This window comes from Mustela nivalis (assembly GCF_964662115.1).
Source record: "Mustela nivalis genome assembly, chromosome: 4".
In the NCBI taxonomy this organism is placed as follows: domain Eukaryota; kingdom Metazoa; phylum Chordata; class Mammalia; order Carnivora; family Mustelidae; genus Mustela; species Mustela nivalis.
In genome coordinates this window covers 102,009,173-102,143,291 of record NC_139023.1, presented here as the reverse complement: position 1 = coordinate 102,143,291, position 134,119 = coordinate 102,009,173, and the positions used below count along the sequence as shown (strand labels likewise).

At 37.6% G+C, this 134,119-nt stretch overlaps 1 protein-coding gene across 1 annotated transcript; it reads right to left on the bottom strand.

Annotated features, from left to right (window-relative positions):
- Positions 1-43,247: 43,247 nt before the first annotated feature.
- PPA2 (inorganic pyrophosphatase 2) lies at positions 43,248-130,594 on the bottom strand. The gene is made up of 12 exons (XM_082729193.1): positions 130,381-130,594; positions 118,201-118,265; positions 116,282-116,326; positions 110,680-110,733; positions 108,701-108,820; positions 100,119-100,205; positions 93,918-94,044; positions 72,592-72,719; positions 69,816-69,901; positions 60,442-60,511; positions 44,733-44,769; positions 43,248-43,449 (listed from the first exon to the last, which is right to left on the bottom strand). The coding sequence occupies exons 1-12, from the start codon at positions 130,559-130,561 to the stop codon at positions 43,421-43,423; spliced, it is 1,029 nt and encodes a 342-aa protein (XP_082585319.1). The 5' UTR covers positions 130,562-130,594; the 3' UTR covers positions 43,248-43,420.
- Between the last annotated feature and the right edge of the window lie 3,525 nt (positions 130,595-134,119).

Below are 134,119 nucleotides of genomic sequence, written 5' to 3'. Positions count from 1 at the left end.
TTATAAACCAACAAATGGCATAACCTAGAAGAAATGGGTAATTTCCTAGAAACATATAATCTTCTAAGACTAAATAAGGAGGAAATAGATAATCTGAATAGACTGATTACAGGTCATGAAACTGAACCTCTAATCAAAAAATTTCCAACAAACAAAAATTCAGGACAAAATGGCTTCACTGAATTCTACCAGACATTTTTTTTTTAAGATTTTATTCATTTATTTGACAGAGATCACAGGTAGGTAGAGAGGCTGGCAGAGAGAGAGAGAGAGAGAGAGAGAGAGAGAGAAGCAGGCTCCCTGCCGAGCAGAGAGCCCAATGTGGGACTCGATCCCAGGATCCTGAGATCATGACCTGAGCCAAAGGCAGTGGCTTAACCCACTGAGCCACCCAGGCGCCCCTCTACCAGACATTTAAAAAAAGATTAATACCTAGACTTTTCAAACTATTTCAAAAACCTGAAGAAGAGATCATTCCAAATTCATTCTATGAAGCCAGCATCATCCTGAACCAAAGTTGGACAAAGACACTACAAAAATAAAATTACAGCCTTGTACCTGGGATGAACACAGATAGAAAAATTCTCAACAAAATATTAACAACCAAATTAAAAAACACACTAAAAGTATCATACACCATGATCAACTGGGATTTATTCAGGGATGCAAGAAGGTTCAACATTCACAAATCAATAATTTGATATATCAAATTAACAAAATCAATGATAAAATCTAATGATCATCTCAATAGATGCAGAAAAAATATTTGACAAAAACAACATCCATAGTGTGCAAACTTTCACACAGTATGTATGGAGTGAACAAAAGCATGAAGTGAACATACCTCAATATAATAAAGGCTGTATAATGACAAACCCACAGCAAACATCCTATTTAGCAGTGAAAGGCTTTTGGCTTTTACTCTAAGATCAGGAACAAGACAAGGATGCCACTCTTGCCACTTTGATTCAACATCAATTGCATTTCTACATACTAATAATGAACTATCTGAAAGAGAAATTAACAGTCTTATTTACAACAGCATTTAAAAAATACCAAGAAATAGGGGGAGGAGGTTAGGGAAAGGGTGGTTGGGTTATGGACATTGGGGAGGGTATGTGCTAAGGTGAGTGCTGTGAAGTGTGTAAACCTGGCGATTCACAGACCTGTATGCTTGAGGCTAATAATACATTATATGTTAGTTTAAAAAAAAAAAAAACTAGAAATAAATTTAACCAAGGAAGTGCAAGAACTATACTCTAAAAACTATAAGAAATTGATAAAAGAAACTGAGGGTAATACAAAATAATGGAAAGATATATCATGCTCATGAACTGGAAGAAATACACCATTAAAAATGGCCACACTACCTAAAGCAATATACAGATTCAGTACAAGCTCTATCAAAATACCAATGGTATTTTTCACAGAACTAGAACATAAAAATTTGTAAAAACACAAAATTTGTACAGAACCACAAAAGACCCCAAATAGCCAATAGACATGGGAAAGAACAAAGCTGAAGGTATCATGCTCCCAGATTTCAAACTACACTACCAATCATAGTAATCAAAACAGTATGGCAGGGGCGCCTGGGTGGCTCAGTGGGTTAGGCCTTTGCCTTCAGCTCAGGTCATGGTCTCAGGTCCTGGGATTGAGCCCTACATCTGGCTCTCTGCTCAGCGGGGAGCCTGCTTCCCTCTCTCTCTCTGCTTGCCTGTCTGCCTACTTGTGATCTCTCTCTCTAATAAGTAAATAAAAAATCTTTAAAACACACACACACAGTATGGCACTGGTATGAAAACACACTCACTTTAATATAAGAGAATATAGAGCCCAGAAACAAACCTAGGTTGGTTTTTTTTTTTTCAAACCTAGGTTTATATAGTCAATTAATCTACAAGGAAGCAATTAATCAAGAGAAGGCAACAATATATAATGGGGAAAATATATTCTCTTCAATAATAGTGTCAGGAAAACTGGACAAGCTGCAAAAGAATGAAAATAGGCCACTTTCTTACACTATACACAAAAAAGAAACTCAAAATGGGTTAAAGATTTAAATGTAAGACCTGAAACCACAGATCTTCTAGAAGAAAACAGAAGCAATATTTTTTTGGATATTAGTCCTAGTAATATTTCTATGGATCTGTCTCCTCAGGCAAGGGAAATAAAAGCAAAACCAAACAACTGGGACTACATCAAATTAAAAAGGTTTTACACAGTGAAGAAAATCATCAACAAAATGAAAAAGCAACCTACCAAATGGGAAAAGCTATTTGCAAATGATACATCCATAAGGGGTTAATGTCAAAAATATATAATGGAATTATACAACTCAATACCAAAAACAAAAACAAAAATTTAAAAAATAATCCAATTTTTAAAAATGGGTGGAGGACCCGAATAGACATTTTTTTCAAAAGAAGACCTATAGATGGTAAAACAGATACATGCAAAGATGCTCAAAATCATTAATCATCAGGAAAATGCAAATCAAACTCTCATAATAAGGTTTTGCAATATCACAAGGAGATACCATCTCACAGAATAGCTAGAATCAAACAGACAAGAAATAAGAAGTATTGGTGAGGATGTGAGAAGAGGGAACCCCCATGCATTGTCGATGGGAATATAAACTGGTGCAGTCACTATGGAAAACAGTATAGATATTCTTCAATGAAATTAAAAATAGAAATACCACAGAATTCAGAAATTCCACTAACGGTATTTATCCAAGGTAAACAAAAACACTAGTTTGAAAAGACATATGTTCCCTTCATGTTCACTCCAGAACTATCTGTAAGCCAAGATATTGAAGCAGTGTAAGCATCCATCAGTAGATAAATGGATAAAGAAATATAGTATATATACAATGGAATATTACATAGCCAGAAAAAAGGAATGAACTCTTGTCATTTGTGACAACATTGGATGGACCCAGAGGCATTATACTAAGTGAAATGAATTAGACAGAAAGACAAATACTGAAAAATTCCACTTGTACATGGAATGTAAAAAAAAAGAAAATGAACAAAACAAAACAGAAATAGACTCATAAATACAAAAGACAAACTGATGGTAGGAGGGTAGGTGGATGGGTGAAATAGGTGAAAGGGATTAAGAGGTACAAACTTCTAGTTGTAAAATAAGTCACAGGAATACAAAGTATAGCACAGGGAATAGTCAATATTATAATAACTTTATATGCTGACAGATGGTAACTAGACTTACAGTGGTGAGAATTTCATAATGTAAATAAATGTCAAGTTCCTGTGTTGTACACCTGCAGCTAATAGAATATTGTAGGTCAGCTATACTTTAAAAAATATATTTGAACTAGGAAACCCATGTAATACATAATAATATGATCATGGATAGAAGAATTATAAGAATGATCATGTAGAATTGGACCAAGGAAGCCACATTGGGCCAGGCGTCTATAAAAACCATTTAAGTTTGCAAAGAGACATTCAGAAACAGGGATAAAAAGATTATCCCAGACTGAAACTACAGAGGAAGTACATCACTTGCTGCATTTTCAGGTCTAGTTCCACAATGGCCTTGCTCTGCTTGGTTTTCTATTCCTAAATGTTTATGTTCTACCCTAATTTAAGTGGATATTTAGTCTTATAAACAGTAAACTTTAAAAAAAATAAAAAGGTTCTAACTGGCCTAGTTTACCAATTCAAATGCAAGGTCAAGTTGTGTGCCGATTGAGAATGAAAACGCCATACAACAGAGAGGTCAAAGGAAATCGTTCCTGAGCATGATGGGTGCTCCCCTTTCGGCTGTACTCAGGGACAAACCAGGTCTTCAGCGGTATTTCCATCCTCTCCCTATCACCGCTCCTAAGCAGTCTGGTGTTGTGTAGCTTCTGGACCACAGAAATCATGTATTTGTGTCTGTTTCTAGGTTCTTTGGTTAACACCGTCACATTTAATTTTATTATTTGGAACCATTTGGTCTACACCAGGGATACCAATAAATCTAAGAGAAGAGAGTCTCTTTTCCTTTTTTAAACATTCAGTTTGGGGCACCTGGTGATTCAGTCAGTTGAATGTCTGCCTTTGGCTCAGGTCATGATCCCAGGTCCTGGGACTGAGCCCCACATCAAGCTCCCTGCTCAGCTGGGAGGCTGCTCCTCCCTCTCCCACACTCCCTGCTGTGCTCTCTATCATGCTCTACCTCTCTCATTCAAATAAATAAATAAAACTTTATTTTTTTAAGCTTCTATTTATCTACTTGACAGAGAGAGATCACAAGTAGGCAGAGAGGCAAGCAGAGAGAGAGGGGGAAGCAGGGTCCCTCCTGAGCAGAGAGCCCGACGCGGGGCTCAATCCCAGGATCCTGAGATCATGACCAGAGCTGAAGAGGCTTAACCCAATGAGCCACCCAGGCGCCCCTAAATAAAACTTAAAAAAAAAAAAATTACTTGGTTTATTTTCTAACCCTTTGAGAATCCCACAAAGGGGTCCTGATTTTTCAAAAATTTGCCAACTCCTACTCTGATATCCCACATAAAAAAATTGACATCAGAGGAAATTTTGGGTACCATCAGACAGTCAGATAAATGATATGAAACATTAGCAAGCTTCAGGAATCTCTGGTTTCACATTTCTCCCTTCTTTCCCACCTACTAATGCATACACCTAAGTTCATTTCCTTTTCAAACACCTCACTTTGCTGATGAACCACTCCTACTTGAATGAACCCAGTGCTGCCTTGTCACTTGGCATATCCTCTCTCACTTTTTCTCATCATAAGGTCCAGTTTGTTTTATTCTTTTTTCCCTGTGTAGATACTACATTTTTTCCCTTGGTGTTTCCCCAACATATCTCACCTATATCCTCACTTGGTCAAAATCCTCCATAATACAAGATGTCTAGGAAAAATAACCAGACCGAGAAACAGGAGACACAGCTATCAGTCCCAGATCTGCCATCAATAAATTCTGCAATCTATTCCTTAATTTTCTAATCTGTATAAGGATAAAGAGTTCGAACAGGTGACCACCAAGCACCTTTTTAGTTCTAGAACTTTCTATTTTCTATGGAAACATCCCATAACTTTCTATAATTTTATATTTTCTTCAACTGCAAAAGGTTTTAAAAGATATTACTATGTCTTTGTATCCCTAGTACTTAGCACAGTATTTAGTACTTGGAGGTTGTCTAATAAATACTTGCTTGTTGAATCAGAGTATCTCTCCAGCCACTGATGAGTGGAATAAGTGTCAGCAACATTTCATTTTAATGTCATCATAGTGGTGAAATAGAAAAAGTGAAATATTACAAAATAGAAAGTATAATATTTTCCATAACTCCAGGTGTCAGAGGCAGGCAGAATAAACTGAAGAGGATGTTTCCCATTAAAGACAGAGTAAAACTGATAGGAATAGATTATACTTTTCCAAGGTCTGCATATCATAAGAAAGGTCTTTGTTAGAGGCATGGGGATTTAAAAGGAGGCAGAGCCTGACAAGTTGGCAAGGAAACTGATCAAAGATTGTGGGATGTGATCTCTCCTAACAGCTCTTCAAGTTTTCAGTAATGCTACTTAATTCACAAAATCATAACTGGTTGGATTTTGTCATGGAAAATAAAATGAAATAATGAAGGTGTTCCTACTGGCTGGTGTAGGCTAGATTATAATGGGAAAATATGCTAGGATGGATGATAAAGAGGAGTGACCCTTAGAAATAAGTATGGGAAGGGATGCCTGGGTTGCACAGTCAGTTGAATGTCCTACTCTTGATTTCAGCTTGTTATCTCCAGATCGGGATCATGATTGAGCCCGGTGCTGGACTCCACACTCAGCGTGGAGTCTGTTTGAGACTCTCTGTCCCTATCCTTATGCCCCTCCCACCCACCTGCACACTCTTTCTCTGAAATTAATCTTGGAAGGAAGGAAGAAGCATAAGAAGTCACAGAAATTTTGTGGTGAATTCTGTGTACAAAATAACTGAGATTGAAGGTCTGAACCAAATTTACCTAAATCTTCAGGAACCAGAAGCCCCAACTGAAATCTGGGTTATATATTAATTTCACTTTCAATAATAGGCACAAATACATCTCTTGACTATTATTTAAGAAGTGTGATAAATTATAAGGAGCTAATACATCAAAATTATATACAAAAGGCAGGATATTATAATTAGACCCAAACCAATTATAATGGAAATAGTTCCACTGAATAAGGCAGAATGCCTAATGATACAACTAATGAAAACAAGCCTCTTCTACATACCGGGGGGGGGGGGGGGGCGGGGGAGAAAAGAAAACAAGCCTCTTCTACATGCTGAAAAAAAAGAGCCAAAGTGTCCTTCAGTTGTTGAATGGATAAAGATGTGGCATGTGTACATGTACACACACACACACACACAGAATATTATTCAGTCATCAAAAAGAGTGAACCCTTGGGCGCCTGGGTGGCTCAGTGGGTTAAGCCGCTGCCTTCGGCTCAGGTCATGATCTCAGCGTCCTGGGATCGAGTCCCGCATCGGGCTTTCTGCTCAGCAGGGAGCCTGCTTCCCTCTCTCTCTCTCTGCCTGCCTCTCCATCTACTTGTGATTTCTCTCTGTCAAATAAAAAAAAAAAGAGTGAACCCTTGCCATTTGCGACCATGGAACGAGAGGGTATAATGCTACGTGAAACAAGTCAGTCAGAGAAAGACAAATGCCACATGATTTCATTCACATGTGGAATTTACAAAACAAAACAGATTAACATAGTGGAAAGGAAGGAAAATAAAACAAGATGAAAACAAAGGGAGGTAAGCCATGAGGGACTCTTAATTATAGAGAAAAAAACTGAGGGTTGCTGGAGGGGAGGTGGCAGGAGGATGGACTAAATGGGTGATGGGCATTAAGGAGGGCACTTGTGATGAGCACTGGGTATTATATATAAGTGATGAATCACTAAATTCTACTCCTGAAACCAATATTACATGATAGGTTAACTAACTTAATTTAAATAAAAACTTGGAAAGAAACAAGAAAGAAGTCGCCTGACCTTGATAAATAAAATTGTATTTTTTTTTTTAGATTTTATTTATTTATTTGAGAGAGAGACAAAGATAGTGAGAGATAACAAGAGCAGGGAGGAGGAGAAGCAGGCCCCCAGCTGAGCAGGGACCCCGTCATGGGGCTCCATCCCAGGCCCCTGGGATCATGACCTGAGCCAAAAGCAATGCTTAACCAACTAAGCCACCCAGGCGCCCCCTGCACTTGCTTTTACGCCTACCCAAAAATACTAACTAAAATTTTAAAAAGTTAACTCCAGATCTCTGCCTTTTAAATTTTTACCAATACCAATAACATCTGAACCAAAGCTATGAAAAAGAGAAAACCATAAAAGAACCACTTAAATAGGTCAGCATTATTTTGAGGAACAGAGAGATTGAAGCAAAAGATGTTCATCCATCTAATTCCTGGGCAGTTTTCAGCCAGCTCAAGTTTACATTCAAAGGGAGATCTAACATAATTCTGTGTAGAATTAGCCCCACACTTCTAACCACTTTTTTGTTCTTTCTTTTTTTTTTAAAAAAAAAGATTTTATTTATTTATTTGACAGAGATTACAAGTAGGCAGAGAGGCAGGCAGAGAGGGAGAGGGGGAAGCAGACTCCCCATTGAGCAGAGAGCCCGATGCGGGTCTCGATCCCAGGACCCTGGGATCATGACCTGAACCAAAGGCAGAGGCTTTAACCCACTGAGCCACCCAGGTGCCCCATTCTAACCACTTTTTTATCAGGACCATTTATCATAACATTTAAGATTGTTCATCTCAGGATACACTTGACTTATCAGTGAAATTGTTAACTTGAAAGGGTAAAATCATATAAGTGGCTGGGAGGTGACAAGCCAGAATTTTTTTTTTTTTAACAGAGTTATGCTGAAGTTAGCTTTTAAATTTTTCCCCTAGAACAGTAAAGATAACATGTTTGCTATAGAAAGCTAATCAGTATAGAAGAGAATCAGTAAAAAATTTAAATGTCAACCCAAATCTACCAAAGATGACCACTGTGAGTGTCATTGGTGAACATCCTTTAAACATCTCTTTATGCAAAGACATCATTATAAAATTATATATAAATAAGTTCACAATTCATGTGAGCTACTTTATCCCATTCTTTGTCTGTTTAGGCTGCTATCATAAAATATCATAGATTGGGTGGCTCAAGAGAAATTTATTTTCTCAAAGTATGGAGGCTACTAGAAGTCCAAGATCCAAGAGGAGATAAAGACCAGCTTCTAGTGAGATTCTTCCTTCTGGCTTGTAGACTACTAACTTCTCACTGTGCCCTCACATGGCTTTTCCTCTCTGCATGCCAAGAGAAAGTTCTGGCATCTCTTCCTCTTCTTAAAAGGATACTAGGCCTACGAAATTAGGGACCAACCCTAGCTACCTTACTTAATTTTAATTACTTCTGTAAAGGCCTTATCTGCAAATACAGTCACATAGGGGATAAAGCCTTCAACATATGAATTTTGGAAAGATACAGTTCAGTCTATAACATCCCCTATAAAAATGTTAGAGATATTTAAATTCACATCAATAAATATAGATCTATATGATCATTTTAAGGGTTTCCTACTATTCCCTTGTATGGAAGGATTATCATTTAAACAATTACACAATTGTGTTGTTTCTTTTATCTTGCTACTGTAAAAAATGCTGCAATGAAAACACATGTATTATATGTATATGTATGTTTACACTCTTTCCAACAATTTTCTTATGATAAATTCCCAAGTGTCCCTGTGGGAAATGAGGCTTGGGAAATTGATACAAAAGATGTGGTTGTTCTGGCTGTTGTCACTGATGTGGGTAATACAGTCTTCTGTTTCTGACCCAGGTACTCATGAACTATGACGACCTAACTCGCTGCTTTTGCCAGGAATGTAGAATCTCAGATGCTTTCCTACTCTTGACACATTTTTACCACAATTTATGACAGCATCCATTACCCTTGCTAATGTAGAGCATTCTCTACCTCAAGCCTCATATGGCTAATAGTTTTACAATAGTAGAATCTTGTTTTATTTGTGATTTTTATAGATTTACTGGGCATTTCTATCATTTTAGTAAATACTAAGTTTTCTACTGTGTCTTTTTTTTTTTTTTTATAAAAGTGGAAGACTTCTTGGTTCATGAGGAATATTGGCCTTTTGTCTGATAGGCTAAAAGAAACTGTAAGTATTATAAGTATTTAAATGTGTGTTTTATTTTTTAATAAAATCTAAGCATGTTTTATCTTGTGGATTTTCATCTTTGTGTCATGTCCTCTACTTCACAAAATACATGCACATTGATTTATGCCTCTCTAGAAATTCAAGAGGGACACAGATTACCGGAAAGAGTGTACAACACACACACACACACACACACACACATACATATACATACTTCCTGATTTATTCATCTAATTTGGTGAACATGAGGTAACGGTCCAAAGCAGAAGCAAATACTTCGTATCTTAGTACAGCTTATCTCCGCCCACACCACAATATGCTAATTACAGGGTGCCCAGTGACACTATTCTGTCTATGCTGGGGTACCACACTAAGCCTAATTCTCTAATACTTGAAGTTACATCCCATTTCAGAAGACTTACATAAATAATTCCTGAACTTAATTACACTTACCAAGACCCAGATCTCTTGCACCAAAATTCAGTTTAGCCACATCTTCATCCCTTTTAGTTCCCTTTCAGAGAATTAAGCTATTCTCTTACTTTTATTTGTCCAGAAAATTTTAGATTTCATTTTTCAAATATCTCCATTTCACTTCCAACCCCTAACACTATTAAGACTTTAATTATGATTACATTAAATATACCATTTTAAGAAAAAATGACTTCTGAACATATTGTATCTGGCTATACTTTCTTTTTCCCAACAATCCTTTCATGCCCTTCACATTTTACAATTTTCTCCATATTATCCTATACATATCTTGATAGCTTGATCTTTATTTTTTTATTGTTGACTGCTAATTTAAGTAGCTTTGGATCAAGATGGTGACAGAGGAGGCTTCTGAACTTACCTCCTCCTATGAACACACTGAATCTACAGCTATATATAGAACAAATCCCTCTTGAAGAAAACCGAAAACTAAATGAAAGACTCCTACACATTGGTTAAGCAAGCAAACACCTACATTAAAACAGCTAGAAGAGGAAGCAAAACTCTCCAAAAAACCTCACCTCTAATGCAGCAACACATGGCCAGAAAGAAACTCACAACTTCCCGGGGCTCCATGAGGAGTCTTAAGGGTTTAGACTTTACATCAGGTACCCCAACACTTCAGACTTCACATTTAGAGAAGAACCCCCAAAATATTTAGTTTTGAAAGTCAGTGGGACTTGAATCCATGAGGTCTACAAGGCTATAGTGGACTATGAAGCAGTCCTTAAAAGACTCCCGTGGACTCACTGACACTATCTCCGCAGGGCACAGTGCAGAGGCAGCAGATAAAAATGGGCCCACCCATCCTGTGAAAGAGGCCTATTTGCTTATCTTACAAGCTTTGATCTGAGGGGAAGGCATCTAATTCAACACACATTTAGGGGCAACTTTAATAATCTCCAGAGACCACAGAGGCTGGCAGTTGTCATTTTCATGATCTCATTTTGCCTTATTCCATGTGCCAGTTATCTCCTGGGAAGGAAATTGTGCACTTGACTGACACCCTGACTTTTGTGACTGCCATCAAGGGGATGAATCCCTTGATTGCCTGGATTTGATGGCCAGTGGGGCTTAAGTTCAAAGTTTCAACAAGAAAGTAGCAAACAAATAGTTTTTAACTATCCCCCCCCCCCCCCCCCAGAGCTCAGTGCAGAAGGAACAGACAGAAACACTCATCACCCAGTCTCCTCTGAAAGAGGTCTATTTGCATATTTTAAAAGTGCTGCCTGGGAATCTGGCTTCCAGTCAGTGTGAATCTAGGCACTGACTGAGATCCTCCACCTTGGGACACTGACAGGTCTTGGCACACCCTCAACTACTGCAAGCCACTAAAAGTAAAGAAGCCTGCTCAGTCAAAAGATTTGGGAGACAGCTAAGAGCTAGGGCAGGGTTGAATAGAAAGGTTCACCTACACAAAATTATTTCAATACTAGAAGAGGCAGTTGCTTTATGAAATGCATAGAAACCAAAAGAGAGTTGAGGAAAATGAAGAAACAGAGGAATAGGTTTCAAATAAAATAACAAGATAAAACACAGAAAAAGATCTTAATAAAATGGAGACAAATGCTTTACCTAAAAAGGAGTTCAAAACAATGTTCATAAGAATGTTCACAGAAGTCAGGAGAACAATGCATGAATAAAGTGAGAATTTCAACAAAGAGAAAACATAATAAATTGCCAAACAAAAAATCAAAGATCTAAGAATATAAAAACTAAACTGAAAAATTTATTGGAGGAGTTCTATAATAGACTAGATGAAGTAGAAGAAAAGATGGGTGAAATCAAAGACAGGGCAGTGGAATTTACTCAATCAGAGGAGCAAAAAGGAAAAATAATGAAAAAATAAATGAAGATAGCTTAAGGGACTTATGGGATACCATCAAAACAATCAACATTCACTTTATGGAGGGCCCCCCAAAAAGAAGAAAGAGGTAGAAAACTCATTTGAACGAAAAACAGAAGAAGAAAACTTCCCTAACCTGTAGAAGGCAGAGATACCAGATCCAGAGAGTCCAGAGTACCAGATAAAGTAAACCCATGGAGACCCACACCAAGACAAAAAATTAAACTGTCAAATGTTAAAGACAACAAGAGAGTCTTAAAAGCAGCAAAACAAAAAAACAGACAAAAGAACCTTGTAATGTACAAGGCAACCCTCACAAGACTATCAGCAGATTTTTTTCAGCAGAAAAATTGTTTCAGCAGAAAAAATACTGAAAGAAAACCACTGCCAACCAAGAATACTCCATCTGGAAAACTGTTCTTTAAAACTGGATGAACAGTTTTCCAGACAAACAAAAGCTAAGGGAATTCATCACATTAGACCAGTCTTATAAGAATTATTAAAGGGACTTCCACAAGCTGAAACAATAGAATGCTAATTAGTAACAGGAAAATATATGAAAGTATAAATCTTAATAATAAAGATAAATATATAGTTAAATTTAGAATACTCTAATGTAACGGTGGTGAGTCAACTGCTTATAAATTTAATATGAAGGTTAAAAGACAAAAGTAGTAAGAATAACAATTATTAATGGATATACAAGATAAAGAGGTAATGGTAACATCAAAAACATAAAAGGTGGGAGAAGAGAATAAAAATGTAGAAGTTGAAAATATGTTCAAACTTAGGCTGTTATTAACTTAAAATAGACATATAAATGTTTTATGTAAGCTTCATGGTAACCACAAAGCAAAAATTTATGGTAGATACACAAAAGATAATGAGTAAGGAGTCTAAGCATACTAGAGAAAATCTATAAATATGAGACCTGAAATTATAAAACTCCTAGAAGAAAACATAGGCAGCAATTTGACATTGGCTATAGAAACATTTTTCTAGGTGTCTCCTCAAGCAAGGGAAACAAAAGCAAAATTAAACTATTGGACTACACCAACATGAAAAACTGCATAGTGAAGAAATCCATCAACAAAATAAAAAGGCAACCCACCAAATAGGAGAAGATATTTGCAAATGATGTATCTAATAAGGACTTAATATCCAAAGGTATAAGGAACTTATACAATTCAACACCACAAAAATAATAAAATAATCCAATTACAAATGAGCAGAAAACCTTAATAGATATTTTCCCAAAGAAGACATACAATGGCGAACAGACACATGAAAAGATGCTCAACATCTTTAATCATCAAGGAAATAGAAATCAAAATCACAATGAGAAAGCACCTCATACCTGTCACAATGGCTAAAATAAAAAAGACAAAAAATAACAAATGTTGATGAGGATGTGGGAAAAAAAAAAAAGAGGAATGCTTATGCAGTGTTGGTGAGAATGCAAATTGGTACAGCCACTGTGGAAAATATTATGGAGCTTCCTAAAAACATTGAAAATGGAAATACGATATGACCTAGTAATTCTGCTACTGGATATTAACCCAAAGAAAGTGAAAACACTAATTTGAAAAGATATATGCACCCCTTTGTTAAGTGCAGCATTATTTACCATAGCCAAGATATGGAAGCAACCCAGTGTCCATTCATAGATGGATGGCTAAAGACATGGTAACTATACAGGTAAATATATACAATGGAATATCACTCAGCCATAAAATGAATGAGATTTTGTCATTTGTAATAACATGGATGGACCTGGGGGGCATAATGCCAAGTGAAATATGTCAGATAAAGAAAAGCAAATAGCATATGATTTTACTCATATGTGAATTTAAGAAACCAAACAAAAAGAGAGACAGAGAGAGAAAGAGAAACAGAAAAATAGATCCTTAAATACAGAGAACAAACTGGTGGTTGCCAAAAGGAAGGTAGATGAAGGGATGGATGAAATAGATAAAGGGGATTAAGAATACACTCATTGTGATGAGCACAGAGTAATATATAGAATTGCCAATCAATAAATCATACACCTGAAACTAATACTCTATGTTAATTATACTTTGATTAAAAAATAAAACAAAGGAAGAAAATTATATGATCATTTCAACAGATGCAGAAAAAACACTTGACAAATTTCAACATCCCTGATAAAAACTCCTAACAAGCCAAGTATAGAAGGAACATACTCCAACACAATAGAGGTCACATATGACAAGTTCACAGCTAACATCATACTCTAACAATGAACATTTCAAAGCTTTTCTTCTAAGATCATGAACAAGATGAGGATGCCCACTCACTACTTTTCTTCAACATAGTATTAGAAGTCCTAGCCAGAGCAATAAGGCATAAATAAATAAATAAATAAATAAATGGAGAGAAGAGTGGGAGAAGGAAGGGGAGGTTTAAGGGAAGGAGGAAGAAAAAGACTAAAAATAAAAAGGTACCCAATTTGGGAAAGACAAGTAAAACTGTTTACAGATGACATATTATATATGGAAAACCCTAAAGATACCACAAACTCTGTTGAAACTAATAAACTCAGCTGTGGAATACAAACAAAAAAATCAATGTGGAAAAATAGTTGTATTTGTATACACTAATAATAAACTTTTAGACAGAGAAATTAAGAAAACAATGCTATTTACAATTGCATAAAAATATTGCAAAAAAAATGCCTGGGAGTAACTTTAACCAAGGAGATGAAAGACTTGTACACTGAAAACTATAACACACTGATGAAATAAAGAAGATACAAATGATCTCATTTATATGTAAAATCAAAAAAAAAAAAAACCACCAAATTCAGAGATACAAAGAAAAGACTGATGGTTGCCAGACACAGGGGTTGGAAGGTGGAGAGTGGAAGAAATGGGTGAAGGTGGTCAAAAGGTATAAACTTGTAGTTATAAGATTAAAAAGTACTAGGGACATAACATGTAGCATGGTAACTATAATTAAAAATATGGTTTGGTTATTTGAAAGTTGCCAAGAGAAAAGATCTAAAAAGTTTTCATCACAAGACAAAAATTGTAACTATGTGTGTTATGTTATGTTATGGTTGTTAATTAAAAACTTGTTATGGAATTATATCATAATATATGCATATATCAAGTCACTATGTTGTACACTTAAAACTAATTCAGTGTATTATGTCCATTATACCTCAATTTAACAAATAAGTTTAAAAAGTGCTATTATCTGTTATGTTTTCCAACTAATTATGGTTAGTGTATGCAAAAGCCATTGACTTTTATATTTTATAACCAGTCATTTAACTTATCTTATATTGGTACTAATAGTTTTTCAGTTGATTAGTTGCAAATTATAGTCATATATCATTAGTCTTCTTATAAAGCTGCATTTAGGGCAGCCAGACGAAAACAAAAAACAAAAACCAAAAATCCTATTTGTTCAGCTAAACAACAGATAACTCTTAAGTATCTCCCATCCAATATTTTAGAAATATCAATACCAAAAAAAAATATTTTATTTTTCTGAATGTCACATTTAACTGGCTGCCCTAAATTTTTTTTCACTCTATCTGACAAACCTGGTTACATTAATAGTACAAGAGTCATGCCAAGTAAGTGATTATAGAGTTGATGTACTATGTCTGATTTTACTAGAAATACTCTACAGTATTTCTCTAAGTACTTTAATGATGCTGATTTTATAAATTCGACAGGGTTAAGGACGACTCACAACTCAATCCCAGCAGAGAGCTTGCCCTCCAGGAGTTGTTCAATGGATTCTGGCTCAGGGACTGATAATGCTTTGTTATGTTAGCAAAGTTTGATAAAGACAAAATTATATAGCTTAAGCTTTATTGTTTTGTAAAATTATGTAGGAATGTTTAACTAAAGTGGTAAACAAAACATGAAGACTTGATCAGCTGTAAGAAAAAAAAAAAACAAACAGAAGAAATCAATAGCAATGAAGAGTTTAGGCTCTAGAATCAAACCCCTACGTTTGTATATCACCTCCATTCTTTTCTGATTGCCTGATTCTGGGCAAGTTTCCTGGGAACCTCAGTTTGCATGTCTATAAAATGAGAACAATAATTGTGTCTACCTCATGGAGCTAATATGAGGATATATCAGGCAAATTCAGAATAAATAATTAGCAAAATGACTGGCAGAGAGCCTTTTAGGAAATGCTATCTACTCATGTAAGTTATTATTATAGCTACTCATTGAACACTCAGCAAGGGCTAAGCACTCTTCTAAACATTTTACATGTTTTTTCAGTTTAAATAATAAAAATAGCAACCTTCCTCTTAGTGTTCACTCTCTGAAGAAAAAGAAAATGATGAAACTCTTTCAGAAGGCTGTAAGTTAGTAACAAGACTTACGAAAGAAAAGCCAGTGATTCTCCGGTTGTGTTCCTGGAACCAGCAACATCAGTATTACCATGTGTGTGAATCTGCTATTGCCACTGCAATGTACTATCAACAATTTAATCATGAAAATAACAGAAATGTGTCATCTCACAGTTTCTGTAGGTCAGAGTTCTGGGCATAGCATGGCTCAGCTGGTTCTCTGTTTAGTTTCACAAGTCCAAAATCGAGGAGTCATCAGGGCTGCACTCCTTTCTAGAAGTTCTGGGAATGAATCCACTTTCTAGCTCATTCGTGTTGTCAGAATTCAGTTCCATGTAGGACTGAAGTCTCTGTTCCCTTAAGGTGTTTGAAGCTCTTCTCAGTTCCAAGAGCCATCCTTGGCTTGCAGCCCCCTTCCTCCATTTCCAAAGCCAGCAAGGACGGAGTGACTGCTTCCCGAGCTTGACCTCTCTCTGACCTACCCTTTCCCTTGTAAAGGCTCCTGTGATTACACCGGGTCCACCCAGATAAACCTAGATAATCTATTTTGCAGTCAGTTGATTAACAACCTGAATCCCACCTGCAAAGACCCTTCACAGCATTTCCCAGACTGGTATTTGATTGTGTAACCAGGGAATGGGATTCCTGGTGGGACGTCTTTAAGAGTTTTGCCATCACACCTGGGAGCTTTTAGGAATTCAAATTCTCTGGCTCTAACCTAGCCTTCCTGAATCATGACTCTCAGAGTGGGGTCCACCAATCTGGGTTTAACGAGCCCTTCAACTGCTTCTGATTCATGCACGCCAACATTTGAGAACAATTGAGATAAGTGGAAGGGTTAAAGCATCTGGTTTGATTTCAAAACTTCAAGCCAACGAAATCTGTTCTCAATTTTAAAGTGAATCTCTGGAACATACTTTAATAAATTAGTGTATAGGACATGGACATATTAATTTTATCAGCTATTTATGATTTCAGTTTTACTCAATAGTGATGGATCTTAATTGAAGTTTAATTGATACAAATGAAATTTTTACTTCCCCAAGCAAAGAAGTTTTCTGTGTATGTACGTTCTTGAAAGAGTCTGGTTTATGGAGGAAAGTCTTAAGCAGGAGGATGATATGTAATTAAGAACACATGAGAAACTGCATACAGGAGTCTAGAAACCCCTTTTATTCTGTTTAGTTGGGGGGCGTGGCATCTGAGCAAGACTTTCAGGCATTTCTCACCATTTATTCGTTATTTACCTCCTTGATTTGCAATTTTTTCTTATTTCTTCTTAGCTTCCTCTGAAATCTCAATTCTAATTCTCAAAATGAAGTGAGATTAATGCAGAAGAATTGGGGTACAAGAGACTGCCGCTTCCAGTCGGCGACGAGAGAAGAATTAGGCACAAACAAGTCTGCTGCAAGAAACTGGGAACAGGGGACAACAGTCGAACAGGACGGCTGCCACGAGCAACTCCACAGGCTCACTTTTATTGGATAGAAAACAATAGCCAACGAAGGATTGATGAAGGTCAAACGTTAATCCCGTCTTGCAAGCAAGCAAGGAGGAGGATAAAGTTTATAGTTAACCAAGCACATTCAAAGGACTCATCTAACTAACAACGGGCACTTCTGGGAAGAGAAAGGAGCGACAACGAAAAAAGGGAAGCAGGCGGTTTTCCTTCCGCCCTGGGCGGGCCAGGCTTTCCCGGCTGCCCGGCTTCTGTGACGGGGCGGCCTTCCGCCCTGAGCGAGCCAGGCATCCCCAGCTGCCCAGCTTCACGGTCGTACATCGTCCTTCTCCCCAAAGACCTGTTGTCAGTATATGTATTTCTTAAGGCCATATCTAAATGTGCTTGGCAACTAGTAAAATCCTCCAGGGGTGACAGTTTAAGTAACAAATTAGTTCCGAGGGGTAGCAGCAAGAGACAATAGGAGGAAAACAAAAGCAGGACACCTGGATGGCTCAGTCGGTTAATGCCCCACACTTGAATTCAGCTCAGGTTATGATCTCAGGGTTGTGAGACTGAGTCCTGCACTGGGCTCTGTGTGGGATATGGAACCTGTTCAGCATTCTCTCTCTCCCTCTGCCCCACCCCTCCCTCTAAAACAAAAACAAAAAGAAGACAAAAGTTGTTTCTAGAAAATGAGTGTCTTGGGGTGCCTGGGTGGCTCAGTGGGTTAAGCATCAGCCTTTGGCTCAGGTTGTGATCCTTGAATCCTGGGATCAAGCCCCGCACTGGGCTCCCTGTTCAGCAAGGAGTCTGCTTCTCTCTAGACCTCTGCTTTTCCTCACAGCTCATTCTCATCCTCACTCAAATAAATAAATAAAATCTTTAAAAAAAAATAAAGAAAGAAAATGAATCTACAAGTTGGTTTCCCAATTGTCCGGATTGTGTGTACAGACAGTTTGCAAATGTAGGCCAGAAGGCAATTATTTCCTGACTAAAATATGCTAAACAGACCTTTTATCCTATATAACTACAATAAAGTTATATTACATGCTCTAAAGACATTTTTAAATGAAAGAAGAATAATGTGGCTTGAAACATCTTTGCAAATGAAATGGCAAAAGATTGGCATAGCTGCTCTCGCCTGTAACAGAATATACTTCCCTAAATTGTAATGACTCATCTTCACTTAAATTTGCCCATTGTCTCTAAAGTTTGGGAGTGTGAAATCATAGTATGTATTAAACTTGACATATAAATCATTATAGAACATTTCCTTTAACTTCTTTCCATACACCTTGAGAAATCAACCAAAACCTCAGTGGATTTTGGACATACAACTGCTTCTTTTATCTTTCATCTTTTATCCTCTCTCACACCGTAGGATCCAGGTACTGGATCAAGCTCAAAGGCCACGATATTAGCCTTCTAAGTCCATGACTGCAGTTAAGCTAGTCTATCAGAATTGCTGGAGACTGAAGGTCTAGGTACCCCCAACATTCCTGTATTAATCCCTAATGCCCATCTTCAAGACATTAGGAGGTGAAGTCTTCGGGAAGTAATTGGCTCACAAGGATAGGACCCCCGTGAATGGGATTAGTACCCTTATAAAAGAGACCCCAAATGTGCGGGCACTAAGAAGACAGTCCTCTATGAACCAGGAGTCTGGACCCGCCGTCTGGCTTACCATGCTGGTGACTTGATCTGGACTTGCCAGCCTCCAGAACTCTGACATAAATCTCTGTTGTTTGGAGGCACCCAGTCTGTGGCATTCTGTTACAGCAGCCTGCGTGAACTAAGACAATAATGTTTTGTTTGGTTGTTGCTTATGTTTCCTAAATACCCAAGACAATCCTCCACCACCAACCCCCAAATCTCCCCAAAGTGTTTGTGTGAGACTCCCTACAGATTCAACTCTGACTTAGGGCATAAGTAGTCAAGACTTTGGGAATGAGAGGTCAAACATGTGCAAATTGTTGAAGCACACGATGGAGGAGTGGGCGCCCTTCCATTTGTTTTTAAAAGATCCCCAAGAAAGCAATCTCACAACTAAAACTGTCCCTTGAAGGGGGAGTTTAGCTTAAAATGATATAAAATGGACTTTCCTGCTTACCTTTTCATCTCCCTTATGTGTTTCTGAGGCAGAAACAATTACAATTCTATTTTGAGCTTAAAAAAAAGAAAAAGGCTCAACCTCCTCCTCCTGGCAGCAGACCTGGTTTATCACGCGCCCCTCCCCCCACCCCCACCCCCCCACCCCCTGGCAGGCATTTACGCGGGAGGATTGCCGTTAATGTGGCATGTCAGTAAATTGAGACTCTCAGAGTTAAGGGTTAATCAAAATAATGGAGGTGATAGCAGTTAACTCTCGGGAGAATCGGAGTCCTCATCAGAAGCTGGCTGCACAGGAGAGGGGAAGAAGAAAAAAAGATGTTCAAGCCACGGCTCTTTGAGTAGAAACCTCCAGGTCCCAGCTGGCGCACCGGCTCAATTATCGGCTTTTAGCTTCATGGAAAGTCAAGCCTCCCCAAGCCCACTGGTGCTCCAGGCATTTTACTGGCTCATTAAATACAGAATTTTGCTTTTCAGCCCCAGCCAAATGCGATGCGCTATCCAAACAGAAAGTCTGATGAGGACGGCAGTAGGGACCATGTGTGCTTCCTCTTCCCCTCCTTGGGACTCCTCTTTTTCCACCCACCTCCTGCACGCTGAATTCCCATCCCGTGATCCGTGATCCGTGTGCACATGAATAGCAGGAGGCTCTGCCGCAGATTCTGCCTCGTCAGAAAGGTGCGAACCTCAATCAGTCACCTAGTAGGTATGTTTTCGGTGCGTGTGCGAGACTGTCACTCAGGTATTTCCTACCCCAAAGGGTAGATGAGGATGAGGAAGAGAGACCCAGAGGACTTACAAATTACCAAATGAACGTTGCTCCAGCAAACTAAAATGTCTAAAAGTCGGAAATCATCCACGAACGTGAGAAAACACTGGAAAGCTGCCTAGTGAGAGCTGGGAAAGTGGAAAAAGAGATTTTGCCTCAATTACTCATCCTAATATAGAATAACTTGTTTTCTAGATTAATCTCCTCTATAACGAAAGTTCAGCTCATTTTGGAATAGTAACCTGTTCGATGCATGCCTCAGGTTGGACTTTTAAACTCTTGAAACAAGCCAATGTGATGGAAGTGGGGAGCACTGCAGAGAAATGTGCTGAAATTCCTGGAGGCAATCCCAGCACACCCTGGAGCTCCCTCCTCCTCTGCACACTTCCAGAGCCTGCCTTTTCTTTTTGAAGTAAGCAGCTTAGAAAAGCTGAAGGAAATCTCTCTAAAAACAATCTGCCATGCCATTTGCCATGCACATAATCCTACTAGATTATTTTTTAAAATAATAAATATTAAAACCATTCAATGGATATAGATGAAGTTGTGGTAACATTGAGGGCATTCAATATGGTACTGCTGGCATTCCCAAGTAATAAAAAACTTAACTGGTGACACCCTGAGAGCAATCTGGTCATATGTATTAAGAACTAAAAATATGTTTATACCTTTTGGCTAAGAGATCCCACCTCGAAGAATGTGTCTGAAAATGAATAACTATATAGAAGAAATAGTCATATACTGAAATTCATGTCTAAACAAACAAACAAGCCAAAAAACGATGGGCTCTGGTTCTGTCCTAAATGCCTACTCCACAAAGATGAATGGGAAATTTCCTTCAGTTACAAACTTAAATCCCTTCACTGTGCTGGTGTGAGAAGACAAGGATATAAAAAATTGCAATATGATGAACAAAAATTACATGACCTGAGGTGTGTTCTAGGTTTAATAGTTCACACAGCGAAGGGTGGAGAGGAAATAAAGGGACATTTATTCCACCCATAATGTAAGTGCCATGCTAGGTTCTGAGAATAAGAAGTAAGCGAAATAGATGATACATGCATTCAAGATACCCACAGTGGCCAGAGGTTCCAGATGAAAAAAGTGGCAGATGCAATGGTCCCTGAGGAATGAGGTAGCCTAGAATATTGTGGGGAAATGAATGTAACATGGTAATTCTGGAGCATAGAGTCAAGGGTTAGGGCAGAGGGAGGGAGCGAAAAGCAAAGAGAGGCCAGACTGTGGAGAACTCACGTGCCAAGAAAGGTGCTGAGACTTCAATCACCATCTTTGATGCAGCAACCCTGAAGGATTTGTAGAGGAAGTCAGATCTGCATTTTCCAAGGTGGTCTGTCACTAGTGTGGGAAATGAATTGGGGGGGTGGGTAGCGAGACCAAATGGGCGTTTCCTGTAATCACCCAGATGAGAATTACAAAAATTTGAACTAGATTAGTGCCAGAGGGGACAGAGAGAAGACCAGTTCAGAAGATCTGGTACAGCAGGTCTCTGATATTCACAAGAGATTGGTCCTTGTTAATGCCCCATCTGATGGCCATGGCAGTGTCTACAGAAGTGCCTGGCTTTCTTCCACATAACTTTCCATTTCTGCTTAAGGCTTCCTATCCTGTAATTAAATAATTTTAAATTTTTCGTTAACTCCTGCTCTTCCACTTGAGTGGTCTTGCACTTCAAAGGGAAACTCACTACATTTCCTTCACAATGATGAAGTTGGTTATGGTGCTGACCTGAACCACTGCCATATAGGACACTCTACTGATTCATCTATCCAAATGATTTCCTTTAGATTGTCTTATCTTTCTCTTCATTTTCGTCATTAGCAATAGGTAGTTAAGTATTAAGTTCTAACGAGGATCATAGTTCATAAGAAGTAAAGTTTTGCATTTGTCACTGTAAATACTAGAACAAATAAGGAAACACAAAGTTGAAGGCAAGGTGGTTTGGGCAGATTGCTCAGTGATCTGCTCCTACATATTAGCCTGACAAGATCCTACATTAAATTTTGCCTCAGAATGGAATATTACTCAGCCACCAGAAAGGATGAACACCCAACTTTTGGATCAACTTGGATGGGACTGGAGAAGATTATGCTGAGTGAAGTCAGTCAAACAGAGAAAGTCAATTGTCATGTGGTTTCACTTTTATGTGGGACATAAAGAATAGCATGGAGGACATTAGGAAAAGGAAGGGAAGAATGAAGACTGGAGAGTCCGAGGGGGAGATGAACCATGAGAGACTATGGACTCTGGGAAACAAAATGAGGGTTTTAGAAGGGAGGGGGTGGGAGGATGGGACCCCCCCGGTGATGGGTTAAGGAGGGCACAGATTGCATGGAGTGTTGCGTGTCATATGCAAACAATGAATCATGGGACACTACATCAAAAAAGAATGATCTACTGTATGGTGACTAACATAACAGCAAAGATATTTAAAAATAAATGAAAATAAAAATTTTTTTAAAAAAGAATGCAATGCAATAATGCTTGTAAAGCAGTTGGTGTGGGATCTGGTATAGCATTCAGAAAGTGTTGGCAATATAATCCAATTCAAAGTCTACAACTAATTAATTGTTTTCAATTAATGAGTATGAACCCTCTACCTCAGGCCAAAAGGATTTTAACTATAATTTCAGAATACGGACAAATACACAAAAGAAAGGATTGCTCAGGTATCAAAAAGCAGATGCTAAAAACCATATGTACTTGTACACATAGATTCCCCAAATCATCAGTAAGTGAAAAAAGTGCAAGCTGATGGCACATACAACAGGATCTTCTCTGTGTAAAAAAATATATAAAAATTTTGTCTCAGGGAAGTATCAAGTTTTACAACTCTTAAAGTATCTTTGTGGTACCTGGGTGGCTCAGTCATTAAGCATCTGCCTTCATCTCAGGGTCCTGGGATTCGAGCCCCACACCGGGCTCTTTGCTCAGCGGGGAGCCTGTTTCTCTCTCTCCCTCTGCCTTCTGCTCCCTCCCCTGCATTGCACTCATGCTCTCTCTTGCTCTCTCTCTCAAATAAATAAATAAAATCTTAAAAAAAATATATCTTCTTGTAATTTCAGAATAAAGTGATGAAAAACTTCACAATTGTTTTAGGGAAAATACTCCCGTATTTTTTCCGGGATAAGATGGCTTATATTGCCTGGTGACATTTTTGGAGTCTTTTGCTGGCAAAGGAAGCTCTTGCACTGACAGTGGCTAAGGACACCGGAAATTGACATCTCAGTTGCCCTTGAGAAGCTTCTAGGTTCACAGTGTGCGAACACATGTATTCCCAGAATGGTGTTTTTATTCCTTATTTTTTAATCTTGTAAGAGTTTACATGTCTGTACAATGTAATATAAAATGTCACTGGAATTCATGCAAGTTGAAGCTTTTTACCTCTGGTATAAAAATAGAGGTTATCCTCACCATGGAAAAATGTGAAGGGGTCATCTCTCTGAAGGACTCCCTTCACCAGAGAGGAAGCATCGGCACAGCATTGTGGATCTAGAAGAGCCAAGCCTGAAACTTCACCCAGTAAGATGGAGATGATATGGAACACGAATTCCTTGAAATGCAAATGAACATGACTTTGGGTGGAGAGGCTAAGGTCCTGCTACAGTAAGCATGGTCTTCTAGCCAGCAACATGAGCATCACTGCGGAGCTCAGACTCAGGCCCTATCCCAGACCAACTCGATCAGAATCGACATTTTATCAAGATCTCCAGGGGACTTGTAAGCGCATTAGCATTGGCAGATAGCCAAGCTTAAATCAGTGCTTTGTTGGGGGCACTGTCATTAACATGTTTTTTAATGGAAAAAAAAAATACTTGGTACATTCATTTTTCTATAAACTTTCTGTTATTTACATAACTACAATATGACTATTCTAACTTACTTGAATATATACCTCTGATGCTGCCGCTTTTTTAACAGAAAATTCATTTTTATTTTTTTTTAATTTTTATTTAGTTACTTGAGCCAGAGAGAGCAAGAGAGAGAGAGCACAAGCAGGGGGAGGGGCAGAGAAAGAGGAAGAAGCAGGTTCCCCGCTGAGCAGGGAGTCTGATGTGGGGCTCCATCCCAGGACCCCGGGATCATGACCTCAGCCGAAGGCAGATGTTTAACTGACTGAGTCACCCAGGTGCCCCCTCATTTGTATTTTTTTTTAAATGATTCACTTTTAGGAAATGAACCATCCCTTAATTAAAAGAAGAGATTACTCTAGATGATGGACTTTAAAAATAGCCCAGGAATAGTGCAAACCACCAAGTCATAGGTTTACTGGAAGGCAGAACTGACCAGACTGAGTGAAACGAAATGTGGAAGCAAATGGAAGGGGAATTGCTGCGAGTAACTCCTGGATTTCTGGCTTAGTCATGGGGACAGGCGCTGAAACCCATCCATGAATGGAGGTGTATAATTTGGAAAGAAAAACCATGACTTCAATTTATGGACATGCTGACGCCTGTGGATTTTCCAACTAGAGATACCTAAAAAGCTGTTAGACACAACCGGTCAGGCTCAGGACAGATGTTTGAGCTGACAAGATAGTGGGTCCCTGATGCAAGGCCGAGAGCAGCCTCCCCCGGCATCGGGATTAAGGACTGGTCCCTTCAATCCATCTGTTCTCAGTCCTAGTCATTTAATAACAAGGGCACCTCTGATGTTCTCCATAATGTCCATGCAATCCTGAACGTGTCAGCGAGATGTAATGTACCCACTACAAAACCACAGCTTTACTCCCTAGCAGGAGAGGGCCTTCTAAGTCCACTCGATCAAGGCCTTTGGGGGCAGCTGCAGGAAGTCTGCACCAGGGTGAACTGGGTCCAGCCAGGGCAAATATAAATTATTGATATTATCCTAAACCAGGCTAAAGACTGGACTTCTCCCCCAAGTTCTCCACCTAAAACCAGAGGTAGCCACAGCCGCTTCACCGACACACGCAAGACATAGGTTTCTTCTCAGACCTTGTGCATCCTGGTTTTCTAGGGTGTCTTCTGACAACTGCATTTGTACCCTTGCTTCTAAAATAAATATTGGTCTTAGACTAAAGTAGAACCTAGCCCGGAAGGGTAAAGTCTGGAAAGTTGCAAGTGAGAAAAGAAGGAAGTGTATTAGGTCATGTCTCCCACTATGAAATAATTAAAAAATCTTTCAGAGAAAAGTTAACTGTTTTGCCCTCATTTATATTTTTCAGTTGTTAAAAGCTGATAGTCCAGCAAGTGAAGGCCCTTCTTTCATTTGGTACGATGATACATTCAAATCACCTCAAAGAAAAATGATTCAGTGTGTTTGGATTTTTGAATTTTTAAAAAAGTTACTTACTCTACAATATCAATTATAGAATGCAAGTTTATTGGGATAATTTTTCTTTTATAGACAGCACCCACCTAGAAAATCCAGCTGCTGCAGGTGTGGGAGAAAAAGTGCATTCATCCCTATTCCATAATGTCTCTTTAATAAAAAGGGATATTTAAATTCTAAAAATAGACAACCGTTTCAAGCAGAAATTAAATAGCACATCTTGGGTCGTAGTTTGTGTTTCAGTTGAGCTCGGCTTTGAGGGGAGACTGACTGCTTCTTTCTGCTTGAGGAATACTTTCTCACAGCCAAAAAGGAGATCATGAAGAGTAAATACTACTTCAGTGTTCAAACAAGGAGCTTTTGGGGTACCTGGGTGGCTCAGTTGTTAATCATCCGCCTTCAGTTCAGGTCACGACCCCTGGGTCCTGCAATGGAGCCCCTCATCAGACTCCCTGCTCAGCAAGAAGCCTGTTTCTTCCTCTCCCACTCCCCCATGGTTGTGTTCCCTCTCTCACTGTTTCTCTCTCTCTGTGTCAAATAAATAAATAAAATCTTTAAGAACAAAAACCAACCAACCAAACAAACAAACAAACAAACAAAAAAACAAGGAGCTTTCACTTGGACCCCACGTCTTGCTTCTGGTACTCTATACTCACCAAAATCAATGAAGGAAGAGAAGGTTATGTCACAAAAAATGATAGTCAATAGCCACATGTCTTTTACACAAACTCAAGGACAATATCTAAATAATTTAGTCATTCTGCTAGCCAGTTTTTCAAATAACCATCTACTTAACAGCAAACATCCATGGGAAGCACTGACGAGACCGCGGAGAGGAAAGGAAAGATGGCAGAACTTGATCCCAGTAACAAAAGCTGCTGAGGTAGCACCTTTTCATAGTGGCCACTTTGGTCAAGAAAGAAATTTTCAGAGACATCACTTGATAATATTTCTGTGAGCCTCCTTCTCTGATGACAAGTGCAGGAAAACACGATTTCAAAGCTTAAGTGGATGAGATTCTATGGCCCGTGCCTATCAGCTGTGTTATTTCACAGTTGCCACACATTTATTGACCTACATGCCAGGCATTATTCTAGATAGTTCACATACATTATCTCAGTTGATCCTTAGCAAGTCAAGTTTCAGTTATTGAGAAGCCTATCTTTTTCTCTTTGCTCCCACACCTTTAATGTTACACTCCAGGAAGGGTTGACCTTCATATGACAAGATCCTGATTCACCAGGTCACAACTGCTGAGACCAGAGGTGGACACCTGACATCAGGTAAACTGTGCCAATCACATTCATACTGGTAAGAATTTGCAGCTGTGTATAGATAACGAGGTTGGTCTCCATTGAACGTTAGAACCAATAAATGTTCTACTGGTGAGGCCATGTTGGACCAATTTACAAGTCTTTGGAGAGAATGAAGAATGGTACACAGACCATTTGGCCTTAAGTCACACTGGCGCCAGACTGCATTTCGGTTACCAGATTCATTTGCTTTTGAGGCCCACTATTCTTCCTGCCCTCGGGGGCTCATAAGACACCCATATCGTTACAAGCGTTTCTCCTTTTTTCTTAAGTTAACTTGAGAGAATTTCATTTAATACAGCACAGTGGTCTCCAAGAGAGTATTCTTACCCCAACTCTACTGATGAGGAAAGAGACTCAGAGAGTTTAAGCACGTTGCCCACGATCAGGCAGATAGTGACGAGTAGAATTCAGGCCCAACTCTATAGGACTCCTAAGTCTGGGCTTTTCACCACTAGATTAATTTAGATCTCAAAATTTTAGCATACATTAAGGACTGCGAAAGCCGTCTGGATCTACTAAACGAGAGGCATTGTGGTTTTCAGAAGTTATTGCTGTGTCTTCTTGAAGTTAATATGCAAAACAAATGTTCATTGGAAACAGATAGGCAAAGAGCGTCCATATTTTTATCTACATCATTACGTTGAGGGAAGTGAAACTTCCTGCTTTCTAGCTGAGTTGGCCTTCTTTCAAGGACTCCAGTTCTAATTGCTTTTGCAGAACATATATACCTCCAGTAAGTTAGACCGATCTCCTCCCTTGAACAAATTTCATTTTCTTCTGGTCAATTTTCTATGCACAATTTATCATCACTAGATCATCCTTATTGTTTATCTTCATGGACTATTTCCCAGAAGAAATTGACATACATTTTTTCTCTTTTTGTAACTAGCTGCAAACTCAGTAACTCACATAGCTTCTGAACAGCCCAGCTTTAGAGTTTAGCTATTAGCCCTCCTTTATGGAGAAAGAAAGCTCACTTAAGTTATCCTGTTACCCCTTCTGAGCTCTCTTGGCTCTCATCCTAGGATGTGAGGCCTCACCAATCTATCACCCCATATAACTGCTTGGCTCACAAAATCTGGACTTGGGCCACTCTGATTCAGTGATTATGTGCATGGTTTAGGTTAAGATGTTTTTATTGTAGTTCAAGCAAAAAACCATCACTTGCTGTAAATCCATCAACTGTGGTTACTTTAAATTTGTTACACTCATAATACTATAACATCAATGAGCATTTTTAAAAATTATCCAGATGCCCACCACTCTAATAAATCACCTTCTTCAGCGCATCTACATTCTTTTGTGTGCTGTTTGTATAAATGTATACTTTTATCCACTTTTAACCATAACAGGTGTTACTTTGTGTTTACCTTCCCTTCACCAAACTGGTCAGGAAGGTAGTGCTAATTTTTGAAATTATCACTGAGTGGCTACACCCACCAATGTTAGATGTTAAACTCTGTGTGTTTCCTCTTACTTCTTCAAGCAAGTCTAAATCTGGTAACCACTTAGCCTTTTAGATGACAAGCGCATCGTCACCCCCCGCCCCTTACCATGAGCATGGACCAGCACTGGCCAAGTGCAAAAGGAGGCCAAACTAGCAACAGGGGAGTTAGTCTCAGGAACTTATCAGTTAATCATTTGCCTGGTAGGGGGTAAAGCCTGGTCTATCACTTCCTTGGCAATAATCTTGGCAGATTTTGAGAGTTTTCTTCATAATTAACTTAGGGTCCAAAAGCAACAGAAAAAGAAACTGGGGATAATGGCCATGATGTCTTTTATCCTAAGGGCAAGACAGTTCAGCCAGGGACATGCAGTCCTAATTGAAATTCATGTTTTCTATGAGCACTTAAAGTTATGTGCCTTCATCTTCTGTCCAAATATGTCCCAGATACATTACAGAGAAATCTCGGCTGTAGTTTTCTCCCTTCTGATCCCAGCTGAGACTCAGAAGGACTTGAGGCATCTCTAGTACTATTAGTGGACAGCTTTGTGTGTTTCTCATCCAGACCCTCAGTCAGTGCTTCCTCTAGAAGCCTGTGTGCCTCTTTTGGCTAGAAGAAGACACAGTGATTTAAGCCTGGAGAAATGTAAACCTGGGCAAGAAAAAGCCTACTATTTATCCTAACACACACATACCCACACACACACACTTTTCAAAACAAATCAGTTCATTTCCTCTTCAAACACAAATACATGGAACCATACAACAAAAAAGGAGGCAGGAGGAGTAGAAAGTATCCTATGTTTCTTCCTGTACATATGAGGACTGTCACTCAGCATAACTTCTGCAAGGCGATTCACTCTTATTTTACATCAAATCTCAGTGTTTACGAAGCCAGATGCTTTGCTACTTTATTACTCCGTTGCCATGAGCTACAATGTACATTGTACAATGTACTCACTCACCTGTTCTGAATCTTTCTGGATCCTCAGAGAAGCCTATCTTCCATCAGCTCCATTCTTCTGGGTCATACTTTGTTCTGACCGGGGCCACTTCTTTCCCCAAAGGTCTCCATTCTAGTCCTCCTAGCAGCCTGAAATACCCATCTTCTCCTGCCTTTTGTAGTGGCCACCATGATGTTCCTCCCCGCTGTTTCTGAACTGGTTCCTAAGCTCAAGACTCAGTGACTCAGCCCAGATGAGTAAACTCACCATTAAAAGATCAGATTATTTGAGCCATAACCAATGTAGATTTAATGCAATCAATCCCTTTACCCAACAATTCTGAATTAAACACAGACACACCAAACATATGTGCTATGATGACATAAAAGAGGGAACACTGTTTGCCAAATTTCCAATAAGTTTTACAAAGAGATTTCATTAAAGCTTATCTGTTGAGGATGGTAGGTATCTTGAAAATTACCAGTGGTAATGTCAAAAGAACTAAATGTAATTAAAAGCTTTAATTAAAATTAAAAACTAAGTTCATTGGGCTTTCCTTCAACCTCATTCTCACTGGCCACTCCTGCATTTGGGTGGCCAGCCACCTGTCCCTCCAATCTGGCCCCCCACTGACTCAATTTTGTACCCATTCTCAATCTCGTCACATCTCCTCTGTTCCCTTCCCGGTACTTCCTATTCCTTCAGGGAGTTCATTCACTCAAAATACCTGCAGTTATCACCAATATATGGCTTCTTGGTATTGGCTGGGAGTTGCAAGGAATAACAACCTAACTTGAACCAGCATAAAGATTTAAAAGATATTTATTAAAAGATATTTAACTAAGGGATCGTAGGCAAAATTAAAGTTGAGCCTCAGAAACACCTCAGATCAGGTACTCAAAACATGTAGCCTTTCTTACCTCTTTGGTTTTCTTTTTCTGTATGGCAGTTTCCTTCTTCTTTGTCTGAAGTTATATCTGTTTTGATAAGGAGACTAGAAAGCCTGGACTGTAATGTCTTGGTCTCAATTTCAAATCTTTAAGAAAAGATATTGACTGGCTCAGCTTGGGGTATGTCTTGAATAAATCCATTTTAACTTGGGGGGGGTGCCAAAATGGGAGAGGGTCACGTGCTTACTTTGGTTGGTGCCACTATTACCCAATGGGCAGAAGAACATGGTATCTCTAATTGTAACATGGTCTAACAGTTGTAGGATACCAAGTCTAACATGGTATCCTACAAATTCCTCACCTCCAGACTTCACCTCGTACGTAAATAAAGAATTGCTGGATATTCAGCAATTCAGATTCACAAGCCTGAAACTGACCTTGTCCTTTCTCATCCAAATCATATGCCATCCTCACCCCCGCCTTTACTCTTCATCGGTGAACAGCACTTCCCACATCCCTGGCCAAAGCCTTGACTCATCATGGCTCATCTCTTTCTCTTTCCTGTGTGATGCAGACATCAGTTTACATAATAGTAATAGCTAATATTCAGTGGGCATTTACCGTGTGCCACTAAATAGTGTGTACATTATTGTACTTAATTCTCAAAACAAACCCAAAAGGTAGATACTGTTGATGAAGCCATTATAGTTAGAGGAGACTGAGGCTAAAAAAAATTAAACAACTTGCCCAAGGTCACACAGCCACTAAGTAACGGTGCTAACAAGAAATTTTAAATTAGTTTCATTTCAGAACCAAAGCTTTTAACAATCATGCCATACTATCTTATTGCTTCTGAAACATGCTTGTTACTTAATATTTCTGATGTCTCATATCCTACAAATTCCTCTCCAATCACCTTGTGCATCTACTGGAATAACCTTGGCACTGCCATTCCCCTACAGCCACTAAGAATTCTGAAACTCCCCTGGGAACCTGGAGTTAAGTGTGACACCCAGACCCTCAGTGGTCATGGTGTTATGTTCCTTGACACTTGTGTGTTAAATCTCTAATAGTTGTTTAAAGTTTGGGTTTTTTTTTTTAAAGCAATTAAATGTATTAGCTTGTTCTATCTTCCCTTAAATGATTCATTCCTCTGTATTGCCTATGTTTTTCATGACTCACCAGGCACCTTGCAAAAATCTCAAGCATACAGTTCTTCAGTTGCACGTTACTGATCGCTGACCTTCAGAACAGACTTCACCTTTTCCTTGGCTGGATGTCCCTCCCTTACAGACGCCTGTTATTATTTCTAGGAAAATCTTTTCTCATAATAGGCCTTAATTTTCTAGAATAATGCTTTTTTTTCTTGGCATTCAACTCAGGTAAACCTCACGAATTCTCTGCCAGAGTCATTTTCCCCGGGAATATGGCAGCATTGACCACCTATCACACACCACCTTCTACTGGCCCGTGTTGAATTTCTACTGGTTATAGTTGGTGGTTGTGGTAAGCAGAATTTAATGGTGCCCAGTGATGCTTGCCTCCTGGTATCTACTCCTTGGTTTAGTCCCCTCTCTCAAGTGTAGGCTGAACCCAGTGACTTGCTTCTAACCAATAGGATAAGGATTGGAGATGTGATGTCACTTCCATTATTAGGTTACAAAAGATGGTGATGGCCATCTTGCTGGGGCACTATTTCCTTCTTGGCTTGCCCATGGGAGAAGCAAGCTGCCATGCTGAGAGGTCTCCATGGCAGGGGCCTAAGAGTGACCTCTAGCCAATAGCTGGCAAGAAACTGAATCCTTCTAACAAACATGTGAGCATAGTAGAAAATCCTTCCACAGTCAAGCCTTAAGATAACCCCAAGCTAGAGGACCCAGTTAAGCCCTGCCTGTGTTTCTGACCCATAGCAACTATGACCCACAGAAACGGAGATGCGTTATAGTCTGCCAAATGCTATGATAGTTTATTATGCAGGACAAAGTAACAAAATTCAAAATTCAGCTTTTTAAAAAAATATAATTTATTTATTTATTTGACACAGAGAGAGAGATCACAAGTTGGCAGAGAGGCAGGCAGAGAGAGAGGGGGAAGCAGGCTCCCTGCTGAGCAGAGAGCCCGATGTAGGGCTCGATCCCAGGACCCTGAGACCATGACCTGAGCTGAAGGCAGAGGCTTTAATCCACTGAGCCACCCAGGTGCCCCCCCAAAGTCAGTTTTTTAATAACCGTTTAACTTTTACCTAATTAAGACAACAGGGCTGTTTATGTTCATTCTCAGAGTGTTATTAGTCTATGGCGCTCAGTATACTGTGCTAGAAACAGAGAAGGAGGCAAATGCAAAACTGAGCCTATGTTTCCCTTGTCATGCTCCACCATTTGGAAATGGGAGCAAGCACACTTCCAACATAATCAAGGGACACCTCAGTCTAAAGATAATCAGATAATTGTTCTCATATGGAAGTCTTTCAATAGACTTCCACTAATGGTCACTTGGCTAACATTCTTTCTACAACAGTGTTTTTCTTCTCTCCTTTTTTTTTTTAAGATTTTATTTATTTATTTGGTGGGGGGCAGGGAGACATGAGCAGGGGAAGGAGGAGCAGAGGGAGAGGGAGAAGCAGATTCCCCATTGAGCAGGGAGCCTGATGCCGGGCTCGATCCCAGGACACTGAGATCATGATCTGAGCTGAAAGCAGATGTTAAACCGACTAGGCCACCAGGCACCCCTTTCTACACCAAACTTGTGATGTAATATTGCTTTGTCCAAATCCCACACAATGGTGATTTAAATTTCAATATATAAAAATAGCACATATTAGTTCTGAGGTCTTGAATAAATGAGAATATCAGGGGAAATTCTCTTTACACTCTGATAATGACTCCAACATCAATCCCAGAGTTACTGCCAAATAATCAAATTATCAGTTGTCATGAAGAAATTAAAATTACCAACCCCTTCTTAAGATGCTGTCAAAACACTGGCATTAATGACCATGTTCTCTGCCATAGTGAAGAGCAAAAAGGGGCACCCCTCCCTACCTGACATTAACATTCGTTCCTTACATGTGAAGTTTCCGGACTCCTGTTCTCACAAATCACAGGAAGATAATTGCTTTTGTGAACAGTGTTCTCAGGAGCAGGGTTTTTTTTTTTTTTTTTTTTTTTTGGTGCAAAATAGTGGTTTATTAAAGCACAGGGACAGGACGCGAGGGGGGTGTAGAAAAGTGCTGCCCCTGGGTAGTGAGCATATCCTATGGGGTGAGGGGAGGCAAGTGATGAGGGAGCAGGAGGCTGGCTGAGGACAGAGCAAAAGCTGGCGCCTTGTACCCCCCTCTCCACCTGAGGAGCAGAACTTTTACTGTTTGTGCCATCAAAGGTTTATGTCCCATTAGAGCAATAGCCAAATTTCTGTTCATGAAAAAAATAAACAAGGATTCATTGTTTCTCCCCTTTTTCCTCTGAGAGGCACCACCTAACATCATACTTATGGGTACACACACCAAGATGGTCAAATATATGTTGTAATAACGTATGTTATAATAATGTTTGCCAGGGGAGAAAGGGGGGCAAGAAACCAATTGCCATTTGCATGTAAAAAGTATCTCTCGCCAAGAAATTGTACTAACCTACTAATCTAAATTAAAATTGCATTCTAAGCTGGACACTCTCATGTGTCTATCAGTAGCAGCAAGTAATTGTTCGTCACAGTCCTCCCAAGTATCCAGCCCTGAGGTCAGCCCTTAACATTCCTCACATAATATGTTTTGTGTAATAAATCACAAAGAGCTTTCATGGGATAGACAGACAATTGGTTAGAAAGGATGAACCTGTGCCTCGGAGTATTTGGCCAGCATTAATTCCAGCGCCCATGCCACCTATTTCCTCTGAAGTTCTGTTTTAAATCTTTCATTCCCTGCACATTGGAAAAACGCAGTAAGGAGTGGCACACCTAATTTGTTGCACTTTTTGTTTTACATCATGGGAAAACATCCACCCAAACTGATGTTAGTATAAAGACCAACTTTTTTTTTTTTTTAAGATTTTATTTATTTATTTGACAGAGAGAGATCACAGGTAGACAGAGAGGCAGGCAGAGAGAGAGAGAGGGAAGCAGGCTCCCTGCTGAGCAGAGAGCCCGATGCGGGACTCGATCCCAGGACCCTGAGATCATGACCTGAGCTGAAGGCAGCGGCTTAACCCACTGAGCCACCCAGGCACCCCAAGACCAACTTTTTTTGATAGCATGGCTGGTTTATGTTCCTGCCATTTGCTCCGAGTAAATTGTGAAAAACTCAAGACTGGTCTACAGTTTCATCGCCCAGTCTACAGTTTCATGGCCCAAGACTGGTCTACAGTTTCATGGCCCATTTAGAGTGTAAATGTGAAAGGGAAAAGAGCCACGGATTTGCATTCCTTTCTTTCCCATTCCCAGTATGGGATACTGGGAGCCACAGACTAAAACAGGCCACCAGAGATGAGCTTATTGTCAGACTCACACACAAAGATTGAACATAATTTTGCCTGAAAAAGTGGCTGTAAGTCACTCACGAGTACTATTTTCCAATTGTCAATAAAAATTTGTGCTGTGGTAAAACTCAGAGGAGGGTTTGAGAGCCTACCAGGAAGTTCTTAAGATGAAAAAGCTCCATATAAAGAAAGCCACAGACATTTCAAATAACTTTAAGTTGGGAAGAAATTTACAGCGAAGAATGGCAAAATGTTGCCTATCTTCATTTCCACAGTCATGACAATGCAATTTAAAAACACAAAAAATATTTCTTTATTTGTTTTAGAAAGAGAGCAAGCATGAGCAGGGGAGGGGCAGGAGGCCAGGGAGCAAGAGAAGATCCTCAAGCGCACTCCCCGCTGAGCAGAGAGCTTGACTGGGAGCGTTGTCCCAGGACCCGGAGATCATGACAGGAGCCAAAATCAAGAGTTGGACGTTCAACTGATGGAGACCCCCAGGTATTCCAGCACAGTGATTTTTTTTTTTTTTAAGATTATTTATTTATTTATTTGACAGAGATTTTTAAACACATCCTCACAAAGGGATAAACGATTACCCTTCTACTTTCAAGGTGGCAAAGTTCACAGGAAACAAGGCAAAAAGCAAGAGCAAAAATGAAACTCGAGGATTGGATTCAGGAAATCTACTTTTTGGTCAGTCTTCCCTACCTGCTTGCTTGATAGCTCTCGGCAACCGTCCTCTCTGGGCTCTACTCGCCTCATCTTACATGCAAGAGTCTTTCCTTTTCAGAACGTTCTATGTTCTAAATCTTCCTTTAGATTCAGAAAAGCAACTCGTAGCCTATAGCTATTGTGCTTTTGGCGGATTGCTGAATTACATAAAATCTATTTGTAAGTGGTTAAGGATATTCTAGAGACGACGCTGCTACTAATGAAAACTACATTTGTAGTACTTGTTTTGAAGGACAGGAGAAGAGAGGCTGGGGTGGGTATTGGTAAAAATTGAATTATGGTGGGGCGCCTGGGTGGCTCAGTGGGTTAGGCCTCTGCCTTCGGCTCAGGTCATGATCCCAGGGTCCTGGGATCGACCCCTACGTCGGGCTCTCTGCTCAGCAGGAGGCCTGCTTCACCCCCTCCCCTCTCTCTGCCTGCCTGTCTGCGTACTTGTGATCTCTGTCTGTCAAATAAATCAATAAAATCTTTTAAAAAAATGGAATTAAGGTCTGAGAACTTACTAGGGACTCCTTAAGTCTTCATGAATGAATTAGCAATTTTAAATTGCTATAAAAAACTAAAGGAGAATTCGGAGGAGCATTTGGTATTGCAGAAAGAAGTAGGAAAACTAAAATTTTCTGTGAGAAAATTGTTCTCTGACATGCAGCTTAAAGTAAGTGGAATTTTAAGAGCAATAGATGCCCTTTAAAACTATTTTTTCATGAGAGTTCCTCAGCTAAACTATTTATATGAGATCCACATGGGTTGCGTTTTTCTGATTTCTCACTCTATAGCATTCTCATTTGTTCTGTCCCTCTCTCAAGATTATTTAGGTCTTCTAGCACTGTGCTACTCACAGTATTTCTAATTTGAAAACCAAAAATGTGTGATTTCATACTTTCAAGTTTGGGAGATCAAGTTAAAAACACGGAAGTTATTTTCTTAACAATTACACCGAAACCCATGTAGGAAGGCACTCTGGAACAAGGAGTTTAGCCTTTGGGCCCTGAGCCTATTTTTAAGTGTTTCATGTTTATTTTTGTCCCATGATCCTCAAAAAGAGTAGCAGTAAACATGTGATGATCACTCTTAATATTTTCACAATTAAGGTATTGTTTTTATGTAAGTTAAACTTTTCTTCCCAAGTGTTAAGAAATCTTATGTAAAAATTCTCAAAATGCCTTAAATACTAATAAGAGATAAGATCCTTTTCAAAATTCTCAAAATGCAGAGATAAGATCCTTATCTTTCTGGATACCCTTTACTCACTTACGAGGAAAAAAAAAAAAAAACAGGAGAAAAAAAAACAGGTAACACCAGTCATTGTTTCAGAAAGGACAAAATTTTCTAGGCTGCATTAAAAAGGTATGTGGAATGCATTGAAAAAAATGAAGGATTCGTTTTCTTCTTTTTCAAATTTTTTTTTTTTTTAAGATTTTATTTATTTGACAGAGAGAGATCACAAGTAGACGGAGAGGCAGGCAGAGAGAGAGGGAAGCAGGCTACCCGCTGAGCAGAGAACCCGATGCGGGACTCCATCCCAGGACCCTGAGATCACGTCCCGAGCTGAAGGCAGCGGCTTAACCCACTGAGCCACCCAGGCGCCCCCTTTTTTTTAATTTTAAACACAGGGCAGATGTTTATTCATTTGGGGGCTCCGCAGGGGGATATAAAAGATAACAAAGTAATTTGGAAAGGATTTCAAGAAAATTCTCAATGAAGAGTACACTTTGAGGAACTAGGAATTACAGAACTTGGGGGAAAAATTTAATACTTAATTTTATGCCTGAGACTTATGAGGAATTCTCGGAGTACAGTGATCAGGTCCATATATATTTAAAATAAAACAAGCTAAATTAAAAGTAGTTATATTAGGTATGTTAAATCTCCTCTTTTGGAGATCCTTAAAAGGGATAGATTTTTTTTCTTTCTTTTTTTAAAGGCTTTTAAATTTATTTGACAGAGAGAGACACTGAGAGAGAGGGGACACAAGCATGGGGAGTGGGAGAGGGAGAAGCAGGCTTCCCACTAAGCAGAGAGCCCGACGTGGGACTTGATCCCAGCGTCCTGCGATAATGACCTGAGCCAAAGACAGAAGTCTAACGACCGAACCACCCACGTGGCCCAGGAATAGACTCTTCTATTTCAAAGATATTACAAGGGCTTTCAGAAAAGAGCAGAGATAGCCCTCAAAATGCTTTCGTTGCAGTAATAAACACCAACTGCAGATGCTGAAGGCCTGTGATTTCCAGACATCTGGAACCTCTAAATTTACTTAGTGTGATAAGTATAATGGAAAGAGTATCTGTCTTCCTCACAGGATGTTGTATCAGTATAGGACAACAAACATGAATTGTTAATGTGTAAAAACAAAAATGCCTAAATTGTCATTATCCAATCTCTGCTCTCACTAAGTTTATAACCCAGTAATAGGGACCATATGAACAATTCTAATAGAAGCCAGAATGACCCAAATCCTGGGAAGGAGGAATAAATCAATTGTGCCATTCCGCCCTCACAGAGGAGAAAATGATTGATTTCAACAGGCGGGCTGGGGAAGGGTTCACAGAATCGGCAGCGTTTGAGATGGGCTGTGAGGAAGAGAGCTCAAGCAGCATCTGGATACAGTGGAAAGGACGTCATCACAATGGAGTCAGCGCCCTGAGCTCTATTCTACTTCTGCCTGCCCAGGCACCGAACTTGCATGCAGCTCCGGCCCAGAAGGGCCTCTGAGCGCGTGCCTTTGCCCACATTGCTGTCGGTTTAGGCGGGAAGGAGCAGCAAAGTGTACATGGCTTTAACTGTGGACTCAGCTGTTCTTATCCACCTGTGCACAGAAGGGCTCCTGACGTAAGAGATTCTGGCTGGAATCCCAGTGTGTGTGTTCTACTTCCCAAGTGGGGAGAACCCTTGCTGAAGGATGGTCATCCCTGATCTTGCCAGCTGCCAAGTTCTGCTAGCTGGACGACCGCAGATGCTGTTTTGCCATCTGGTTTCAGCTGCTTTGACTGGAGAAGCCTCACTGTTTGCTACTCTTTCATGTTTCTCTTAAAACTGTACTGGTTCCACTAGATTTTGTCCATTTTAACTTAGAGCGTGAGTCTTAAAAATTTATCTTACTTTTCATGTTTAACTTTTGACAGACATCAGGAAGCAGTAACATAATATAGTCCTGTATTTAGTCCTGCTTGAAACAAGGGAAAATTAGCCTATTATGCCCGTTTCCACAGTTAGCTCAGCATAAATATTTTCAGGATCCAGATTTGGATGTTTGTATTTGAATGTGGGCTTCTTTCAACTTGGATGCAGTTTTGAGGATCCAATTTTTGCACCGAAGACTAAGGATATCATACACATTGATAAGAACATTCAGACCCAGTGGGTAAATAAAGAAAACAGAACATTATAAGACACTATTACTAGACAAGATGCAGGAAAAAATTTAAGCCTACTATGAATAACAATAACAAAATATCCTGTTACAGGAAGGGTAGGAAAAAAGAAACTAGAAATTTCATATATTGTTGTGCCAATATAATATGGAACAACCCTTGTCAAGATCTTTTTGGTCCTCAAGTGATCTTCCTGTTTCTATCCTTCCCCTACACTGCCCCCAACCCCTCACTTCAAGCACAGTCTGTTTTCCTCACAGCAAGCAGAGTGACCCACTCTTCTGCTTAGGACCCTCCACGGCTCCTGATTTTATCAGGGTGTGAAGCCAAATCCTTGCATTGGCCTACAAGGCTGCTTCCCCTCTCTCCCTGTTACCTGTGGGACCTCGTGTCTGCGACCCCTGCTGCTCCTCCTGCAAGCCAGCCACATCCCTGCTTAAGGGCCCTTTGTTCTTGATATTCCCTCTGCCTCAGTGGTCTTCCCGCAGAGACCCATGTGGGCCCACTCCTGCTTGTCTTCAACCCTCTGCCTGGCTGTTGTCTGACCTACTCCATTTAGAACCTCAGTCCACACTCCTACCCTTGAACACAGGCTGGAAAGCCCATGTTCACCTTACCCTGTTCTTGTTCTTCTACATACTGTACATATTACCTACGATGTTCACGATCCGTCTTCCCCACACAAGTGCTAAGTCTACAAGGACAGGGGCTTTTTTGTGTTTTGCACTGACATAGCCAAAGGACTTGGAAAATGCCTGGCATACATATAGGTACTCACTCAATAAATAACTGAATTTTAAAAGAGCAAAAAAGAAGCATTTCTAGATACAGGGTTGGCTACTTAAAATCCCTGCAACCAGATGCATTCAGGACTGATGTAGTTAAAGCCCCCTAATGTTTCTGCATGCTTCTACCCTCTGCAAATAGGTACTTGGAAAGAGGAAAGAGTCCTTGATGTATCAGGTATTCTTAACGGAGAAGAGATGCACTGACAGCTTTCCCCTTGGGGTGCACCAGGATACCTCCAGAGTCGTGGCATTCAGGGTACGACCGATAGATGTGTTGTTGGTTCTGACACAGAGAACTCAATAAAGAACAGCTTATGCCTTTCCTCCTGGCTCCCTTTAAGTTGGGAAAGAATCTGAGAAGTAGAGTTTGTTCGCACAGGTCATCCAAATAGGGCAAACGGGCAGAAGCCCTGACAGGCAGCTGGCCTCACACATTTTACAAAGCTCTCATGTCTCATCGCCGCCCTGGTCTTCTCCTGCTCCTGTCAGAGCACAGCCGAGCACCTCACTGCTGCGACTCCTCTGAGGCCGTCCCATCAGGAGAGGCTTCCCTGTCACTTTGCCTTAAGGTGCCAGGTGCCAGATGGTGGCGTGGCCGGTTCTTGGGGGCTCAGTTACTTTATCCAAACAGTTTGATAACTTAGAAAGCAAAAGTTATTCTCATTGGATATAAATTTTTCTGATTTGAAGCCGAAAAGACATTTAATATTTAACACTAAATTTGGTATTAACTTTATTCCCTTTTGGCTTTCTTCTTCCTAGGAGGAGGCAACGCTAACATTCTGTGCACGGGCCCACTACAAAGACATCTGGTTTTATTCTCCTCTTTTTAGGGGAACAGTCTCAAGCAGAACATCAACTGAGAAATTCCCAGAATGATCTAGCCCTCGATTATCTAAACCAATGGATTTAAAACTTTAATACATAAGACGTTATGGGGATGAGGGGAAAACGTGTTTGGGGCTCCCTCTGCCAAGATCCTGATTTAACAGATTTTTAGGGAAAGCTGGAAAGATTTTTAAGAAGTATTCTAAGTGATTCTGAAGCTGGTGTTTCAAAGACCCCATAGGTGAACCCTGATACGCAGCTTGGACAGAATGTACAAGGAGGATGAAAAAACACACTACCCAGAATCTGTAGATGTGATCCACTCTGTAATAGGATAGTAGTAAGTAATAAAGATAAATGAGCAGTCACAAGACGTATCTTCATCTATGACAATGTAATGATCCCTCTTCTGGGAATAAATCAAATGTTGCTGTTAATGAGTACACAAACAGCTAAAAATACATGTAGTCCTTGATGGAGAAATGGATTTTATTAAATTCAATGCATTCCTTCTGCAAAATAATGGAGTGAAATTCAATGTGCCATGTATGAAATGATTCTGTCTGTAGGTGAAAAATAAAAATAAAAAAAATTTCAGACACTTATAATAACAGCAAGTTTGGGAAAAATGAATCGTTGATAGTCTACCTCTTTGCTTTTTCACATCCACGGTTACTGGCTCTAGTACGCGTCACCTAAATCCATCTATCGTTCACTTTTGGTTTCCTGATTTGTTGTAGGCAATTTTAACAATTATTTACTCTACTTTTTTGAGGAGTTTTCCTTTATAACTATATAGTATAAAATCTATTCAATTTAATTGTTCCATGGGAAAAGGATGACAAAGATCAGATCAGCTAGTCCGGAAGACACTATTAAACAATCATGAAATAGCCATACAATTAAATATAACTGTCACCATTATCATGATGGCCATGTAGCAACACAGAAAGATGCCTGTAAGAGAAACAATAATATTCAAAATTATATATTTATTAAGATTTTAACTATGCAAAATCATATTCTGCGAATTTTGACTAACCCTACTGTCATGAGGAAGGCTTCCTAACTAGTAGCATCTAAGTACTACTGACTTCTAGAAGGAGAAGAGTAAACAGGTGTGAGCTGCCCCATTAGACATGGCCTCTCTCTTCCAACTCTCGGGAGATTAATACACGACATGCCACAAGCCCACTAATTTGTCCTTTGATAATTCAGCTTATTGTTTACAACTACTGCAATAATGGTTGTTCCTTATTTTCTCTATGCTTTATTCCCACAACATAAAAAAAAAAAAATCAATGTATCAATAAACTTAAAAACAGTTACTCTCCTCACATTCTTAGATGTCCTCCAAAAGAGTTTCCACATTCCCAAAACTGTCTTGAGTGAAAATTACTATGTCACTTGGGCTTATCACTGTAACCCTCTGTGCCTGTCTCCTCACCTGTAAAATAGGCATACTCTCAGCTCTGCCTATATCACAATGAGGCTGTTTGTGGGAAGCAGAATGCATAGCAGGGTGGAAAAACACAGGATTTAGAGCCATATTGTCAAGAGGTCTAATTCTGGTTCTAAAAGTTACTGCGTGACCCAAGGCAAGTTATAGAACATCTCAGAGCCTCAACATGAAGTGGACAATCTCTACCAGATAGGGCATATGCATGCGTGGCATCTAAAACCTACTACGTGATAGAAGAGCTCAAGAAATGGCAGCTATTGTAACAGCTACCACAACTTCAAAACAGATTATGCAAATAGAACATTCTATAATGATAACAAAGAAGAAAAGATGTGAACAGAACTGGCCTAAGAAGCTCAGTAAGGGGAACATAAGCAGACAAGATGTGCTTGGAGAGGAGTGAGCAGTGTGGCACGCACGGCTGGAGGGTGGAGCTCCTGAGGAAATCAGAGGGTCTGATTCTCCAGAACATGGAAAGCCACTGGAGGTGTTCAATAAAAATACTACAAGGCAAGACCTCTGCTTTAAGAAAATGACGGGCAAAGTGGAGGATGACATGAAAAGGGAAAGAAGCAGACACAGAGTAAGTCGCTCAGGAGACAACAGGATATGCAATGGAGCAAGAGCAATGGGGCTGAGGTGGAGGGCTGGATCTGGGAGGCATGGAGAGGGGCTGGGAGGCTGGTCCAAGCATCCAAGTGAAATCAGAGGGGAACCAGCATGGTGGGGATGGAAGGGAAGGCTCGATGTGATTTCAAGGGTTTGAGTGGGGGTCTAGGAGAATGTGAATTCCCCTGCTGAAGAATGAAGAAAAGAGAGTTCAGTTCTGGACCAGAGGGGCTGCAGACGTCCGCGAGACAGCCAAGAGACAGAGCTCAGGTGAGAGAGCTGGGCTGCTTATGAAGACTTCAGCATCATCGCCAGAGACATGAGAATTGAGATGAAGGGGACTGCATGAGAATCAGAGAGTTTAGGCCCTCTAAAATAATAAATTCTAGGAAAAAGCCTTAATAAATGTAAACACATTTACACAGTCCTAGTAAGAGGATAGAGTTTGACTTAAGTTTCCACCAGCAACCTGGAGAAGATCATATGGTATGAAAATGAGAGTAATTATCTATAACAATCTAATTAGCTTATAAAATTTGTAATTTATTAACCTATAGAAATGAAAGCTAATAAAACTGATGGGTTCCTTCAGCCACAGAAATTAGAACTGGTCAAAACTCAATGCTTCTAAATTTCTGCTATGAGGGACGCCTGGGTGGCTCAGTTGGTTAGGCAGCTGCCTTCGGCTCAGGTCATGATCCCAGTGTCCTGGGATCGAGTCCCACATCGGGCTCCTTGCTCAGCAGGGAGCCTGCTTCTCCCTCTGCCTCTGCCTGTGCTCGCTCTCCGCCCCCCTCCTCTGATAAATAAATAAAATCTTTAAAAAAAAAAATAAAATAAATTTCTGCTATGAAACTTAAATCTTTTCATATCAATAAATATCCAAACAATTTAAAAATATTGGTCTTTATTTACATATCGTGTATCTCGAATAAGGCTGGGGGGAAAGGTGTCAACAGGAAGTCAGCAAATTCTCATAGATCTGCCCGCTGCGAGAACTTGGGGAGAGGGACTTGAGTCCTTGGAGACTGGAGTCTTCATGGCAGAACTTCAAATGTTCAAATCACTTGCCAAGGAAGTGCCACACTTGCTCTGTGTTTGAAATGGGAAAAGGGTGTTGGGGAAAGGGTGAAGAGGGAGGGAGGGAGGGAAAGAGGGAAGAAGGAAGACAAATTTAATTTAGACCTTGAGGAAGTATTTAGGCAGAGAAAAACAATCATAAGTTTGGTACGACACATTTCCCGATTTCAAGTTACTCCCCTTTAAACTCTCATCCTAAGTTCTCTCATTTGGCTCAAGCCTTATATAAAACTGTGTTTAAAAACTCCAGAGCCTTCCCATTTTATTCCCTACATCTTTTTGGATCATTTTAGTCTCTACTAATAACACAGAGGTTAGTGTCCTAGCTACAGATTGGAAGGTCTAGGAAAACCTTGTACTGTAAAATCTGACTGCCTGTCAAATATCCAAAATGGGATAGTGTTGCAAAGAAACAGTCTGTTAGTTTCCCATATAAGGAATATAACTTGCTTTCCCATGGAATGTCTACAGATCTGCTCTTTTCTACACGTCGCAGAATGTGACACAGTAAATAGTTCTCATTTTTCCTCCAGTTTTGCAAGTTGAATGCTCTTCTAATGTTTTATATTAAAACAAAGGGCCAAAAATCTTGCGAAGTTTCAAAGATGAATGCTTTGTGCCTATGCTTATATTCTGAAATTTTTACTACACAACATTTTTACTTATTTTTTACAACAGCTTCAAATAATGGTAACAAAAAATACAGTATTTTCAAACTTACTATAAATTTTGATTTTAGGATATTTAAAATGAGTGATTCTTTAAAATGGTTAGATAATAAAGAAAAATCTCCCACAAATGCAGATATATAGAGTCCATTAAATTTATCAGAACTGGGCGCCTGGGTGGCTCAGTGGGTTAAGGCCTCTGCCTTCGGCTCAGGTCATGATCCCAGAGTCCTGGGATCGAGTCCCGCATTGGGCTCTATGCTCTGCAGAGAGCCTGCTTCCTCCTCTCTCTCTGCCTGCCTCTCTGCCTACTTGCGATCTCTGTTTGTCAAATAAATAAATAAAATCTTAAAAAAAAAATTATTAGAACTACCTGAAACCTCTCAGTACTTCACCAAAAAAGTCACTGACACAAACTATTTTCTAGCCTAAAAGTAATATATTTGCTCCTTCTCATTTTCTGAAATTAGAAAAAAATTGATTTCATCTGAAAAATTTAATGACTATTTTAAAAAGTATTTTTACGTGGTTTATATAATGTTCAAAATAACCTATTATACTTTTTCTGGTTTCCCCCACTATAATCAAATTTATACATGTAGGCTCTTCAAGAACCAAAAACCATACCTTCTTCTTTACTTCCCTTATTTGGTGATGATGACACCTGAAAGATAAAAGCAGAGAAGAGACCCTCGTTATGAGTATCTGGATGTGGATACCACATCCACAATTGTTTTTTGTTTTTTCATGAAACTATAGAACAAACTAGAACCTGAGAAAAGTAAGTACTCCTCTTTGCCTTTAATTATCATTGCTTCTTTTGGATAAACAAACGACAGACTTTGAGTCAAATAAAAAAAGCATGCTTAAAAATATTTTTTTCATTAACCCACGGGATACTGAGAATGCAAAGAGGACAGGGAGGTTTTCTTTCCGTTGCCTCCCTGGCTGAGGACTAGAAGACAAAAATCCAACACACACCCTACACACACACACACACACACACACAATTTATTTAGCTGCCATCTAGAGCATTTAAATTAATTTTTCTGTTTATTTCCATGACTGGGCCAAGATATTTAGAACAAATGTAGTATAATCTGTGACAGACAAGTTTGAAAGAAAGGCTTTTCTGAGATACCAGGGTTTTTTTTCCTAATTAAAAACAATACATTTTTTAGTTGTTTTTTTTTTTTTTTAAACTTTTAATTTAGAGATCCCTCATCCATGGAGAGGAATGCACAAAGCCCAAGAATAAACATCTACTAATCACCACCCAAGTTGAGAAATGGAACAGGCCAGGCCCTTCCCCAGTCACAATGTTTTCTCTCCTCAGGAAACCACTACCTTGATTTTATGACATATATGAGATTCAAACTGATTAATCAACTTTTAATTCTCTCATTTTGCTTGCCCACAATAGGAAAGATCTGCTTCCAACCTTTGAGGTCTGGTGCAAAGGTACAAAATGGAAGACTGCATACCATACATGTGAATACTTAAGAGTTATAAACCAAGCTAAGAAAAGTGATGAGTGGAGTTTAGAGTAAGGTCCATCTTCCTATCTTGAGAAATGTACTTTTGTAATGACTTGGAAGCCCTCATTTAGCATTCTAGACACCCGAGACGGCCTGAATACAGCCAAGTAAGGAAAAAAGGCACATGGCTCTCATCCTGCAGCACTTAGGTCCCATCCGCAGGCTCGAGCTCCAGCCCATATATCTATGTACTCCCTACCTCTGAAGAGCCTCCCAGGGGTCCCTGAAGAAGTAACAGTGAACACACCATTCACAAAGGAATGAGCATGGACTTGGGGAGATGCCCTTAAGACCCTGGAAACACACCTGCAGCTATTTGGACAAAGAATACCAGGATTCTGAGTAGCTAGAGAGAGGGTGGTATGGAATCGGGGGCTTGGCTCCTGATGAAGGCACAGCTTTGGTCCTTTGGTCTTGCCTTGTGAGGATGGATATAACTGATGAAGGCCAAAGCAAAGTAGGGCCTTCCTTGCTTAGGTCCAAGGGCAGTACTGAGTAAGAACAAGTAAGCAGGAAGAAAAACTTAAAACTTCAACATTAAAATAGTCCCTGTGACAGTTAATGTGTCAACTTGGAGGGTGTTCGTAGTTGAGATTAACATTTTAATAGGCTTTACTCTCAGAAAAGCAGACTGCCCTCCATAATGTGGGTGGGCCTCAACCAACCAGGTGAAGGCACACACAAAAAGACCAGCCTCTCCAAGCAAGAGGAGATTTTCCAGCAAACTGCCTTTGGACTTCATCTGCGCCCTGGCTTCCCTCTGTCTCTAGCTCCTGACCTACTTAGCAGATTCTGGACTCACTAAGCCTCCATGATCACTGTTTACATATATCTATACATCCTACTGTTTCTTTGGAGAACCCTAAAATATTCCTCTGAATCATAAACAGTTTAAAAGTTATTTTTCTTTCTATTCTTTAAGAAAAAGGCTAATCAAATATACTTTCTGTTCTGTCACAGAAACATGATGTAACAATGTAAATAAAGCAAGCTCTGTATGAATTCTATGTAAAACATCTTTGAAATTCCCAAGTACTTCAAAACAAGAAAAAATTCTATTCAGCTTCCTAGCACAGAGAAAATGCTTAACGATGATTGGTTTGGAGTAAGATGGAACTTAAGCAAACCTGGGTGTGAAAGTAACATCATAGTATAAAAATTATACTCATTGAGAGTAGGCCTCTGGCATCTGATGGCCGTTTAACCACACAGAGAACAAGACAGAGTAAATTATTTATTCTTTGAAATTGGTATGCTCTTTCAATTGTGCAAAACATCTATAACAAAGTTTGTTGGAAAGTTAGCTGTTCAGAGTTCCTGTTTAAAATGAGCAGCTGCTTCTTGCTGGAGCTGCCAAACATTTCAGAGGAAAAAAACATATAGTATACAGGCATACATCAAAGAGACTGTGACTTTGGTTCTGCCACTGCCATAATGCAAATATTGCAATAAAGTGAGTCAAATTAATTTTTTATTTCCTAAAGGCTACGTATACACTCTAGTCTGTTAAGTGTCTAAAGCGTTATATCTAAAATAACAATGTACACACCTTAATATAAAAATTATTGCTAAAAAATGCTAACCATCACCTGAGTCTTTTTTTCTAAGCAGTAGGTCTCAAACAGTAGGCTTAAAATATTCCGTAAACCATGTTGTAAACAGATGTGCTGCCATACATGCTTTGCTTTTCCATTTACAGAGCACAGACAGAGTAAAGGTAGCAGAATTCTTGAGTCCAAGGATTTGCTGCATGGCAATGAAGTCACCAGCTACATGAGCCCCTGACAAGCTGGCTTGTCCTTTGAAGCTTTGGAAGCCAAGCACTGACTTCTCCTCTCTAGCTTTGAAAGTTGTAGACAGTATCTTCTTCCAACAGAAGGCTGTTTCATCTACACTGAAAATCCACTGTTTGGTGTTGCCGCTCATTGATTATCTTAGCTAGACTTTCTGCTGACTTGTTGCAGCTCCTCCTCCATTAGCACCTGCTGCTTCACCTTGAACTTCTGTGTTATGGAGACAGCTTCTTTCCTAAAACCACATGAACCAGCCTCTGCTGGCTTCCAGCTCCTCTTCTGCAGCTTCCTCACCTCTCTCCGCCTTCACAGAACTGAGAAAAGTTAGGGCTTTGCTCTGGATTAGGCTTTGGCTTAAGGGAATGCTGTGGCTGATTTGAGCTGTCCATACCACTCAAACTTGGATATCCCTAGCAGCAGTAAGACTGTTTTGTTTTCTTATCAGTTGGGTGTTCACTGCAGTAGTCAAGAACTTTTCTTTGCATTCACAGTCTGGCTCATTTTATGAAGCGCCCTAGGATTTGGTCCTGCCCCGGCTTTCGACATGTGCCTTCTCCATGAAGGCTCTCAGTTGTTTTTAGCTTTTGATTTAAAATGAAAGACATGGGACTCTTTCTTACCTGAACACTCAGAGGCCACTGTAAGGTTATTAACTGGCCTAATCAATATTTTGTGTCTCAGGCAATAGGAAAGCCTCTCTGAGCCAGACGGGGAACAGCCAGACAGTGGAATAGTCAGAACACATAATGTCTGTCCACTACGTTCACTGTCTTTTATGAGTGTGGTTTGTGGCAGCCCAAAACAATTACAACAGTAACATCAAAGCTCCCTGATCACAGATCACCATAACAAATATGGTAATAAAAAAGTTTGAAATATTGTGAGAATTACCAAAACATGACAGAAACACAAAGTGAGCAAATGCTTTTAGAAAAGTGGCATAGAGCCAACAGACTTGCTTAACAGTTACCACAAACCTCAGTATGTATATAGTGCAGCATCTGTGAGGCACAACAAAGTGAACAGCAATAAAATGAGGTATGCCTGTATAAAATAGGGTAACTGAGCAACTTCTCATTAACCTAAAAAGTATAAAAGGACAGAAATGAAAAACTACTCTAGCTGAAACATTTATCATAACATTTCATTTAAAAAATAATTCTCAGGGGTACCTGGGGGATTCAGTCCGTTAAGCATCTGCCTTTGGCTCAGGTCATGATCCCAGGGTCCTGGGATGGAGTCCCGCATTGGGCTCTCTGCTCAGTGAGGAGCTGCTTCTCCCTCTCCCTCTGCCCCTCCCCATCCACTGCTCATGCTATCTCCCCCTCTGCCTCTCCCTCTCAAATAAATAAAATCTTAATTTTTTTTTCCAGAATGTTATTTCTTCATTTTTTTCTTCTAAGATTATTTTTATTTTTAACTAATTTCCACACCCAACATGGGGCTCAAACTCTCAACCCCAAGATCAAGAGTCATGTGCTCAGGGCACCTGGGTGACTCAGTCCTGAAGCATCTGCCTTTGGCTCAGGTCATGATCCCAGGATCCTGCAATCCAGATCTGCATCAGGCTCCCTACTCAGCGGGGAGCCTGCTCCTCCCTCTCCCACCCCCCTGCTTGTATTCCCTCTCTCGCTGTCAAATAGATGAATAAAATCTTTACCAAAAAACAAAAACCAGTCATGCGCTCTACCAACTGAGCCAGCCAGATACCTCCTTATTTCTCCAATCTTAAAATATATTTCTTGGTTAGAATATATCCAGTATGTAAAAAGCCTTATAAAAAAGAAAACAAACATCACCAATAAGTTGAACCTGCAGAGATAAGAACTCATGGTTTGGAGGTCTTTTTTTTTTTTTTTTTTAAACATTTCTCCATATTATGCCAAATGAGAATGCCAAAAGAATGCCAAAGAGAAACCAACGTTTAAATCTGTAAACAACAAAGGGTTCATGAGACACATCTGCTCTTCAGTTCTTCACCTACAGTCAATGGCTTCCTGATTCTGAAGTAACAGCAAACCATACCTGCTTATAAAACGTTGAAGAACTAAGAGCAGCACAGAGCACCTAGAAGTGACCCAATCCCAACTCTGTCAGGAGTCACCACCACGACGTTTTCATGGCAAGAAACGAAGAAACCATTTTCAGTTACTTACTGGGAAAAACTGGGCACCCTTGAATCAACTAATATAAATTCTCTGCAAAACAGTACTATTTTATACTCTTATTCTAAAAATGCTATCTTCTCTCCTTTTCCCACTCCAAAAATACTTCCCATGAATATTCATATTCGTATTTTTCTTTCCAATTAATCTAGAGTTTGCATTACCAAAGTATTCCTCTTTCTTTTACCCACCAAAGAAAGCTTACTCTAGCCTCTGTCCCAATTCATAAAGTTCATAAGGCATTCGCTGTACATTAGTTTTACTTTTACATTTCTTTTCTGATTTTTGCTTTAGAAACCCAACAAAATACGACCAGTTCTTAGTTACCCACAGACAAAAATGTAGAATATTTTAGGTTATGTAAGTTTAATCTACTTCCTTTTCAATATTGTATATAATTGGCTAGAATCAAACAAAATGATTGACCTTATTTTCATTTATTTTATTCCCCTTTGAGTAGTGATGCAGAATGAGCTCTCAAGTCAAAAAGGAACATCTTGGGCACCCGGGTGGCTCAGTGGGTTAAAGCCTCTGCATTTGGCTCAGGTCATGGTCCCAGGGTCCTGGGATCAAGCCCCACATCGGGCTCTCTGCTCAGCAGAGAGCCTGCCTCCCTCCCTCTCTGTCTCTGCTTGCCTCTCTGCCTAATTGTAATCTCTGTCAAATAAATAAATAAAATCTTAAAAAAAAAAAAGGAACATCTTTATGGTAATTCACTATTAAATTTTTAAAAAATGTCCTTTCTTGATAAATCAGGATCTGGTTCTAGTGCACTGTTCTATAAGATTCAGCTGAAGAGTCCTGACATCAAACAGAAAATCACTGTCCCAAATTTCATACAACACTGTGAATATCAATGCTTTACTAAAGAAATAAAGTCTACCAAATACAGTCAGTACAATTTTAATTAAAGTAGAAATTTCCCCCTTATTCTTCTCCTTCAACACACTGCTCATGAACCTGTGAACTGCCATCATGGCTGTCTCTGAGCGCTGGGTGCTCCAGGTTTTCCTGAGGCTGCCAAGGGAAGGCATAAAGTCAGGCTGCCGCTGCTGAGACTTCCCTAGGAGGTACTCTCTCCTCACAGTTCCAGAAGTTTCTAGTGCTTTCCAGCATTCCTGTGAGCTAAAGGTTCACAGTATCATGAGATTGGGTCCTTGAACTGAGCAGGAGTGTGCTTAACCTGGATCCTAAATTCTAGGAATTTTAATCCCTGTGGCTACCAGGCTGTGTAAGGCCTTAGGAAAGTCTGGGAATTTCTTTAGCAATGAGTGTGGTACTTCCTCAGTCCTGCATGCACTGAGTTTGTGTGCGCAACCTCACAAAGGTCAATTCTTTTTTCTTCCCCTCCAGTAAAATGACTACAGTCAACAAATACTAAAAAAAAACCCCACAAATTACCTAATTCAAACTTTCCCTAACTTTGCATGATGCCTAGAGGTTTTCCATTTCCTCAGAGAGCAGAATACAAGGAAAGTGCTTAAATAGAAGCATGTGGGAAAATTCTGGGGAAAAAATTCCCAGATGGGAAAAGTGGTTACGTATTAGAATAAGTTGTTATGTTGTGGAAACTAACTTCTTCTCTTTCCTCTTCCCTTTCTTCCTGTTTAAGTCTCTGAATATAGGATGGATTCTCACTGAATAATCTAAATTAGTCACAATGACTTTTCCAATCTCCAACAATGGGATGGGCTACCTCATGAAGGAGTGATATTCTCATCACCAGAAGTATTCAAGAAGCTGGAATAGAAGGGATTTTTTCCCCTCTGTGGTCAATTTAATTCAACAACATTAATGTCAATAGTGATGATAAAACCCAAGGTGTATTGAATACTTTCTAGCTGTTTCACATTTTACCTGGATTATATTATTCAGTGCTCTACAATAACTCTTACAAGGAAGATATTATTCTTAGCTCCATTTTATAAAGAAAGAAACCAGGCATAAATAAGTTTAATAATTTGCCTTAAGCTATGAATGAAAGACCTGATATTTGGACCTAGACAGTCTGACTCTGGAAAAAAATTTTTTTTTACATAAAGAAACTCACTGGACTAACACTGACATAAAATAAATGGTGCACACTGTATTTATAGTATCGCTAAGTTTTGACAAATATACACACTCGTAATATCATTATCACAATCAAGATAATAAACATTCACCACTATCCCCAATTTCCTTCTGTCTCTATAGAAGAAATTATGAAACCTTTCCTTGCTGGCTCTCTCTGAAACTTTCCAACCAATGATGTTTTGTGTTGCTATATGTGAACATTTGCCTTTCCTGAAATTTTATATAAATGGTTTGATATAATATGTATGTCTGCCTTTTCTCACTCAATATATTTTTAAATGCAGCCATGTTATAGCATGTGTCAAACAGTCATTTCTTTTTATTGCTGAGCAGTATACCCACACTGAACACACAATCTGAATATACCGCAATTTATCCATTCATCTGTTGGTGGACATTTGGGTTGTTTTCACTTTGCCTATTACAAAGAAAGCTGAGATGAACACTGGTGTACAAGCCTTTGTACGGACATAAACTTCCATTTTTTTTGGATAAGTATCTAAAAGTGGAATGGCTAGATCATATGGTAGGTATATGCTAAACTTTTCAAGACAATGCCAAATTGTTTTTTTTTCCACAATGGTTGTATCATTTTTCATTCCAACCAGCAGGCTATGGAACTACCAGTTCCTCCACATTCTTACCAACAATGACAAATCCTTTACATTTTTAGCTATTCTAAAAAGTGTGCATAAGCATGTCACTGTGGTTTTTAATTTATATTTCCTCAAAGACTAGTCAAATTGAGCATCATCTCACATGTCTTCATTACGTCTGCTGTGGCACAGTGACCACCGAAGTATTTTGTGCATTTCCTTCGGGGGTGAGGGGATGTTTTATTTTCTTACTAACGAATTGTCAGAGTTCTTTTTTTTTTTTTTTAAGATTTTATTTATTTATTTGACAGAGAGAAATCACAAGTAGATGGAGAGGCAGGCAGAGAGAGAGAGAGAGGGAAGCAGGCTCCCTGCCAAGCAGAGAGCCTGATGCGGGACTAGATCCCAGGACCCTGAGATCATGACCTGAGCCGAAGGCAGCGGCTTAACCCACTGAGCCACCCAGGCGCCCCTGTCAGAGTTCTTTATATATTCTAGTACAAGTCCCTTTGTCAGGGATATGATTTTCAAATATCTTCTTACTGAATGTGGCTATTCATTCTCTAAAGAGTATTTTTATAGAAATTTTTAATTTGTATGAAATTCAATTGATCATTTTTAAAATTAAGTTATGCTTTTAGTGCCATATCTAAAAAACTTTGCCCATCTAACCCATGGTCAAAATAGGGTTATAGTTTTATGTTTTAAGCTTTGGTCTAGGATACATGTTGGAAAATTATCATATATACTGTGCAAGGTTTGGAATGAAGCGAGGTTTCTTTGGTACCATATGGAATAATAACCAACTGTTCAAGTACTGCTTGTTGAAAAGATTATCACTTTGAAAATCAGTTGTCCACATATATGTAGGTCTATTTCTGGATTTGATTTCATTGGTTTGTCTAGTTTTACACCATTACTAAAGTATCTTGATTACTGTGGTTTTATAAAATGTCCCGAAATCAGGTTACTATTCTAACTTCCTTCTTTATAAAGTCGCTTAATTTATTCTAGGTCTCTATATACATGAGTTTGCTAATTTCTATAAAATGGTGTATTAGAATTTGATTGGCATCCCACTGAATCTATAGATCAATTTGATAACATCATTATCTGAGTCTTCCAACCTACAACCATGATATATTTACATTTACAAATATATCTATTAATTTAGTTCTCTGATTTCTGCTGGCAATGCTTTATAGTTTAAAGGCTCTTCCTATATATTTTTCAGATTTATCCCTAGGTGTTTCGCACTTTTGATGCCACTACAAATACCATATTTATTTTTAGTTTCCAACTGTTTACTGCTAGCCTATTAAAATGAACTTGTTTTTTTGTATTTTGATCCTGTATCTGCAACAAACGTTAAAAATCACTTATTCTGGTAGCTTTCAGGTAGATTTTATATTATATTTCAGGAAGATTTTAATATTCTACACAGACTTTCATGTATCTTCCTTTGTAAGATGAATGCCCTTTCCTTTCCTTCTTATTGCACTGGGTAGAACCTACAATGCTGAATAAAAGTAGAGAGAGCCAGCTCAGCCAAGAGTTGTGTTTATGGAAAGACTTTAAGTACACATTTAATTTGTTTATGCCTACTTCTTCTTCAGTGAACTCTGGTAATTTACATATCACAAGAAATCTGTCCATTTCATACAAGTTGTCAAATTTACTTTAATAAAGTTTTTCACAATATTTTCCTATTGTTCTACTAACAGCTGTAGAACCAGCAGTAAGTCACTTGATTGCTGATGCAAAAGATCTGTCTTCTTTCTTTCCTTTCCTGATCATTCTGGCTAAAGATGTAGCAATTTTATTGACCATTTCAAAAGAACTAGCTTTTGCTTTTACCAATTTTCTCTACTGTTTTCCTAGGTGCTCAAATTTTTAAAATTATTAATACTTCAAACATGCAGAAAATGCAGAGACTATTGTAGCACCTACCTAACTTCCTACACTTTTAAAAGAGTTAATCTTATTTCAGAAACTTTACAACTGAAGTCTCTTTTTTTCTCCCTACTCATCCGAAATAAAAATCATATTTATTTTCCTTCTCAAGTAACTTGTAACCACCATTCTAATGCTGGTGTTTACTGTTCTTATTTATGTTTCTAAAATGTGAACACTCTATCAGTTTGTACCCATAAAAATATATGGTACTGGGGTGCCTGGGGGGGCTCAGTGGGTTAAAGCCCCTGCCTTCAGCTCAGGGATAGAGCCCCGTATGGGGCTCTCTGCTCAGCAGGGAGCCTGCTTCCTCCTCTCTGCCTACTTGTGATCTCTATCTGTAAATAAATAAATAAAATCTTAAAATATATATATATATATATATATGGTACTGCTTTGGGTGTTTTGCATACTATGCAGTATGTCTTGCTGCAAAAGCTTTTTCTGCCCCACACCGCACTTTCAGGTTTTATCCATGTAGAGTCGCATAGCTCCCATTTCCCTGTGGCATTACACTCCACCATATAAATATACCATAGTTTATTCCCGCAGCTCTTACCATAGACTTTTATTCAGTTTCCAGTTTTGCCATGTCTGATCACATAAACACACATATTAGTGCCTCTGTAGAATGTATACTTAGAAGAGCAATTTCAGAGTAGTGGATTATAAGTATCTTCAACTTTACTTATAATTACTTAATTGCTCTTCAAAGTAGTTGTACCAATTTACACTCCCATCAAACATATCAACAAGTATGAGAGGTCTCCTTTCCCCACTTGCTTAAAAACACCTGGAAAAATCAGACTTTCACACATTTGCAAACCTGGTAATTATGAATTTATATTGTGTCTGAGCTTGAGCTCACTGATTATTGGTGAGATACAGCAAATTTTCACGTTTACTGGCCATTGATAAGTATCCTTTTTCATGAACTGTCCATTTATATTGTTTGCCCATTTTTTCCCCTACTAGATTATCCTTTTCTTGTTGATCTGAATAAGCTGTTAAATCTTGCCATTTACATGCAAATATCTTCCCCCAATCAAAGGCTTGTGTTTTGACTCAGTTTATCGTGTCTTGTAACTGTTTACAGAGGTTTTTTTTTTTTTAAACTTCACTTAAATTTATCAAATCTTTCTAGGTTATTCCGGGCCCTTTATACTCCATATAGATTTTAGGATCATCTTGTCAAGTTCAATTAAAAATTGTTACTTCATCTGTGTTTAGAAAGGTATTGACAAAAGCATATCATAGTATTCCCTTGATTATTTAAATATCTCCTATGCCCATATTTATGTCTTTATTTTAATTCTTGATATTTTTATTTGTACTTTCTCTTTCATCATACTTCCTATAAGAGTTTTGTCTATAGTTTTATTCTTAAAAAAAGAAACCCAGCTTTTGTTTTTAATTGATCCTTGCCATTATTTTTTCTTTCTTTCTCTTTTTTTTTTTTTTTAAGATTTTATTTATTTACTCGACAAAGAGAGAGAGAGATTACAAGAAGGCAGAGAGAGAGAGGGGGAAGCAGGCTCCCTGACGAGCAGAGAGCCAGATATGGGGCTCTATCTCTGGACCCTGAGATCATGACCCGAGCCGAAGGCAGAAGCTTAACCCACTGAGCCACCCAGGTGCCCCTATTATGTTTTCTTTCATTAAACATTTGCTGTAGGGGTGCGTGGGTGGCTCAGCTGGTTAAGCGTTCAATTCTTGATCATTCTGACTAAAGATGTAGCAATTTTATTGGTCTCAGGGCCATGAGACTGAACAGTATGCCAGGCTCTATGTTGGGCATGGAACCTGCTTAAGATTCTCTCCTTCCCCAAACTAAAAAACAAACAATAAAATGGCTCTACTCTTTGTAATTTTCTTTTTTATGTTAAAAGATAAGAAAAAGAACAGAGTTCAGTATTTGACCTCTCTATTTTTATTTCTGCTATATCATTTTACTGCTTTCAAAAATTGTTTTTGCTGTACTGTGCAGGTTTTGACATATAGTGATTCAGCTGTCATTCAATTTTAAGTATTTAATGATTCCTTACATTTTTTTTTGAGGTATAACATATCCAGAAGTGTTGTTAGTTTCCAAACATATGGTTTGGGTTTTTTCTTTTAATGTTTTCATAAATGATTAGTAACTTCATTATATATAGACAAGAGAATATTGTCTACATGACATCAACTCTGGCATTTTTTTTTTTTTTTTGCAACTCTTTTTGTGGATGAATACTCAATTTTTGGACATGTCCACATGTAGTAGAAAAAAACTATGAATTCTCTAATTTTATGTCTATTAGATTAACTTGTAAACTTCATTTCAATCAACTCATTCATATTTTCAAGAAATATTTACATACAGTAAAGGATCCTCAAAGTAGCATCCTAAATCCCAGCAGTCAAATAAATTGCCATCAATAGCAGCTAATATTAGATCTGGAAGGCAAATCACATGATGTGTGCACATATATACACAAACGGTCTTTGTTCCCTATAAATGCTGAATCTTGCTCCTAGAAATAAAACTCCAATTTATAGTCACACCATCCTCAAAAATTGCCAAAGTCTCATATTTTTTTGGCTATAAACTTACCTAAAAGTTAAAAGAAAGACACAATATCTCCAAACATGAAATTGGGTGGTCCTGTGGCTGAACTATTATAGACGATTAACTCCTGTTGCCAGAGACATATGCTGTAGCCCAGACTCCCAGGGTAAAAGGGCAGTGTTCTCTGCCTCTGTGGGTCCCCAGTGTGTAGAGATCTGCACAAGTCTTGCTTTTGACACACAGCCTTGCCTTTCATGATGATAAATAATCAAACATCTATATTCATAAACAAATTCTCCTAATTCTTTTGATCATTTCGATTCTCCTTCTTCTTCAGATCTACTATCCTTTTTAAGATCTGATCTATGCATGACAAATCACTTCTGTAGCTATTTTCTGTTTTCTTTCTCAAATACTTCCAAATAATACTCATCAGGCTGTTGGCTTTTATTTTGTCTTGGTTATAATGACAATATTCTTCCTACTTGACCTGTACATATTGTCAGGTAATTGGTTAATGATTTTTTATCTCAGTGCTACTTAGACTTAATTGTGCTTTGATCAATACATATTCAGGAATATAAGCTTCCTGCAACAGTTCTATTAATTAATCCATGTCTTTTCTTTTTGTATTTGAAAGTATCCATTCGCCGAAGCAGTTAATTTATCCAAAAATCTCACCTAATCAACTCGTCCTGAGCATTCTATCAATATAGATCTTGTTGATTAAACTTGTTAGAATGTGTTCAGTCATTCTAATAAGCCCACTAATAACCTCTGAGGTTGTAATTTGATTCCACACAATCCCAGGATTGATGTGGTCAGAAAGTGAACAAGTCTGATAGGTAACTTCAATGTCTTAAGTTATTTTGAGTAACCAAAGGACAAACAAAAACTAATAACACTTTGACATCAATGCAATGCTCAGTATACAGCAAAACAGGGAGATCTGGGAATATAGACCAGAATACTTTTGATTCAAACATCTCAGTGTGGTTCTGAAAAGATGAAATGTCAAGTCAGAATACTCCAACTACAAAGAATTCTGTTATGACAAGTTAATAAAATTTTCCCAAGAAAGTAGTATCTAAGCTGGGTTCAAATCACTAGATGCTAAAAGATCAGTTCTCTGACTTACACATTTTTAATGCTGAAATCCCATATACAATATGCTCCATTAGAAGTAGTGAAGGTGGACTGATTTCTCTGCATTTGGATTTTCTGTGGTATTCTCAGTGAAAATTCAGTTTTAGCACCTTCTTCATTATGAAGCATAACAAAGCTACCATCCCATGTAATTAAGCCTGGATGTTAGGGTTTCTGCTCTAATCTTATTACTCAGATCTACCTAAATCACATCCATAGCCTCCAACTGTTCTTTTTTCCAAGAGGATTATTTTCCTACTAACATGATAGGAGACAAATAAAAAACAGGATATAAGATAGAAACTTTAATCTTCTAGTTAATTTTAAGACAAGAATCTACTATACCTATTATTTATAAATCCCAAACTAAAAATCTTAATTTGAGAGAGAGACTACTTGGACAAAGATAAAAAGTTTTTTGTTTTCCTTTATTTTTCTCCTTAAGGAAGTAATTATAAATGTTGATGACAACTAAGTTTAGAATATAACCTACGTATATATACAAAACTGAAAACATGGGGAAAATAAACTGATACTGTACCCTGCATTACTAATAATGGCTTCCCTGATCTTCCCTACCTCCTATAATCTGTCTTCACCAATGCAGCCAGAGTGGTCTTGAAAAATCTAAGTCAATTCACATTACTCCTCCACTTAAAACTAGCTAGTGGTTCCATATCTCATTCAGAATAAGAAACAAATTTCTTAAGACAGTCTTTATAGACTATTTTACAAGGCCTTTCATAATAATTTGCCACAGCTTCCACATCCAGATCCAAACATTTCTGATCTTACCTCCTCCTATCTCCCCTAGTCTCCTTCTACTCTACTCATCACTGTGATACCTGGGGTATTTCTTGAAATGTCAGGAATCCTCTTGTCTCACGACCTTTCGGACTGCGGCCTGGGATGCTTTTCCTCCAGATGGCTACTTGGCTAATACTCTTACCTTCTACACATCTTGACTCATGTCAGTCTTCTCCTAGTGAGGCTACCCCTAACCCCTTTTTAATAACTACAACTTTAATCCCACTCCTGGCACTTCATCCCCTCTGCCCTGCTCATTTTTCATACTAGTATTTATAGCACTCAGACACACTGCAGTTCATCCTTGAACAATAGGGGCTTGAACAAGTCCACTTGTAAGTGGATTTTTTTCAATAAATATAGTACAATACCATAAATGTATTTTCCATATGATTTTCTTAGTAACTCTCTTTTCCCTAGATTACTTTATTGTATTAACACAATATATAATTCATATAACATACAAAGCATGTGTTAACTATTTGTGTTATCAGTAAGGCTTCTGGTCAGTAGTAGGATGTTAGTAGTTAAGTTTTTGGGAATCAAAAGTTATACATGGATTTTCGACTATGCAGGGGAGTCAGCAACCCACACCCCCTGCATTGTTCAGGGTCAACTATATATATTTTCCACGTATTTATTTATTATCCATTTCCCCAACTACAATGTTAACTACATAAGGACAGAGGTTTTTCTTGTCTTTTCTTTAATACTGCATCCCTAGTACCTAGAATCTTACCAAACCCAGCAGGTACTAATTCAACAGCTGGTGAATTAGTGGGGGAAGAAATTCAAAGCAGCCATAGTGCGAAAACACTTTTATTGTTCCTGAAGTAAAGATCTAAATTCACTAGCTTCAATCTCATAATCAGTTTAAGATTAAAAAGAAAAACTTAATTTATAAATGGGATTTCTAGCCTATGACGACTCCTGAACACACTTTATATAGCAACATTACCTGGTTATCTGAATATGAATTTTCTTATTTAGTGGTTTCCAAATCAAGCATTAATTTCCTAAAAAAATTCAGTTGCCTCCGGGCAGCCTTATCACTAAGATACATAAAAATCGAAGAATATCATTAGCTAGCAGGAAAGCTTGCTAGACAGCCCAACTAAATGGGGAAAAAAAAGGAGAAATAGTTTTCTTTCATTTTTCTTGAGCCAAAACGCACATGCACCAGCAGCCAATCATAATTTAGACACTGGATGGTAGGTTACTCATGGGAACAGGATAGTACCAGGAGAGTAAACGCATATAAACAATGAGTTGGTGATATTAAGAAAAGTAGCTTCATATGAAATAAGTGGTTAACGTACCTTATTTTTTAAATTTTTTTTGACAGAAGGAAAGAGAGAACATGAGTGGGGGGATGGGCAGAGGGGGAGAGAATCCTCAAGCAGACTCCCTGCTGAGCACAGAGCCACAACCAGGAGATCATGACCTGAGCTGAAGGCAAGAGTCAGACACTTAAACTGCCTGAGCCACCCAGGTGCCCCAATGTGGTTAATGTACTTCAGAAAACAGAATTTAAAAATTCAACTAAAAGATTTTCAATTCTCCAGATTAAAAAAGAATAGATTCTAATGTTGTTTTTTAACTATCCTTCTCAAAATACTTGTTACATTTCATTGCTGGATTTTTTCAGAATTTCTGCTAGATTTCCCCATGAAGTTTGTAAGGTTAAAGGATGCTTTGAGTATTTGCCCCTTACCAGTTCAACTATTGATCTTGCTTCCTCTTGAGTGCAATGGAAAGGGCTGTCACATACCTGCACATTTGTGCTGGAGAGGAAAAGACAATGTTATTATTAATTGGGATAAAAAAGAAGCAATTAAAAAAGAAAACCAATTCCAAATACTCTACATTGAATGCAGAACTCCAGTAATTTATTTCCAGCCAGTGAAAAAGGACCTAATGAATATAAACTGAGATATTTGTACATTCTTTCAGGCAGTTATAAACAGTGTTCCATAGCACTACGCATTCTAAATTTTTTTTTTTTAATTTAAATAATAGTATAGAAATCTAAATAATCTCCTGGTATATAAAAGACTGTACAACACAACTATACTTGGACTTGAGTGAGAAAAACCAAACCTGACACATGGAATGATGACTATAAGGAAGAATCTTCATCTAGGTGAGGTGATAAACACTACAACTGGCCAGTGAAAGATGCTATGGAATCCCTCATCTAGGTATGGAAGGCTAAGCTAAGGGTGGTGAGAGGAAGGCACATGAATAGAAAACTCAGTCTTCTTCTGGGGAGGGAAGCTCAGGGAGGCATAGAGAGGAGCCCCTTCCATGGTCAAGGCCTTCCCACATGACGGGGAATGGTAGGCTATCCCCTCAAGCATGTTGCCCACTGTGTATTTCCTATCTCCTGGAGGGAAGCAGAGGCATCATTCCTCCCGAAGATACTAAGAATGGTTTTTAAAAATTTCATCAAAGAAATTAGATTAAAATGGATACAAAAAGAGGCAGTGAAGGAGTTAAAACCAAAGGGAAAGTAATTAGCAGATCCCTAAAGAAGATGAAACACACACACATACTTGCCCTCCAAGTGGACCTGAGAGATATATATTATCAAATGCACTTTCATAATGGTTTTTGTGAAATTTTGGGATATATGGATAAAAAGATCTGTCTAGTTATTTATCTTTGTAATTACATCTGTCTGTAATCAGACATTGGGTATACAGCAATTACTGTTAAGTGGCTGTTCTGCTTTCTATCCAGACTCACAATGTGGGATTTATTTTCATTCTTGGCATGAATAAAATCTGATGCAAGTTGGCATTATCTTTAAGACTATTTTGTATTCTCTTCTCCACAGCCCATACTTAAGTACGCTAAAAACTGAAAAAGGTAAGGCCTTATAAGTCAGATGTTTCCTAAAGAATGTCAAAACTACATTTTAAAAGAACAGGGCAAAAAACTAGACACTGCGAAGTCTTAAGTCCTAGTCCTCTGAAGAAAGTACGGGGTATGCTAAATATGCTAGTTACAATGTTTTTAACATTACAACTAAACCTAAGTAAAACATACCTTGGAAATTCTGGGAAAATGATGGTAAGAAACAGGGGAATCTACTCTAAATAGGGCTGCCAGATAAAATCCAGAATACCCAATTAAATTTGAATTTCAAATAAGATCAAACTATTTTTTAGTATGTCTCAAATATTGCATGAGACATTTATTTTTAAAAGATGTATCGCTCTAAAATTTAGATTTAACTGGATATCCAGGATTTTATGTTAAATCTGATAACCTATTTCTAAAGTAACCCTCTGCTGCTACAACAAAGCAAACCATCAACAGAAATGGTAGAAAAGAGTCAATATTAAAGCCAACAATGTAAATTTTTAAAATCCTGAGTAACTTTTTAATAGCCCCAGTAAAATATCTTGACAAGTAACCAATGGAACTGAGGAAAGCCAAGAGATTCTGCCATTTTCATGTTGGACAAATTATGGAAGGTATATACAAATAGACTTAAGAGATTCTTACAAGGTACACCAATATAAAGATGAGAGATCACGAAGCCTCTTACTTTTTCTCCAATAGGTTCTTCTACTACCATTAGCGAAAAACAGTGCCAACTTCCTCACTGACATCCTTTTAGTTAATAAAGTATACAATCTGGGTTGTAATATATTTCCCTCCGGATTTAATGTACTTTGAAAGTTTGAAGGCATGTTATCAGAAACATTTTTATTTTCTGTAAATTGCCCTTATGTAAAAATAGCTAATACTGATTCATATTTACTGATTCAAAAATTATTCTTATACTAAATGTTAGGGAAATGTTTAGATGCTGGGGATATAATACTGAACCCCTGTGGAGTTTATAATACTTAGGCATTCTCTTCTGTCTTAAACTACAATTATGGCCTGCAAAAGAAGAAGCACTATAATCTTTTAAAGGAAGGAATGACTCAGATGAAGGTGTCTGTAATAAATGAGATTTAAAATAAGGACTAAGGAGACTGCTGCTTTCCTTTTTATAATATGATATTAAATATTTTGTTCTAAATCTACAAACATTATATAGTCTATACACAATCTTGCTAACCAAAATAAGCAGACATGACATCAGATGATCAGCAATACCAAAAATGCCGCGGATGACAAACCAAACTTCAATCAAAAATAGTAAAAAGGTGCGTTAATAGATACCTAATAGTACAAAATGACTGACTATATAAAAAGATACCTTCAAATAATAAATAGACATATAGAAGATGAAATTTACAAGGCAAGCAATATGAAACATTTTAGTAAAGAGAAAATTATTTTCTTCCACACAATCTCAAAACAGACAAAGGCTCACACTCATTAGAATCCTCAAAGACAGTGTCCAGGATACAGATTTGCCAAGACTTTTCATTCTAAAGCAAAGTAGTCAAGAAAAAAGAAGAGAAAAAATTTAAAGAGGTAGGAATGATAATGATTTTGGACCATAACCTCAAGAATTTACAGAAGAAAACTGACACCGAAGTAAATCTATAGAAAGCTAAAAGAACTGGAGCTTTACATACATAGATCAAATATACCTTCCTCTAGAAAGGTAAAAAGAAACAATTTTAAGACCTACACAATTTGGAAGAACATATCTATATATTTGTAATACTTAAGAGTTATTCAGTAAGCATGTGTAAACTACCTACTATGTGTCAAGTCCTGTCACTAAGTGCTGAGATACAAACTCAAAGCATAAAAAATAATAATAATAAAACAGGGGTACCTGGGTGGCTCAGTGGGTGAAGCCTCTGCCTTCAGCTCAGGTCATGATCCCAGGATCCTGGGATAGAGCCCCACGTGGGGCTCTCTGCTCAGCAGGAAGCCTGCTTCCCCCTCCCCTCTGCCTGCCTCTCTGCCTACTTGTGATCTCTGTCAAATAAATAAATAAAATCTTTGAAAAAAATAATAAAACATACCAAGTTCTACACAAAGGAGTATATAGCAATGACCTGAGAGCACAGGTAATCTGCCCAAAAGAAATAAAAGTTCATTGCAGAACTGCTTCTTGAAGAATGAGCACGTATTCATGGAGGAAAGACAATGAGATAGGAGGGGATAGAACATGAGGCTGGAAAAGTAGGTCTGGACCTGCTGTTTAATATATAGAAGAGCTGGATTATATTCAAGATCAAAGGATGCCACAAGAAGTTTTTAAGCAAAAAAATGACAATCACATGTGTATCTGTCAAAGATAATTCTGACAGTACTATATAAAGTACATTAAATAAGAAAGTAGTTGTAATATAAAGTAACATAAAACAACTTATGAATAAATGACAAGTAACTGAATTTAAGTAAAAATGAATTAAAAATTAAATTAAAAAAATTCAGATGCTCTAGAAGTGCATCTGGGAATCAAAACATGAAAAAATTGAAAAATCTGGAAAATAGATGGGTCAGGATAAATAATGGTGAAATAAAATAAACTAGCAAAATAAACAGTACATCTCTGATTTCTTAAAAATTAGATAAATAAGCCATGGTGGAAGAAAGACTAAGAGGGGCTGAAGAGTAAAGCTTAAATGGCAAAACTCTATTTCTCCTACAACACAGTAGAAAGTTACTTTATGGAAGAATAAAAATAATCAAATTATCTCTGTTTAAAAAATATGTAGCTTTCTCAATAGTAAAGAATAGTAGTAAAAGTAGTAGTATAAAGTAGGAAAGTAGAAAAAGTAGTAAAAGAATATGTAGCTTTCTTAGTAGTAAATACTAAGCAATGGAAAAAAAGAATAAAACAACACAAAGAAGATTATTCAAAGTATCAGTTACAGAATTTAATACATGCAGGGATCCTGGAAGCAGAAGAGTCGTACTAGATTTGAAAAACAACAACTACCTGTTGGTTTTAAAATATCAGTAAACAATTTACTCCAACAGGTATTACATGTCAGGCATAAGGAACATAAAGATGAATAAAGTATCTTTATTTATCTGCTTTTGAGGACCTTATGTTCCAGAAGAGGAGACAAATTCATAAACCAAGCAGTAACTAAATGCAATGACAGAAGCTCACAGGGAGCAAGGAATGTAGTAGTGTCCTCGAATGCCAGCTCATCTGAAGGAAAGCTTCCTATAGAAAGTAAAAAGTCAAAACCAAGTCTCAAAAAGAGGAGTAAGTTAGCTAGCTCAAGAAATGAGAATCCGAAATGGCCAAGAAGTCAATCTTTCACTCTTTGCAGATGATATGATACTTTATGTGGAAAATTTAAAAGACTCCACTCCAAAACTGCTAGAACTCGTAGAATTCAGTGAAGTGTTAGGATATAAAATCAATGCACAGACATCAGTTGCATTTCTATACACCAACAGTAAGACAGAAGAAAGAGAAATTAAGGAGTCAAACCCATTTACAAGTGCACCCAAAACCGTAAGATACCTAGGAATAAACCTAACCAAAGAGGCAAAGAATCTGTACTCAGAAAACTAGAAAGTATTCATGAAATAAATGGAGAAAGACACAAAGAAATGGAAAAACGTTCCATGCTCATGGACTGGAAGCACAAATATTGTGAAAATATCTATGCTACCTAAAGCAATCTACACGTTTAATGCAGTCCTTATCAAAATACCATCAATGTTTTTCAAAGAAATGGAACAAATAATCCTAAAATCTATGTGGAACCCCAGAAAAGACCCCAAATGGCCAGAGGAACGTTAAAAAAAGAAAACCAAAGTTGGTAGCATCCCAATCCTGGAGTTCAAGCTCTATTACAAAGCTGTCATTGTCAAGACAGTATGGTACGGGCATAAAAACAGACACATAGATCAATGGAACAGAATAGAGAGCCCAGAAAAAGACCCTCAACTCCATGGTCATCTACTCTTCAACAAAGCAGGAAAGAATGTCCAATGGAAAAAAGACAGTCTCTTCAACAAATGGTGTTGGGAAAATTAGACAGCCACATGCAGAAGAATGAAACTGGACCATTTCCTTACACCACACACAAAAACAGACTCAAAATGGTTGAAGGACCTCAATGAGAGAAAGGAATCCATCAAAATCCTTGAGGAGAACACAAGCAGCAACCTCTTTGACCTCAGCTGCAGCAACTTCTTCCTAGAAACATTGCCAAACGTAAGGGAAGCAAGGACAAAAATGAACTACTGAGACTTCATCAAGATCAAAACCTTTTGCACAGCAAATAAACAGTCAACAAAGCCAAAAGACAACTGACAAGAATGGGAGAAGATATTTGCAAATGACATATCAGGTAAAGGGCTAGTATCCAAAATCTAAAAGGAACTTATTAAACTCAACATGAAAAGAACAAATAATCCAATCAAGAAATGGGCAGAAGACATGAACAAACATTTCTGCAAAGAAGACATCCAGATGGCCAACGGACACATGAAAAAGTGCTCCAATATCACTCAGCATCAGGGAAATACCAATCAAAACCACAGTGAGACACCACCTCACACCAGTCAAAATGGCTAAAAATTACAGGTGTTAGTGAGGATGTGGAGAAAGGGGACCCCTCCTACACTGTTGGTGGGAATGCAAGCTGGTGCAGCCACTCTGGGAAACAGTATGGAGGTTCCTCAAAAAGTTGAAAATCGGGCTACCCTATAACCCAGCAATCACACTACTGGGTATTTACCCTAAAGATACAAATGTAGTGATCCCAAGGGACATGTGCATCCAAATGTTTATAGCAGCAATGTCCACAATAGCCATACTACGGAAAGAACCTAAATGTCCATTAACAGATAAATGGATAAATGTGTGTATATATAGGCAGTGGAATACTACGCAGCCATCCAAAAACCCACAAAATCTTGCCATTTGCAATGAGATGGATAGAACTAGAAGGTAAGTGAAATAAGTCAAACAGAGAAAGATAATTATCATTTGATCTCCCTGATGTAAGGAATTTGAGAGGCAGGGCAGGAGGTTGTGGAGGGTACAGAGGTTAAAATTGAAACAAAATGGTACTGGGGAGGGAGACAAACCAAATCTCAGCAAACAAATTGAGGGTTGCTGGGAGGTGGAGCGGGAGGGATAGGGTGACTGGGTTATGGACATTGGGGAGGGTATGTGCTATGGTGAGTGCTGTGAATTGTTAAGAGATAATTGTTAAGACTGATAATTCACAGACCTGTACCCCTAAAGCAAAGAATACATTATATGTTAATTTAAAAAAAAGAAAAAGACATGAGAAGAAAATAGTGGCAAAGGAAACAGCATGATGGACTGGAGGTCAATCAGAGCATGGTGTTTGTGGAGTAACAAGTGTTTCTACGTTGTTGCACATGACAAGGTCAGAAGTGATGGAAAATGAGGCCAGACAGGTAGCAGGGGCCAAATCCTAGAAGGTCTTGTTTATTCTTCTCTGAGAAGTTGGGACTTTGTGGTTCTTGAGCAGAGAGGCTTATCAGAGGCACTTACGTACGAAGCTTTAAAACACAGATGCTTAGACCCTACTCCTCAGCCTAATTCACTGGGTTTAAAGAAGGAGACAGTGCACCTGAATTTTCCAGTTTTCCTAGGTAAATATAATATACTATATGTGATTTGAGAGAAATGTTGTGATTAAAAAAAAAAAAATGTGGACCTAAACTCAACTGAGTAGGGAAAATAAGCTAAAAAGGAATGGGGCGGGGGCTCACTAATCAGTAACAGTGTATATTTAAAGGAATAAAGAGAAAAAAGAAATTTACTAAGACAAAGGGAATAAAAACTTTACTATTGTGAATATATTTTTACAAATCAAGTAGTGATAAAAATAAGAAAATAATGGACAAAACGAGTTAAAATTTGAAGATTCTGACTTTAAAATATCTAGATGCATAAAATTTATGCCCAGAAATTTATGTCCTGAAAATTCTTAAGGTAAAAAATTATTTAGTTGTATTTCCTTGAAAAGACAGAGGTAAGAGTACATTTGGAATCTGGCTTAAAACCTGGCTCTACTACTCAGTGTGACCTTAGATTACTTAATCTCTCTGTGCTGTCAATTTCCTCATGAGTAAAATGGAGACAATACTACATATCTTACAGAATTCTTGTTGACTATTAATTAAGATAACACATACTAAACACTTTGAACCCAAAAAATAGTACAAAGTTCAATAAATGACAATTCTTACTGTTAACATAATTCTTATCATTACCTAGGAGACTACAGAAAAATGACTCCAGAGAGTACAAATGAAGTTACCCTCAGAGTAAAGATAATTACACTCAGCATGGAAGGAATGACATCAAGCTATAGAAAAGCTAACCAAATCAACAGCCTCTAGCTGTGTAGCTGAGGAACCTGGAAAACATGGACTGCAAAAGCTTTTCAGAAAGTACCATTAAGGAAGGAGATGAAAGCAAACAGCAAGCAAATACTTCTCTGGACACTGAGAGACTCCTTTTTAAAGGAGCTCACCACATGAATATCTCACTTAGAATATCTCAGAATATCATGAAGGATACCTAGGTCTACTAATTACTAGGATAGTCAGGACCAGAAGGCATTCAGTTATACCCAGTTTTGTTAATAAACTGTATTAATTAAATTAGAAACAATCAAGTCAATTTTAAGATCATGCTAAAAAAGAGTGGTCTGCATAAGACATAAGAAGAAAGGAGATAAGGAGATTAGTGAACTGACAGTGTTACTTGAACTTACAAGAGAAGTATAATGCCCATGCATTTGTGTTATAGGCAAGATGAGCCTCTCTATGACATGGATAAACTACTTCTTTAGACTAATTATTTATTCCACCTGATTACTCTATTTCTTTTCTTTTTTTTTTTTTTTTAAGAGAAAGAGTATGTGAGCAGGGAATAGGGGGAGAGGGAGACAGAGAGTCTCAAGGATGCTCCATGCTCAGCACAGAGCCTGACAAGGGGTTTGATCTCACAACTCTGAGATCATGACCTGATGTGAAATTAAGAGTTGTACACTGAACTGACTAAGCTACCCAGGCAACCCTATAATAATGATAGCTTTAACACTTCTATTGATTGCCAGACTTCATGCTCCAGAAGGGCAGGGATTCTTTTTATTATAGTCACACCAATAATCCTAGTATCAGCAGAGTCCCTGGCAGAAGACCTTCAAATCAGTATTTGTTGAAGAGTGAATAACTTCTGAATTTCTCCTGATTCCGAGAAGGGGACAAAGAAGTTGGGTGCCATTCTACTCTCTAAAATGACTATCTGTGTTTGCTTCCTACAGTTAGACTTATCAAGAGCCCAGTGTTTTTTTTTTTTTTCTAAACCTGTTGATGTGAGTTGCCCTTGTTACTATTTCATAATTTAAGTGGTAATTATGCTCATCAAAGAAGGGAGTATGGAAAAAGAACAGATTCTATAAACACTAAGCAGGCTCTAGAACTACAAAGGCTAAAAAGCCTCAATAAAGGTAACTCACTATAATAACTGGTGTCAAAGTAGTGTGGGTATGAAAACTGTAAAAAAAGGTTTAGGAAACAGAACTAAGAATCTTTAAGAGTTCTTAACTGTAAGGAGTTTAAGGATTAGAGGATCTTATCGTGGTTTTCTATTCTATATTATGTTAGAATATATGTAACTTATTTGGAACATATACAGAAAAGGTCTTAGCCCTATATCCAAAGAGGAATAAATAAAAGTACGTTTAAATGTTTTAAAATAGGAAAAAACGAGTTATGTATGTTACTATCGTTTGATTCCCTTGCATCAATCAGCTAGTGACCCAGATCATGTTGGATAAAAAGGCTTATTACTATTTCACCAAGAAATGATGTAGTAGTCACACATAAACAAAATAACTATTTGCATATTGAAAAATCACTTTTTTAATCCCATCTTTGCATACATCACAACGTATTATAATTAAAATGCCTATTTACTCAATAGAATCCCCCACTAAACTATAAATCTGAGAAAAGGGACCATGTCAATTCCTACTTTGATAGTGTCCAGCACTGGGTACTGCTTTCCAAATGGGTGCTCCATAAGCATTTTTTAAATGAAAAAAAAAAAAAAAAATCCAACTCTCTTTTTTTATCTGACTAGTATAATATAGCTGTTTAGTACCATTAATAATAAAATAACATTACATAGAAAAGATGAATTCTTACCAACTTATAGCCCCTCCATCACACTTCTTCATAAGCAATGTTTTCCAACATTCATGAGTAGATTTAATAACTTCAAGAGCAAAAGCCTATTTCAAACCAAAAATAGACATAAAGATCACATCATTATCATCATTATACTAACATGGAACTATTCTCACTATGACAGCTTATTTTTAAGAATACGAGCTCTGGAGTCAGGCAAACCTGAGTATAATTCTGGCATCCTTATTTATCAGCTGTGTGACTTTGTAAATAAAGTTTTAGTGAACATAGTCATGCCCATTCATTTGTGACATGGCCTATGACTGCTTTAGCACCACAATGGCAGAGGTGAGAAGTTGTGACAGAAACCAAATAGCCTACAAAATCTAAAATATTTACTACCTGGTGCTTTACAGAAAAAGTTGCCAACACCTGATTTAAATTAACCAGCTGCTGAAAGGATAAACAAGTTGTATGCAAAGTGCTTAGTCTAGCCCCTTGCCTGTAAGTAAGCATATACCTATTAATTCCATCACCATCAAAACTGCAGTCTAATTGTATAATCATTTTAGAATATCCACTGTCTAAAAGTAGTAAGCCTCTTAAACATTCTCAAATTTTTTCTTAGTATAAATTCCTACTGTGGCCCAAAATGCAAAATCAACAATATATACCTCTTGCTAGATCCGTATCTAGAAGACTATCTAAAGGAACACTTGCTTTGTTATTCCAAAGCAGCAAATTTCATTTTTCTCCTCCTAATGTTGCTAATTTTCCTTAAGGAGGGTCCTTATATATTAACTAATTCATACTACCTCCTTTCTCTTTCTATGACAACTAAACACATTATGGTAAGAAATGAAGAAAATAAAAAATCTTGGGAACCAAGATGTAATAATGAGAAATGTACTTCTGGGGGGGAAAATAAAAGTTCTTTCAGCTCTATTGTTGCCTGAGATACAGGAGTATGGCCCAAAGAGACAGTACCGGGGAGTTCCACTTAAGATCTGGGACAAAAAAGCCAATTTATTGTCCAGATAATACAAAGAAAAATTTTTAACCAAATCATTCAGATAATTATGATTATTTAGAATCACTTTTCCACCTGCTTAAAGGAGTTGGCAGGAAAAGTCTTTTTCAAACATGGTGTCATCTTTTCAAATATGGTTTCACTTCTATGTGGGACACAAAGAATAGCATGGAAGACATCAGAAGGGAAAAATGAAGGGGGGGAATTGGAGGGGGAGACAAGCCATGAGCGACTCTGGACTCCAGGAAACAAATTGAGGGTTTCAGACAGAAGGGGGTTAGGGGGATGGGTTAGCCTAGTGATGGGGATTAAGGAGGGCACACATTACAATAAGCACTGGGTGTTACAGGCAAACAATGAATCATGGAAAACTATATGGGGAACTATTAAGTACTGTATGGTGACTAACATAACATAATAGTAAAAAAAAACATGGTGAAGAGATACAATTTAATTTTCCTGAGTTAGGCACTATATTTTATACAGAAGTGGTAAAAAGCAATGAATAAGATATTATGCTCCAAAATCAGGTTGTATAATTGACCTAGTCTTCACTCAGAAAAAAATTAGTATTTATCAAAATCAAGCAAAAGAAAACAAAGTAAGACAAAACAACAACCAAAAAAAACCACCCCAAATTACCTCATTCTATAAATTCATGATTTAGCAATTTTACCCTGAGGCAATAAGGAGCCACAAAAGTTCAAATGAAAAATATAAAATATAAAATTTTTTACAGGAAAAAAACAAAAAATAATTTATCTTATAAATTTTTAATTTTTTTTTTTTTTTTTTTCAAGAAAGAGTATCAGGGCACCTAGGTGGCTTAGTTTAAGCCTCTGCCTTCTGCTCAGGTCATGGGCTCCAGCCCCGCACTGGGCTCTCTGCTTGCTGCTTCCCCCTCTCTCTGCCTGCCTCTCTGCCTACTTGTGATCTCTGCCAAATAAATAAATAAAATCTTAAAAAAAAAAAAAAAGAGTATCTATTTGAAAACAGATTTTATATCTACATTTACTAAGTCTTAGACAAAGTGCTCAAGATCTTAAGGATTCTTTGAATGCACCTCTTCAAAAATACTAGGTCAAGCAATAAATTCTTATATAGCAAGATATTTATTATAATTTTTAAGTTTCCATTCACATTGTTTATTTTACATATACTTTACTTATTAGTACCCACATAAGTGCTGGTGTATGTGTAATTTAAATAATGGTGATAATATTAAAAAAAAATATTCCATGACTTAAGACTTCATGTCTTTGGTTCATTTTCTCCATTTGTGTTGTATCAGACAAACTTCATGGTAACTCTGTGGTATTCTAATAGAAAAATCCTATGACAGTAAAATAATTCAAAAGTCAGTCATGGTAGACTGAACTCTTAAGGGGGAAGCCCCTTTGGATTTACAGTAAGTAAAGTAAATAACTTTCTCCTCTCCGGGATAGGAAATGGAAGCGTCTTCATACACAGTTTGCAGAGTTAGACTAACCATGGAAATCCTTCATATTCTGAGATGAGGGAGTTGTCAATAGATAAAGAGATGAATATATATATGTATCAAAGCTTATTAATTCACTTAGATCTCCTGAAAAAAAAAATCCTCTTAAATATATATGATAAAATGTCCTTAAATATTAAAGTCAATATAAAGCACTTTTGTTACCATGTTACATAAAAATATTCACATAAGAAATGCCCCAAACTGAAAGAAGTATTGTACAAGTATCACAAGGTCCGTTTTCAAATACAGATGATCATTTTCACCTTGTTTTTGAATTCTCCATTAAAAGCAAACTGGTTTTCAGGTTTTCCTTCTGGCACCTTATAAAATCTAAACCAATTAAGCGTAGCTTCCAAGTAACCTGGTTTGTATTTCTTAACATCATCAATATCTGCAAGTGAAGAAACAAAATGTTAAACAAAACAAAATGTTTTGTTAAAAGCTGAAATCCATTCTCATTAGTGGTAAAACCCTGGACTAAGGGAATCTACCTCTGGGGCTAACTTCCAGCATAATCATTAACAGGTACCATACTACCTCTGGACTGGAGATTCTTTTCACATGTAAAACACTACTCCTTCATTCTACAACATTTCTTAAGCACCTTCAGATAGTATGGCAGGCACGGGGGTGGGGGGCTGGGGGGGTGGGGATAAGCAGATGAAGACAACAAAGTTTTTTTCCTCAAGGAGCTCAGAGGTCTAATTAAAGCAAAGAGAACTAACAGCAATGTAGTAAGTGAGATATGCTTAAGGACTGATGTCATTTTGTAGGCAAAAGGGCTTAAGAGTAAGATCATTTACATCAGGATCTCTGTTTTGGAAATATTAAGCTAAAGGACAACTGAAGATAAAATGGAGAGGGCAGTCCCCGGAAGAGGATACACTAAAGTGAGATAAGAAGGGTTTTACACACTTACACACCAAATACTTAAGTTTCTCATTCTGTGTCAGACATTGTTCTAAGCAGTAAAGTAGAACAGTAAACAGAATTAAGTCCCTACACTTACACTCATGGTTTATATAGTAGGAAGAGACAGACAACAAACAGAGAGACAAATATACAATGTTTAGTGGTACAAGTCTGATGAAGAAAAAATAAAGCAGAGTATAAAAGAGAATGCATATGGCAATTTTAAACAGAGTGCTATCTGGATGGTTCAGTTTTTTTCATTTCAAATTCTGTAATGATTTCCAGGATTTAAGTTCTATTACCACAAAAACAGCTCAACCATCACATTTTGAGGACATTCATTTAAATAATTGGAAATATTACTATATTAATAACAGACCCTTCTCCAAAAGAGGTCTCCAAAGAATGTATCCTTCCCAATAAATATCAATTAAATAAAATATGAGGAATAACTGGGTAAAACTAGCAATCTGTACTCTCCACCCAACTTTGACTTAGGGGAAATTTATCATAGCCTTTTATGCACAATTTAACAGCCATGACAGCGTTTGAAAAATGAGAAACTTATTACTAAATATAGATGACACAATGCATTGGGATGATTCAAAGACCATTGGTTTCAGACCTGCTCATCCAAGTCTCATGGGAATCTCCATTCACAGGCTTGATAGGGAAAGGTAAGCATTTTGCAGGCATGAGTTAGGAATTATGCTTTTGTTTGCTGTGCTTGCCTTTTGCCTGTTTCATCAAGGTTTTGTAATAGTTACATTATGTCTCCAGAAGCCAGATGTTTCATGTAAGTGAAATGACTGCGGTAAGGCAGACAGCGTAAGAATGGCAGAAACCGCAGCAAATGAAAACCTGAGTAGGCTACCTTAAGGCAATCAAATTTAACATTTTTAAATACATCAATGGGCCACACGTCTATCTCAAGTAATTCTGGGGCAAACAGCAGAAATATTACAACTAAGAGAAAAAAACAATTACTTAAAACTGAAAACTGGGCACACTTACTCTATTTATTACAGTCAATACATACTGCTTTCCAATACATACTTCTAAGTAATGGAAGATGTTAAAAATTGGGAATTCTAAAAAGATTAAGACCTTTTTAGTATTTTATGTTGTATCTTATGTCATAGAGTTCTTTGTCATGTCCAAAATCCGAACACTCAATATATATTTCATCTAATACTCATTGTTTCCTCTTCAAATTCTGATTTTCTTCTTGCCGTATAGAAGGTGCTTCTTGCTAAAGTGAGCTTTCTATTGATCACTTTCCCATATACTGTATTTTTGCAAAAATATCTCTTAAATTGACTGATGAGTCCCCCCCACTCATTGTTTTCTTAGAGGGAAAAACCATCTTTTAAATTCACTGAACTTGGGGTGCCTGGGTGGCTCAGTGGGTTAAAGCCTCTGCCTTCAGCTCAGGTCATGATCTCGGGGTCCTGGGATTGAGCCCCGCATCAGGCTCTCTGCTCAGTGGGGAGCCTGCTTCCTCCTCTCTCTCTCTGCCTGCCTCTCTGCCTGCTTGTGATCTCTGTCAAATAAATAAATAAATAAATAAAATCCATTAAAATAAATAAATATGTAAATTCACTGGACTTAATGCAGAAATGCAATACAATTTAATCAATGGTTTAAAATAAATAATTTTCTATTATTTAAATTTAATTTATTACTTTATCATTGTACTTTACCCAATCTATTGTTCTCTATCCCACGGTAAATTTTTTTTTTTTATAAATGCTTTTTAACCAAGTGACTTCAAATAAGAAAGGAAAAGCTAAGTTGTCCAATATATAACTCCGCTTAGGCAGCTTTCTCTTCAGACATTATGAAGGATTGTTAGGCAAAGACAATAATAACAGAAACCTTGACAATAATGCCAACAAAACACTCCAAATGTAAGATAAACATTTCCATTCTCAATTAATTATAACCTGGGAAAAGGTGCATTTTCACACACACACACAATTCAAAAACACAGAAACCTCAACAGCAAATGCCTCAGGCCAAAAATCTTATATCTAATACCAATAGCCAGATCAATTAATTACTCTTCTGAAAATAAGAAAAATTATACCTATAATCCGTAAACTGATTTATAATTTTTAAAAGGCATTTGTCCATAAGCTGAACTTCATTTGTTCTTCATAAAACTAAGAGGTACATTCATATTAAATATAAGAAAACTACAGCTAAGAAAATGCAAAAAATTGCCAAACTTTGTCCAGTACAATCATGGCATAATTAGTATTATACAAGTCTTCTAATTCCATGAATTCTGCTTTTTCTTCTATACTGTAGAGTTACATTGTCAACAGGTTTTCCTTATGTTAAAAGAATGCAAGTGTAGATGTTCTTTTTAGTTTTATTGTGGTAAAATACACACAATATAAAATTTACTATTGAGCACACCACAATATTGTATAACCATCACTTTCACACACTTGCAGAATTTTTCATTAGATGTCATTTTTTTACTATATATGTTAAGAAAAACAGTAATTCTATAGAAGTCATTTATTACTAATCTTGGAGTTAACATCAAATAAAAGTTTTTTTTTTTAAAGATTTTATTTATTTATTTGTAACAGATCACAAGTAGGCAGAAAGCCAAGCAGAAAGAGAGGAAGAAGCAGGCTTCCTGCTGAGCAGAGAGGCCGATGCGGGGCTCAATCCCAGGACCCTGGGATCATGACCTGAGCCAAAGGCAGAGGCTTTAACCCACTGAGGCACCCAGGCGCCCCTACACAACCTATTTTCAAGATGAACTAACAGAACAATAAAATCAGAATAATCCAGAAGAGTTCTTTTACATAATCAAGCCAAACATTTCAGTTTGTTTTTAATTACAAATCAAACTCTTTTAATTGAGATCTACTTGATCAGCTCTGTGGATTATTAACGAAGACTTCACACTTCTATAAAATACTCTTGATTGATGTCCATAGTGGTATGTATGTTGAGTCTGGTAGACAACTCTGGTATGAAGTCCACACTTTCCTTATACCAGGTATGTTTTAGCTTTATCATGCATCAGGTGTGTTTATGCCCAAAACATTCATGCCAGCTGTAGCAGTAGTTAAAATCTTGAGAATCAATAAAATATTATATAAGGCAATGATTTTGACAGTACAAAAAAGATTCTGTTTCTGCAAAAGTAATTTGAATGTTTTGAAAGAATTCAATAAAGTGTGTTGCAAAAAATACCTGTTGTCAAATTAGGCCTGAGTAAAAAAATACTTAAAGATGAGAAAAAGACATAAAAATCTACAATTATGTATCTATCACTGCAAAAATGGTTTTACATATGAAAGGTCAGGGACAGCCTCTGATAAAATGTATTTTAGCAAATTCTTGGATGAAGTGTAGGAACAACTTACTCAAATATTTAGAAGAGGAGTCCTGAGAAGAAGATAGGAAGTACCAATATTCTCAAGTATGAGTGTGCTTCACACGTTTAAGGAAGGCAGTAAGAAAGCCCTATGTTCAGAGCAGAGTGAAGAAAGAGTGTAAGGAGAGGAAATGAGAGGAGCAGCCACAGGTCTGTCACAAAGGACTCTAAGGGCCATCCTTTTTGAGATGAGAAGCCAGTAGAGGGTTCTGGGCTAAGGAGTATGGGTTTTAGGAAACTTGCTCTTTTTGCTGTGTAGGTAAAAGACTGTAGAAAGGGAGAAGCAGAAGGAAATCAAGCAATAAGCTACACAGAGAAGCCACACAGATTAAATAAGATAAGGGCCTAGATAAATGGCAGTTTTGTGGAGGTGGTGACATATGGTCAATTGGAGTATTTTTAGAAAGCAGACCGAGGGGATTACCAATGAAAGAAAAAATTTAAAACAAAAACCAGTAAAGATCAGACATACATAAAATTTAAAGTTTCAAAGAACTAAAAAGGAATAATTGGCAATATTAAGTAACAATTTAAATTACAGTACAATTAAAAGCAGCTAATTAAATATTTATCACCCTAGTTTATTTTTTAAAGCTCCATAAAAGGTGTCATACTTCCTACAAGTAGTATACAGCCATTATTTATTTTATAACAAATCTGTTTCCAAACTTGAAAGTTTAATTAATAAATATTAAATGGAGATTTCTTAAGAGAATTTTTATATTAAAACTAAAGATATGTAATTTATAAGTAATCATAGTTCTATATAAATCATTGGAATATTTATAAATTTCTTTATTAAATGCTAGCTATAAGGCAAAACAAAAAATGATGATGCAATACAATAACAAATTTTAAAGCTCAATTTGGCTTTTACAAGTTTAGCAATCTCCAGTTTAATTTAGTTTTTCTTAACTAATTTTGAGTTAGAAATTTATAAAAGCAAAGAAATTAATCTAAAATATCTTAGTCAAAACCCATCATTCTGCCTGTAGACAATAAAGGATCGTAATACCTCACATTTTTTAAAAGAAATTTTTGTCACTTATCATTTTCCGTTATCAGAGATATTGGTATATTTTCCTGTAATCTGGTTTCTTTTCAGTATATACCAATTCACTTGTTTCTAAAACCTAAAAAAAGTCACAAATTGTGATCTACTAAGCAAAAAGAAAAAAGAAGTGGTTTGTGAATTGAAGTTTCTTCTGTTCTTTTTTACTAAAAGTACACTCTCACACAAGGGAGAGTTTCTAGTCATATGTGCTTGCCTAGACTTCAATTTTACCTAGATTTCAGAAACAAATGATGTAAAAGAGGTGAAAAGTTGAGCTGATAAGGTTAATTTCATACAGAGAGCTCAACAAGAGTGAGAAATACCTGAACTATGAGATCTTTTAATCTTTAGAGACAGTAAAGCAATAATGAACTTTAATAATGAAGATATATTAAATTATGTATTAAAAATAAACAGAACATAAAGAAATTTTAAGCATGAGAAAATGAGGACAACAAATCCAGTAAACAATACAAAAAATCCAAAAATCAACAATAAAAGATTTTAAATAACTCTCCTGCCTACCAAAAAAGAATCACACCCAGTCCCCTCAACTTTTTGTATAACTAAAAATTGGATATTGAAAACAAAAAAAGGAAAATATACTCTTTGTTATTTACTTAATGAAAACCTTTTTTGGTCCAAAAGGAAATAAAAACTCTTAAGAATATTCAGAAAATAACAAAAATAAGAACACTCAAAGTTTACAAGAAGAAATAAGGTAAACTATGAAAAATATCCCATTTGGAATGGCACTAAGTTCAAACTTCAGTTCTGGCACTCAGAGTGCATCATCTTAGTCTGTGTGTTTCCTCAATCACAAAATGTACAAAATCAAGGTTGTTGTGAAGATTAAATAAGATAAATTAAAAATCATTTAATAAAAAAAAGGGATAATTCTTAAGAATTATAATTCTTCCAATCCTGCGGTGCCTGGGTGGCTCAGTGGGTTAAAGCCTCTGCCTTCTGCTCAGGTCATGATCTCAGGGTCCTGGGATTGAGTACCGCATTAGGATCTCTGCTCAGCGGGGAGCCTGCTTCCTCCTCTCTCTCTGCCTGCCTCTCTACCTGCTTCTCTGCCTACTTGTGATCTCCCTCTGTCAAATAAATAATAAAATCTTAAAAAAAAAAAAAAAGAATTATAATTCTTCCAATCCCCTAAAGCCTTTTCCATGTAATGTTAGACACAGTTATATTCACAGGCAGACCTAGAGTCTTACATGCTCAAAAATAAATAAATATGAACTAATAATTAAGAAAATTACTGAACAAATTTTCATTAATACTGACAGTTATTTGATGTTTAATGTGTATGACTACTAAGAAATTGAAGATAGGCATTGATATAAGCACTGTAAACAAGCAATAAAAATATTAGGAAAGGCATCTGGACATACACACAACACATAAACACATGCACACTTAATCATAACATTTTTCTACAGACATACTTTTTCTTATGGTAAAGTTCAGGCCTCAAATGAATTTGTAATTTGGGCGCCTGGGTGGCTCAGTGGGTTAAGCCTCTGCCTTCGGCTCAGGTCATGATCCCAGGGTCCTGGGATCGAGCCTCGCATCAGGCTCTCTGCTCAGCGGGAAGCCTGCTTCCTCCTCTCTCTCTGCCTGCCTCTCTGCCTACTTGTGATCTCTGTCTGTCAAATAAATAAATAAACTCTTCAAAAAAAAAAAAAAAGAATTTGTAATTTCTTATTTAATGATGAACACATTTACCTTTATTTCTAGTATTACTGCAGTTTAGTTCTTGTAAAGTTTTTTCATTTCTACCATGTTTAAGTTAAATCTAAACAACCATTTTTTAAAACATCTGGAACAGACAGGAAAATATATAAATAAAATTTCTTTATTTCTAAAGTGAGACTCAGTCAGTTCAAGTACACTAAACACATCATCTATCAATTAAAAGCAATGCCCTACTATCTGAAGCACTTCCCTTTATAGAAAACAGAAACCTCTGACAAAAATGAGGCAGTGAATTCATGTTTCAACAAACTCCCTCAGGTTTACCTATACTGAGATAGAAAACTTAAAAACAGAAAGCCAAAAATACTCAAAAACAAGATAAGCACCATGGAGACTCAATATGGAACAAAAATACCGGTAAGGTAAAAGCAAGAGGACCATAAAATTTATTGCACATACTAGAATATTTCTGGGACTCTTAATCAAAAGAAAAAAAACAGCCAAAAGAAACCAATCCTGAGATGACCCATGCAAATGAGGATTTTAAAGTACTTATTACTAACACAGTCAAGGATATTAAAAAAAAATATGATTATGAAGGATTGAACATGTGGAAATTTTAGTTAAGGAGGAAAAATTATACAACTATCAGAAAAAAGAACCATATGAGGGAGTATATGAAAAGAAAAATCAGATGGGCTTAATAGCAGAACTTGGACTTGACCAAAAAAAAAAAAAAAACCACAGAAGTAGAAGACAAAAACAATCAAAATTATCCTGTCTGAAGAAGAGTAAGGAGTAAAGACCGTAAAGACATAAAGAGAGCTTTAGGAACCAGTGAGACAATAGAAAGTGGTCTAAAATATGTGTATTAGGAGTCTCAGAATGAAGGTGAGAGAATGGGTAAAAAAGATTACAGTAAGTAATTTGGATTTTACCCAAATGTGGTAAAAACATGAACATGAAGATCTGCAAAGTTCATATATCCTAAGCAGGATAAATATAATGGAAAGGACAGCTTAGCGTATCACAGAAAAACTGCTGAAATCTAAAAATAGAGAAAATCATAAAAAATAGTCTGAGGAAAACATTATATACTGGATAATAATACATTAACTGTTGATTTATTATCAGAAACAGTGGAGAATAAAAGAAAATGGAACACCTTTACAAAAATCTCTTTAACTCAAAATTCTATATCCATTGAAATTATACTTTCAAAACAAAGGCAAGAAAAAACAGTATCAGATCAATGAAATGGAGAGAATTCATCACCAGCAGAACTGCGCTACAAAAAAATGCTGAACTCTTCATGTTGAAGATAAATGACAACAAATGGAAACTACAGATCTTCAGCTTCTTTTCATTTTCTTAACAAAATATATAGGTATGGACATGGCAAATATGGGGGTAAATGTAAAAAATTGTGTGTGCGTGTGTGTGTTTCTTCTGGTTTCCCAAATTTCACAAATCAATTTGTGTTTGAGAGATAGATGCAATTCAGCGTAATGGTCCCTCAAAATTTGCAAATTATAGGCATCAGCATCAATAAAGTAATGACAGTGCCAAAAAAGAAAAGTCAGAATTTTAAGTATAAATATCTTCTCCTTTAAAATAAGTGAAAATTCGCCCATTTTGGATTTATTATTTTCAGATTTTGCTTAATACACTCATCTATCTATTTATCAATAACTACATGCATATTCACTTATTCATCAATTTTAAAAAATCTATTGAGCACCTATAACATGCCAGGCATTATAACAAGCCTTGTACTGGAAAAATTACTGCTAAATACCTAGACACAAATCTAACATAAAATGTAACAAGATCTTCACAATAATCTACAAGTACTTTACTAAAAGAAATAATAGAACTCCTCAATAAATGACAAAATATATAAATATATTCATTGATGCAAACATTTATTAATGATAGCATAAATCCTTGACAATTTGATCCCCAAATTTGCACAGAGTAAAGCACAAGAAAAACCAAGACAAGTCTGAAAAAGTAAAACTAAAAGAGAAAGATTTGTCTTGCAAATGTTTTATTATGAGGCTATAGTAATTAAATAATATGGCACTGGCTCAGGAATAGATCACTGACACTAAACAGAATCCAGAAACAGACTCTTGGTATAAATAAGAATGCAATATATGATAAAGGAGACATTTCAAAACAGTGGGAAGAAAACAGATTTTTCTGGTAAGTGGTGTTGAAAAAATCATACATATGGAAAAAATAAAATTCCACATAGACTAAAGATCCAATTGTTAAAAAAATATATAAAAGAACAAAGAGGAAACAAAAAGAAAAACATCTTTTTGACTATGTAAGAAATCCTTAAGAAACAAAATGTTGAAGTCATGTATAAAAATGATGGCCAAAAGAATATATCAAAATTGAAATCTCTAGAAGCCAAAAGGCCACAGTTTCTCTGAAGATGGGGAGAAAATATTTGCAGCCTAAATGATAAAGAATTAACTACCAAAATATCCAAGGAATTTCCATATATCAATAGAATATATCATCTCAGTAGAAAAATGGTGAGCACCAAAATACTAGCCAACAGGATCCAACAGTACATTAAAAGAGTTATTCACCATGACCAAGTGGGATTTATTCCTGGGCTGCAAGGTTGGTTCTACATCCACAAATCAATCAAGGTGATACAATACATTAATAAAAGAAAGAACAAGAACCACATGACACTCTCAACAGATGCTGAAAATGCATTTGACAAAGTACAGCATCCTTTCTTGATCAAAACTCTTCAAAGTGTAGGGATAGAGGATACATACCTCAGTATCATCAAAGCCATCTATGAAAAACGACAGTGAATATCATTCTCAATGGGGAAAAACTAAGAACTTTTCCGCTAAGGTCAGGAACATGGCAGGGATGTCCATTATCACCACTGCTATTCAACCTAGTACTACAAGTCCTAGCCTCAGGAATCAGACAACAAAAAGAAATTAAAGGCATCCAAATCGGCAAAGACGAAGTCAAACTCTCACTCTTTGCAGATGATATGATACATTATGTGGAAAACCCAAAAGACTCCACTCCAAATCTGCTAGAACTTGTCCAGGAATTCAGTAGTGTCAGGATATAAAATCAATGCACAGATATCAGCTGCATTTCTATACACCAACAATAAGACAGAAGAAAGAGAAGTTAAGGAGTCAATCCCATTTATAATTGCACCCAAAACCATAAGATACCTAGGAATAAACCTAACCAAAAAGGCAAAGAATCTGTATTCAGAAAAATAGAAAGTACTCATGAAAAAAATGGAGGAAGACACAAAGAAATAGAAAAGCGTTCCATGCTCATGGATTGGAAGAACAAATACTGTGAAAATGTCTATGCTACCTAAAGCAATCTACACGTTTAATGCAATCCCTATCAAAATAGCATGAATTTTTTCAAGGAAATGGAACAAATAATCCTAAAATCTATGTGGAACCAGAAAAGACCTTGAATAGCCAGAAGAATGTTGAAAAAGAAAGCCAAAGTCGGTGGCATTACAATTTCAGATTTCAAGCTTATTACAAAGCTGTCATTATCAAGACAGTATGGTTCAGGCATAAAAACAGACACATAGATCAATGGAACAGAACAGAGAGTCCAGAAATGGACCCTCAACTCTATGGTCAACTAATCTTCGATAAAGCAGGAAAGAATGTCCAATGGAAAAAAGACAGCGTCTTCAACAAATGGTGTTGGGAAAACTGAACAGCCACATGCAGAAAAATGAAACTGGACCATTTCCTTACACCACACACGAAAATAGACTCCAAATAGATAAAGGACCTCCATGTGAGAAAGGTATCCACTAAAATCCTTGAGGAGAACACAGGCAGCAACCTCTTCGACCTCAGCCGCAGCGGCTTCTTCCTAGGAACATCGTCAAAGGCAAGGGAAGCAAGGGCAATGAACTACTGGGACTTCATCAAGATCAAAAGCTTTTGCACAGCAAAGGAAACAGTTAACAAAACCAAAAGACAACTGACAGAATGGGAGAAGATATTGCCAAACGACGTATCAGAAAAAGGGCTAGTATCCAAAATCTATAAAGAACTTATCAAACTCAACACCCAAAGAACAAATAATCCAATCATGAAATGGGCAGAGGACATGAACCGACATTTCTGCAAAGAAGACATCCAGATGGCCAACGGACACATGAAAAAGTGCTCCACATCTCTTGGCATCAGAGAAATACAAATCAAAATCACAGTGAGATACCACCTCACACCAGTCAGAATGGCTAAAATCAACAAGTCAGGAAATGACAGATGCTGGTGAGGATGTGGAGAAAGGGGAACCCTCCTACACTGTTGGTGGGAATGCAAGCTAGTGCAGCCACTCTGGAAAACAGCATGGAGGTTCCTCAAAAAGTTGAAAATGGAGCTATCCTATGACCCAGCAGTTGCACTACTGGGTACTTACCCTAAAGATACAAATGCAGTGATCCAAAGGGGCACATGCACCCAAATATTTATAGCAGCAATGTCTATAATAGCCAAACTTTGAAAAGAACCTAGATGTCCATTAAAGATGAATGGATAAAGAAGATGTGGTGTGTGTGTATGTGTGTGTGTGTATATATATATATATATGTGTGTGTATATACACACACATACACACACACACACAATGGAATACTATGCAGCCATCAAAAGAAATGAAATCTTGCCATTTGTGACCATGTGGATGGAACTAGAGGGTATTATGATTAGTGAAATAAGTCAATCAGAGAAAGACAATTATCATATGACCTGAGAAAGTTTAAAGGCAACGTGGCGGGCTTATGGGGTAGGAAAGGAATAAATGAAACAAGATGGGATCAGTAGGGAAACAAACCCTAAGAGACTCTTAATCTCATAAAACAAACTGAGAGTTGCCGGGGGGAAGAGAGTAGGGAAAGTGGTAGGGTTATGGATATTGGGGAAGGTATGTGCTATGGTGAGTGCTGTGAACTGTGTATACCTGGCGATTCACAGACCTGTGCCCCTGGGTCTAATAATACATTAAATGTTAATTAAAAAATATAAAAATTAGAAAAAACGAAAACAGAAAAATGGTGAGCAATATGCATAGGCAATTCACAGAAAGGAAGATACAAATAATAGCTAATAAATAAATGAAAAAGACTTCTATCCCAGCACTAAGTAGAATAATGCAAAGTTAAATGAAGATACCATTTTTCATCTATCAGATTGGCAAAACAAATTTTTTAAATGCTTGGTAATAGTTTGTCATTGAAGTTTCAAAATTTGTAGATTAGGTATTACTTATGTCCTTCATACAAATCAGGAAACTGGGGTTACAAATCTGCTCAGGATCTCAAAGGACAGAGTAACAACCTCAATAGCTTTAAATCTAGGGTAACAGCTGTAGGTGTGTGTGGCAAGGGAGGGATAGCCCCAAATTTGATTAGGTGATTACATCTCCTACTTAAATGTATATCAAATCTACTATCAATTATTCTAGATTTCAAGACCTGAATATCCAACCAGCAGAGGATCAGCTAATAGAATGATTCTCTACTTGGATAAATCTAGAAGATCACCCAAGGAGCTTTATCAAATTACACATACAGATGCACATTTCTTACTTCCTATCCACATCCCCAAACTAAGAATCACCTGTACTTCCATGAAGAAAATCTAGAGAAAAAAAAATTAAAACGCTGGTTTTATCTGGTTTATTTCCACCAAACCAAACCATGAAGGGAAGGAAGCATATAATCAGCTGAGGATTTTTTTGTTTTTATTTTTAGATAAAAATCAGTAACATAAATGTAATGCCATATCTTTGTTCACATTATTTAAAAGAGAAAAAACATTAGGAAATGGTCACATGCTTGAAATTTTGTCCAGGGAGGATTTAAAAAAAAAAGAGAGGAAGAAAGAAAGAAAGGAAAAAGAGTTTCCAATTCTATGAGACTTTACCAAAGGAAATGATGCAAATGCACAGAGCTCTCCTTCTAATTCCAGAGCTGCTGCACTCACAGAGCTTAGCATGTGCACAAGTGGCCTCTAAACAAAATCCGTGGGAAGCAAGAACATATGTTTCTAATGATTTCTTAGAAACATTCACAAGAAACAACAGTTCCATTCCATAACACGTACTGTATTTTCTGCATCACAAACAGAGGCTAGAAACTCTAGCCTCTAACTACTATCTACTACTAACTATCACAAACTGAGCTAGAGCTCAGTGAATTAATAGTCTGAATAGTTTCTGTTAGATCTGACTCAGATCTCTGATTCAGACTTTTTTTTCACACTGCTCTATGCATCCAGGCTTCATAGCACAGACTGAGGCAGCAACCCTCGTTTTGTTGACTTTTTCTTCTCCGTTACCCTTTTCTACCAATTCTACTCTTATCAACACCTGTACTAGAATATATAGAATATCAAGAAAAATAATGGAAATTAACATACATCAAAAAAAGTCATACCAAACAAGGTAATTCTACACAGAGGCCTATTTGTACTGTATCAGAAAAACCTCCTGGAAAAGAGCTGGTAGATCTTTTTCCCGAAAATATAAATATTCATTGCCATTTCACAAGAAACTTTGTATGATCAGTAAAATAAAAACTATTTCTTGTACATAGCAGAAATTCAAATTTTTTCTAATCTAATTTTAATTTGAAGCATATAGCAAAGTGGCTAAATATTCAGGTTTTGGGTTGCAAAGCCCTCCAATTAAGTTCCAGCTCCATCATCTAAAAGTTACCTGAGCGTAAGATTTGCCAGGCACCTGGGTGGCTCAGTGGGTTAAGTGTCTGCCTTCAGCTGAGGTCCTGATCTCAGGGTCCCGGAGTTGAAGCTCCCTGCTCAGTGCACAGTCTGCCTCTCCTTCTCCCACTGCTCTGCCCCCTGCTTGGCATGTGCTCTCTTTCAAATAAACAAATAAAATATTTCCAAAAAAAAAAAGTGTCAATGTCCCGAAGAGATCTACCTCGCAATCCTTTAATTTAAACTGTTTCCTTCAGCATTATCTTTGAAGATTATTTAGGTGTTTCTACTTTAAAAGAGGCTGAAAATAATGAATTAAAAATATTTCCTAGACCAACCAAAATTTAGAGATTGGTAAATGATCCCTAGGGTTTTTCCCATTAGAGAATCAATCCTGCACTTTTAGAGATGAAGAAACTAAAGCTTCCAGGAGTTTATGATGTTTCCAAGGTCAGTAACTTACACAAGAGAGGATTTTAGAATTTAGGCCTCCCCTACTCTTTCAACACATCACAGGAATATGACTGAAACTTAAAAAGCAATGGAAGACATCAAGATTTCAAAAAGAAGTAAGAGGTTCCCAGTAATTTAATTCTATTCTTAATTATAGTACATTTCACTCAATTCATCCCCGTTCCTCAAACTGCCCCCTCCCAACCCCATCCTTATATACCCATGCCTATTAAGGTATGCCAATTAATGAAATCCGAGGAATGAAGATCAAAAAAAGCCATCTTTTTCCCGGGACCTCTAATCACAAGTATCCCACTGATGCCAAAATTATTTAAGAGCCAATGGTCAGTACTCCCAGAAAGCAACACTGTCCAAGGCTAGGGATACATCTAATTACTCCACTAGTTTTCAGAGGGGTGGTGAGATGCAGTGAAGAGCATGGGCTCTGGAAACCAAATGGTTTCCAGTGGCTCCCTGTATGACATTAGACAAGTTACAAACCACCCCTAACCCCACAGCAGTGCCTCAGTTTCTTACTCTGAAAAACAAAGTGGGGGGGGGGGACACTATCACATTTTGCTTGAGTTTGTGTAAACATCAGACAGATAGTCCACAGAAGAACTTAGCATAGTTACTAAACATGCAGGAATTGTTGCAGAAATATTAGAGTTTTGGGGATGACAACGGTGACATGCTAGTTCTCTTTTGTGCCAAAGAGTACATGCACAGAAAAGCAAACTGAACTCTATTCTTTCTGGTTATAAAGGTTAGCACAAATATTCTCCTTTAAGAGTTCTATGCTATTCTCTATTTCTCCCCTAATAACAGTATTAAATTGTGTTTTAGAAAGTAATGAAATCAAACACCATGTTAATTTGCTTATTTTTAAAATAATAATTGCAGGGACACTAGATGTTCATTTAGAAAATGAAAATTTGAGCCAAACAGATTTGGTTTTCACGTTTATTACTGTCTTGAAAGACATAAGGGAACTACGTAGTTTTATTTGACTTTAAAATTTTTCTTTTTTTAAAAGATTTTATTTATTTATTTGACAGAGAGAAAGAGAGCATGAGAGGGGAGGTCAGAGGGAGAAGCAGACTCCTTGCTGAGCAGGGAGCCCAATGCGGGACTCGATTCCGGGACTCCGGGATCATGACTTGAGCCAAAGGCAGTTGCTTAACCAACTGAGCCACCCAGGCGCCCTGACTTTTAAATTTTTCTACATGTAAGCTGAAACTGTATGTATATCAAATACATAAACATTATGATAATTCTAAGACAAGTATGATGCCTGCCTTTGAAAATTTTTCAACTGCCTCATTTTAAATAATCCCTTTTTCACTCATGCAGTTTATTAATTCCAGAATGTATCTATATCAACATAGTTGTTCTGATTTCAATTTTTTTTCTAATTTTTCATTTTATAAAACTGCAATATCACTGCACGAGCAACATTTAATTAAAGAGGAAAACTAACAATAGTTTTCACTTAACACTCTGAAAGTTGAAGTGGTTTCTGGGCCTATATTAATTCCTAATACGTTACTTCACCTGACATAAGGTCCTCAGGCATCACTGGCAGGTCTGAAGAGGCTCAAACATCTGTTTGGAGAATATGTGAAGCTCTACATTACAGAAGGTGGTTAATTTAACCAAAAGAGAAATTACACATGCCCTAGCTTTTCAATCTTTTTAAAAAGCTCTGAACTTGTTTATTTCATAACCAAGCGCTATTATCTCTAATGGCCAAGGCATTCTCTAGTAACAATTTAGGAGCCCTGGGAGTCTTTTTAACTCTTTCAGGCCATTAAGGTACCATTATGAGCATTAGAGCCTGGAACCTAATTACAGTGTATTAAATGGTCTTAGTGCTCTTCAGGTTTTAATGAGCTAGCCAAAGTGAGCAATTTTCTATTAGGGAGTACAAAGAATTTTTTTTTTTTTTAAAGATTTTATTTATTTATTTGACAGAGAGAAATCACAAGTGGATGGAGAGGCAGGCAGAGAGAGAGAGGAAAGCAGGCTCTCTGCTCAGCAGAGAGCCCGATGCGGGACTCGATCCCAGGACTCTGAGATCATGACCTGAGCCGAAGGCAGCGGCTTAACCCACTGAGCCACCCAGGCGCCCCAAGAATTTGTTTTTTAAATGTTATTTAGACTATTTTTAGATTTTCACAGTGGCTACTCCAGTTTCAGAAGGCAAAACTTGGAAGATTCAAATAATAAGATTAAAGTTACTGAACTATAGCCAGCAACCACAGCTTCTTTCTAATTAAAATACGTTCTCTGATGCAATGGCTAGTTTCAAATTAGTCACGTCAAAATTAAAAACTATAAATATTAGAAGAGGCTATTATAGTCTACCAAAGTTTGTACATACATTCATTTGGATCAAAAAAGTTCCTTCATAATAAAACCACCCTAAAACGTCCTGGCAGAATCATAATTCAACAAATTAATAAAGCAAAAAATAAATTAATTTTTAAAATATATATGAAAATGTGGAAGGACATACTATCTATGAATTAAAACAGACTTCTCTGTTTTCAAAAAAGAAAAAATAGGCACTGATCATGTCAAAAACAGCTTCTTTTTCTTAAAGTAGTGAAAATTAATAAGGATTTGTTTTTATAATTGTCTAAGTAACAATGAAAGTGTGTAAAAGGTAATTAAAAAATTCTCTATCAATTTCTGCATTACACAAATCCTCAGAAAACTAAAGAATTTAAAAAATTCCAGATAGTTACTCTTTCCTACATGGTTTTAATCTCTCCTGTTGATCCATCTAATAAAAATGCCAAGAAGTATACAGACAACAAATATTTAAACAGTCTTACAATCATTTACTCCTTTGTGATTAAAAATATCAATTCATATATACTAATTTATATTTAAAGTTACAGCATTATATATCAAAGTTATTTAAGAAGAAAGTGACCAAAAAAGACATTTCTAACATGTATGGACTCAGAATCAATCTTCCATGCATTTTCTTTAAAGAATTCTGGGAAATGTATACTGGCCAACAATAAAAATGGAAAACAAAAAAAGAGGATATGAAAGAATCTAAGAAAAAACAGAACTATTAAGCCAGGGCAGTTGAAAGAGCCTTGTGATGATCGCTGTGTGGCAAGCTGTTCTCTCATGTCCATAACTAGTCTTTCTTTCATTTTTTTTTTTTTTTAAAGATTTTATTTATTTATTTGACAGAGAGAAATCACAAGTAGATGGAGAGGCAGGCAGAGAGAGAGAGAGAGGGAAGCAGGCTCCCCGCTGAGCAGGGAGCCCGATGTGGGACTCGATCTCAGGACTCTGAGATCACGACCTAAGCCGAAGGCAGCGGCTTAACCCACTGAGCCACCCAGGCGCCCCATAACTAGTCTTTCAATAAGAAGTATGAGAAAGGAGGTAACTAATATTCACATAAAAACTGTAAATGCTAGTTGTTATTTTTCAATTTTCAGATTCAAGATGTCAAACATAAAAAAACAGTTAAAGAACAGAATTTAAACATTATAAATTTAGACATACAGAGCTAACATACAGTTCAGAGAAGCTGGTCTGTAAAAAAGAAAGAAATAACACAGAAACCTCAATGCCCTAGTTCTATACAGCAACCACATGTTACTGTTCAAAATTAATGAAGCAATAAATAGAGCTTAACGTATAATGCTTAGAGTTATTAAGATAATCGAAGACAAAAATATGGTAACAAAACTCAAATGTTTAAGAAGTTAAATTCCTTTGGTTTTCAAAGGAGCAACCAGAGTCAAAAGGGAAAAAACATAAATTAAGAAAGAGAGGTTTAAGTACAATGCTTTGAGTAGAGAAGCAACCACTCAGGAGAACTAAAAACATGGGGAGGAAGAGATGAGAAGTCAGACAGGGGATGAGAAGTGGGAAGGAGAATTTTACTTTTTATTTCATATACCTTTCTTTTATACTTCTGAGTTTTTATTTCAAAGTATATGATTATTTTTATAATTAAAAATACCATCCACAATCCTTTGTTTTAATTTTAAAAGGGACACATTAAAAATTTTTAAACATATTGCCAAACTGAAGATTATATATTGTTAATTTTCAAAGATGTAGAGACAGAACAGCAAAAATTTTTAATATCTGTTAGCTAATATTTTTGCTAGTTAATATTTAATCATGACACCAAATATACATTTTTATCTTACTGTAATAAGATCATAGGTTGTTACAATAGGCATTTCATCTCATCTCAAAATCAAGAAATGCTAGGGTCCCCCCTCCCCTGCAGAAGTTCTATTTTTAACTTGTAACATCATATAAAATAAGTTATGTGCTTACAATACTTAAGCTCCTGTTGAATTATAAGTTAGGTGCCTTTAGAAGATAGATTAATTGTTATAAGAGAAAGCTATAAAACAGTATAATTAAATCACATAAAATGATCTTCTAAAAAATTCCTTCACAAATTAGAAAGCTTTCAAGGTCTGCAATTCCTGAGCATCTCTTCGTTCTCATCCCCTCTAATGCCCACCCCCCTTTAATAGGTGTTATAATGAAAACACAGACAACACCAGGCTAAGTAATAAAGAAAAAAGTTAAGCTTAAGAATGGTTTCTGTCCAGGGGCGCCTGGGTTGCTCAGTTGGTTAAAGCCTCTGCCTTCGGCTCAGGTCATGATCCCAAGGTCCTGGGATCAAGCCCCACAAGCCCCACAAGCCCCAGATCGGGCCCTCTGCTCCGCAGGGAGCCTGCTTCCTCCCCTCTCTCTCTCTCTGCCTGCCTCTCTGCCTACTTGTGATTTCTCTCTCTCTGTCAAATAAATAAAATCTTAAAAAAAAAAAAAGGGTATCTGTCCATTAACATTTGCTTAAGCAGCAGGACAACAACAACTCTTCTTTTGTCTGAAATAGTTGAGAGAACATTGGATAATGTTTGGAGACATAGTAAACACAAATCAAAACTTGAGTTTGAATTAAAAATAAAGGCTCCTCTGTAGGGTATCCAGTATTCCATGATTCATTATTTTTTAAAAAATTTATACTACAGTTTTTTCAGCCTTTTACTTTGTACCTGCATCTATTCCTTGGGTCATTGTAAAATAAGAAAGAAAAGAAAATTCAAAAAAGATATGTAGAATCCATTACAGTAAAAAGAATGAGAAGTAATAGAAGAAAACACAACTCCTAAAACTACAAAACTTAATTTACAAACTCTAGATATATAAGAGTTATTACTTCAGGTATTATCCAGAGTGAACACTATACAAATATCCTTCAAGTAAGTAATACCCATTTTCCCTCTGTATACCTTACTCCTTCAGGAAATAAATACAAAACAAATGTAAGCATACCACTTCAGAGCAAAGTATGTCAATAACACTCATCTAATCTTTTAATTTTAGGATTTTTTAAATGTATTTTGAAGAAGCACTCTTCTATTTTTTTATGAGGATATGTGTTTCTTCTGGTGGAATGGAAAAAAAGTTCTTTTTTCTTTCAAAACCAGTTCTTGTAATTATTCTAGTCTGATGTCAGCTCAACCTAAGTAATTTCAGTATTTCTGCATGTCTTTTTGTATAAGCATACACTAAAAAAATTCAGAAGATGCCAAAGCGCATAGTCATCTCCATTCAAGATACAAGCAGAATTAAAGTTAAAAGAGAGTTAAAAATTTTCATTCTAATTCTTGGGGAATTCAAGAAGGAGGTACGGTACTTAGCCTTATGTAATCTGGTTTCAATCCTGCTAGTTAGAAAACCCGTATTACTATAATCAAGTATGAACTGCTTTATACAGTACTAGAGGTAGACAATGGACACTATAATCAAAAATGAGTTCAAATCATGGTTCTACTATTTAATGGATGTGCAAACTTGGGCAAATTATTTAAATCCCTGGAGCACCTTTTAGATTAAGAATAGTAATATGCACTAGAACAGGTACAATGCTTTGCATATGCGGAGAGTTTAAAAAGTTAAATTGTATCCACAACAAGACTGGGCTAAAGTAGAGTGTATTCCACCTAACAAATAATTTCATTCAGGCTTTCAGCCTCTCCAGTTTCAAGGGGGAATCCCTTAGCAGAGTTTCATGACTTCAGGGTGTCAAATCACAAATTGATTAGTTAGTGGGTTTGTTTTGGCTGTGCTGTTGAACCATTATATTACCAGTTCTCAACTGAGCAGCAGTTAACCTATTAAAAAATGTTAACTGTGTATTTTCCTCTTCTCACATACGTATCTATGAGAAATATGGCAATAAAGAAACCCAGGTAAAGTAGTAAGACGGACAAGAAATATATATGGTTATGGACTCAAGTCTCATATTTTAATTGTAGTTTTTCTTCTTTAGTATTGCCCCTGAGGTTACTTGTACTTCCCCTCACCAGACCCTTTCTTTTCTCAATTACATGCAAGAATGGCATAAAATCTCTGGCTGTTCCATGCACAAGGAAAGGTTTTTAAATGCACATAAATTAAGAGAGGGTAACACATGAAGTGTCAATGAGTTTCAGTCAATTCAGAAATGATGTATTTTCCAGATAAGAACTGAAGTCTAAAGGGAACCAGGAACCTGAAAAAGAATGAAACTGAGAGAAAAAAAGGTAGATAAATAGGGGGGAAAGAGTCAAAGAATAATAATAGTGGCTATATTTTTAACAGTCGATACATGACAGTCAGATGCTTTTAGTAAATCATCTCTTACTGTCAATAAGCTCACAAGTAGGTAGAACTCTCTCCCTTTATAGGTGACAAACCTGAATTTGAAAGGGGTTAAATGATCTACCCAAAGTCCCTCAGGCAGGAAGTAGCAAAGAACTCAAATTGAGGTCTGTCCAACTCCAAAGAAAGTCAACTCTTTATCATACCAAGCTATTTCTGGGACATCAAAATTTTGTCAAAGAGCAGTTACCTTTCCCCCCATTTTTGCACAGATTATATCTTTGATCCCTTAGTTTTCTTCCTGTTACCCAAATGCACAAAACAGAGATTTAAAGGCGGGGTGGGGGGGTGGGGGGGAAGATGGGAAAGGCAGGGAGGAAGGGAGGGAGGAGGGAAGGAGAAAGGAACCCCGTAGTGTGCACTTTCTTAGTCTGAAGTACCACCTGTTCTCCGATATCCTTTTCTCTCTTTTTATGACCCAACTCAGACACAATCATAACTGACTACCCTTTACATTCTGTGGATGGAGACTGAATAACAAAACAAAGCACACAAATTTAACTCCCAAATATATACATTGTATTTCAGATGAGACCCTTTTAAAATCTAAGAATTCCAATGACATACTAATTTACTTCTATTTCTGGAAAGTTACAGACTTACCATGAAACTTTGAGGCTTCGGGATCATTCACATTGATAGCAATTATTTTCCAATCTGTTTCACCCTGATCAATAAGAGCCAAAATTCCAAGGATCTTCACATGAATAACCTCTCCACAAGAAAGAACCTTTAAAGAAAAAAGAAATTCAGCATTTGCAAGGTTTTGGAAATTTACTCATACATTATAAAAGCCCATGTGAAAGATTAAAAACACTATAGACTGAAATTTAATAAAGCTTTAAAAATTAAAGATAATTTTAAAACAGTCATAAAGCCTTTCATGATAGAATTCCCTTTTAGAATTAAGTTTCTTGATCCCTTTTTGGAAACTGAAGTTATTTATATATCTTGAAATTTAATGTACTAGGCCTAGAAACTCATCCTAAACAGAAAATAAAGCCATATATATCTTTACATACTTTAAAGCTTGCTTCTGCTGCTTGGGGATAAAAGAGACCTGAAAATCCTTCTAAATTGCTTTTTTGGAAACCACATTTATCAGTTACTACTGAAAAGTAAATTTTTAACATATTAGAGTACAGCCTTAAGAAGATGATGAGTGACAGTAAAAGAATTAACAAGTTAAAATACCGATTAAAAAAGGTTTCACAAAATGCTTTAAAAAGATTTTAAAGGAAATCAAGAAACTGCATGATGTTGAAGCAGATGTTCCATGTGTTAAAGAAAGTTATTTCAGTGGTTCCCTCAAGTTGCCAATGACAGGTTTATATGCATGCATCCTTTCTATATCCTTTTATTTTTAAAGGTTTGGTTTGCTCTACAGAATTTACTGCAAGCCAAAATTTGAACACATGCTTTGGAACAAATTCCTTCATGACTCAAAAAGCAGCTTTTACATTTGGAAAGCAAGGTATACAAAAGAAAAGTCACTTTGCGTCTTGAAATTTGAGAGGAAAAAGAAAAAAAACAGATCTGAAACCATGAAGTCAAATAAATCCTTTCAGAACATTTGCAAAATGAATCTAAAATCTTAATATAAATCTACATGAATCTGTAATTAGTTGTAACTAATTACACAAAAGATTAGTGTGACTTTATAAAGTAAAATCTTACTTTTAGGGAAATATGCACAATTATATTAACCAGACTGACATGTTTACGCTCTACTACTCACCACCATTTAAACACTATTCAATAGAAAGAAAGAAGCCTGTTCTCAAAGGTTTCCAGTCTTACTAGGGAGACTTAAACACCTCATGCCAGGAGATCCTTTATAAAACAAAAATGTTCAAATCTGAAGTTTCTACATAATTACCAGTGTAAGGCTGGACACAATGGATAACTCAGCGATAAACTAGATCACAGGTTCCCAACCAGAGGCAATTTTTGCCCTCTACAGACTACCTGGCAATGTCTGGAAACATTTTTGATTGTCAAAAATGGGGAGGTATTTCTAGCATCTAGTGGGAAGAGGCCAAGGATGCCGAACAGAACCATCCCCTATAAAAGAATTATCCATCCAAAATGTCAACAGGTCCAATGAAGACCCTACAGAAGACTTTGGTGGTAGGGGTGACGTATCAGATGTATAGTTTTTAAAAGTGCAATACAAATTGTTTTTTTTTTTTAAAGATTTTATTTATTTATTTGACAGAGAGACATCACAAGTAGGCAGAGGCAGGCAGAGAGAGAGGAGGAAGCAGGCTCCACGCTGAGCAGAGAACCTGATGATGTGGGGCTCGATCCCAGGACCCTGGAATCATGACCTGAGCCGAAGGCAGAGGCTTAACCCACTGAACCACCCAGGCACCCCAAATTGTTTTATTTTTATTTACAAAAATTAATAATTTACTTTGAAATTTCATACAACATAAGAGAAGATTTGAGATGTTTATGGTTACAAGGGCTAATAGGAAGCATGTCTGGGGGTTACCAAGTTTTATCAGAATGATACAAGCGCTCCGATCTCATAAGCAACAGAAAGGGATTAGACAAACCACTGTCTTGCTATAATTCCTTTAAAGACTGGAAAGGAAACTCTCAGACAAACCAAAAACTCAGAATAGGAACTTAAGAACAAATGGTAAAATTCTTATGAACTTTCTACAATTTACTCTAAATCAATTCAACAAATGTAGGCAGAGCACATAGTGTTAGACTACCAACTGAATAACACATAATCCCTCAAGGAATTTCAACAACCTTAAAAATTTCTACATATGTGGTTCTAAATTATCAACTTTCAAGACTTTGCTCCCTTCCCTCTGTCCATTTACAACATAGTGTTCAAAGACGCTTTCTCCCATTATGTTCCTTACAGATGATTGAAGGACTCTTCACACAGCCAGACACAAAAAAAAGGAGCACTGTACCAACAACAACCAAACTGTTCTTTAGATGGTGATTAACACTTACTTCATATTTACTTAATGTACTTCAGGTCTCATTAACTAAAGGAATAAACTGTACTGGCTATAAGATGAAATCTACTTTTCCAGTTTAATTATAAAACTATCAATCTACCCTTCCCAGGAAACTACTGTGTCCAGCAGGGTCTACCACTGAAAAATGAGTTGAGATTCTAAAACAATGTAGGTGTGCCTCAAAGGTTTTAGGCAGAATCAGACTAGGGTTCTTACCACTTTTCTAGCTATTATGTAAAGATTTCAAAAGAGAGGATTTTTAAGTCTTAATTATTATGAAGCTGAATTCTTTATTCACCATTTCTAAAGGTGATATTAGGCAAATAATTTCCCACCATTATGTTAGAACTTGGTTTCTCAACAGTGAAATGGAGATTATATCACCTATTCCTTGAAGTGAAGAGCAAAGGCTACAACACATACATGAACTAGAACATAAAAGGTCTCCTACAAATATTATTACTTTTTTCTCTCTGGGCTCTACATGTATTTAACAGCTCACACCAGTCAACTGCTAACTTCTCAGGGGCCTGGTATAAGCAGAAGAGAACAGTGGTCTACAATAAAAGTTCTATGCTAATTCTCAACTTGAATGAGCTAAAACTGCAGCTGGACCCAAACAATATAAGGAAACCATGGAAAGTAAACCGCTTAAAGCCTGTTATACCATATATCTACTGTCATGAACTATGACAGACCTACAGCCTTAAAACAATGTAAATTTATTGTCTCATAGTTTCCATAGGTCTTCTAAATTCCAAGTACAACATGGCTACATTCTCTGCTTACTACCTGACAAGACCAAAATCAAGGTGTTGTAGAGGCTGGAATCTGATCTAAAGGTTCTAAAAATGAATCCACCTAAATTTGGTTCCTTGTACTTGTAAGACTGAGGTCCCCATTAACTTGCTGGCTGTCAACTAGGGACTGCTCTAGGCAACTAGAAACCAACTGCATTCCTTTTCATACATCCCCACCTCCATCTTCAAACCAGCAATGGAATATCAGTCCTTCTCACACTTTGAACCTCCAAGTTCCTCTTCTAACAGCAGTAAGACTAAGCTCCTTACTTTGAAGGGCTCATTTAATTACACTGGATCTGCATGGAAAATCCAGGAGAATACTTCTTTAAACTGCTATGTAAAATAATATAACCAAGAGAATGAGATATTACCATATTCACAGATTCCAGGATTAGGGCAGACATCTTTGAGAGGCCATTCTAGAAACCCTGCCTCCCATATCAAGTTCTACCAAAAAAAGGAAAAAGGAAAAGCTATATTCAGGAAAACCTTTAACTATATTAACTGTATAACAGAAAATAAACTGGAAAAAATGTCCAACAAAATAAAAATATTTACATATTTACCCCAAGAAGAAGAATGCATGGAAAGATAAAAATTGTATGATTAGAAGCCCGGGTGGCTCAGCTAAGCATCTGCCTTTGGCTCAGGTCATGATCTCAGGGTCCTGAGATTGAGCCCCACATCTGGCTTCCTGTTCAGTGGGGAGCCTGCTTCTCCCTCTCTCTTTCTCTCCCTATTGCTCCCCCTGCCTGTGTTCTCTGTCAAATAACTAAAAAAAAAACTTTTAAAAAAACTGTATGATTTATTGGGATAGGAGGATTATGAGGGAAGGTTTTATGCTTGATTTTATTTCCATAACATAACTACACTTTTCTTGAACAACAAATATTACTGAGAGAAAGAAAAAAGTCCTAAATATTGAATTTGGGTCAAAGATAAAAACGAAAGTAGGCAAAAATAAGAAAAACTGTTCCCAGGGAAGAAAAATCAAGGGAAATACAATTAGAGAAGAGCTGAACAAATGCACAACCCTCAAGCCAAACAATAGTTGAGAATTAGAGAGAAGAACTTAAAAGCAAACCAGAAAGAAGGAGAATTAGAGGACAACCAAGATAGTATGATATAAGCAAAGTCAAGTGAGGAGACTGTTTCAAGAAGGAAGACAGACTGAACAGTATAAAATATCATGGTAAGTTCAAGTTAGACAAAGTCTATGAAATAAGCCTGAAGGATTTGGCTAAAAAAACGTTAGCAGGGACCTTTCTTCTTCTTCTTCTTTTTTTTTTTTTTTGTAAAGATTTTACTTATTCATTTGACAGAGAGAGATCACAAGCAGGCAGAGAGGCAGGCAGAGAGAGAGGAGGAAACAGGCTCCTGGCCAAGCAGGAGCTTGGATGTGGGGCTTGATCCCAGGACCTGGGATCATGACCTGAGCTGAAGGCAGAGGCCCAACCCACTGAGCCACCCAGGTGCCCCAGCAGGGACCTTTCTTGAAAGCAGTTCATGAAAATGCGGGGGGCATGTAAACAATTTTGAAATAGGTTGAACATTAAGTGGAAAGTAGGAGATGCAGATGAGTGTTGAAAACTCTTTTTATGAGTCTTCAGGTGAAGGGAAAGAAGGCACAGGGGAGGAGGTCAATAAAGAAAGAGAAGTTGTGAATAGAGAACAGGGAAAGGATGAGAAAATCCTGTGTTTCATGAGTCAGGAAGGGACAAGATCTAGAGCACAGGTAGAAGCCCAGGTCTTACCTAAGAAAGACAGTTCTCACAATAAGAGAAGAAAGGCAAGAGGGGTGCCTGGGTGGCTCAGTGGGTTAAGCCTCTGCCTTCAGCTCAGGTCCTGATCCCAGGGTCCTGGGATCGAGCCCTACATCGGGCTCTCTGCTCGGCAGGGAGCCTGCCTCCTCCTCTCTCTCTGCCTGCCTCTCTGCCTACTTGTGACCTCTGTCAAATAAATAAAATCTTTTTTAAAAAAGAAAGAAAGAAAGAAAGGCAAGAAATAATGTTTGTAAACCCTGGTAGTTTGGTAGTCCAAAATGAAGAGATGAGGGAGCTCTTATCTGTTGGTTCCTGTGGGCTCAACAAAATTTAAAAACAAAATGTTCTGCTGTTAAGTGAAAACGAAGTGCCAGGAGTCGAATGTCTACAGGGAACAACAATTATTAGTAATAAATGCAGCAGAAAATAGAAAAATGGACCCCAAACACAAAGAATTCTCTAAGTAGCAGCAACCTATGAACTTGTAGGTTTTGTTCTTCCTGAGTAGGTCTTGGCAACCTGGAAGCAGACACAAAATCAAGAGTGCATATAACACCCAGTGCTCATCACAACACAAGCCCTCCCTAGCATTGTATGTGGCTAACTGAACATTTATTAAAAAAAAAAAAAAAAAAAAAATCAAAATGTGACTTAGGGACACAAAGTGAGCAGATGTTGGAAAAATGGTGCCAATAGAACTATTCAATTTAGGGTTGCCACAAACTTTTATTAAAAAAAAAAAACAACAACCAGTATCTGTGAAGGAAAATAAAGCAAAGCAAAACAAAATGAAAAAAACAAAACAAAAAAAAAAAATCAAGAGTCCGAGTTGGCTTTATTCAGTATTGAATATCCTGTCTGAATAACGGCTAACGAAGCTGAAGACAGGACTCAGCAAAGTTTTTCTATAAAAAGTCAGACAGTAGTTATGTTAGACTTCGCAGATGGTACAGTCTCTGCTGCCACTCCTCAACCTCGGGACCAAAGCAGCCACAGACAATACATAAGTGCGTGGGCATAACCGTGTCACTGACAGACACAGATGGTGCACTATACTTCACTTGCCTTGGGCCGCAGTTTACCAACCCCTAGCGTAAGAGAAGGAAAAAAAGATACAAAAAGGGACTCGTATCAGAGGGATCGATAGGCCAGGCCCGGGGAGACCTGGAGAACTGGTGCCTCCCGAAGAGAAAGGAGGTTTTACAGCATGAACAGACTAAAACACATAGAATAACAGTCTAGAAAACAAACCTTTGAGCCTATTTCACAAACATCAATAGGATCATTATCTCCACAGCAGTCTGTACTCTTATCTTTTTGATGGGGATCTTCCCAAGTCTAAAAAAGAAAAGAGGGAGAGAGGAAGCAGAAATGTGGTTAATACTCTTTATATTATAGATCTTAATCTTTCCACATGAGCACGAAGTTTTACAGGTAGTAGTAAACCAAAGGGGAAAAACCTAAGAAATTACACAGGCTCTGAGCCAACATGCCAGTACAACCCTAAACATCACAATAATTAAGACGGATTTATAGTATTCCCTCCTTCCATCTCATTTTTCTGTATAATCACATCTGAAAGTGGGCAGTATTTCCAAACATACTCTTTTTCCAAGCTGAGTCAGCATGTAAATTCATGCTGTCTTTTCAAGTTTCAGTTCAGAGGTTTCCACCATCTGCGCTGCTTCCAGGGCCTGCGGGAACTGTTGCTTCCATCATTCACTGCTTCCTTTGACATGGTAACAGCATCAGGTCTGGCGCTTTGTGTTTGAAAATTAACTTTCTATTCTTTAAATGACTCCTACTAGAAGAAACCTAGTTTTCCCTTCATAAAGAACAAGACAGAATCTACACCAAATAAAAGAAGAATCTATTTTTGTCTCATTTCATTTCCACTTAAAAAATTCTCTACCTTGCCATTGAATCTCAAAACCTTGACAAAAGCCTGAAAAGATGTCAACCCTTAAGTTTTCTAAAAAGATTATACCCTTCTGGTTACAAAATACACACATGAGCATTTCTATAAATGAAAAGCATAAGAGAAATTTGTTATCAAATTTAAATATCCCTTAGGCACCATCCTTCCCCAAAAGCCTCACAATTACTTGATTCTAAATGGAACTACAGAAGTTCCCTAAAATCATCATTTTCCTTAGATATACATTACAGATGTGCAGAGACTGTGTCACCTCAAGACTGTTATCCAGAGATAATTTTAGATTATCCAAGCTTGGCTCCTCTAATTTTATATTGATAATTTTAAAAGTATACTCTTATTTACAGCTAAACCCTAGATAAACTCCAATATTTTCCTTCTGGCCCAAATTATAATATATTTAGGAGTAAACTGAACCCCACCTTGCAAAAAACAAAAAAATTCAGTAAAACAACATTCACTACCTCAAATACTAATATTAATAATAAAACATAGGAAGAATAAACTTACTGTTAACCTTACATAGTGATTATAGGGGAAAGACATATTCTAAGTAATACACACAACTACACACACACACACACACACACACACACACACCATGGAGAAAGTACTATTGTTGACCAATTTTATAGACAAACTGAAGCACACAGAATTTAAATTGCCCAATGCTCACATTTTCTAAATGGTGGCAATGGGATGAGAACTCAAGGTATTAATCCTGTTACAATGCCCAAGTTTAGATAACAACAGCAACTGAGTGAGAATTACTTTCAGATATAACCTTATTCTTCTTCATGATTGTCTTCTTTTAAATACCTTCTCTCACTCACAAAATCTCCTAAGTAGGTATCCATTCACATTGCAAATATTTATTGAGTACCAATCAGGGCGGGAAATTAGGAATAGACATGCAGAGGACATAGTCAATACCCTGAAGAATGTCAAGTTAATAAATGGTACAGCATTTGTCACAAATGCTACAAAATTAATCTTGATGTGCTAAAGAAACCAAGATGGGACTGAGATAAGACTGAAATCAGAGAACCTAGAAGCAGAAAATATCTGAGAGCGTCTTCCTTCCTTATATAAGAACCCTCTCTTAAACTTCCCTTAACTTTCCTCCACCCTCAAAAGGGGACAAATGTGATAGTTAAGGTCACTCTGACATAAAGGAAGTTGCCTAGACTCTAGGTCTACTTCCGTCACAAACTACCGTGGCCCAAACATCCGGATCTCAGTTTCCTCACCTATTAAAAAATGGGGTCTGTAAGACAATTGCTAGATGTGTCCCAGCCCTGAGTGCTAGGACTGTTGGTGGTCATTCATTATCCACATGAATACTACCAGTCAAGAGGAAGCTTCATGAGATAACTTAGTCCATTTGAATCAGCAGTAATTTTAAGAAATTCCTTCCTTGAACTGAGACAAAAACAGTCTTCATACATGCTATACTTCATTTGGTTTTGGTGGGTGCTTCCCATTTATTATTTGGTCTCAGAACTCCACTTTCAATATTATTTATCAATTTATTCCTCCTGTCAAGGAAGTAAGTACATAAGTACAAAATTCTTAAGCTACACAATCTTGATACATTTAAGGCATGTTCTTCATGATTTCCCTTACCACAAAAACAACTGACTGGTTCTAGTTCTAGTCCTGCTTTTCACACTTTATGCAAAGGCCTCCATTGTGATTACAAAAGAGATTCACAGTAAATGACTTCCAACTTAACTTGAAAATATAGTATAATTTTAAGCAAGCACCAGGAGAGGAAATCTTGACAAAATTAAAACTTGGACTATGCCCCCTTGTGGAGCTTTAACTGTATAGCTAGGCAGAGAAACAACTTAAAAAGCTCAATGTCCACAAGAGAAAATTCCAAATCTTAACATTTGCTTCACAAAAGTTAAAAAAAAAAAAAAAAATTAGCATCCAAAATTTAGAAATAACTTCAACAACTAAGTAAGAAAAAGGGCAACCCAATACAAAATGGGCCAAAGACAAGAACAGGTCATTCAAAGAGAAAACATGAATGACTTATAAATATATGAAAAGATAGCTAGTCTGATTAGAAAAATAAAAAGTAAATTGTATAATGAGAAATAGAAATATAAAATAGAAATAGAAAGAGAAATAGAAAAATAAAAAGTAAAAGTATAATGAGACACTATGTCAAAAACCTAAAAATATGATAATGCCAAATAAAGCTGACCCTCAAATAACTCAGGGTTAGGGATGCTGAACCCCTGCACAGTTAAAAATCTGAATATAAATTTTGACTCCACAAAAACTTAACTACTAACAGCCTACTGCTAACAGGAAGCCTTATCAATTACATAAACAGCACATATTTTTATGTTACATATATTATATACTAGATTCTTAAAATAAGCTAGAGAAAATGTTATCAAGAAAATCATAAAGAGGGGTGCCTGGGTGGCTCAGTCGTTAAGTGTCTGACTTCAGCTCAGGTCATGATCCCAGGGTCCTAGGATCAAGCCCTGCATTAGGCTCCGGGCTCAGCTGGAAGCCTGCTTCTCTCTCTCTCTCATTCCCCCTGCTTGTATTCCCTCTCTTGCTGTGCCTCTGAGAAATAAATAAATAAAAATCTTTAGGAAAGAAAAAAAAGTCATAAAGAGAAAATACATTTACAGCACTATACCATAAAAATCTCTATATAAGTAGATTCAAACCCATGCAGTTCACACTCATGATCCAGGGTCAACTGTACTGGTAGGGATATAAGGCACCTAGCACACTATGCACTGCTGGTAGGAGTGTGTATTGTTACAATTTCTTTTGTAAGGAATTTAGAAATACCTAGTAGAGTTACAGAAGTGTGTCACTCACAATTAAGCAATCTGATTCATAGGTATACACCTATCAGTACATACCTATATATGCTACATATATAGAAAAATTTTAGCATGAACCCAGGAAAAGCATAAATAAAAAGAGAAACTATCAATGGAAATACAAATAATGTTGGTACAAACAATGGCTATAAAGCTAAAAAAATAAATCAGAAAACAGATTACTGATCTAGCCTAGAGCAAATCTTTCTCATCCTTGTGTAGATGTCTGAGATCATTACCTTATAAGCTACAAATATTAATAAATACATTTATAATCACCATGCTCTGGTCCTTATGTCAAAAAAAATCATTGAATTGTACAGAGCTCTCTATACAAGTGCTTCTTGAGAACTACTTCCTGGTTAATCAGGATTCCTATAACCAGCTCAAGGGAAGGAGGATGCACCTGTACTTTACCAGATTCAATTTGAAGCAAAAGCCACTGCCAGCTGTCTCACTAAGGGCAGCTATTATCAGTGACAACAGTGTCATCATCGAGAAATATTACTGAGGAACTCCCTCCAGGCTAAACAGTTTGCTTTGATTATTTCATTCAGTATTGACAACAACCTGTGGGGGAGGTGGTATAATGATATAGATGTAGAAATAGACCTAGAGAGATTTAGCCACTGATCCCAGGTTACAAACCTAGTAAGTGGTACTAAATGTTACTTGGGGTCAATGAACCAGACTCATAATGAAGTTCAAAATAAAAACACAATATTCCATTAAGACTGAAGAAATCTTAGTGGGGGGGTTGCAGAGGGTTGGCAAAATGGGAGAAGGGGAGTGGGAAGGATAGGCTTCCAGTTACAGAATGAGTACGTCACAGGAATAAAAGTACAGCACAGGAATAGAGTCAACAGTATTGTAATAGCGTTGTATGGCGAGATGGTAGCTTTACTTGAAGTGAGTGTAACATAAACTACAGAGCTGTCCAATCACTATGTTGTACAGCTGAAAGTAATGTAACACTGTGTGTCAACTATACTTCAATTAAAAAAGAATTGTTGCGGGGCACCTGGGTGGCTCAGTGGGTCAAAGTCTCTGCCTTTGGCTCAGGTCATGATCCCAGGGTCCTGGGATCAAGCTCCACATGGGGCTCTCTGCTCGGCGGGGAGCCTGCTTCCCCTCTCTCTCTCTGCCTTCCCCTCTGCCTACTTGTGACCTCTGTCTGTCAAATAAATAAATAAAATCTTAAAAAAAAAAGAAAGAATTGTTCCACTACACACAAAAAAATTAAAGAAATCTTAAATTTTGTGATTCTAGTCCTTTAACATTATCCAGTCCATTAACATAATGGGTCTTCCAAATATTCACTCAGAAGCTGTAACACTGAATAACCCATTATACATGGAAATACAACTTGGGGAAAGCAAACAAAAGAAAATTTTTGCTCACGCCAAACCCAAACTTTGGGGAAGGCATTACTGCTAGTGAGGGGGAAGTTATTAATTAAGGTTCACCAGTCTAGACAGCTAGAGATCTGAAAGAATGACAGCACGCTGACGAATCACAAGCTGAGGAAGAGGCTGCTACTTAAGTAAAATGCTGCTGCTTACTGTTCTTCCAAGCATGGTTGGCTTGGTAACGGTTCTGAACAAATTTCCTTCTGTTACAGGACAAATCATAAGAAAACAGCAAAATCTAATACCCACAGACACATACGAAACAAATGTAATACACACAATGCAAACATTATTCATTCCCCAAATATTTATTAATCACCTACTAGGTGTCAGGCACTAATAATCTAAGTAGTTAGTTGGAAGACCTCAATGAACAATAAAGACAGAATCCCTGTCTTCCTGGAGTCTGCATTCTAGCTGGAAAAAATTCACAATAAACATAATAAACAACCAAATTACAGAACATGTTAGAAGTTGGTAGATTCTACAGAAAAGGGAAAAAATAAAGTAGGGAAGCAGGAGACAAGGTTATATTCTAAAGGATTTTCAGGGCAGACATCACGAAGAAGGTGATTTATGACCAAACATTTAAGGAGGTGAGCCATATGCATTTCTGGCAAAAACCATTCCTAGCTGGAAGACACAATAAAGATGAAACCTGCACCATGAGTGTGCCTGGAAAACAAGAGGAATCATGAGAAGGCCAGCGTGGGAGTGAGGGAGCAAAGAAGAATGAGAAACTGGAGACGAAATAAAAAATATAAACAGGACGAGGGGCTAGCTATCATTTTACCAGACTCATTCTGTCTTGATACTGACAACGAAGCAAAAAGATATTAGGTACAATTATCTTTTCCCATAAACAACTGATCTAATTTCAATTTTTCATAAATATTCATCAGCTCACTTACTGTTTGGTAAATAAGTTCTCTGCAACCTCATGTATTCTTTTGCTGAAAACTAACACACACACACACACACACACACACACACACACACACACACACACTTTTGGGTGCAGGTTTAAGAAGATGGTAAAGACCTCTGGTTAAAAATGGCAGAGAAACTACAGGTCTATTTTCTCCTCCTCACGTCCATTCTAGCCACACTGGTCTTTCTGTTACTCAAACACACTAGGCCTGCTTCCCCCTTGGGACCTTTATACATCCCGTTTCTTGTTGCATTCCCTCCCAGATGTACATGCTACTTGGCCCCTCACTTCCTGGAGGTCCTCACTCAAATAACCCCTTCTTGTGGAGGCCTTCTCCTTAATCAGAATTACAACATTCCCAATATATCCTAGTCCCATTCCCTGCCTTATTGTTCGCCAACATGCTTACTGCCATTTGACACACTATACATTTTATTACTCTTTTTTTGTTGTTGTCGGTCACTCTGTCCAGAATAAAAGACCCAGAAGGATTTTTGTCATTCTTATCACTGCTTTACCTCCAGTACTTACAGCACAGCCTGGCAAACATCAGGCACTGCTCTCATATCTACTAAGGAACAGCTCTGTGCAGTCTTGGTATAGAAAAAAGGGAAATTAGAAACACTAAAGCACTCACTGTGGTGAAATGGAAATGAGGAAAGACAAGCGCTGTAAAAGGAGATTGGAGCAGGAAGCAGAGCCCAGATCAGGCAGGGTTCAGGAACCATGCTAAGAACATTGTTTTCTGGGGTACCTGGGTGGCTCAGTCAGTTAAGCATCTGCCTTCAGCTTGGTCATGATCCCAATGTCTGGGAACAGGCCCCACATCAGGCTGCCTGCTCAGCAGGTTGTCTGTTTCTCCCTCTCCACACCCCCTCCGCTTGTATGCTCTCTCACCCTCTCAAATAAATAAAATCTTAAAAAGAAAAAAAAAAGAATTTTGTATTTTATTCTTGAGGCAATAGGAAACCACTAAAAAGGTTCTCATATGAACAAAACATTAGGAGATTTAAGTCTTTAAAATGCTATTTTGGATGCTAGACAGTATTAAATGTCAGTAGGCAACAGTTCAGGATGCATTAAGAGACTGCTAGAGTCTACAGTAAAAATACTATACCTAACAGACTACTGTAATAGTAGGTAGGGGCATCTTGAAAATTCAAACACATCTAGACGAGTACAAAAACTCGTCAGGACTTTAGTTAGAAAAACTACAAAAGTTGAGAACCAGTAGATGAATTAGTAAAACTTATTATGCTCCATGGTAACCAGTGGTTTAGTTGTTGATCACCCCCTATGAATTTCTTTAGAGGGAAGACTATATAATAAAAATACCAGTACCTATAATAATGTGATCACTATACTCTTGGCACTCTTCTAAGATCACCGTGTAATAATTGATTTAACTTCAATAAGACCATATGCACTAGGTACTTTATCATCTCTATTTAACAGATGAAGAAAGTGAGGCACAGAAGGACAAACTAACTTACCCAAGGTCACATTACTAGTAAGTGCCATCTCTCCAAAACCCACATTCTTAGTCACGTATGTGCTGTCTTGTGTATCAGTTTTCTTTGTATACCCACCATCTATACACTGACTAGCACAAAAATTATTAATAAATGTTTCATGAAATAAACAAATATATGAACTTTAGTTTGTCCCCTGCCTTCTCTACTTTATATGTCTCTGTTTTTGTCTTTCTCCAATCCAACTGCTTCTTTGGCCTTCTCCTCATCCATATATCCACTCCTACAAAGAGTATCCCCCGAGCTTAAAAAAAATTTTTTTTTACCCTTTTACTGACAGGTCAAACAGAATGTCTACTTAGGCACGTGGGGAGTCAGAACACCTGCCTTCACTTTTTCAACAGACATTCTCATTCTTAGTACACCATTTTAGAAGTGCTTGTTTTAAGCAAGAATGTATCCATGTGGGTGGCCTAAAAGCATCAAAGGCAGCTGACCCCTTAGAAAACAATTTTCTCTCTTCTTTTCCTGTAAATATTCTCAATGGGCAGCTGGTTTTTTGAGTAGGATAAAGCCAGACTCCTTTTTCTCAGTTACTTCCCCAAAAGCATTTTGGAATTTCATGCAAAATGTTAAAATTAATAAATAAAATAAAATATAAAACTTAAATATCCAGATAGATAGTCTAATATAGATGGCTTTTATAATCATAAAAAGAGATGCTTCTCTATGTCTCCTAAACCCAGACTTCTGATTCTGCATACTCCGAGTTTTACTCACTATTAATTTGATCAGTAGGAGACACCATTTGAGCAGAAGGAGATACCATTTCCCAAGGGTGAGGAAACATGGGAAGAAAACAAAAAGGGATAAGATAGGATGCTATCATATATGACTGTATATAAAAGCATCAAAGAAACGACTGAAGATAAAGTGGGTAAAACATTTTTTACTGACTCTTAACTGCCAAGTCCAGAGCAAGAAATGTATTCAAATGCCAAATGTAAGTGTTCTATATGTCTAACTCTAAGAACTTAAGTAAAGACATATATATAGTTTGAAAAAAAATTATTGATACAATAAAACTCCACATTAAAAAATTTTAAATTTACAAATCTCTCAAACTGACATGCCCTCAGAACCAATTTAAATTCAAGTAGTTCACAGGATTTACAGGGCAATTTTTTCAGAAGACAGAGAAGTTTTACCATTATAAAAAAATGTTACCTGTGGGAGGGCACCATAATTCCAGATATAACCCTTGTGAGGAAAGATATTTGCCACATAGCGTAGCTTGCCATTCTTTATATCTTGTTTAATGGGATTCAATGGCTCCTTCGTGGCAATCTATGTAAATCATGGAAAAAAGGAGAGAGGAGGATGAGAAATGATTAATCCTATATTCAAATTGTGTATTTTAAATCTGTCTGCTATTATGAGGCTAAATATTTATATTCCAACTTACTGATCAAAGATACTTTAAAATAAATTAACTCTTATTTCTACTTTACAGTTTTAGGTAAGAAAGAATGTCTAAAAAGGAAACATCAGGGGCGCCTGGGTGGCTCAGTGGGTTAAAGCCTCTGCCTTCAGCTCAGGTCATGATCCCAGGGTCCTGGGATCGAGCCCCACATCCGGCTCTCTGCTCAGTGTGGAGCCTGCTTCCCCCTCTCTCTCTGCCTGCCTCTCTGCCTCTCTGATCTCTGTTTGTCAAATAAATAAATAAAATCTTTAAAAAAAAAAAAAAAGGAAACATCAGATTACATACTTAGTTACTTTATAATAACTTTAGTTATTATATATGCACTCATTTCGAACAAAAATAACAATTACTGAAAAGTAATTGTTAATAAAGATTAACCTACTTGCTTTTTGATACTAATTTTAGGTGTCTTACCATCAATCTTATGAAAATAAGGTTAACGTAAAGATTTTCACCAAGTAATTTCATTTAACTTTCTATCAAATATACTCAAACTGAGTTGCCAAAAAAACAACAAAAAACCCCACTATCCTATAAAGAATAACTTGAAGCCATTTTTGAATGAATAAATACTGCTTAAATTAGGTAGGATCTCACAGATTCTTGATTCTATATCTAACTGAGATAGAAAGTAGCCAGAATACTCAAATATTCTGAAGGAAAACCAAAAAAAGAATCCATTTTTAAAAATTTTTACTCTGACCTATTAAAATATTAACCAAAACAATGCTACTAGGACTTGGTGAAATTACTGACAATTCACTAACTATATATTCTGAAAAACATACACCTATATAACAATCCTTAATTAAAATACTTGAGGGGGCATCTGGAGGGCTCAGTCAGGTAAGTGCCCAACTCTTGCTTTCGGCTCAGGTCATGATCTCAGTTTCTGGAGACTGAGCCCCTTATAGAGTCTGCTTGAGATTCTCTTCTCTCCCTCTGCCCCTCATCCCACTCACATGGGCTCTCTTGTATGCATGTACACATGTACTTGCACATTTTCTCTCTCAAATAAATACCTAAATAAGATCTTTTAAAAAAATACTTGAAATAATACTTGCTATCACATCCAGAGCAATAGGACAAGACTTAATAAAGAAACTAAGTGCCATAAATTAAATTTCACTCAGAAGTTTAAGGAATCTTACCTAACTGAAGATGGAACAAGAAAATTCTGAAGGGCAAAAAGGAAGTTCTTGATAGGTTCATGTCTCAAAGAAAACATTTTAAAAAGGGGAAAAAAAAGGTAACCAGGGAATAGCAGATATCCTGGATAGCACTTATAAATCAAGAGTTGGCCAGGAAAATGCTTTCATTTCTGATACAAAAATCTAAAGGACAGTTTGTCTTTAGAAACTTGCCATCAGTCCCAAATAAATATGTCTCAATTTTATCTGTGAACAAAATACATCTCTGAATCTATTTAAATAAACCTTGAAAATGTTTGTTATTTTTCAAAGACAGAGGAGTCAAAGAAAATTAAATAAATATGTGTATAACAAACCAGAGAAAACACACTCTTTAAAGTGTAAATTCAGCTTTGAATAATATTTTGCTATTTGAAAATTACATTTCAAGTTCACGAAAATGTTTTCTATTGTTTTTATCAAAAAGAAGTTTGTCAACCATCCCAAATTCAAAATACTGCCAGACAACGTGAAATAAAGTTTTTAAGTCTTAATTGTAATTTCTACTTGATATTAAAAGAACATAGCCATACCTCCATTTTAGCATTTGTCCACCGAGGTACTTCTACAACCATATTAAACAAATTCTGCAGGTTAAAAAAAAAAAAAAAAACAGATAATTTTTAAATTTTTACTTATCCTTCGTATCACTTGTCTCTTGTGCAAGAATACTGTAATTTTTTTCCCAACAAAAATGTGTGGAGACTACATCATACATCTGCATGCCTTAAATTTCTTCTGAAAAATTAAAGTTGTTGTCTAAAACACAGCAGGATTTAAGCCATCATGTCACATGATGCTGCAGCATTAAAACTTGCTATATTTCACCTTCACAGTATAGTGACAGAACTAGAATGGAAACGTGTTTCAATTTTTATTTTCCAACTAAAACAGAAGTGAGAGACAGGGTCCATCATGTAAACTAAAGTCTCACTTTTCCAATCTGTAATAGAAGTGTAATGATCTCTGCCCTATTCACCACACAAAGTTGTAACACAGATCAATTACATTATTTAAATGAAAATACACAAAAAAATTACAAAGTAAAATATTTTGAAAATCACAAAGCAATATTTAGGGGAGCCTGGGTGGCTCAGTTGTTAAGCATCTGCCTTCAGCTCAGGTCATGATCCCAGGGTGCTGGGATAGAGTCCTGCATCGGGCTCCCTGCTCAGCGAGAAGCCTGCTTCTCCCTTTCCCACTCCCCCTGCTTGTGTTCCCTCTCACGTGCGCTCTCTCTCTCTCTCTCTCTCTCAAATAAATAAATAAATAAATGAAATCTTAAAAAAACAACTCCCAAACCAATGCAATATTTAAAGACAAGTTATTATGATCATCATGTAAAATTAAGGCTTTTGGCATAGGTATTAAGTTTAAAAAGTCAGACTGACACCTTTCTACACTTAGCTTGCTTATCTAGGATTTCTGATACCCTTAAGTTATAAAAGAACCAGCTTCTTTTTATCATTTTTGAACTTTACAGAGCATTTAAAACAAAAAAGACTCTAGGTCAATGGTGGGTAAAAATACCTGCCTACAGTACTTAGGTATACAAACCTGTAATTTTCCATAGTTTGGGCCTTACAAAAATAAAGTCTCAAGTTTAAAGTCAACTTGCATGCCATTTTGTTATCAGTAACTAACAACTTACCATGGGAAAGCCACGTTAAAACAGTGCTACAAGTATGGCCAAGAACCAGAGCTAATATGCAAGCTGATTGTTACTGGCTTATTTAGAAACATTAATGGCAATTTTATGGAGTCATTTTTAAGTCTGTTAAACCTTGAATTACACTTTTCTAATAATTCATTTTTATTATTTTTTTTGAAGTGTCAGTTCACAACAGATCAGAAATAAACCAAAAACTAATTCCTTAGCACAGATCATTTGAGAAAGCAGTGATTAAATACACTTATTCTCAATTGTGCCACGCATCAAAATCACCAGGAGAGCTTTAATCAATTTTTTTAAAAAAAGGTTTCCTAGAGCCCACCTCCACATATTTGAATTCAATAGCTTGGGGATGGAGGCAGGGCACTGCTTATTTTTAAAAGCTCTGCAAGCAAATTTTAATACTCATCCAGAGTTGCAAACCTCTGGCTTACAGCACTGCTAAACAATACGTGGGGGCTTAGTGAAACACGGATGCTATTAATTCAAAGAATGCCATTTGAGTCACAAAAGTAATGATGGTTGTTAAGCTTTTCTAGTTAAGACTAAAGTTTACCAATGACAGAAACGCAAAACCATAATGAGATAAAGAACAAAGCCAAGAATGAATTCACAACTGCTCCTTAGAAGTATGTCTCATACCTATCTTGCAACTTTATACACAGTCTTGCTGTTATGTTTCATTTTCTATGCTCTTTTATGAGGTACCCCAGCACCTGTTTAAATATGTCTCAAGTAGCTGTTAAAAAGAAAAACCCAAGTAAATGGCAGATGTTCACATAATTTATTCATCCCTGAAAGCCTGGCTATACGAGAACAAATGCATACAGATGAATCCTCAGAGGTTACAGGAAGACCCTGGCTAGTCACAACTGTTTTACACAATGACACCTACCAAAACCACTCACAGAAACTTGAAATAGGCCAAAAGAACAAAAGACACGGTTTGAATTTTAAGTGTGCAAACCGTCTCTCCTTCATCACTTGTTACTGACTCTGAAGAGTGAATCCCCAGCCTGCTTTTCTTCCCTCCAGCTAAAATACACATTACTTATAATTTTTTAAAGCCAATGTTAGCCTGGTTATCCTAAGATTACTGTTAACTATAAACCAGTAATGGTCTGCTGAAATTTACCAGAAAATAGGAAAGATACGAGGGGACACATTTCATGTGAGAAAGCTGGATATGAGCAAGAACCATTTACCTCCTTCTTCAGGTGTTTTCTGTCTCTCTACTTTTCCTTTCTATTTTTATTGCAAAAACCAAAAAGAAAAACTCATAATACATGAAGAAAGTTAGTAAATTTTATATACTTTGGAAAAAAATGGGAGGATATCACCCTTAGTTCCTCTAACTCTTTTTTTTTTTTCTAAAGATTTTATTTATTTATTTGACAGAGAGAAATCACAAGTAGACTGAGAGGCAGGCAGAGAGAGAGAGAGAGGGAAGCAGACTTCCTGCTGAGCAGAGAGCCCGATGCGGGACTCGATCCCAGGACCCTGAGATCATGACCTGAGCCGAAGGCAGCGGCTTAACCCACTGAGCCACCCAGGCGCCCAGTTCCTCTAACTCTTAAAAAGATCAAATAAACTTTGGATTTGATACTAAAAGCAAAGGCAACATGTAGCAAAAATAAACAAGACCATCAGACTAAAAACCTTCCGCTCAGCAAAGGAAACAATTAACAACATAAAAAAGGTAAACTATAAATGGTAAAAAATATTTTAAGTCACATATCAAATAAAGATTAGTATCCAAAACTCAAAGAACTCATGTGACTCAATAGAAAAAAAAAAAATCTGATTAAGAAATGGGCAGGGGGGCACCTGGGTGGCTAAGTTGGTTAAGCGGCTAACTTGGTTTGACTTGGTTTCTGCTCAGGTCATGATTTCCGCTCAGGTCATGATCTCATGGGTTCCGAGATTGAGCCTAGTGGGCAGGCTCTGCACTCAGGAGGGAGTCTGCTTGGGACTCTCTTCTTCTGCCTCTCCCACCACGATTTTCCAAGAGACAGTCAAAAGGTACATGAAAAGGTACTCAACATCACAACTGTCAGAGAAATGCAAATCAAAACCACAATGAAGTATCACCTCACACCTGTTAGACTGGCTGTCATCATCAAAAGACAAGAAATAACAAGTGCTGGTAGGATTGTGAAAAAAGGAGAATGCTTGTGCATTGTTGGTGGGAATGTAAATTGCTACAGAAAACAGTGTGGCAGTTTTTAAAAAAAATAAAAACAGGGGCGCCTGGGTAGCTCAGCGGGTTAAGCCTCTGCCTTCGGCTCAGGTCATGATCTCAGGGTCCAGGGATCAAGCTCTGCATCTGGCTCTCTGCTCAGCAGGGAATCTGCTTCATCCTCTCTCTCTGCCTGCCTCTCTGCCTGCTTGTGATCTCCCTCTCTCTGTCAAATAAATAAATAAAATCCTTTTAAAAATAAAAATAAAAAATAAAAACAAAGCTATCATATGATCCAGCAATCCCACTTCTGGGTATTTATTCAAAGAAAACTGAGGGGCGCCTGGGTGGCTCAGTAGGTTAAGCAGCTAGCTTCAGCTCAGGTCATGATCTTAGGGTCCTGGGATCAAGTCCTACATGAGGCTCCCTGCTCCCCGTCTGCTTCTCATTCTCCTTCTCCCTCTGACTATTGCTCCCCCTGCTTGTGCTCTCTGACAAATGAGTAAATAAAATCTTTTAAAAAAAGACAATGAAAACAGAATATTGAAGAGATATCTACATTTTGATGCTCACTTCAGCATTATTCACAATAGCTCAGATATACAAACAATCGAAATGTCTGTCAATGGATGAAAAGATAAAGAAGATGTGCTTAATATATACAATGAAATATTATTCAGCCATGAGAAAGAAGGAAATCTGCCATTTGTGACAACATGGGTGGACCATTAGGGCATTATTCTCACTGAAATAAGCCAGACAGAGAAAGACAACTACTGCATTGTACTCCTTATATGTGGAATTCTAGGAAGGAAGGAAGGGGGTTGGAAAGAAGGACCAAACTCATAGAAACAGAACAGAAAAGTCATTGCCAAGGGCTTGGAAAAAATGGGAGAGAGTTATAAATAAACAAACACAGAAACTACAGACTCAAATTAGTCACTCTCTGACGTATGAACCATGTTCTAAGAATTAAATTTTAAGTTGGCTATATGGACTCAGAATACATTTTTCCCACTGGGGGGAAAAAAAAACCCACAACTATTTCCAGGTGAATACATCAAGTCCTCAGAAACCTATAAAGCCTCGAAGCCCTCAATATCTATTCACTGCTATCTAGGGCAGAGGTTCTCAAACTTCAGTGTGTACAGAATGCCCTGAAACACCTGTTACATAGGTGGACTAATCAGTCCCCATCAAGCAGATTCTGATTTAGTAGATATGGAATAAACCCTAGAATCTGAAATTCTAACAAGTGTTCTTTGTTGTTCCAGCATAGATGGTTTTAAGGGCCATTTTAACAGACACCAATTTAAGAAAATACAATATGGATGGCTGGGACTAAACAGCATTCATGGCTATTTCTGGAAGTAGATTCAAAGGCTGGGGTCATAAATTTCAGCTGAAGTAGAGAAAAATGAAATAAGGTTTAAGGGAAAAGGAGGCTGAGGAAGGTGGCAGGAAAAACTGTCTGACACCAGCAAGACAAAAAGGCATCAACAGCATGAGACGGGATGACAGGCATCAATCAAATGTTCTGGTCCTAAATCAAGAACTATTAAAGGTTTGACAGTCACATATTTAAGATATATTCAGAAGACATTTATTAGCGTATAATTGGTGTAACTTTTTTTCTCCGTTATCCAAAAGACTTGTTTCTGAATTCTAAAACAGCCTCTCAGACCACCTTTTTCCCTTAGAATAAAAAAAATGGTAAACGGACCAATTTTCATAAAGTTCCTTTACTTCAGACTATCTTTTGTAATAAATAACTTTTATTTATCATGTTTCTCTCTGGGTTTATTTCCTGATTCTCTCTGGTTCTTCAGTTACAAAATGAAATGGTAAGGAGGTTCCTAGAATAGTCAGATTCATAAGCAGAAAGTAGAATAGTAGTTACCAGGGGCTGGGTGGAGCAGAGAATGGAGAGTTAGTGTTTACTGGGTAGAGTTTCAGTCTGGGAAGACAAAGACATTCTGAAACAAAGAATGGTGGTGATGGCTGCACATGTGAAACGTGCTTAATTACACTGAACTGTACACTTTAAAAACTGTGCAATAAATGCTAAATTTTATTTTATGTGTATTTTAACACAAGAGAAAAAAGTGAAACACTAAGATCATCCCTAGCTGCCTTAACCAGGTACTAGAAGAAAAAAAAATCTGTATGCAAACCAAAATCTTGTAAGGGGGGAACTTTAGAAGGATTTTACAAACACAAACTATCATCATGGTCCTTAACAGATAATAGAAGTGGCTCACAAAAAAAACCTTTAGAGATATACCTCATGTTCATCATTTCGTGCTCTCTTTGTAGGAATGCCATTTTCCTATAAAAGAAAAGATGGTATTTATAATTTTAATATTTCAGCAAAGAATACAGCTGCATTGCAAAGCACTGAAAGTCAGCCTACCACAGAAACATTCACCACAGAGGCTGTCCAGAATCATGATTCACGGAGAACCTACCAAATGCCCAGTTCCTTTTCTCTCAGCTTTGCATCCCCAGTGCAGGAGCATTAGTGTTTCATAAAATATTTTATCAGAAAACCTAAGTCTCTTTCAAGTATATTTCCTAGTTTTTATAAAATAAGCAAAGGCTGTGTTCAGTCTTTAAGGAAAGACTGTCAGTTTCCAGTGATTACACTTAAAACAGTCATTTCATTATTGAAATGAAACTCTAGGGAGCATGACTAACAAGCCATGAAAGTACTCAGCTGCACCTCCTGCCTGTAAATTCCACCAAGGTGTGATTACTATGCCTCCATCAAGCACTTCCAAATTAAAACAGAGTATGTGATGGGTTGGGAGGAAAAATTATGCCATTCACAAATGCTCACACTTCTATATAACTTTTACACACCAAAAAAAAACAGTAATGAAGAAAACAAAACAGAAAAATGATTATTCCAAGTAGGTCCCAAAACATTATTTCTGTTCCTAAAATACCACATTCCAAAGCAGGAGGTGCAAACATTAGAGCTGAGGATGGGGGAAACCCATCCACACAACCACGGTGGGTACCAATCTCCACATGCCCAGAATTCACTGGGTTAGCCTGTTGTATTCTGCCCTGCCCCATTCTCAACTCTGCCTAAGCCCAATTTCATATCCCCCAAACCTCATCTTCTTAGGCAGAATACCATGCCCACTGGGTACTTCTAGTCCACTTTTTTTCTAGCTCCACTCCTACCTACTCCATGATTCCCCCAAATATTATTCTTTCACTAAGTAAACAGATTTTGTCGTGATACATCCCCACATAAAGAATCACTGACCCTTTTTCTTTCATTACCCTATTCTAGTTTTATAGCACTTAACACGACTGACTGACTTGTTTTCTGGTTGTCTGTCTTCTCCAATCAAGTGCAAACTAGATCTCACATCTATCTTATTCACCACTACAGGTCTAGTGCCTAGAACACCGGCAAGCTCATAATGCTGCAATGACTATTTACTGAAAGAATAATTAATTAATAAATAAACAAATGAAATCATGCACTTTTGGCCAAAAGCAAGGAGGGTGTTGCTCCTCTGAATATCCCAAGATATTCAGGATGGACTGTTCACTGGCCAAAACAAAACACATGGACACACATACACACACAGTAAAGCGGGAGTTCTTCCTCCCTGTCTGTGGCTTCATTCTCTCTCTAAATTGTATGATTTCCTGTACTATAGCTGAATACTACTTAGAAGCAAAGAGCTGAAAGGATTACACAAGAGCAATTAAGAATGCAACCTCTGGAGTTAGAGCACCTAAATTCATATCCCGCCTCCCACAATAGACAACAGATTTGCAACCAAGGGCAAAGCACTGAACCTCATTAACAAAGAACGGATAGTAACAGTAGACCTAGCAGTACTCAGATAATGCAAGTCAAGTTCTGAGCACAGTGCGCATAAGCACTACGAGCGGTCAATAAATCTTCACTATTATTCTCCCTCTTGCCATCCTATTGACAGTCCAGTCCTCTGAAGGCCTGGAGGAAGCACCAATCACACATCAGTGTTCCCCAATCTTCCTCCCGGAAGGATCCTGTTCTCATACCATCTCTAATGCATGAAGGAGGCTTACAATCCCATTAGGGCAACTTTGCTGTCCTTCTTGACTTCCAACCTCATTCTTTCAAGATGCCTCCAAAAAGCATTTTGTGATATCAGAAATATATATTCCCCCCCCAAAAGCAAGTTAAAACAATACCTCCGTTGAGTCCACCTTGAGAGGAATATCATGAAAGGGGGAAATGTAGTGACCAGCTACATTCTCTGCAAAGGGAAAAAACAGAAACAAAAATAAAAATACAGAATTAAAGCAACAGATTATCCTGTTCTTCAGAACAATTACATCCTTAATTACTTTTAAACTTTTTAAAAACGTGTTCAAAGATTTTTCAAATTAACCTTAACTCTGAATTTAAAGTTTATTTCAACTTTTAAAATTTATCCCAATATGATGACCAAAGAGAGTACATACCAAATAAACCATATCTTGGTTTGCCAAAATAATCTACAGTTGACCTTTGAACAGTGTAAGTTTGAAATGCACAGGTCCACTTATACCCAGATTTTTTTTTAGATACAATGTAGTACTGTAAATGTATTTTCTCTCCCTTCCGATTTTCTTAATAACATTTTCTTTTCTCTAGCTTACTTCATAGTAAGAATACAGTACATAATACATAAACATATAAAAATGTGTGTTAATCAACTGTTTTCGCTATTGTAAGGCTCCTGTTTAACATAAGCTATTAGTAGTTAAGTTTTTAGGGAGTCAGAAGTTGTACACAGATTTTTGACTATGTGGTGGGCACGCAACACGCCCCTAACCCTCTCTTGTTCAAGTCAACTGTACTTTTCTCTGTAGCTTAAAACATCCAAAGTAGAAAAATGTTTAAAACTGACTATCACCCAAATATGAAAAACCTCACTTCTGAAAAGAGATTCTCTAGTAAGTGACAGGATTAAAACTGATGTCAATTTCCCTAGGACAAACCTAACAAGAGAATTCCCAATGTCTGTCTACAATGCACATGAACAAAGATGTAAAGGTCCTACCCAATTAAAAGAAAAACAAATCATTGTGTCCCACTCAGTGTTAGGATGCTTATATCAAGGTAAGCTTAAAACAAAAATGAACTTTAGTCACAGAAACTATCTTATCTTCACTGCTTACTGAAATGTGTATTTTAAATACTTTTAAAAGTATATATTATTTAAATAAAATACAAGAACTTAATACACAGTTTTATTGGAACACACCTGTTTCCAAAAGCTGGGCTTAATAGTTTTTATTGTTTGCTTTTGTTTGTTCTGCTACACTCTCCACCGGGTCCCCAGCATCCAGGAAGTGCCTAGCACTTAGTTGGCATTCAATAAATACATCTCTATTAATATTTCCCACTTTAGTAATAGGGTAACTCCTGAGGACCCACTCACAGGGTAGGATAAAGAAGCGTACACAATGGCAAAGTATATACAATCTTGTTATTATCTACAAAGTTTTTTTCATTAGTTAAAAACAGTAAATGGATAAATATACTCTGCTACATCCATATAATGGTATTTTGCTCAAAGATGTATTAGTACCCGATAAAGAAGAATGAACTATTGATACACACAACAAAATGCATAAATCTTAAAATGTTATCATGCCAAGTGAAAAAAGTTAGACTCAAACAGTATCATTTGGACGACATTCTGGAAAGGGCAAAACTACAGGCATAAAGAGCAGATTAGTGATTGCCAGGAGTTGAGGGCAGAGGGTGAAGGTGACTCAAGAGAGACCACATGGAAACCATTCAGGCACACTGGAGTGTTCTGTGTCTTGATCGTGATGATGTTTAAACCAATCTATATTCTTATCAAAACTCTTAACTATTCCCCAAAAAAGACTCAATTTTACTATATATAATTTCAAAAATCAATAATAAAAAAATAGGTTAAGAAAAACAAGTATTAAAGTACAAATGTAAGCTCTTGTTCCAATGAACAGTCACCAATCTGTGATTCCTAGCTTTAAGCCACAAAGATAAGGTAGTTTTGAGAAAAATACAATCCTCTGGAAGATTATGTCAATCATTACATTTGGGACCCATCACTATGATGGGAATTAACAATAATCTCTTCAAGCAGCTGGATAAAGCAAGGAACTCTGTTATTAAAATTAAGAAAGTATAGGAAATTTGACAGACCAGTTGGGCTGCCTTTATAATTTAGAATAAATGATACCTCTAGCACATTGATTTGGTGTTAAATTTCTCTAAAGCTCCAATGCTCCTGAACTGAGGACAAGCCCCAACAAACTTACTATGATTTAGAATGAAAGCACACTACTCAAGCCTGAGGAGGAAATGGGACTGTGATCATTAAAAGCTAAAGATTTATGAAGTGTGCTGAGGCAAATCGGGATCTAAACATGATATTCAAAGACTATGATAATGCCAATACATGGGTTTAAGCTGCTGTCTAACTTGCATCTTGGAAAGTAAAGAGTATTAGTGGGTGATTGGTCTGACTTAGAAAACCAATACCTACTAGCAGCCATATGAACCATAAAATAGTATAGATTAAAATGTACTAATGAAGAAAAAAGAATAGAATTATATCTGCAACAACAAAAATAAAAGATGGCTTTAGATATCAGATGATAATGCTTTGATTGGGAAATATACCAAAAACTCAGCAGAGCAATGAATACAGAGACCAAGAACCTGACTTCTAGTTACTGCGCTTGATAAACTCACTCAATTTCTCTGAAACTTAATTTTCTCAATTTTTTTCAATTGAGCAATATGTAATTTAGTTTGTAAAAGGTAATGCACTAGATACAGGAACACAAGTGCTAAAAAGTGAGCTAAGCCCACAGCCAAGACAGGGCTTGTACTTCCTCATCTCCATCAGCACCACCTAGTAAGTGCAAAGACAAAGGAGTCCTCTTAGCATTATCAGAAAGCTCATCACTGACCTAATGCAGAAAGGGAGGATGAGACCCCATCAAGTTTTCTGGGGTCAGTGCTATTAGTACACCAGCATGCTCCACAGAGTGTTAAGACTCTCGAAAGCTAGATGTAAAAACAGGTGTTATCTATCCTGATCCTCAGTAAAATGGAAAGGGTAATCCATACTTTACACAGGAGACATAGACAGAGACATGAGGTCCGTGCAGCAAGCGTTGGAGCAATATGTGCCACTCCATAAAGATGACAGAACTGAAGCACAGGATATAAATGGCCCCTTCTCAGAGCCTCAGAATCAATCAGTGATAATCCTGAGTTAGAACTTCAGTATTTGAAGCTCAGTCTGGTTGTTTCTTTAGATTTGAAACCAAGTTGTTGCTGCCAATTTGCTTTTTAAAGTACCTATTTGGGGGGCACCTGGTTGGCTCAGTGGATTAAGCCTCTGCCTTCAGCTCAGATCATGATCTCAGGGTCCTGAGATGGAGGCCTGAGTTAGGCTCTCTGCTCAGCGGGGAGCCTGCTTCCCCCTCTCTCTCTGCCTGCCTCTCTGCCTACTTCTGATCTCTCTGTCAAGTAAGTAAATAAAATCTTTTTTTAAAAAAAGTATCTATTTTGCTGTTTAAACAAAGCAATCTATGTACATGGGTGACAAAATGTAGCAGTCTTCACCTCTCTCCAATCCAGATCCACTGTCAGAGCAAAATTTTTCACCTCTTTAACTTACTTGAGGTCTAGTAATTATCTACATCTCTCCAAATAATATATTTGTATGGTTAGTTTTTGCCTTACCAATTTTAGAAATTATCTACTGATTCCAATATTAAGAGATAAGTTTAGTTCATTCCACTCCTAATCTGTTCCTCTTAAATTCTTTACTAACCAATCTTTTTTCTTTTTTTTTTTTTTTTTTAAAGATTTTATTTAGGGGCGCCTGGGTGGCTCAGTGGGTTAAAGCCTCTGCCTTCGGCTCAGGTCATGGTCCCAGGGTCCTGGGATCGAGCAAATAAGTAAATAAAAATTTTTTAAAGATTTTATTTATTTATTTGACAGAGATCACAAGTAGGCAGAGAGGCAGGCACAGAGAGGAAGGGAAGCAGGCTTCCCACTGAGCAGAGAGCCCGACGCGGTGCTCGATCCCAGGACCCTGGGACCATGACCCAAGCCGAAGGCAGAGGCTTTACCACTGAGCCACCCAGGCGCCCCGTCTACTGACCAATCTTAACATTTACAGCTTTATTCCTTGTTCCACCAAACACACACAGTATTTGACTGTACTACATGGTTTTTTATTTCAGTACCTTTATCCTTCTCTTAATTTTTATCTTCTGCACTTCTATTTTTTCATTTCAAGGTTGATAAATGTTCTATATTCATACTGAATTTTCTATGCTTTTCCTATTAGTATATTTTCAAAACTTCTCTAAAGATAGGAAAAACTTGGAGTGTTTGTTAAACAGGTCTCTGATCTCCCATACCTAGGGAATCAGAATCTTAAGAGAAGTCTGGATAGATTTTTAGCAAATACCCACAAATACTTCTTACACTGAAGTAAGTTTGAGAAGCACTGTCTATGTATTGATTTTTGGCCAAGTATAATGTTATAATTAAATTTCCTCTCCTGTTCAGCTTGTTTTGACTTGTGCTTCTAATTATGTTTCTTCCATCGTCAGTCATAATCATATCTATAAATTATTCAAATGCCTCACAGATTCCACAAAGACTATGGATTCTCTATACACAAACAACTCTCTTTGAAAATCTCTATCCCCTTGCTGCAATAAAGACTGGATGACTTTCTGGCATCCTAAGACTCTGCTTCTTTGGTCTCCAGCTCACATCTGTCTCCTGGATCCCATGCATTCAACTCTTTTGGTTTACTTACTTGTTTTGCAGGAGCATATCCCTAACTTGTATTCTGTAAGGAAGGATGCATATGAGGTAAATTTCCCAAGTCCTTAAATGTCTGAAATGTCCTTATTTGGTCTTCACCCTAGATTGATGCTTGCCTGGGTAAATTCTAGGAGGGAAGTTATTTTCTCTCAGAATCTTGAAGGTTTTAGGCATTCATTTGTGCTCATAAGTCAAATATTAGTTTGATTCTCACTCCTTCTAAGGTGAGCTATTCTCCCTTCCTCCCCGGCCCCATACCTGAAGACTTCCAAGAACCTCTTTATAAAAGCCTCAGTTTTCTGAGATTTTGCAATGTATCTGGGACTCTGAACATTAGGGTCCTTAAATTCTTAGATTTCTTCTACCATCTCTTTGATAATTACCTCTCCATTCCTTCTGGCACTCTTATTAGTCAAATATTGGACTTCACAGATTAAGACTTATGTCTCCTCTACCTCCTTTTTCTATCTCCTTGACATTTTGTTCTACATTCTGTAGATTTCTTTACCTTATAACTTTTCTGGTAGATTTTTTTAGCTTATATTCTACCTTATATTCTAACTTTTCTCTATTAGTTTTCTGGGACTGCCATAACAGATGATCACAAACCTGGTGGCTTAAAACAACAGATCACCTTTCGTCCCACTACACCACCTATTGAGTTCTTTGTCTTTACAATATTTGAAAAGGTCTGTAATTATGTTTTCTTCATAGCGTCCTCTTCCTTTTTAATATATACAAGAGTTAAATCTCAGAGGACATTTATTGGACTTCTTAAAAATCAAATTCTCTTCTACTTTTTCTTTTCTATTTTATTTGTAAGATTTCCTTAAATTCATTCATTCAATATTTACTGAATACATAAGTCTTGGGTATACAAATTCCCTCTTCTTACGAAATTTCTATTCTGGGGGGACAGGTCAAGTATAGAAGCAATGAATAGGAGTATGTTCTTACTATACTGGGTACAATAAGCATCAAAAAGCAAAAGAATGACAGCAAGAAAGGAATGAATAATGGAAGAGATAAAAATTTAAATGGAAAGGACAGGGAAGATCTCACTGATAGGTAATACTTCAGCACAGACCTAAATAAAGTGAGGAAGCAGGTCAAGCAGATTATCTAGGGAGGAACACTGCAGAGAGGCCAGGACAGCTGGAACACAATGATCAAAAGGAAGAGTGGCAGGTGACGAATTCAGAGAGGAAGTCCAGTATTAGTCACACAGAACCTTGTATACTGTGGTGAATATTTTAAGTTTATTTTGAGCGAAATGAGAAGTCACTGAGGTTTTGAGCAGAGCCTGGACATGATCTGACTTACATGTTAAAAGGATCAAGGTAACTTCTGTGTGGAAATCAGACTGGAGGGGTCCAGGGTGGCAGCAGGAGGAAGCCTGCACAAGGCTACTACAATTGGCAGGTGGAAGATGGATTAAGTCGCAAGGGGGAAGTGGAGAGAAGTAACTCTCTTCTGGATACACTTCAAAAGCACAGCTGAAGGGAGAAACCACTGAATCCGAAGTGGGGTTAAGAGTAGGAAAGGCACCAAGAATGATTGCTGAGTTACTGGTTACAGATTTGAGGACAGAAACAAATAACCGAGCAGGCAGAGGAATCCAGAATCCAGGGTACTACACATGGTAACTTCGAGATGTCTCTGAGACATTTAGATGGAGACAACAGAATATGTTTACTGGATGTGTCAATCTTGAGTTCACAAAGAGATTCAGGCTGTTGCAAATCTGGGAGGCATAGATGGTATCTATAACTGTGGGGCTGAAAAGCTCAATAGCTACAGTCAGCAAACTTTGGCCCACGGCCTGTTTTTACTTGTGTAAATAAAGTTTTCTTGGGCAAAGCCATATTCATTTTACTCTCTCTGGTTGCTTCTATGCTAGAAAGATGGAGTTAAGTAGGCAGAGACCCTATGCCCTGAAAAGCCTACTAGTTACCATCAGGGCCCTTTACAGAAAACATCAGCCAACCCCTGCCCTAGAGAGAGAACAGACAGAGATGTGGGCCAAGTACTGAGCCCTAGAGCATTTCAAAAGACCAGCAAAAGAGACTGTGGGAGAAGCCATCAAAATAAAAAAGTGTTATCCCAGAGACAGAATGAAAAAAAAAAAAAGTTTCAAGGAAGACAAAGTGATCAATGACGACAAGTTCTGTTGATAATCCACATGAGATGAAAACTTTAAATTGATCATTATATTTGTCACACGCAAGTCGCCTTTTGACCAATGAATTTGGTAGAGTAGCAGCAATAGCAGCAGGAGTGAAAGCCTGACTGATGGTGATCCTTGACAGTTTGGTTGATATTTAATAAGAGACTAGAAAGACTGATGTGTACACGAGAAAGCCTTTTTGAAAGTCAGCTTCCCGTGGAGACACAGGGGTAAGAAGTTGGCTGTTACACTGGGGGGTGGGCCGTACTACAACCCTCCACTGTCTTCAATTTCTGTAGAAGAAACCAGCCCACTCCACAAGCCCCAAGCCTCCAGGATAAACATCTATGTGTTATTCCATAATAAAACTTACACCAACCCCCTACATTAAGCTCCACAACCCCCTCTCACTCTCTCTCCTATTGGACATTAGCTCCGCACAACCACTGTGGGGTTCTCACCCGAGTTTGGCTTCTTCTTACTCTACAGACCCCCCACAGCAAATATACTTTTACACTGGGACTTCCTCCATGCTGTTTCATCAATAACAATACCTCCAACTGTTTTTCATGTTCTAAATGCATTCTGAAATCTCCAGTTCTGATGGATCCTTCTTATTTGTTGTTTTAGGATTATCCTTTTTTATTCACTTATTATCACTGTAATAGGATATTCACTAGGAGGAAGATTAGACAAACAACTGCCATCTTATCTCAGTATTTTGCTTTGTCAAAAATAATAAACTAAGAATTCTGCCATGCCCATAATCTATACTGCACACGGTCAGACAGTGTTAAAACTTTCCCTTCAACTAGACTGGAATGAGATTTTATTCTATTATTTTGTAAATTACCTATGTTTTTCTCTCATAACAGCAAGTTGTAGTAGGCCGAAAGTTTATTAATGGTATTAGCAAGTGAGAAAATTGAACGGAGTACAAAACTTGTATTGGATAATATGTGTATACACCAAATAGCTACATGTATGCCAAGTACCATCATACGATTACAAATTATTACTAAAAACCATGTATAGAGATTTTTACTGGAAGTTTAGCAATGAAAAATACCAAATAGATACAAGTAATTTTTTAATACTCACACAATAACCATTATATTCTATATGTTATCTATAAAATTCTAATTCTCTGATACAAACCAACTTAAAAAAAAGTTTTAGGAACTCATATATTTAAGATTCAAACACATATTGTGTGGATTATTCACAGGAAATTTTATTAAGTACAAATCTATGGTACAGTCAATGGCAGATTCCATCACCTACCACTCAAATGATGTGCTTAAAAAAAGAAAACCTATAGTAATTTCAACTATGAATGATAGTAATTTTACTATGAATGATAAAACAAATTCACTGTTAAAGAACTGTACGATTCATTCTTACTCTAAATAAAAGCAACATGAATTACCTACAGCACGACGACTCAAAGTGAATCAGTCACCTACCCCATAGTAACAAAAATACAAACTATGAAAAGCATAGCTTCTACTCATCTTTGAGAAAATGTTAAAAAAAAAAAAAAAGAATGAGTTTTTTTTCCTTTTTTGTGATAGTGTGTGAGCAGGGGGAAGGGCAGACAGACAAGAGACAAATCTTAACCAGGGCTCCATCTCAAGATCCTGACTGAGATCATGACCTGAACAGTATCAATGATATTGAGTCAGAGGCTCAACAAAGTGAGCCACCCAGGTACTCCATGAATTTTCAAGTTATTAACAAAACAAAGACAGACCTGCAGGCTATCAAAGGAATATTGACATGCAGTGCTCTCTTTGGTCCCATATAAACAAGTCTAACTTCATTATGAGTTCAATTCAAAAGACTGCAGGACAATATCCATTAAAACCAAGACTTGGGGGGTGCATGGGTGGCTCAGTTGGTTGAGGTTAATTTTGGCTCAGGTCATGATCTCAGGTTTGTGAGACTGAGCCCTGCCTAGGACTCCACACTCAGCAGGGAATCTGCTTCTCTCCGTTACTTTCTTCACCCTTCACAGAATATGACAAGAATTTTGGTCTTACATCCTGAAGTCAAAAGGAAAAAAGAAATGATAATATTAAATATTTACCATGCACCATGCGTGAGACACTGATAATCTTACACACTTGATTTCATTTAACTGTCACAAGCAATTTGATAATATCATTAGTACTATCAGTATTTTGCAGATGGAGAAATTGAGCTGAGGGATGTCAACCAATGCCCAAGATAGTCCAACTTGGCCTACAATCTAAGTGCTTTGATTACTAGTCTAAAACTGTTTCTCTGACACACTTGCTTTTGGAAGTTTCAGTTATCACCTCACGCAGCGCCTCCCCAACTGAATTCCATGAAAACTCCAGGATCATTAAAATGTTAACAATGTTCTAAGAAATATGGGCTCTGGGGTTCAAATCTTTACAAATTACTTTATATCAGAATTTCCCAGATCTTTAATATGCACACTGTGACTCTCAAAGAAGGTGATAAAATGGGAAGTGTTCTGCTCATTTATTAAACCACGAAGTGCTTTGTATAAAGAAAATCTAATAATAAAACTATGGTATGTCTGTGTTCAACTCAGCACAGTTTGGAAAAATGACAACCTAGTCCAATCTCCTCTTTCCATGGTTTAATAAAATTGAGATACAGGTAAGTTAAATGACTCAGTCAAGGCCAACATAAAGTTAATAAAAGGCCAGGGCTAGTACCACGGAGACCTGATGATTCCTGCCAGGATGCTCCTTCCCCTATATCATCCCATCTCACTTCAGTACTGTTTCTACAAAGTCCAGTGCTAATTAAAAGGGAAAAAAGTATTAAACCCATCATTTATTCGGATTCTCCTAAATGGCAGTACAGAGAAACCATTTACAGAAATACAGCTAAAAAATGGTCTACCTCCCAGTGCAATATTGTAGAGAACTGGAATATATTTGGAAATGATTCCACTGCAATAACGCTGAATAACACTTTTCAGCCAAGTAGTGCTACACTCTTGTTTTTCTTTGAAGTTATGTAAAACTACATACTAGTACTTCATGTAGACACTGTCAATGCTCAAAATACCTAATTTGAGATCATCTTTATAAGAAGCAATTTGTTCACTGTTTTCCACTTCCTCCCTTACCCTAAAGGGGCTTCTTTTCACTTTGTCCTACCCTTGCCAGCAAGCAGGAAATATCCTGGGCCAAGGATGCCACCTGGCGTTTTAGACCAGGAACTGTTTAACCTGACATACCTTCCACTCAGTTTCTCACCACCTGGCCCCTTCCCCAAACCACACTCTTCCAGTTCTTGCCTTTTCTCTTCCTATCATTTACCCTAACTCAGTGAACACTGTTGGCATTCTAGTTACAGAAAAATCATGAGGTGAATACACTGTAGCTAAAAAAACACAGTGTAAAGTTAATACAGCCTTGGAAATGCCCTAAAAGAGACCTGTCCAATAGAGAATGTTAAAATACCTAATATTTATCCAGTGCCTTCAGAGAAGATCCACACCAAAAAGGACCCTGAAGATCAATGCTAGGTCAATTGCATTATTTCACAGCTAAAAAAACACCCTGTAAGAAATGAAGGAATCACCTGCCCAAATAACAGTGAGAGTTCATGGAAGGCACAGGGTGAAGGCCTAGGAGTTGCCATTTCAAAAGCCAATGCTCTGTCAACTACCCCGTATGACCCAGGCTCCTCAAGACTTTTTGCTGTTAACATTCAAGTAAAATATTTTTTAGTGTTTTTATATTTTTTCCTTAATTACCTATACTGACATCATGACTCTCTCTGAAGAGCAGGGCCCGTAACTAAAATATCCTCAGTGCCATGTCTAACTGTGTCTAGCACACTTGGTAAATACTTACTGACTTTCTTGGTCTATTATTAGTGTACTTATTGCAAATCTAGAATATTTTCACCATGTTATGTGTTTAGACAAGCTTTAGTCTACTCAAAAACCTAACTGCCATTTCATAATGCTCTGTGCCCCAAATTACCACATCATACATAACCTTCTGGGACACAAGCCACTCAGAAATTTGGGAGTTCTTGTTAAGGGTTCCTCTCCACCTGAGGAGTCTTGATTGACTAAACAAGGATGGGAAAGGATATGTAGCATAGGGGGGGAGGGAGGAGAGCAACCAATTTTGAAGATATTTTAATATTGGTTGCATCATAATCCATAAAGTATACTCAGTATTCTCTCCCATAAAATACTCTTCGACCCTAAGTTCACGTAAGCTAGTGTAAACATTTTATAAATTACAGATAGCAATAATCACAGGTATTATTTCTGATAATTTGTATTGTAGACGCTCTAATCACTTTAATACACACTTTATCATGAAATTCTTACAGCCCTGTTTTGCAGATAAGAAAACAAAAAGCAGAGCAGGTAAAGAAACTCATGCGGGGTCAGAGCGAAGAGCTGAAAAACCCAGGATTCCAGCTCAGATCCGAAAGCCCCCAAAGCTAGTGCTCCTATGAAATGGGCTTATAAGGCAAGGCCGACTTTACAGAAAAAAAGTTACTACCTCTCTCAGTGCTCGGAAGTCATTAGGCATGAAGGCAACTCAACCAACCTCCCTATCTTCACCCCACAGGGAAATACGTGGGTGCAAAGAAAAATGAGAATAAATAACCGGGACCTGGGTCGTTTCCTGACTCAGCCGGTCCGCTTAGTGCCCTGCAACTCGCTTTGCCCTCTGGGGCTTGTTCACTGAGAGAAGATCGGGCTGGCCGGGAGCCAACTAGGCTCTTGGTCGAGCACCGCCTTCAAAGTGCAAATTTGTGAATATAAAATCGTGCTTCTGGGAGATGCTTCGCCAGCGTCTCCCCCACTCCATCCCCACCCCCCAAAAAGACCCACGGGCCTAAGCATCTCCGAAGTTCCGACCGCCTTTCCAATTGCAGGAGGCCCTCACTAGGAGGAGCGCGGTTACGCCCACCGAAAGGGCCGGTCCGCTGGCGGACTCTGCCCTGCCCTTGCACAAGTAAATTACCGGAACCCTGACCGCTGCGGGGCCCTGCCTAAGGCTTCGGGGCCGCGGCGCGGTGACCGCGGGGCCCCTGCGCCTCGGCCCGCCGCTGGGGGCAGGCGGTTGGCCGCGCCCGGGGCGACTCAGCGCGGCGCCACCGGCCGCCCACCCCCCTGCGTCTCCGCGTTCCGCGTTTGGGGACTCGGCGCCGCCTCCCTCGCCGACAGCTCCCGTGGCTCGGCGCGGGCCCCTGCATGCGGGGAGGTGGCCTGGGCTGCTCGGCCACCACCGCAAGCCCGAAGGGAGGAGGGAGGAGGCCGCGTGGACTGCACAGGCCCCACCCCGAGCCTCCCCTGCTGCGCCGCCCGCCGGGGGCCTCTCGAGCTACTTACTGAAGAAGAGGCGGTAATCGGGGGAGTAGAGCTGGCCGCGCTCCTCCGTGCGGTAGAAGGCCTGGGCCATGGCGCCGTGCGGCCCAGGCCCTGCACTCTTTCCCCGGGGCAAGCGGGCGGCGGCGGGGGGTCCCGCGCGCCAGCCCCAGCCGGTGCGCAGGAGCGGCAGCAGCGCGCGCATGGCGTTGACGGCGGTCGGGCTCCGCGCAGGGCGGCGCTGGGGGATCCCGGCCCAGCCGCGCGCCGGTGCCCCCTACTGGCTGGAGCCGTCCCTCCCGCCCGGGGCTTGGATTTAGATCCCGCGCCCCCCCCCACCGCTTTCTCTGGCCGGGCCTGGAGACTTCAATGGGAGCAAACAGCGCCCAATAAATTGCCAGTGACACACGCAGTGTGCACGCTGTGTCCAGAGCAAGGCAAAGACGAGCAAAATAACATCCACCACCCCTGAGGAGCTCACAGCCACTTATTAATGCGTATATGCATTTATTCCTTCCCTCATCCACTCAATATTTACTCTCATAATATTTTTATTACAGTGATAAAAATTGAGTGATTATTCTGTGCCAGGCACGTCTCTATATCCCGTCCAATGTAGAAGGCAAGCTTTGCACACACAAAAACACCATGATGAGACATGATCAGACATCCTTGTGAAGATTTGACAGATCAGGTAACCTTGTGAAGGTAACTTCTTCAAATGGTTACCTCTTCCGTGAGGCCTTTTCTATTTAACCCAACTAGAGATGATTTATCCTTTCTTTTTCTTACATTTTCACTTTTACAATGGCACTTGGTACCAGACCTATATGTTTGTGAACCTGTCCTGTTTTCTGTTTCACCCGAATCAACCCACTGTTCCGTTAATGAGCCAAACACTCCGGAATTAAGATTTAGTATCCTTAGCAGGGTGTAGCAGCATGCCCAGCCATAATAATGTCTCTTTTGTTGTGGAGTTAAGTTGCTCCTGGGAGTCCCTTTTACCAGATCTTTTTATTAGTATATGAAATTCTGGTTATCCACTTTCCAGGAAAACTGGCAGAAACAATTTTCCGTAGGCAATATCTCCACTTCTCCCCATTTCAATTCAGATGACCTTCCTCCGCCTTCTCAAGATCACCAGTGACCTCCAGTCAATAGGAAGTTCAATTCTCACAATAAATCAGAATGAGAGAATCCAGAAGAAAGCAGTAAAAAAGATTTTCTCATGAAAACTTTTAAAGAAAATTAAGTATTGTAAGGACCTATTTAGCTAGAGCGAGTCCATCCGGTTAAACAATAATTCTGTTGTTTAAAACTTAAACTGTCCCTGCCTCCCTTCTCCCAGGGGACTTACTTAAAAACAAGTCCTGGAAACCAGTCCCAGGTAACAAAGCCCAAATACAAGGGTGGGTCAGGCCAGGTAGAGACATCCGATGGGGGGCGGGGGGGGGCACATAATGTCTCCCTAGATATCAAGGACTATGGGCCCCACCCTTTGAGCACCTTTTGGGCACCAATTCTAACCAAGGTGATAGACTGGTTCAGATATCTACTAGGGTAAATTGTAATTCAATTAGTCACTTAATGTGTGACCTAACATGACTGTGCAGCTTTCTCTGTGTGTTACAATTTCATTGGCCATCTGTGCGTGGCCAGGCCCAACCACATGGCCTTTGCCCTTAAAAGCTAGTCTGTGAAGCAGAGAGAGGTCACCCTCTCTGTAAGAGGCACGGCCCTGAACGTTGGGTTTGATTCTTGATACTTGGTGTGAAATAAAGCTTTGCTTGACCTTCGCTTTTTATCAGTCTCGCTCCTTTAATCATGGACCCATTATTGGGGGACCTTTCAGTATCTGTTATTCAATCCAAAAGTGAAAACAAAAATAGTAGCAATTTTACGGAAAGAGGCAAAAAAAGGTACACTTAAGCTCTGCAAAAACTAAGTGAAAAAAAAGAGAAAGCCTTTTTAAAATTATCTTTTTAGGTACTGTAATAAAAATCGGGTTCTAAGTTACTATGCACTATGAATACGTAAATTCACTAAAAAGAGAATTCTAACTTAGAATCCTAGCTCTTATAGCATAAGACAAACATCTTTGCCAACATTATATTAATTTATATTAATTAAGTCTGATTATGGATCTGATTCTAGTCTAACCTAGTTTCTCTCTCTGTTCCATAGCTACAAATTATATCCTCTGGTTCTTAATTTTAACAAGATAGACAAGATTTTTAAAAATGGGTTGAAACAAACCTTTACTTACAAAAATCTGCAAGCAGAAATTTCACCAAGATGGTTCTATATCTATCATATAACTTTATATAGAGATACTAGTACTTATATCTAGATGGTGGTTAGGATTTTTTTTTTTTTTGACAGATCAAAAGTAGTCAGAGAGGCAGGCAGAGAGAGAGGAGGAAGCAGGCTCCCTGCTGAGCGGAGAGCCCGATGTGGGGCTCGATCCCAGGACCCTGAGACCACAACCCGAGCCGAAGGCAGAGGCTTTAACCCACTGAGCCACCCAGGCGCCCCATAGTTAGGATTTTTAATCAACATAAATGTCTGAAGGTAGATGATACAGGGTTTCCCATGTAAGAGAAACAAGTTCTATCTGCCTTGTTGGTCTTAATGTGTTTAATTTCCATTACTAAGATCCCCCTCCTAGCTCAAAATGGCTGTTACAGCTCCAATTATCACACCCTCATTTCACCTAGAAGGAAAGAAAGAAAGAAAAAAAGAAGATCCTAAAATGTTTTTGTCAACAGTGGTGGCTTTGTAATATGTAAGCTTGATTAGGCTAAACTGTAAGGGAGACTGTCCCATAAAGTGTGGGGAGGGGAGATTTACTTTTGTGCATGTATCATAGTGGCTATGTAATTTTGTTTCATCAAGTAGAAAAAAAAAGCTTAATTGTTCTCTTAACCTTTGATGTTCAAATGTTTCAACAAGATAAACCCTACTGAGACAATGTTATAGGCTAATTTCTAATGACCTATAGATTCTTTTAAAAAAATTTTTTTTATTTTTCTATTTGATCCATAGATTCTTAGAATAAGGCCAAACCCAGTAGAATATTCTAGAACTTAAGGGGCTAGAGTTGTCTAGTGTAAGGCCAAAATCACTAGGCCTTTATAACCCCACTGATTGGATAAGGGCTTCCCTAGAAAGGGAAAAGGCAGCAAAGGCCAGCCCTGAGGAGGCTGACGACTAAAGCAAAGTCTTTCTTTAAAGGTGGCACAAAACTAGCCTCTCCCAAAGCTAGGAAACTGTGGTAGAGATAGGAGTTGGAGCTAGAGAAAAATTAGGTTAGCAGTGAATCACAATTCTGTTTCTGCTTTTAGCATTGGTAAGTATAATATAAAATCTAGCTTGGATAGAGTTATCATTTTCTGAAATGCTGGATTATCCCGCTAGAAAATGAAAGAATTTTGGAATTGTGGAGTAGTCATTTATGTGTGATATTTTGTAAAAGCAGCATATGTCTCTAAAATTAATTGTGATCCTTACCTATATATCACGATGAATAAACAAATTTTAAAATCTGCTAATTGCCATTGCTTATGCTTGCTAGCCAATGGTTAACTTCAGGGACTTGGTAGGATGTAATATAATATGTATACTATAGTAGGATTTAATAAAAGGAGAATTTTAAAACAATTTTGAACACTTTCTAGTTTATCTGTTTAGGGACACACAATATTTCACTGGCCTTTTGAACACTTTATCTAAAGGGCAACTTTGAAAATATTTTCATGTTACC

Excerpts from the sequence above, each read along its gene's own strand:
- PPA2 (XM_082729193.1), bottom strand. The coding sequence starts at position 130,561 with ATGCGCGCGCTGCTGCCGCTCCTGCGCACCGGCTGGGGCTGGCGCGCG. Across the intron at positions 110,734-116,281 it reads CACGAAATGATGAACATGAG|AATTTGTTTAATATGGTTGT; the intron begins GTATATCTCTAA and ends TTTAACCTGCAG. Across the intron at positions 43,450-44,732 it reads TAAGGGAAGTAAAGAAGAAG|AGCAAGTGTGGCACTTCCTT; the intron begins GTATGGTTTTTG and ends TTTCAAACACAG.